The sequence below is a fragment of the Lactuca virosa genome, chromosome 5 (assembly GCF_052849685.1).
Source record: "Lactuca virosa cultivar CGN04683 chromosome 5, Lactuca_virosa_CGN04683_v6, whole genome shotgun sequence".
In the NCBI taxonomy this organism is placed as follows: Eukaryota; Viridiplantae; Streptophyta; class Magnoliopsida; order Asterales; family Asteraceae; genus Lactuca; species Lactuca virosa.
The window spans coordinates 37415007-37559185 of NC_136430.1; positions in this window are offsets into that span (position 1 = coordinate 37415007).

The following is a 144179-nucleotide window of genomic DNA, read 5'->3' on the forward strand; positions in this document are numbered from 1 at the left end:
CTGTTTTGTTGTGAAGGCCAACATACCCAGGGCGGTCCGGATAGACTACAGGCCCAGGAGGGCATGTCAGTCAGACCAAAGGCCCGGCGAGCGGTTGGGATAGGCTGTACGCCCTGTGAGGCGGTGTAGACGTGTCGAAGGCTCGGAGAGCGGTCCATACAGGCTGAAGGCCTACGAGGCGGTCTAGTCAGGCTGAAGGCTCATTATGCATGTTGTTTGTTTATATGTTATTGATATGTTTATGGCGTTGGTATTTTGGGGGTAACTCACTAAGCCTTTGAGCTTACATTTATCGATTATTGTTTCAGGTACTTCTGATGATCGCAGGAAGGCGAAGGCATGATCGTACTGCTCCTCTCACTTTATGATTTTATGTTTTGATTTTGGGATATACTTTGACAATACACTATATTGAACACAAGTTTTGTAATCATCATGGGTTTTGAAATGTTTTAAAAAGTTTAAATTTGGCATGATTTTTGTGGATGTTACAAGTTGGTATCAGAGCCTTGGTTTGAGTGAATTGGAGGAAACACTCGCGTGTCTCCAGTCTCAAACTGAGGACAAGACTTTAAAACATTTTTCTTAAAACGTTTTCAAAATAATAAAGGATGATGCAAGTGTACGATCAGCCGGAGCTCGCGGATAGACCCCAAAATACCTTACGGATTATTTGATTATGTGATATGTTAGAACAACATGCTAGTACTAGGCTAAGGATCTTCAGGAATTTTATGATAGAATTGCCTGATTATATGACGCCTAGTATCCTAGGGTATCCTTATATGAAATTGACATCATTACTGTAGTTGCTTAGTGTATGCATCACGGCCGTACATAATTAAGATATGGCAAATGTCATATTAGCCCATCGAACTTTTCGCGTTTTTTTTAAAAGGTCACTAAACTATTTTTTTTTTGCAGATTAAATGAATATACTTTCATTTGACCGTTTTAAAATACCCTTATGTAACCTTTTACCGGGTTGAAAGGTAATGTACATGCCACGAGGGAAAATGTCGGTGACACGTCATTTAATATAATGGCCACGTGTGGTACACTTATATTAATTTGTTATAAAATACCCTCCCCTTCATTGAAGAAGCCCCTCCTCATTGAGAAACCCTCGTCCCACCATAGTAACTGAATATCGATGGCTATATTCCTCTCAATCAAAGTTCATTTCCAAGGTGTGTTCATCAAAAAACCTTTTTGCTATTCTGATGGTGTTCATCATGTGTTCGACAACGTCGATTTTGCTGGTATGTCATATAATGAGTTTTGTGGGTTTTCTTGAACGATTCACACAAGAGAAGTGTGAGAAACTTTATTATTGTCTACCCGATTTACAAATTCCAGAAGGTTTAACCTTGATTTTGAATGAAATTCAATATCAAGAATTTATAGACATTGCTTATCAATGTGGAGTACAAGTTCATGTTTACATGGACCATTTTGGTACTACTGTGCATGTAAGTAAGGCAAATGAAAATGATAATGAGGATAATTGTTCTGTGAAGTCAAACATGTCAATCAAAGGGGAAGAAGGTATTGACCTAATTGACTTCATGAGTCCACAAGAAAGCAACATGGAAGGAGTAATCTATGAAGGAGTAAGTCAGGAAAATGGAAATGAGGAGGTCACAGAAGGTGATCCAAAAGATGATGAAGATGATAATGTCCCAGATGTGAAAGGAAAACCGATGTTTAATGAAGACATACCTTGGAAGAAGCAGTTGCAAATTCTAGGTATGAGGTTCACCAACCCACAAAAATTAAAATTTATGATTTGTAATTATGCTGTAGCAAATGGGTATCAATTGTACTTTGAAAAAAACGACAATAAAAGGTTATTGGTTAAGTGTAGTACTGGTCAATGCACATTTAGGCTGTGGGCATCATGGATGAGTGAGGAGCAGTCATTCCAAATCAAGTCCCTTATCATTGACCACAATTGTGCAAGAAATTTTAAGTTAGGGTTAATTGTCAATTACAGATGGATTGGTAGTCATTTCACCAGAGAAGTTCTTGAAAATCAGAAATTCAATGTTAGGATGTTAAAGGAGGAAGTAAATACTAAATTTGGTATAGAGGTTAGTGTGGGACAATGTAGGAGAGCTAAGTTGTGGTCCTATGGTGAAGAGATAAAAAGGTGTAATCCAGGGTCAACAGTCAAGTTGTCTATGAACTTTATGCCAGATGGGAAAACCTACTTTAGCAAGATATATATATATATATATATATATATATATATATATATATATATATATATATATATATGTTTTCTAGCACTAAAGGAGAGTTGGAGAAGTGGCTGTAGAAGGATAATAAACTTAGGTGGGTGTTTTCTAAAAGGAATGTGTACTGTTCAGTTATTATGTGCTGTTGGTAGGGATGGTAACAATCATATATAACCAATAGCTTGGGCTGTAGTTTGTGTTGAAAATAAAGACAACTGGAAATGGTTCTTAGAAAACTTGCAAGAAGATCTGCATCTTGAAGGTGGGTTTGGTAATACATTGATGTCAGATCAACATAAGGTATGTTTCTACTTTATAATGCCATAACTAATTTCTTTCAAATATGATATACTTCTTTATATTATGATGATATAAATGCAGGGGATAATTGAAGCAGTTAAAGATTTATTTCTAGAGATAGAACATAGGAAATGTGCCAGACATGTTCTTTCCAATTTCAAGAAGAAATTCCCTGGGGCTCAATATGAAAAATTATTTTGGAAGGCTTGTAAGGCCTCAACTGAACCTCTTTTCAATTCTGCAATGAAAGAGATTCAAATGATTAGCCATGCTGCTTATGTGCATATTATGGGAAGGAATCCAAACTCATGGTCAAGAGCATTTTTTCAAATAGGAAAGGGGTGTGATGCAGTTGAGAATGGGTTGTCTGAAAGCTTTAACAATGTTATATTGGATGCTAGGAAGAAGCCAATTATTTCAATGTTGGAGGATATTAGACTATATGTGATGCAAAGGATGTGTAGTTTAAGGCAGAAAGGAAGTGGATGGGGACACTTTGATGTATGTCCAAACAAAAGGCTTGCCATAAATGAATTGAAGATCCAACAAAGGTACTTTAGTATTCACCATAAATCAATTGAATATCCAACCAATGTACTTTATTAGCCATGCTAACTGTGCTTATTTGTAGGTACTGGCAAGTGCTTCCTAGTGGTCTGAATACATTTGAAACAAGAAACTTAGGAGAGTCTTATGGAGTTGATTTGGAAAAGAAAACATGTACTTGTAGGATTTGGCAAATGAATGGGTATGGGTGTGTACACTCAGTGGCAGCCATTAGTTATGTAAATAGAGATGTAGAGGCATTTGTTGATCCTTTATATCGTGCTTGCATTTATATGAACACCTACAAGTACTCAATAGGAAGCATGAATGAGACTGTAATGTGGCCCCCAACAGACTACATACCACCTTTGCCACCTTCGAAAAGGAAGATGCCAGGGAGACCCATTACTAAGAGAAAGAGGGACAGTACTGAGGTTAGTGGATCACACAGAGTATCCAAGGCAGGGAAAAAGATGGTCTGTGGTGTTTGTAAGAAATCTATTCACAATAAGTCAACCTGTGATGCAGTGTCAAAGGCCCAAAAAAGTCAGGTAAAAAAAAGGAAGGCAGAAGATGAAGGTGAAACTAGTGCATTAAAGAAATGGAAGGGTCAAGGGCAAAGGGCAAGGGGGGAAAAAGGAAAGGGTGAAGGTGATACTGGAAGTGGAATTGATTTCAAAACGGGAGAAGGTGAATGTGGGTCAACAAGTGGTGTGACTAAGAAGAATGGTAAAGAAGTAGGTACATTGAAATTAAGGAAAAAGTCAGAGATGATACTAAAGAAAAAGTTGGCAAAAAAGGTTGCAGGCAAAAACGGTGAAGGTGATACATCAAGCAAACCAATGGACTTGGATTAAAGCTTTTTTGATTTTGGAGTATGTTAGTTACAATGTAAGGTCTTTATTAAATGTGTATTGATGTCATGGCCTTGTTTAGTTTGTTAACATGTCTTTAAAACACCAAGTTATGACATTAATGAATGCATGGATGTATGATGAATGTTATTCGTTTGAAACATGAATGTTAGTTTCTTTAGTTTAAAACATAACATGAATGTTTGTTTATAATTGTACTTCCAAGGTAAGTCGACATAACAAATAACAATCATATAACAATGTACTTCCATATAACAATGTGGTAGCACATGGGCACATTTCATTACAAAGCATAGCATCATATGCAAAGCAAAATAATGGTTATAATAGGAACTACATTTCATTTCATTCATCCATTACAACTGAGGTTATTGTCTTACCAAAAACCCCCAAAAATTTGGTTCTAAAAACCAATACATCGTCAATGGGCACCACTATTCAAAATAACAAACAACACATAACCTAATACATACATATAATACTAGCAGATGACGAAATTAGACAAAAACAAACAACCTTCGACAAGCCTGATAACCCAAAAGAGACTAATTGACATCATGCTAGCTACGAACTAAACTACACCCACAAAAATCCCCATCCACTACAGTCGATGCAAACACGAACCCCTATCAACGACATCACTATAACTCCAACAACACCCATCATGCTCACTATCCTTTTCAAGTAGCATATCTCCTCTCTAAAATCGCGAAGCTGTTGTCGCACCTCATCTCTCAATTCCTCCATCTGCACTTGGATTTCCATGGCGTGAAGTTCGGAATCAGTTGGTAAGTCTAGTTTCGAAGCTCTGAATAAGAGAAGCTTTGTTCTGAGGCCATCTCCTTGACTTATTGGTGGGAAAAAAACGAAGTCGGTGGTATTATGTGAAGGTTACGGATTAGAGTAACAAAGTGGTGGGGAAGACTGATTTAGGGGAAGACGTATTTATAAGGGGGACCATTAACGATGACTTGGCAATTCTTGGGGACCAAGACTACAACAGTATTATTCCACGGTAGTGCCACATGTCACGAAAATATGGGATAAACCTTTTACAATCGGTAAAAGGATTTAATTAAACGGTCAAATGAAAGTATATCCCTTTAATGTGAAAAAAAAATAGTTTAGTGACCTTTTAAAAAAACGCGAAAACTTTGATGGGCTAATATGACATTTTCCCATTAAGATATTATAGCTTGATAATGTTTGGTTTGGCCTCATTTCCTGTTCTTGTCTGATGAGGGGCTTAGGGTAGGATCAAGTATTCGAAAGTCTATAGGGTCCAGCGTTATGTATGGTTAGCATACAAGAGTGCTGCAGGGTTGGTGGAAGTTCCATAGATGGGTAGGTTGTTTGGGATGAGTTCGCCGATTATGAGATATATAACATTCCTCTAGGAGTGAGGACTGAGAGCATGCCATGCTTATGTATAGTTTTAGGGCATTGTGATGATACTTGAGACAAATATAGGTAGGTGTGGAAGGTAGTATGGGCCTGTACTACTGAGACAAATATAGGTAGGTGTGGAAGGTAGTTTTAGGGCGTTGTGATGATACTTATGTACTGTTGGATTAGTGTCTAAGTCCGTAACTATATTTGGTATGTACTTGATCCGAGTGTGCATGGTCCTTTTGGGTTGCCTTCACCAAAGCAACTTGACAAGGTAATTTGATATGAGAGAGAAGATATTATGGTTTATTAATATATTATAAGAATGATATATTAAAGGAGAAATCATATTTATTTAATTAGTATTAGTCATAAATTAATTAGGAATTAATTTGGTGACTAAAAGAGATTAATTAAATAAAGGGGTATAAACTGTCAAATGTGTGATAGTTGAGTTTTGGGCTGGGAAACCCAATGGAATAAGGAGGAACGAAATTATGATGAGGGATCATCATATTTTCGTCCAAGGGCCTCATTCCAGAAGGTTCCTTGGGCTGCTTGGTGGCTAAGCTATCCATTAGGGTTTAGACTGAAACCCTAGCACCCTACAGTATAAATAGATGCCCTATGCTTCAATTTTCGGCCACTTGATTCCAAGAGAAACCCTAGGGCCGAAAATTAGTATCCTCCCTCTCTCTCTTAATTGCCTTCTTGCTTCAAGGTGTTTGTAAGCCATTAGAGGCACTACAATTGTGGTGCTTGCTTTCAAGAGTTCAAGAGTTCAAGGAAACTAGTTGTTATTGCAATATAACAACAAAGGTATGTCTTCTATACTTCCATATGATATTTTCGAAAATTGTAGATGCATGCTAGGGTTTATTTTGTGTTCATATAGTTGTATGTCTTATAGTGAAAACATAGATCCAATTAGGGTTGCATGCACACATAGGATTGTTTGTATAAAACCTATCAGTGGTATCAGAGCCTTCGGTTTTTTGTTTTCAATTGGATTTGATACATATTATGAACTTGACAAATTAGGGTTTATGGCAAGTAAACCCTAAGGCTTGGTGATTTTCGCAATTAGGGTTGCAAAACCCTAGTTGGCGATTTTGATAGGGTTCTTAAACCCTTTTGACTAGCCTCCATATTTTCGAAATTAGGGTTATGAAACCCTAGGGATTTCGAAAATCCCTTGCCCCCCAAGACAAGATCGCAAAATTTTAGGGATTTGGATATTGCTATCTTTGTGATTATCAATTTAATTGTTTAAACTAGATAATTGAAGATCTTGAATTATCCTTTCCATAAATTTCAAAATCTAGGGGATAAAAAGGATTAGGTAAATTAATAGTTTAATTTTATGATAATCCTTCATGATTTAATAGTTTAAATTAATTGTTTAATTTTGATAAATATTAAATCAAAGTTTTGTTGATGTTTAAAATTTTAAATTAAAAAGTTTAATTTTCGAAAATTTTAAATACAATTAAGACACTAGTATTTTGAAATGTTTTAAAATACACCCTTATACAATTATGATAATATAAGATTAATTATTATATATATGTATAAGAATAAGCTAGTCTTATCGCTAGTAGGCCTCATTCACGAAGCCAGTCTATAAGGTGGGTATAAGGTTGCTGCCTATAAAATGGCGCTTAATGGATGTACACTCACATCTACCGCTTGCTTGACTGGTGGAGGGTCGTTAGCCGAACGGATAGGATAGGGCACTTAATTTCTCATTATAAGTATAAGGGAAATATTAAAGTAACTACATTGTTTTACAAATTCCCACTCTTAGTTACTTTAGGGTAAAATGTGAAAATGATGCTATTCCATGGAATTACACTTTGTACCCCTGTCAAACGTTAGTGGAGCGTGCGTGGTTAACCAGCACACTAATTTGGGATTGACATTGGTGACAAAGGGTGGCTCGATGTCTTATCATAGATCAATGGAGCGTGTGTGGCTAACCAGCACATCGATTAGGTGATGAAAACATTGAGTACACCACGTTGATTCGCATGGTTATTCACAAACTTGTTTGCGATGCTCGGCATCCCAGTCGCAAATTTGAAGTGCATATCGAGATTTAAACATGCCATTGAAATGTTCAATGAATCTCAAAAGAAATCTAGGAATTTTCAAATACATTTAAAACTTAACCTATTTCGTTTTTCATGGTGAAAATTAGTGAATCGTCATTCACTTACCTTCAAATTATTTACTTTTAGATTACGACATCCCTTTTCTAAGTTGTAAATAATGTTGTTGGATCCTAGCCCTAATTTCTCATTTGGGTGTTTAATTGGGGATTCATTCTAATCAAACTTTGTTTCTTTCTATTTCAGATGTCAAACGCAAACGCGAACAACAACACTTCTGGGTCATTCTCGTTGATGAACCTATGTCAGAAAGTGACATTTGATGGCTCGAACTTCAACGAGTGGATGAGATACATTCGCATGATAACTCGTTACGAGGACAAAGAATATGTCCTAGACGAGAAGCTAGAAAAGATCAACCCATAAGAAGCTACTCCTGAAGAGATGGCCGCCTTTGAGGCCCACGAGCGTGATGCAACGAAAGTTCATTGCATCATGTTGGCCACCATGAACCTCGAACTCCAAAAGTCCTATGAGGACATGTATCCATATGAGATGCACCAAGATTTGCTGGACAGGTACCACCAGAGTGCGAGGCAAGAGCGCTATGAGATCATGACCAACATGATCACCGCTAAGATGGGGAGTGGAGAATCCCTAACTGCTCATTTGCAAAGAATGCAAAGATATGTTGATCGTCTTCTCAAACTTAATGTCAAGTTTGATGAGGATTTGGCTATCGACATCATCCTCCACTCCTTGCCTTCCTGCTACAACCAGTTCAGAATGACCTACCACATGAATAAGGAAGAGGTCACCCTAAGTAAGCTTCAAGGGCTCCTGAGGACAGCTGAGAGCAACCTCAAGGACAAATCTATTGCATCATCCTCTAATGTAGCTGCTCCTGTGTTGGCAATTGGCCAAGGAAAGGGAAAGAAGAGGAAGGCTCCTTCCAAGAGCCACCATAAGGGTAAGACCCAAGATGGTTCCTCTTCTAGTGGGACCAAAGCAGGTTCTATTAAGCCCTCTTCTGACCCCAAGGAAGCAGAGTGCTTCTATTGCCACCAGAAGGGCCACTGGAAACGAAGCTGCCCTAAATATCTGCAAGATATTAAGGATGGGAAGATAAAGCCCACCTTTGCAGGTATGTATTTAATTAAATCTAATAACTCATCATTTGCTACTTCATGGGTTCTTGATACAGGGTGTGGTTACCACATTTGTTCTGATATGCAGGGCCTAAGAAGAAGTAGGGAAGTGGAGCATGGAAGGATAAGCTTGATCATGGGAAACAAGAAGTCTTCACCAGTAACCAAGATCGGAGTTTATTCCTTAGTGTTGAGTAATGGGTTAGGACTAGATTTAAATAATTGTTGCTATTCGCCAGATATGGCAAGGAACATCATTTCTTTTCATGGTTTGTTTAGACAAGGTTTCAGATATTCATTTGATAATAGTAATGGTTCTATTAATGCTTATTTGAATGGTGTATTTTATTTCAATGCATTACCTTGTAATGGGATTTATGAATCTGTGTTAGTTATTGACAATTTAGGAAATGATGTTTTGAATATTGATTCGTCCACAAGTTTGGACAAAGCATGCTTGTGGCATTGTCGCCTTGGCCATGTTAACAAGAAACGCATAGCACAACTCCAAAAGGATGGAGTATTGGAGTCATTCGACCTTAGGGACGATGACGTGTGTGAGTCTTGTTTGCTTGGGAAGATGACCAAGTCACCCTTTACTGGCACATGTGAAAGGGGTGAGGGTGTATTGGATCTCATACATACAGATGTATGTGGACCCTTTAGATCCACCACAAGGGACGCTTGTCGCTTCTACGTGACTTTTACAGATGATTATAGCAGATATGGATATATCTACTTAATCAAGCAGAAGTCAGAAACCTTTGAAAAGTTCAAAGAGTTCAAGAATGAAGTGGAGAATCAGTTGGGCAGGAAAATCAAGATGCTTCGATCTGATCGAGGGGGAGAGTACCTAAGTCTTGAGTTTCACGACTATCTGAAAGAGTGTGGAATAGTTTCACTATTGACGCCTCCTAGAACGCCACAATTGAATGGTGTGGCAGAGAGACGTAATCGAACCTTGTTGGACATGGTTCGCTCTATGATGAGTCGTGCTTCGTTACCAATCTCATTCTGGGGGTATGCCTTGGAGACTGCCGCCCATATCCTTAACTTAGTTCCCACCAAGAAGCTTACCAAAACACCTCACGAGATGTGGACAGGAAAAGCTCCCTCGTTAGCACATATCAAGGTTTGGGGTTGTGAAACTTTCGTAAGACGAGAGACTCACGACAAGCTAGAACCTCGTAGTGAGAAGTGTTACTTCATTGGCTATCCACAGAAGTCTTTTGGTTATCTCTTCTATAGACCAAATGACAATGTTGTCTTTGTTGCTAGGAAAGGGGTTTTCAGAGAAAGAGAACTCATAAGCCAAGGAGACAGTGGGAGTCAGATTGACCTTGAAGAGCTTCAAGAGTCAGGAAAAGAAGGAACCTCTGACACTGGCGTTCAAGATGAGGAGGAAACTCCTGTTGAACCAATTGACAAGTCCTTACCTCTTAGACGTTCAAGTAGAGTTATTGTTCCACCCCAGTTTTATGGTTTCCATATTACTACTGACGGGGATAGGTTTATTAGTGATAGTACACTAGTGAATCTGGACGAACCTAACAGCTACAAGGAAGCCATGGCAGGCCCAGAGTCTGCTAAATGGAAAGAGGCAATGGACAGCGAGATTGAGTCCATGTATGACAACCAAGTTTGGAATTTGGTTGATAATGTACCAGGTCGTAAGACAGTCGGTTGCAAGTGGATCTTCAAGAAGAAGACAGACATGGATGGGAAAGTGCACACTTATAAAGCGCGATTGGTCGCGAAGGGCTTTACTCAAACTCCTGGAGTTGACTATGATGAGACCTTCTCACCAGTTGCGAAAATAAACTCTATTAGGGTAATGCTTGCAATAGCTGCGTTTCATGATTATGAAATCTGGCAGATGGACGTAAAAACCGCTTTCCTAAATGGGAAGCTGGCTGAGGATGTTTACATGAATCAGCCAGAGGGTTTTGTCAATGCGAAGCATCCAAATAGAGTGTGCAAGCTTGAGAAATCCATTTATGGATTAAAGCAAGCATCTCGCAGATGGAATCTTTGTTTTGACGAGAAGGTCAAAGAGTTTGGTTTTCTGCGAAATGAAGATGAGTCATGTGTATATGTCAAGGCCAGTGGGAGTATAGTGAGCTTCCTCGTATTGTATGTCGATGACATACTACTCATAGGAAACGACATCCCAACATTGCAGGAGGTCAAGTCCTGGCTTGGGAAGTGTTTCGCTATGAAGGACCTCAGAGAGGCTGCATATATTCTGGGAATAAGGATAGTGAGAGACAGAAGCAAGAGACTGATAGGACTCAGTCAGGATACATACTTGGAAAAGGTACTAAAACGTTTTAGTATGGAAAATTCCAAGAAAGGGGAATTACCAATCCAATGCAATACCAAACTGAGTAAGACTCAGAGCCCGAGTACAGAGGCAGAGATAGCTGATATGAGCTGAGTACCTTACGCTTCGACAGTTGGCTCGATTATGTACGCTATGACTTGTACTCGCCCTGATGTGGCTTTCGCTTTGAGCATGGTCAGCAGATATCAAGGGAACCCTGGTAGGGCACATTGGATTGCTGTCAAGAATATTCTTAAGTACCTACGAAGGACCAAGGAATGGTTTCTAGTCCTCGGTGGGAGTGATGACTTAAGGGTGCGAGGGTACAGTGATGCTAGTTTCCAGACAGATCGGGATAATTACCGATCACAGTCGGGCTGGGTCTTTACCCTGAATGGAGGAGCAGTGACTTGGAAAAGTTCCAAGCAAGAAACTGTAGCTGATTCAACGTGCGAATCAGAGTACATTGCGGCGAGCAAGGCGTCAAAGGAGGCTATATGGTTGAAGAACTTCATTGGAGACCTTGGAGTTGTGCCATCCATAAAGGAGCCCATGGAAATTTTCTGTGATAATGAAGGAGAGGTTGCCTTAACCAAGGAACCAAGGGATCATGGCAGATCTCGACATATCGACAGGAAATACCATTTTATTAGACATCGGGTAGAAGAGGGACTCCTCGTTGTGAAGAGGGTATCGTCGGAAGATAACCCAGAAGATCCCCTTACGAAGGGACTGAGTAGGGTTAAGCATTTTCAGCACGCTAGGAGCATAGGGCTAAAGGACGATATTAGTTTAGATTAGATAGGTAGGAAACTTGTAATGGATGATCTTATATTCAACATTTGATGATTAAATAAAGATGTGTTATTTATAAGAAAGTTTCTATCTTGTGTTGATTATTTATCTTTTGTTTCAATTTTGCATGTTTTGACTTCCTGAATAATAAGATTATTCGAACAGTCCACAATCGCTCATATGTTGGAAGTAGATATGAAGGAAGATTGTCATAAATTTGTTTGTAGATTGTCTGAAAAGTTTTAGACATAGCAAAGGTTTGCTGCAAAGTTTATGAGTGCTTATGAAATTTGTATTGAGCATTGGAATAGACCCGCACTTGCTGGCATCGCTTCATGAATGTTATCACAAGTGATCGCAAGATGATAATATCATATAATCTTTAAACCTAGAGATATGGTTATTGTTTGCTAGTTGATTATACATTGATAATGCAAAAACGCATCAGTAACTTGATGTTATAAAATGCATTATTGTGTGTGGCTTAGCTAGTAAATGATAAAAGCATATAAGTCGACGTTTTATGTTCCTTTTATTCTATGAGAATAAAAGCGATATCTTGGCCACTTGATGATTTGGTTTGACTTATGTGCCGGGCCCGGTCAGCATGAAGTTGATGTGTTCAACTGAGTTCTATGTCGAACAAATCAGAGATCGAGAAACAAAATGTTGTACAATAAGTATTGTCAGCATGATATCTAGAACAGAGGATTATACGATCCCTTATCTGAAGGACAGATTATTGGTCAGAGTTGACAGCGGCTATTGAAAGCTACGATTGCTAATCGGATACGAAAGTCATATGTGAGATATAGTTACTAGACTTATCCAAGTGGGAGACTGTTGGATTAGTGTCTAAGTCCGTAACTATATTTGGTATGTACTTGATCCGAGTGTGCATGGTCCTTTTGGGTTGCCTTCACCAAAGCAACTTGACAAGGTAATTTGATATGAGAGAGAAGATATTATGGTTTATTAATATATATTATAAGAATGATATATTAAAGGAGAAATCATATTTATTTAATTAGTATTAGTCATAAATTAATTAGGAATTAATTTGGTGACTAAAAGAGATTAATTAAATAAAGGGGTATAAACTGTCAAATGTGTAATAGTTGAGTTTTGGGCTGCGAAACCCAATGGAATAAGGAGGAACGAAATTATGATGAGGGATCATCATATTTTCGTCCAAGGGCCTCATTCCAGAAGGTTCCTTGGGCTGCTTGGTGGCTAAGCTATCCATTAGGGTTTAGACTGAAACCCTAGCACCCTACAGTATAAATAGATGCCCTATGCTTCAATTTTCGGCCACTTGATTCCAAGAGAAACCCTAGGGCCGAAAATTAGTATCCTCCCTCTCTCTCTTAATTGCCTTCTTGCTTCAAGGTGTTTGTAAGCCATTAGAGGCACTACAATTGTGGTGCTTGCTTTCAAGAGTTCAAGAGTTCAAGGAAACTAGTTGTTATTGCAATATAACAACAAAGGTATGTCTTCTACACTTCCATATGATATTTTCGAAAATTGTAGATGCATGCTAGGGTTTATTTTGTGTTCATATAGTTGTATGTCTTATAGTGAAAACATAGATCCAATTAGGGTTGCATGCACACATGGGATTGTTTGTATAAAACCTATCAACAACCCCTAGGGTTTTGATTGGTAGTGGTTCCCAGATTGTTATGTGGAATATCTGATATCTTTTTGGTATGTTTACAGCATGGTGGTTACACGACGATTCGTGACTGGATCCGGGTCAGGATCAGGAGAGGGCGTACAGGAGGCGTCGACAGCGCCCGAGACTATCAGCCAGATGAGGCCAGATGAGATGGATGACAGGATCCGAGAGATCCTGCATGATGAGGTTGCTGCTATGTTTCGGGCTCAGTTGCAGGAGACGTTTGGGTCTATCAAGACCGCTATGGTGGAGTATTTCGATGATCGTTATGCAACCCTCACTGAGGTGGCTACCGTAGTAGCTACGACGGTTGTATCGGCGACAGGGTTCGGAGTCGGTCGGGCTTTTCAGTATCGGGACTTCGAAAACACGAAGCCCCCTACTTTTGATGGGACTCAGGACCCCATCAAAGCCATAAGGTGGCTGTCTGACGTGGAAGGGTGTTTCTTCACGTGCTTATGTCCTACTGACCAGAAGGTCAGATGTGCCCTGAACTTACTGAGGTCCGAGGCAAAGGACTGGTGGAGACTGATGATTGGGTCTTACATTGATGATCATAGAGTTGCAGTTACTTAGGAGCAGTTCAGGGATATGTTCCGTGCTCGCTACCTCCCACGGGTCGAGCGGGAACGGTTAGATCAGGAGTTCTTGGAGCTGAGACAAGATGGTGAGACGGTGACGGAGATCGCCCTTATGTTCACAGAGAGGGCGATGTTCTGCCTGGAGTTTGCTTATGAGCAGGCTCAGATGACCCGTTATCTGAGCATGCTCAAGACTGACATCCGTCAGTTTGTGGCGACCCAACATTGTGATACACTTCTGGATCTACAGGAGGCCACTAGGCGGCGTGAGTTGGAGATTGAGCTGCAGATGAGGGAGCAGCGGCAGGCCCCGACACAGTTACAGCCGGCGCCGAAGCGGTCTAAGACCGCTGATTCCAGACCAGGGGGACAATAGCCCCGCACTTGTGGCAAGTGCGGGAAGGGTCACTCGGGGGTCTGCAGGTTTAGTAGTGTGTGCCGCAAATGCAGCAGGGAGGGGCACTATGCGAAGGATTGTCATCAGACGACCCCAGTTCAGGATATGAGAATCTGCTACCACTGTCATCAGGTTGGTCACGTGAAGACCAACTGTCCTCAGCTCGTAGCCAAGCCGGTGCAGGCTCCAGTGTCGACTACTTTGAGGATTACTGACGGGAGTCAGGGTCGAGTCGTGCCCCGAGGGCCCAGGGACGTACCTTCCAGCTTACAGCAGAGGAGGCTAGAGCAGCACCGGATGTGGTTGTTGGTATGTTTCTATCCCTTATCTTATTGATTATATCTGTTTTATGCTTATATGTTTGTACCTGTGATTAGGTACGTTTTTAGTGAACTTCTTACCTACTTTGGTATTATTTGACTCGGGGGCGAGTCGGTCGTTTGTTTCTCAGACTTTCAGTAGGGAGTTCGGATTGCCAGTAGGAGAGTTAGAGTGTCTGTTGCGAGTCTCCATCGCCAACAAACACGGGATTTTTGCTTCTTCGGTCTATCGAGGTTGCGTATTGGAGATTTTCGGAGTATCTTTTCCGATATACCTGATTCTGATTCCCATGGGGGATGTATGTGTGATCGTGGGTATGGACTGGCTTAGTCGGTTCAGTGCCATGATCGACTACGAGGGTCAGCGAGTTGTAGTTCGAACCCCAAGTGGGGGAGAACTGATTATTTATGGCGAGGGCACCAGGTTGGGATCATGGTTTTGTTCAGCTGCCAGGGCTCGGCAGTACATTCAGTATGTATGTGTGATCGTGATAGATACACGGGCCAGAGATCAGGTTTCAGTTTCAGAGGTTCCCGGAGGAGTTACCGGATTGCCTCCGGAGAGGCAGGTCGAGTTTAGGATTGACCTAGTTCCAGGTGCAACCCCTATCGCCAAGGCGTCGTATCGGTTGGCACCCCTGGAGATGCAGGAGCTGTCATCACAGCTGTAGGAACTACTGGGAAAGCAGTTCATTCGTCCGAGCAGTTCCCCATGGGGAGCATCGATACTCTTCGTCAGGAAGAAGGATGGTTTGCATCGGATGTGCATTGATTACCGAGAGTTGAACAAGTTAAAGGTGAAAAACTGTTATCCACTCCCGAGGATAGACAATCTTTTCGATCAGTTGCAGGGTGCGTCTTGGTTTTCCAAGATACACTTGAGATCTGGGTATCATCATGTCAGGTTTAGAGAGGAGGACATGGATAAGACCGCATTCCGAACTTGTTATGGGCATTACGAGTTCGTGGTGATGCCGTTTGGGCTCACCAACGCGCCAGCAGTGTTTATGGACCTGATGAATCGGGTCTGCAGACTGATGCTCGATCACTCGGTCATAGTATTCATCGACGATATCTTGGTGTATTCCAAGACCCGGGAGCAGCATGAGGAGCATCTGCGAGAGTTATTGGGAGTTCTGATGTGGGAATGGCTTTATGCAAGTTATCGAAGTGTGAGTTTTGGTTACGAGAGGTCTAGTTTCTGGGATACCTCGTTAACCAGGAAGGGATTTTGGTCGATCCGGCCAAAATCGAGGCGGTTATGCAGTGGGAGGTTTCGAAATCTCCTACGGACATCAGGAGCTTCTTGGGATTAGCAGGGTACTACCGGACATTCATATAGGATTTCTCCACGAGAAAGGGGGTGGATTTTCGGTGGGGCCCCAAGCAGCAGAGGGCGTTTGAGACCCTCAGACAGCGACTATGCGAGGCTCCAATATTGAATCTTCCGGAGGGAGTTGAGGATTTTGTGGTGTTCTGTGATGCATCCATCATAAGACTAGTAGCGGTCCTCATGCAGAGGGGATGGGTGATAGCCTATGCATCGCGGCAGTTGATGCCGCATGAGACGAGACACCCTACTCATGATCTAGAGTTGGGAGCGGTGGTATTCGCTCTCAAGATTTGGAGACATTACCTCTTTGGGGTCTGCTGTACCATATACACAGATCACAAGAGCCTGATACACATCATGGATCAGCCGAACCTGAACATGAGGCAGCGCAGGTGGCTGGATGTAGTCAATGACTACGATGGTGAGATCCTTTACCACCCCGGTAAAGCGAATGTGGTGGCGGACGCTCTGAGCCGCAAGTCAGCTGGGTCTTCCACCCCAGCTATGTGTATGAGGATAACGGTGGATTCTCTGCTTGTGGGCTTGATCAGGGAAGCCCATGCTGAGGGAATGCGCAAGGAGAACTAGAAACTCGAGAGGATCGGGGGTGAGAACACCCGATTTGTGCAGGATAGTCGGGGATTATTGACCCATTGCGGTCAGGTCTGGGTTTCGACATATGTTGGGGTCAGACAGACTATATTGGAGGAGGCTCATAAGTCTCACTTCTCTATTCACCTGGGGGCCACCAAGATGTACCAGGACTTGCGATTGAGTTACTGGTGGCCGTGTATGAAGCGAGAAATCGCTTGGTACGTCGAGAGGTGCTTGACCTGCAGGATGGTCAAGACCGAGCACCAGAGGCCGCATGGCAAGCTGCAGCCTCTGGAGATTCCCATGTGGAAATGGGAGCTGATCACGATGGACTTCATCACCAAGCTGCCGAGGACGACAAAGGGGTTCGACGCTATCGGGGTCATCGTGGATCGATTGACCAAGAGTGCTCATTTTCTGCCCATTCGAGAGAGCTCATTGGCCGAGAATCTGGCCGATGTGAATATACGCGAGATTGTCACTCACCATGGGGTTTTGTTCTTTATCATCTCAGACCGTGATGTCCGGTTTACCTCCCGATTTTGGCATAAGTTCCACGAGGAACTGGGCACACGGTTGCATTTCAGTACAGCCTATCATCCAGAAATGGACGGCCAGAGCGAGCGGACGATACATACTCTTGAGGATATGTTGAGAGCCTGATTTATTGACTTCGGTGGGAGCTGAGACTCCTACCTACCACTTGCAGAGTTCTCCTACACCAACAGCTTTCACTCCAGCATTGGTGCTCCACCGTATGAGCTGTTGTATGGGCGGAGGTGCCGCACCCCAGTCTGTTAGGGTGAGGTGGGTCACAAGGTGATGGGTCGGACTGAGGTAGTCCTGCAGACTACCGATATGATTCAGCAGATTAGACAGTGGTTGCAGACCATGCAGAGTCAGCAGAAGAGCTACGCCGACCGACGCCGATCTGAGTTGAAGTTTCAGGTCGGTGACATGGTACTTCTGAAGGTCTCACCCTGGAAGGGTGTGATCCGCTTCAGGAAGAGGGGGAAATTGGGTCCCTGATACATTGGGCCGTACATGATCATTGCCAGGGTTAGCAAGGTGGCATATAGACTCGAGTTACCAGAGGAGCTTAGTCAGATCCACAGTACCTTCCACGTTTCGCAATTGCGGAAGTGTGTTCTGGATGAGGAGGCGGTGGTGTCATTAGGCGATATTCAGGTCGATGAGCATATGAATTATGTCGAGAGGCCGGTAGCAATTCTGGAAAGGAAAGTGAAGGTTCTACGGAACAAGGAAGTACCTTTGGTAAAGGTACGATGGGAGCACTGGAGGGGATCCGAGTGGACTTGGGAGCCGGAGGCTGAGATGCGGGAGCATTATCCAGAGTTGTTCATCGTAGCAGACTTCGAGGACGAAGTCTAGTTCAAGTGGGGGAGAATTGTAACGCTCCGAATCTCAGGTATTAATTGTATTGCTTTAATTTTCATAAATTTCAAGGTCTACTCGACGAGTTGGATGCCTCGACTCGTTGAGTAGGAGCGGGTTTGGCCACGTGTTAAGTGACCGACTCACCGAGTCCAAGATAGGACTCGACGAGTAGGAGCTGGGGGATGAAACCCTAATTTCCAGGGTTTTGCACCCTATTTAAAGGATCATTTGCCTCCTTTAGCCCCTTACAGCCTCTTGAGAGTCCAGCAAACCCTAATATGTTTGTGTGCTCCATTCTTGTGTATTTTAAGCTTTGGAAGGTGGATCTTATTGAGAAAAAGCTTAGAGAAACAAGTGGCTAGAAGCGAGGAGCGTGTGGGGAATCTGAAATCTACCTCAGTTAGCATCTTCTGAAGGTATCAAGTCGTTACCTTGACCCCATTTCCTTCTAGATCTCATTTGGCTAAAGATTAGGGCTATTCTAGCATATTAGGAAGCTATTCTTGGGTATGAGCTAAGATCTGAAGTTGCAACTTCAGATCTGAAATCTCTTTGGCTCTAAGTCCATAAAGCTTCCAACTTTAGCAAGTATGAACCTCTCCTTAGGTGTAAAACTCCATTACAAGCTTGTTTTTGAAATTATAAGTCTTTAGAGCCTTGTATGCACGTAACGTTTGCAACTTTACGTGATAAACATGCCTTGGGAAGCTGGATCAGCAATATGGAACCTTAAAATGGCTTAAAATCATCTGAATGGATAATGGACTGAAGGGACTCGGCGAGTTTCATGTCCAACTCGACGAGTCCGATGAAGATTGTCGTGCAAGGACTTCTGCATGGACTCGGCGAGTCAGTAGGGCGACTCAGCGAGTCAGTTAGGGTTTCCCCGACATTTGGACACGCATGAACTCAGCGAGTTACAGGGAAACTCGACGAGTCAACCAAGGATTTCAAAACTTCTCGAGTTCAGGAAGGACTCAACGAGTCGGTGAACAGCACTCGACGAGTCGGGTCAACATGGACTGTTGACCTTGACTGTTGACTTTGACTTTGACCAAGGATTGACCAGTTTGACCTCTAGGGTATTTTGGTAATTTGGAAATTTATGGAAACGGTTTTATGGTAACTATAGATGGTGGAGTTCGTGTTGGTGATTCGAGAGTTTGAGCTTATCACTTCAGTGCGAAATTGGTGAGGTGAGTTATCCTCACTATATCAACAGGGTCTAAGGCACCAATGCCGGCCCTTATCGAATTTGTATTCGGGTTTATTGCATGATATTCTTATTGATTTACATCCTGGTAGTTAGGATGATGTTATGGTTAGTGACCTGGTTAGGTCAGTATCCTGGTATATAGAATGGTGCTATGTTAGTGACCGGTTAGGTCTGTATCCTGGTTATAGGATGTTGCTATGATTGATGATCTGTTAGATTGTTTGATTGTTGTATATGCTAGCGTATGATATTATGTGCACATGTTCTTTGATTGGGGGTAGGGTTGAGGCGGACCTGCTTTGTGTTGAAGGCCAACATACCCAGGGCGGTCCGGATAGACTATAGGCCCAAGAGGGCATGTCAGTCAGACCGAAGGCCCGATGACTGCGAGGAGGTCCAGGCGTGCCAAAGGCTCGGAGAGCAGACTAGATAGGCTGAAGGCCTATGAGGCGGTCCAGTCAGACTGAAGGCTGATTATGTATGTTGTTTGTTTATATGTTATTGATATGTTTATGGCGTTGGTATTTTGGTGGTAACTCACTAAGCCTTCGAGCTTACATTTATCGATTATTGTTTCAAGTACTTCTGATGATCGTGAGAAGGCGAAGGCATGATCGTACTGCTCCTCTCACATTATGATTTTATGTTTTGATTCTGGGATACTTTGACAATATACTATTTTGAAAACAAGTTTTGTAATAATCATCGGTTTTGAAATGTTTTAAAAATGTTTAAATTTTTCATGATTTTTATGGATGTTACATTTTGAGAACCACATAGCCACCTTGTTTAAACTCCAACAAACCACCACGGTCACTGATTATGTCGCGTATTTTGAACGGTTAAACAGTATGGTTGTTGGGTTGAAACCGGACTCATTGCTTAATTACTTTCTTTTTGGTTTCTGACCCACCATCCAAAATGAGTTAGCCATCCTTAAACCTACTTCATTCACCCAAGAAGTAGGCTTAGAAATTCTCTTGGAGGAAAAATTCACTGCTGCTTATTCTCATGTTGCTATCAACCATATCATGCCCCTCCAATCAGCAACTCTTTTACCGACCCCCACCATTGGCTCCTCTGGCTTAGTACTTGCTTCCACCACTATCACTTCTGTCGGACCAGATACCTCTGTGCCACTGCCCATAGTTCGCCAGTCATTGGATCAATTGCAACAAAGGCGTGCTGTCGGTCTCTGTTTTCGCTGTCCCGAACGCTACACACCAGGGAACCATTATACCCCCTCCCCTAATTTTTACTGACTGTGGATAACACACCTGACCTTACCACAAATTCCACATTACCATTGCTCACGAAGAATCCCGATGTTCCACATTTTCTTTTTATTTCACCGATAATTTTTTTCGGGATGACTACCGCCACCTTTATGAAACTTACTTATCTTATAAATGACCGCAGGGTTAGCATTCTGGTCAACTCTGGCAGTACACATAACGTAATTCAACCACACATTTCCTCCTTTCTCAACTTAACAATCCAACAAATTCCCCCGTTCCTTGTTCTCGTCTGTGACATCCCTAATTTCACGGCGATAAAAGACCGATTCGTTTATGCTTATTTAAAAATTAGAGTATCCATTTTAAAAAGAAGTATTGCGAAATTTGTTCCTAGAAAAACATGATAAATATATTATCAAATCATTTCCGAAGAAATGTATTTTGTTTATATTAAAACTTTGGGATGTCATTTTCAACACAGAAACATAAGCATAAACAGGCTTTACATTCATTTACACTAGTGATTTACATCTCCTTTATTCTCTCAGTGTAATGTGTCTTCGTATCGATACCTGTAATACAAATAAACTGAGCGGGTCAGGTTGAGAAACCTGGTGAGTACAAAGGGATTTTAATCTAACAATGTTATATCATATATATATATATATACATATATATATATATATATATATATATATATATATATATATATATATATATATGTGTGTGTTTTAGAACTCACAATATATATAATTTCACCTCATATTAGTCATTTTACCCCTATATATACATATATATATGTATATATATATATATATATATATATATATATATATATATATATATATATATATGTTTTAGAACTCACAATATATACAATTTCACCTCGTATAAGTCATTTTACCCCACCCCTTCAATCCTCACAACGACACGATCTATACTCTCGGATATAAAATTAACCTCTTTACCTAATCCATACTCGCGGATCAGGTATGTCTAATCCATGATCTCGGATCAATAACTATGCCCATTCTATACTCTCGGACTAGGGACAATTGACTATGTCTAATCCATGCTCCTGGATTAATGACAAAAAAACTATGCCCTCTCCATACTCTCGGACTAAGGATAAATGACTATGGCTAATCCATGCTCTCAGATCAATGCCAAATGTTAAAGTTCGACGCTCAGTATATATCTCACCCACACTCATAAGGAGATACTACCCGATATCCATCTCAATTAATTTAAGTTTGTACTATATCCTAAATCATCATATATTTTCATATATGCTCTTAACATGTATTTTAGGAAATGAAATATATTTCACACACAAGCATATATTTAATACTTTAATCAATACTTGTATTAAAATCATGTTCATGAAAGGCACTATGCACTCACTTGTTAAAGTGATGACTCCAAACTCGGGCAGCGCTACGCTTCTAACAATTTTATTTTCCTTCGACGAAACCTAGTATCATTACCACTAGATTTTAGTCTAATATTTATTGCGACTAATTATTAGTCTATACATATGAGCAATACTGTTTTATAAGTGTTAAACAATACTTTTCAACTACTATGTACATACAGGGGCCTGACATGAAACACCAGAGGGCAGGACCATTTTGGCATTTAAGCTGTTCTGAAATCCAACAACCCTATGAGGCCCTTTGTTAGGGTACAAAGTCACGCTTGGATGTAATTTGTGCTTACCCTCTTGTATTGTGTAATGAGCTGTCTTTCCTATAAATAGGAAGTGAGTGGCACTCATTTATGTAATATTCATTTGGAGAGTTAGACTAGAGAGAGAATTGTACAAGAGCCACTTTGTATTTTCTTTCTAGATCTAATGAGAGCTTAAACCAGATTTATTTACACCCTGTGTTCATGATTCTTATAATGATTCACTAGATCTAATCAATTCCGCATATGTCATCATAATCAACACCACTATAATTGGTATCAGAGCGGGTGTTCTTGATTTGATCAAGAATTGATCCATTATGACATTCTAGATTTGGTGATTCTTCCTTGTTATTTGATCTTCGTGTTTTAGAGAGTTTTTGGATTCTAGAAATCGAATTGTTCCTTGATTCAATTCATAATTTGATTTTCTTCACTAGAATTCACGTAATTTTTGCTTTCTCTCTCTAGAAAACCCATTCAAAATCACTTTCTCTCTCTATAAAAACTCAAGATCATATCGATTAATCAAAGATTGTGTACTTGTCTTATGATTCTTGGGTTGTGATCATTGAAGATGTCAAATACAAAGTCAACGAAAATCAATTCTATGGATTATTGTTGAAAGGTGGCTTAATTTCATGGGGTACTATGGTTTCTTATGAAGGTTTGAAGGATTATCATGGAAGATTGATTTTTCAACCACTTTCAAACATTGAATGCTTGGTTAAAATTTCCATGAACGTGTTATCTTGGAGAGCAAATCAAAAGGAAGGAGAAGAAAGAGATTAGTTTAATAAGAAATACATTTCTCTAATTGAAAACCCAAGTGATCTTCATGCTCTTAAGTATGTTGAAGTTCAAGACTATGGAGTTCAATGTGATGCTCTTGATGTTCTTGAAGTTCATCATAAGAAGATTCAAGTTGATTCTCATGAAGATGAAAAAGTTTGTTGCTCAATTGGAGTTCAAACCGATGATATTTTGTGTTATTGTGATTCGTTTGAAGGAATGATTCCTTATCGAAAGCCGTTAATCCAAGAAATTCACAAATATCAAACTCCAAAAGATTATGATCAAAACTTGTGAAGTTGAAGTTGTGGAAAATGGGTTTGTTCATGAATTCAAATCTTCAAGTTCCAAGAAGATGAAAAGGAAAAAGAAAAAGAAGATTAAATGTAAAAACAAGCAGGTTTATTCACAAAAATCATCAAATGTTGTTGTCAAGCCGAAATTCATGAAGCAAATTTGGGTTCCAAAGCAACAATCTCCAAGTGTTGCATTGAATTTGAAGTTAAAACCCAAAAGTGTTGATGGTTCTTGTGAAGATGTTCTTAGATTGTTGAAGAACACGGAGAACGAGTTGTACAACACGCATTGAGGGTGGTACAATGTTCAAATTGGAGATTTTCTCGTTCCAACAAAAGAACCAAAATCTTCTAAATTTGATTCGTTCGTTGCAAATGGAACTCGGATCGTCAAAAAGGTATCTCAAATTCTCAAATGGATTCCAAAATGTCCATGATTTCGATTCGTGTGTTGCGTTTTGCATTTTTGATCACTTTGTCTCATTGGATCAAATCCGTTTCTACCCCATTTTTGATCCAATTAATTTTGTTTAGATCAAAATCCCAAAAATCAAAATCATATTCTCTCATTATTTTTTTTGACATTCACTGTTCATTGAGCCCTAAATTCAATACTTTAATATTTTTTCTACAAGATCTCAATTGTTATGGATAATTCGATTGAAAGCCCAATCAAAATCATGATCATGCTACTGTTTAGTGACCCATACGTTGGAGCCCAAAATTCGATCAACACCCAAATTGGTTTGCTGATCGATTCACTTTGTTTTTTCATCATACGCTGCTTGTTCGTGAGAGTTCGTATCTAGTAATTTCTTTCAAGTTCTTGAGTGTCATGTTCTTCTCATCGATTTTACAAATCAATTAGAATTTGTTCTAGAATCTAATCTTGTGAGTCAGTTGAATATGCTAAATCGATGATGAACAAGGAATTTTCAAGTAATTCTTTGATTTTGAAGAAATTGATCAAGAACATAATGAATGGCAATGAAGAACAGTTGGAATAGATTGTTTGATCTGAAATTGTTCTGAAAAATTGTCAATTAGTTATTTGTCAATAATTAATTTTAAGAGTCTAACGAAAAAGTCAAAGCAAAAAGAAATTTTGATTCGACATTGGTTTGTTGTTGATTGAGAAATTTGGAATGAAAATCGAAGCAGATAGTATCGAATGGTTGAAGGATGTTCGATATTGTCGACTAGTTTGTTTGATTGATTGGATTGGAATCGATGTCGAATTTGCTATCCAATGGTTATGTCGACAACGAAGGCTTCGTTATTGACTGATTGTAGAATCGAAATCGAAGGGTCTGTATATGGATCGGTGTCGAGGAAGTTTAAGTCGATTTTGAAGACTGAATATGGAGTTCGTTCGACACTTGAATGGTGTTATATAAGTCGAATGGTTACTGGTCGATGTCAAATGGGAAGGCTGAGAACGAAGGGTGGATTGTGATAGTGAAATTCAATTTTACGTTTTTGGATAATGAATGGTTGAAGGATTAGGACCCGAAGCATTTGGAATTGAAATGTCGATGGTCGATGGTCATAATCGGCTTTCGAAGGCTCATTGTGTGATGTTTGAAGGATCGAATTTGGTTTGGAGTCAAATGATTGATATTTGGATATTGATGTCGATAGTCAACTGGGAGTGGTTGATAACAAACGGTATCAAAATCCACATGAGGGTCGAGGTTGATTCGATGAATATCGATATCGATGGTTTGTAAATATGAAGACAGAAAGAATCAATTGATTTTTCTTTTCAAAGGGTTGATGGATTTTAGATTCGTTATCGATGACCATTTGTGCTTCGTTAACGAAGGGTTGATGTTCGTTAGTGAAGGGTTGTAGTTCGTTGACGAAGGCATATAGATGAAAAGCGAACAATCAATTGGTAACGAGAATTGCGGAAGAAAACAAACATTTTCGATTTAAGTCCATGGCCTTTTAACAATTTGGCAGAAATCGTCCACATTCGAATTGATGAAAACAATTTGTGAAGAAGGAAGAAGTTCTCATTTAGTCTGCAGTTTCGAAATCTGTTTATGTGAATTAATGCTTTATACCCTGTTTCGCAATTGGGGGAGTGTTTCGCATCTTAAGTTGTTTTTGGCGCAACGGGTCCCTGCAGAATTCTGAAAGTGGTAGTTTTTACCCAGATTTTGGAAATTCTTGCAACTCTCACCCAAAAGTTGAAAATTTTCACAAAATTGAATTTTTTCATAACTTTTCGTGATTGTTTTTCCATGCAAGTTTTTCGTGCTTTCATTTTTGGCACACATCAAGGGGGAGTTATGTGAAGATTATTCCTCGGGTGCTTCTCACCCTTAATGGGTTTTATAATCATTTTTTGATTATAAAAAGGGGGAGAATGAAGAGTGGTATTCGAAGCTTCTCAGGTATTCATTTGCGGATTTAAAAACCAGTATTACTTCGAGGGGGAGTTGGTCATCATCGCGTGAGCTCGTTGGATATTGAAATCGGGACATCGAATACTAAGTTTGAGGGGGTGAATGTTAGGGTTCGAAGTCACGCTTGGATGTAATTTGTGCTTACCCTCTTGTATTGTGTAATGAGTTGTCTTTCCTATAAATAGGAAGTTAGTGGCAGTCATTTATGTAATGTTCATTTGGAGAGTTAAACTAGAGAGAGAATTGTACAAGACCCACTTTGTATTTTTTTTTCTAGATCTAATGAGAGCTTAAACCAGATTTATTTACTCCTTGTGATCATGATTCTTACAATGGTTCACTAGATCTAATCAATTCCGCATTTGTCATCATAATCAACACCACTACAATTGGTACCTCGCGTAGTTAAAAGATATTATAATAACACTTTGTATACTATATTTTATAATACATATATTGTTTATAAGTTCATCATAACGATATTGAACTTAAACATAAGCTATACTTAAAGTAGGGTAAGCATAACTCACTTACTAGGAGGTTTAGCTAGGAACCGGGCTCTGTGGGGGCAGAACTTCCGAGCCGAAAACTCTTCTTCTCAAAGCCTTATGGCGCTCCGGGACTTGCTCTAGCACTCAGGAAGTGTTTGGGAATGGGAGGGGCTAAGAGGGGTGTTTGAGAGAGAAAGAATGGGAAAGATGTGAGTTTTTGGGGTGATTTGTGCCTCTATTTATAGGCTGAGTCCGGTTCGAATGCGGGACGTTCCCTTGCTGAACGTTGGGCGTTTGTGGCCAGGTGTCATCATCTGGTGCCAAGTCGTGGTGAGGAAGCAGTGGCTCAGATCGCGCTACGTGTTGCTCGTTGGTTACTCTAAAAACTAATTATCTTCTAAAATCCGTAACTTTGCATATGAGCTTTGTTTTTAACGTTCTTTATATCCACGCGTAGGTATTCACGAGATCTACAACTTTTGTTTAGACTCCGTTGGCTAATTTTGACTTTATTTTTAAAGTTATATTTTAACAGACTTATACAGTTAAAATCCGTTTAAAATTCATAACTTTTTCATCCGACGTCCGTTTTCGACTGTCTTTATATCGTTGAGCTCCTATTAATGAGATCTTCAATTCTCATTTAGGTTGTGTCGGTTAAAAATCATTCGATCTAAAATTTGAATTTCGGGTTGTGCATTGTTATGCTAAATCTTAGAAAAATCATAACTTCCTCATACGAAGTCAGATTTGGACGTTCTTTTTATGCACACTCTCGGTTTAACGTATACTACGACTTTTGTTTAGATTGCTAAGGCTAAAAAGTATTTTATCGCAAAGTCACTTTTTACGTCATATAGCGTCGTACCGGTCTTGTCGCGAAACTTCGACAAGTCATAACTTTTTCGTTATAACTCAGATATTAGCGTTCTTTATATGTACAGAAGCCTTGTGACATATACTATAACTTGGTTAAGATTATTTTATTCTAAATAATCTTCTATCAAAATGTCATTTTTTAACGCTCATTGTCTCTAAATTGACTAGCCTGAATCTGCGGACGTTACATCGTAGGAAACGATGAACTACTATATTGCCATGGGTATTGCCCTCACGATCCTTTCAGCTTGTAACAGACCTCATTTCTGGTACCACTTTTTCTTTTCACCTTCACTGAATGTGAACTGATTTTGGGATATGCGTGGCTCCGCTCTTTGGGCCCCATTACGACGTATTTCTCGGTTTCCTTTTTATCCTTCCGCTTTAACAACCAACAAGTTACCTTATGCGGGCATCGTCTACCGGCTATCGTGCCCTCTACTATGGCATTACCATCTCCGACCTTGAGGACAAGGTCCCATATCAAGGGGAGAGCCTTGACATGATCCTAAACCACAAGCCCATGGAAGACCCATTGACCACAACTAGGCCAACTTTCCTGTCCAGCGAAGGATCAACCTGAGTAACCCAAAAGGTAAGAAGGAACTCGAATCGTTTTCCAAAATATACAACAAAAAGAGTCTTTCAAATCTGCATTATTTTAAGGGGGAGACATGGTCTTTCCTCATGTGTCAAATAATGGATTTAGTGCTCCTAATAAAAGCCACGTTTACTTTAATTGCATGCATGGTCCTTAAGTTATTGTTTGGAGTTGGTTGTTAGTCATATCTATAAATTATAATATTTTTGTTAGAAAAACTTAAGTACATAAAATTATTTCAAATCTTGTGTATTCTTCTTTACTTTATCGTCTTGGAAGTTAAACCACTTTAGGTCCTCTCTCTCTCTCTCTCTCTCTCTCTCTCTCTCTCTATATATATATATATATATATATATATATATATAATACTACTGTTCTTCTGCAGCATCTATAATGGATGTAACTCTTAACTCGAAGTCAAAAAAGCCAAAGAGGAATAGGACCCTTCAAAAACGCAATTTTCTTTTTTACTTCCTGTTGCTTTTTCATTTTCATGAACTTTTCATCTTTTTTCATATACAAGTTATTATTAGTTTTATCTATATATTTATTATTTATTAAAGTTTATATATATATATATATATATATATATATATATATATATTAGTTGTCAAAATAAATAAACTTTAATAAATATATAGATAAAACTAATAATAACTTGTATATGAAAAAACATGAAAAGTTCTTAAAACTAATATATATATATATATATATATATATATATATATATATATATATATATATATATATATATATATATATATTCAAAGACGTAATTTTCTTTTTTACTTCCTGTTGCTTTTTCATGAACTTTTCATCTTTTTTCATATACAAGTTATTATTAGTTTTATTACTGAACCTTTACAGTTTAATGAATATCCTTACTTTTTGTTTTAATTATTATTTAACATTTATTATTTATTTTAAAACAAATCAAATTTAATAATTTTTTTATGACTTTAAATTAAAAGCAATATTAAGACAAAAAAGTATGTTACAACATTTAAAATTTAACGAAATTCACAACTGAATTTTATAACGTATTTTTTTTTCTTAAAGATATATCCGTATTGATCTTTAATTGTTATAGTGAAAAGTATTGATATTTACATGTTCACTTACGTTTTTGGATAATTTTTTTTTTGTTAAAAGTTAAAAAACAAAATTATTAATGGTTGAATAGTTGGTTTTTATAGTTGTAATATATATATAAGGAAAAAAAAAATATCATTATAGCACAAGGAGTAAGAGACACCATTAAAGTGGTTTGTTAATGATTAATTTGGATTTAAACACTAGTGAATTTAGGTTAGAATCTCATAAATACCCTATGCTAGAAAATGTATGTAAATAAAAAGAATGTAAATTGTTTTTAGGGCAAAACCAAAAAAATCATTTTAGAACAAGGAGGAGAAACGAAATTCACTTACCTGTATATTTAGGATAGAATAACTTTTTTTCGTCTGCTTTTTTAAACAACCATTGATCTTCATGTAAAATCAAGTATATTCATGTCGACTTTCAAATCGGAAAAAAATTCTTTTCTCACCTGAAATCAAACTATAACTGGTTATGCTTTGGACACACTAAATAAGCCAGCAAATCACTTACGGACGTCAAAAAGCATCCAAAATATTGTGGGTCATGTTCTTTTATTTGAGAACAAGGCCATGTTAGTTCTTGGCCATCTACCATGTGTTAAGCTCAATATAAGTTTCAATAACATCCGTATAGAGTCAGACACAAATGACCCTCATGTACTGTTGTTAAATAAATCAAAGTGATTGACATATTTCAATATTAACACTAATATATTCATGAAAAAAATTCATTTTTTTCTAGTTATTTTTCAACCGAATCTTCAAATCAGTGTGTATGTACACTTTTGTGGATTTTTTTCGTTGAAAAATATGATCAATCGTAATATTCTTCTAACATAGATGCAAACTATGATAAATCAATTGAGATTCATCTTATACGCAGAAACTATTTAACATAGATTGGAGAAAAGAGTGTCTTGAATTCCATCATTTGATTCTACTCAAGTAAAGATTACATCCTTAGATTTAACACAATTAGCGATTACAGAAATTGTAGTATCAATCGATTGTACTCAAATTTCTAGTAAAGATGATTGAAGTTGAAAATCTCCAACTTAACCTTATTTCGATTAACTATTTTCATATTTTTATAGATATCAATTTTACTCGATTACTGATGACAGAGATTGAAAACATAATCCATTCTACTGAATTGTCAAATACAAAGATCGGAACATCGATCCATTAAACTGAAACTGCTAGTATACGTCATTGTAGTTAATTACAAAATATTTTGAAGAATTCTTCATTTAAATATATTAAATTTGTGACTACATGTAATTGTTGAATTGTTATTAAGTTGTTTTGAGCCTTTAAAGTTATCATATTTGCATTCAAAATATGTAACAGTATATGTTCAATGCACAATGCAACATTGTTTCAATGCACATGTGCATTGTTTTATGTAAATTAGTACTAGCCTTTGTTAATTTACATAAATATATAACATATAGGATTATTGTCACTGTAGCCGAACAAATTTATGGGTTATGGTTTAAATGGTCATTTGTGATATATATATATATATATATATATATATATATATATATATATATATATATATATATATATATATATATATATATATATATATATATTTGCATTATAGAGACATGGAGTTCCTTTTAACCTGTTTATTTGGGACCTAGACTTGTTTTAACCACTTTCCGTTGCCAAGTCATGTGTATGTGGGATTATGGAGACCACTGTGTTGTCTGGCGTGCCTTTCTATTCAACACGTATGTCAATGATTTAGAAAAAGCCATTACTTCGTGGGTTAATTTGGAGCTTTCACGAACAATAAAAAAACTTTTACACCCTCAATAACACACACTCAATAACAGTCAAAATCGAGTTTTGGGGTTTGTTGGGTCTAAGTGTTGCGTCGTGGGCTCGGTTCATTAGTCCATTTAGTTTAACCGGTTTGGGCCTGTCCAACCGTGGATAATCATTAGGGTTAGCATATATATATTGCATGCATGTATTGCTTTAAGGTTATCGATCTCATTAATTACTTTGGATTGTAACCCTAGCACACCTCTACAGTCGAAGCTCTTCATCGAGCTCTTCTGAGGTGTGAGTTATTAATCATTCGACAAAGTTTGATCCATTCTCGTGTTCTTTACTTGATTATTATTGTTCTTCTGCTTGGAATCTATCAATCTATAGCGTAATATTCTCAACAGTTAGTATCAGAGCAGGAGACTGTGTAATACATACGTATCTCTTCTGTTTGAAGAATCCATTAGGGTTTCCGCTTTTATCAATACATAGAAGTTGTCCTCTTCTTGTCGACGACATCTTTTGTGTTTGATAAAACCCTAAGTTCAACTTTACAAGTCTGATTCTAACATAAATAGTTCATCATGTCTCACGATGACTCGCAAATCAATCCAATCAACATCTCCAACAGCATAGGATCAACTACAAGGATTCCCATTCTCTATACTCAAGATCATGAAGTGTTGGCGCATCACTTCGAATACTATGTAGTTGGATCTGAAGACAATGGCTACTTGATCTGGGAAGCAATAACATTGGGTCCGTTTGTTCATTCTGGAACAAACCGAACAGTCAAGACTCAAAAAGAGTATAACCAACTCCTGGCGGACGTAGATAAGATGCGTCAAGATGAAAAAGACAAGGTGTGTTATGCAACGTTAAAGCCATGAGGATGATCCGATTCGCATTGCAATCCGATACTTTTCGTCTGGTGAGCTCATGCACAACAGCTAAAGAAATATGGGATAGGTTGAAAGAATTATACTCAACGGATGAAGATCTAGAGCACTCGATCCAAATCCTTTTGCTCTCTGCATTTGGTGCTTTCGAATAAAAACCTGAAGAGAAGCTTGTTTAGACATTCGAGCGCTTCAACCATCTGCTCAGTAAGATGATGAAGCATGGCATTGAAAGGAAGGTGATTGAACAAAAGGTTACCTTCATGAATGGATTAAGGCCCGAATCGATGGTGTTGGTTTCGATTGTGAAGGCTCATGAGCAATTTAAATCATATTCACTGGCGAAACTGATGGGTATTCTCAAATCTCATGAAAGCGTGGTGACAAAGGAAGCGAAGGTAGTTTCGGGTGTGGGTTCACTGGCCCTCATTTCTAAAATCAAGAATGTAGCAAACGAAGAGGAGGAATCTGATTTGTCAGAGTGTGATCTATCCAACGAAGAATATGCTATGATGGTCACAAACCCAAAGAAGTTTGCTCGCAGAAAGTTCCCGATCAACAAGAACCGAATTTGGCAGGGAAGCTATAGTTCTGAAAAGGTGAAAGAAAAACCGAAGATCACCACTCAAAAGGACGATGAAAAGAAGGAGAGTAAGCTTGTGGGAGACTCAGGGTATGATTGCAACTACTGTCATGGCAAGAACCACTTTGCCAAGGATTGCATGCTAATGAAGATAACTGAGAAGAAGGATGGTGAAGATGACGAGACTTACTACATGAGAAAGCTGGAGGAGATAAGGAAGAAGAAAACTACTAACGTTTCTATGAATGCTTTGATTGTGCAGGAAAACGTTATTGATGATGAGTTCGGTGGAGTGGAAGTATGATCCACAGATTCTGAGGATGAAGAGGTACGAAGACCCTCGCATGGAAGAGCATATGTGGCGAGAGAAGGAGTTGTTGAGTCGGCTGGGAGATGCTTCATGGTTACAACCGAAAATAAGCATGAGGTAGCGAAGGTCATGGAAGACAAATGTTTCGCTGCCAAGCCCATGAGTGAAAAGATCAACGATTGCGATCAATTGATCAAGAAGGTACAAACTATCCTAGAATCTCATAAAGTGCCAATAACAAACTATGAAAAAGATTTAAATGAATTAAAATTCAAGTTTTCTAATTTAAGTGGAAGTCTTATGCAAACTCGCCTAGCTAATTCTAACCTAACTGACCAACTCAGCAGGGAGTCTTCCAAGAGTGAAGAGAGAAGGATGTGGATTCAGCAGAAGGAGTTAGAATTAAGTAGAGCTAGGGATGAACTTATTTATTTGCAAAGAGACAATTTGAAATTTTTGAAACAAAGAAATGTTTTCTGTTTGATTGCTAAACACTTATATACTAACATCACTCAGTTACATTTAGATTGTGAGATAGGAAAACAGATTCATAAAATGATTTTGCCTTTCCTTGAATTTAAGGAGGACGAAGTCATTGCTGAATGTGAATCTATAATGTCCTCGGATGAAATTTCTGTCACTTACAAATATGGACTGGACAAAATTGAATCTTTCATTGAGTCTAGAGAACATAAATGCATGCTTAAGAATTTACTGGACGAAAACGATAAATTAAAAATAAAGACCGAAACTATACAGAAGTTTGACTCATCCAATGCCAAATTGAGTTCAGAAAATAAAATAAATTTGGAAATCACTTCTGAATTTGATGAGGAAAGTGAGATGAGTGAAATCTCTGTAGAATATGAGGTCGACTATTCAGAATTTCTTAAGAGCGAAACCGAAGCAGGAAAACCACTAATATCTGAAAATTCGGTTGAATACGCTCGGATGTCAAAAGACAAATCCAAGAAACTCAAAGAAAAATCCATTGTTTGTCAGAAGGTGCAAACGACTCCAAACCAAGTATATGCAGTGACTGGTGTAACTAAGAAGCAAACGGCGGAGTTGACATCAATGGTTGACAAAGATAATGCTGAAGGGTGTGATAACTTCTTTTGGTCAGCTCCCATCGATAATGCAGACGAAACAGTTGGTCTGTCAAAGCAAACCTCATGGAGATTTAAGGGACGATACATACCCAAACCCCTCAACAAGCCCTCAAGCTTTGATAAACCCAAAACAAGTGGTACAAAAGAAATACCAGAGAAACCACTGAAAGCTACCAGCGATTCATCAACAACAACAGGTGCTCATGAGAAGAAAGCGAAACCTAAGGCTAATATTCACTTGACTCAAGAGCAACTTGCTGAACAGAAACGATAGAGTAACAAAAGATACATGAAAAATCTCAATGAGAGAAGCAGTTTTGGCACTCCCAAAACCCCTCTTATGTTCGCTCTGAAAAAGCTTCTACTCTAAAAAAGGAAGCACATGCCAAGTCTCATTCTAGCAATCAACATCAATCGTACCGACAGGCGAACCAAATGACCCGTTTCGGCCCTAATACTTGTGGTCACGAGAACCAAAAGACAAGATTTGGTCCCAACTCCTACTACGCCAAAAACCGAAGGTCCAGTTTCGGTCCCAACACAAGAGCTCAGAACCGAAAGTCAAGTTTCGGTCCCAAATCCCATCCTCCTCACTGTCATCCTAAACCCAACTCTGTGAAGGATGTCAAAGGAAAGGGAAAACTGTACTCAGATACTGAAGTCCAAAACACCAAAAAGTCAGCTAACCCTAGAACTTCCAAGAAAACATATACTGAGAAACCTTCTAACAATAACACACACCAGTTAAAACAATATAAAAATAAAATCAAAGTTTACACCATCAAACGAAAAGATGAAACCACATTAATAAAAAGAACATATATGGTTGATCTTTCGGTTGCAATTCCCTTTTCTGTAAAAGACTCATAAGGGCCCAAGAGACTTTGGGTTTCTAAATCTGCTTAATTTTGCAGGTTATCAGTGACGACCAGTTTGACAAAGAATGGTATATTGACATTGGCTGCTCTCGTCACATGACTGGAAGGAGGGAAGAGCTTAGGGAGTTTCGGTCCCTTAACGATGGTGGATGTGTGAAATACGAAAACAACTCTTTCGGCACGATCAAAGGGTATGGGATGATCACCAACGGAGAGTTCTCAATACGAAAAGTGGCCTACGTGGAAGGACTGCAGCATAACCTCATCAGTGTTTCTCAACTAGTTGTAGGAACCGGTTTAAAAGTATCGTTTGATGATGAGGGCTCAGAGATAATTGAAAAGCAAACGAAGAAAGTGTTGTTGAAATCTGAGCGAAAAGGGGAAATGTATCCTCTAAATCTCAACCCAATAAAAGGAAAGCCTGCAATATGTTTTCTGTCGAAGGCGAACTCAGATGAAAGCTGGTTGTGGCACCGAAGACTATCACACCTGAACTTCAAAGATATTAATAAACTGGTGCTTGGTGATCATGTGCGTGGACTTCTTGTTCTTAAATTTGACAAAGAACATCTGTATGCAGCATGCGAGATGGGCAAGCAAAGTCATAAAAGTCACCCCTCTCGAATCAATACAAAGATCATCGATCCTCTAGAACTACTGCACATCGATCTATGTGGCCCTTCGGCTATCGAAAGCTTCAGTGGTAGTAAGTTTATACTTGTAATTGTAGATGATTTTTATCGCTTCACCTGGGTTTTCTTTCTTAAACATAAATCAGAAGCGACTCCCAAGCTGAAGGTTTTCATCAAACAAGTGGAAGTGCAGCTGCGAAAGGTGGTTCGAAACATTAGAAGCGATAATCGTCTTGAGTTCAAGAATAAAGACTTTGAAGATTTTCTGGCTGAAAAGGGAGTAACTCACAACTTCTCTGCTCCCTATACTCCACAGCAGAATGGGATCGTTGAAAGGCGAAACCGTTCTTTATGTGTTGCGGCGCGAACCATGCTGGGCTTCGCCTCTCTTCCTCTATATTTCTGGGCGGATGCAATTGCTGCTGCATGTTACACTCAGAACCGATCCTTCCTAAACAAGCGATTCTCCATAACTCCATACGAGATTTTAAATAATCGTAAGCCCAATGTGAAGTTTTTCCACGTGTTCGATTCTCGATGCTTTATTTTCAATTCCAAAGCGAACCGAAACAAATTTGATGTCAAGGCAGACGAAGGAATCTTTCTTGGTTATTCGCTTACTTCAAAAGCATATAGGGTTCTAAATAAACGCTCAAAGAAGATTGAAGAAACCTATTATGTCACTTTTGACGACAATTATATGAAGAAAATGCGAACAACCGAAAGTCCAACGGAGGAAATCTTTATAGAATCTGGTCAAGTCTCGGTTCCTATTGCTAATCTATTTGATGAGTACATGCTACTTTTTGATGAACCAGAAAAGGCGATCAACTATGAAGCGAAAGCAACAGATAACAAAATCGATAACTTGAAGATAATCATCGATAAAGCTCCTAAAATCATGGAAAACGAGCCTCATCAACCAACCGAGAAGCAGAATCAAAGCGAATCTACTGCATTCGGTGAACATCCATCTACTGATGACCCTCCAAGGGAAAGCTCAATACTCCAGGGGGAGGGTTCGTCTACACCACAACCAAATGACATGCCTTTTCAGGGGGAGAATCCTTCAAATACCCCAACCCATGAAGATCCATCTGAGGGGGAGAGCACTGAACCTGACATAGGATTCGGTTCGCCATTTGAGGGGGAGAATGAAGATGTAAATGATGAAGGCAATATGTCAGAACTGGAAGAAGAAGTCAATGCTGAGCTGGATCCTGCCTATGATCCCAATTACCCTCCTCTCATAAAATGGACAAAGGATCATCCTAAAACACAAATTATTGGTGAATCATCTGAGGGTGTTCTCACACGCTCCCAAATGAAAGCGAAGCAAACTGCTTTATTCTCTCAAGTAAAATTCTGCATGTTTAATTCGTTTGTCTCTAAAGTAGAACCGAAGACGGTAAATGCTGCTCTTGATCACTCTGATTGGGTGCAAGCTATGCAAGACGAACTCCATGAGTTTGAACGAAATCGTGTTTGGAGACTGATTCCCAAACCAAAGGATGCATCTGTAGTCGGCTTAAAGTGGGTATTTAGAAATAAGTTAGATAAAGAGGGTAATGTCATTCGCAACAAAGCGAGGCTGGTGGTGAAAGGGTATTGCCAAGAAGAAGGAATAGACTATGAAGAGACCTTCGCTCCAATAGCAAGGTTGGAATCTGTAAGAATCTTCTTGGCATATGCTGCACATAAAAACTTTGAAGTTTTCCAAATGGATGTAAAATGTGCTTTCTTGAATGGAGAACTAGAAGAAATGGTATACGTTGAGCAACCACCTGGATTTGTGAACGAGAAGTATCCTGATTATTGCTACATTTTGGATAAAGCGGTCTATGGATTAAAGCAAGCACCGAGAGCCTGGTATGAAACTCTAACTCGGTTTCTCAAAATGTCAAAATTCAAGCAAGGTTCGATTGACCCAACCTTCTTTCGCAAGAAAGAGGGCGAACACTTAATGATCGTTCAAATTTACTTCGATGACATCATCTTCGGCTCCATGAATCCTAGCTTAACAGCTGAATTCAGGAAGTTGATGGAGACTAAATTTGAAATGAGCGCAATGGGTCCGATTAACTTTTTCCTTGGATTGAATATAAGACAGGGACCAGAAGGCATCTTCATCAATCAGGAAGCATACACAAAGACGTTGTTAACGAAGTTTGGCATGACGGGATATTCGAAAGTAAAGGTCCCAATGCCATTCGGCACGAAGTTGACTCCATCTCTTGAGAAACCGGCTGTTGATATGACTCTTTATCGTCAAATGATAGGGTCACTAATGTATCTAACGGCTAGTTGGCCAGACATAATGTTTTCTGTCTGTTATTGTGCCTTGTTTCAAGCTAATCCAAGAGAACCTCACATGATTGCAGTGAAAAATATCTTCCGGTATTTAAAGCGAACCTCGTCTCTCGGTCTTTGGTATCCTGCAAAATCTGGATTCTTTGTTCAAGCTTTCTCTGACGCTGATCTTGGTGGATGTGGATTGGATCGAAAAAGCACAACCGGCAGGTGCCAGTTTCTTGATGGCAAACTTGTCAGCTGGCAGTCAAAGAAACAAACTTGTGTGTCCCTCTCCACAGCCGAAGCTGAGTACATTGATGCAGCGTCCTGCACATCACAAGTCATATGGATACAAAGCCAACTTAGAGATTATGGCTTGAGCATGAAGAAAATCCCTCTCTACTGTGACTCTGAAAGTGCAATTCGAATAGGTCACAATCTAGTGCAACACTCCAAGACAAAGCATATCGCACTGAGATATCACTTCATCAAGGACCACGTTGAAGATGGAAATGTTGAGTCAGCACCGAAACCTCCTTCTACTCACTAAAATTGAATAAGCGAAATAGAGCGTATGCTCGGTCTATTTCGACTCTTAAATTTTTGGGAACCGAAATGAACCGAACGCTCGGTCTATTTCGGCTCTTAAATTTTTGGGAACCAAAATGAACCGAACGCTCGGTCTATTTCGGCTCTTAAGTTTTTGGGAACCGAAATGAACCGAACGCTCTGTCTATTTCGGCTCTTAAATTTTTGCGAACCGAAATGAACCGAACGCTCGGTCTATTTCGGCTCTTGAATTTTTGGGAACCGAAATAAACCGAATGCTCGGTCTATTTCGCTTCATCTTTTCTAAGGAATGGTTTCGGTTGTATAATTTTGTAAAGCTTTCTTATTCTTTCGTGTGTTTATATTTAGTTTCTTTTCTGTTTTTATTATTTTTCAGAAAATCCAAAAATATTTTCTTTTCTGTTTTTATTTTTTTTTCAGAAAATCCAAAAATATTTTCTTTTCTGTTTTTATAATTGTTCAGAAAATCCAAAAGCTTCAAAAATATTTCTAAGTTTTTTCTGTTTTTGTTTAATATCTCTATTCTAAACATCAATTCAAGTTCACAGATGCGAAACACGATGATGATGGGGTAGGTATAATCTTCTTCTCTTTGTACTAGTTAAGAGTCCCTAGAAGCATGCTGCTGCATGTGGACCGAAGCCTCCATGATGCCGAGTGAACCTTAATGATTCGATAACAAACAATCGTTTCTTCCCAATCAGGCTGTTAAAATCCCTCAAGTCACGAGCTACCTAACTCTTCTCATAGTGAGTTAAGAGTTTTCTGCTTTGTCCTTCTAATATAGTAGAGGTACTTTCGGTTCCTTAACCACCTCACTTTTCTCCATCCTGTTTCGCTTCACATTTGTAACCCTTGAGACTCTCATACATTACCACTAAGGTTTATGGTTACACAATTTCTGTGTTGATGATCTTAGTTACGTCTACCACGAGCTAAGTGAAACCCAAAATCCAACACCTTGAATGCATTGACGGTGAACACTCTAATGTTCAAGCTATTACTTGTTACCTCACGAAATCTCTTTTTCTTTTTGCGTGATCTTTATGAAATTGTCTAACACCAGGACGTTTCTTCGCATAAGATCCAATTTATTTTTTTTGAGATTTCTTACTAATTTCTAGTCACTTAATATATATTTTCAAACCTACTTGTTCAACAAACCACATCGGTTTCACAAGTACTTCACCCTACTTTCGGTCTTATTTCAAGTATCAAGGTTTGGTTGAAGGTAAGCTACCCTATAAAGCCTATAATTGAAAATATGCCTTTCAATGTTTCTTTACAAACATTTGATCGTATTTCACGGGAAACCACACAGACACTTCTCAGTCTCTCTTGACTTTGAAGGAAGAGATTCGTGCCCAGGATCATCAGTTTCATGTCTCAATAGACATCACTTAAATCCCACAAATATTTTGCTTTATTCTTTATCATTGGCACACTCTTGCACGAAGGTCTTTATGATTTTCCAAACTCTTGTTCATGGTATAATGGCAATTATCAGATTTATGCTTTCGATTCTAACAGAAATCGTGGTTTCCTTTATTATGAAGAAGCGACAGTTGATTACCATAACACGAAAGGATGTATCTAATTTATGGTGGTGTTGATTTATTTTAATAATAAAATCAATTAAGGGTGAGTCAGCATGAAGTTGAAACGATTCAAAATTTGAACAGGAGATAAGGTGGAAAAGGCGCGTGAATTTGAAACGGCACCTGATATCACGCCTGCTGACGATACCAGGCTGTCAAATCCCGCTTTTTCTGGCGACGCTTCAGAGATAGAATCATCATCACAGCGAATTTTTCTCTCTCCTAGAGATGGTATAAAAGATTTTCTCGCACCTCTTGGACTCCTTTACCATTTCTCCTTTCTCTCTCACAAACACATCGACGATATTCCACTGTTCATCTTCTTCTTCCCACCTGCAACAGTGGCTGAATCTTCATCGGTTTTTGATCAATCCGCTCAGTCCACTCTTCTAACCATCAAACCTAATCAGAATCTGGTCATCGAACTCAACCCCTTTGTCTATGATTCTTATATGCTACATGTGGTCGAATGTCTCAAGTATTCACCACTGGTGGTCGCTCTCACACAGGTGGAGAGTGTTCCAATTTCGATGCTCTCTACTGTCTACTCCTCTGCCATTTATGATAAAGCCAAGGAGCGTATATTCTTCGAAATCGTCAATCAAAAGTCCTCAATTTCAAAAGCTAGGTTTTCTTCATTGCTACGCCTTCTTGCTGCTGAATCAGTGGTTAACCCAGATTCCATCACTACCACTCAACTGTACTCGATGCTCTATGATATGGGGTACACAGAGCTTCTCACAACAATCACCAAGTTCAAGAATTCTTCTCTTCCTCCTCAATGGAACAGACTCTTAACGCTCCTCTCCAAGGGCTTATCGGAGAGGGTTGTTGGTTCAGACGGAACGAGAAGGGCTTTCATGACCATTCTATATGCTCTGTATCATGGGATTAATTTCTTGTGGATCGATCGTATGGGCTCAACTCGTTCAGAGTATAAGCTCTTCTTCGAGGTACACTGAAATTTCTTGTGCACCATTTTGGACTATCGTAACTCGTTGGGCGATGGGAAAGTTTACTGTTCCTACTATGGCGGATTCCCTCATGTATTCGATTGCTACATTTCATACGACGAGGATCCTTGTCTCAGATCCCTCCAAGTTTATCTTTATCGGGTTAATTCTAGAATCCATGTACCGCTGTGTATCCAGTGCGAGTCATGTCATGGCAGATTACAGAAAGCTTTCTCCTTCAGGTCCACGACCGCTTACTCCCAAGATGCAAAGCTCGTTGGACACTGCAGACAAGCCTGCAAAGCGAGGGAAGAAGTCTGATACCAAAGGGGAAAAGGCTGGTCAATCCTCCAAAGCTTCTACTCCTAAGAAACGCAAGTCAGAGCAAGCCGAGCCTAATGCTCCAAAGAAACGCAAGACCAAAAAGAAAGCTCGTAGACCGAAGTCTCCTTCCCTATCCACTAGTGACTCTGAGTATGTTCCTTCTGATGGCCAGCCTGACCCTGAGTCAAATGACGACGAAGCTACTGAAACTGACAATCCACCTAGAGGAAATTCGCCTCCACCTTCACCTACCAATGATATTAAACGAAACTCGCCTCTTCCTGTCTCCTCTACAACTGCAACCTCTATCCCAATTCCAACCCCACTATTCACTACCGTCACTACCACCACCACTCATACAACCAAACCTACTGTTCGTGTCAACGTATCTGATACGGGGACAAGACCATTCGGTTCTGATCCTCTTATTACCTCAGCACCTTTATCCCCACTTAGATCGCATGACTCTGAACCTATTCTTGGCGGTGAAGACATGGAGTTTGATTCCACTTATTTCAGTCCTTATCACGTACAGAGTGATGAAGATGATGACGCCCCTATTACCAAAAAGGATCTCAAGGTTATGACAGACAAACTTGATTGCTTGCTCTCTTCATCTTCTGCCAGTGCATATTCAGAGGCAGCACTCAAAGCCCTGTTTGCATCGGTTGTGAAAGAACATGAGACCTCCATCTCCAGTACTGCTAAAGCAATTGAAGGCTCAACCTCAACCTGCCAAAAAGCTTCACTTGTAGTTGAAGCTTCCACCAAAGATTGCAAGCAAGCGACCGCAAATGTCAAAAAACTAATTTCTGAGGCACAGATATTTCTCGATTCACTCCAAGCAGCTGCCACGAAGAATGCTGAAACAGTGAACGCTTCGGTTGATCATCTTAACCGTTCACTGGCTGCCGAAAAGACACATCTCGAGGAAGCTCACAAATCCATTCAGGCTGCTAACCAAGAGCTTCATACTTCGATTGATGATCGACTGACTCAACTTGAAGCTGAGCTTGCTGTTGAAAATAAAATTATGGAGGACCTGGATAAGCGAACTTCCCAGCTTAAAATTCAGAATCTCAAGCTCAAGTCTGCAACCAAAGAGATTGAAGAATTGAAAACCGAGCGAGAAATAATTAAGAGTTCGGTCGGTGATATGCATTCCATCATCCTGCATCTCCTGGAAGCCCATGACTCCATTCTTACTATCTCCATCCGACGTCACTTGGCTGAAAAGCTGAGACGTGCTTTGGACGTGCTGAGCAGGATTGAAGGTGTTCCGGAGTCTGGTGCCCCTCCGAAACAAGGGGGAGATAAGGTAACTCAGAGCAAATGCCAACCTCATCCACCTCCCAAACTGAAAGTCACTACTGAGCCGAAGGGTAATGAAGCTTCAGGCAGTATGAAGGACAAGAAAAAGAAGAAAATTGGAGACGATGATGTAGATGAAAATGACGATGACGATGATACAAGAGGGAATGCTTCGAAAAATGAAAGTCTGAAAGTCAAGCCCACTGATCAAGAGATTCAGGAAAGGCTTCAGAAAGAGAAGGAACTTCTTGACAAGGAGTTGAAAGCGAACGAATTGCTGGAACAGAAGAAGTCCATGTTTCCCGTATGGACTATGGAGTCGCTTCTAAGAGAGGTTATTGATGCACCGAGCAATCATTGGCTTGAACCGGTTTCCTCGTTCAGGCTTGAGAACTCTAAGGACTCACAGTTTGACATGCCCATCACCCGAAAGGCATTCATCTTCCACTGTTTTGAGTCGATGGCTGGCATACCTTCTCCAGACCCGAAGGTCGATCAGGATTTGCTCGAGTATTATCTGGAGTTTTCTCAGCCACAATACCTGACCTGGAGCAATCAGAAAATTACAACGGTCAAGGTGTTGAAGCCCACTTCGGCAGGGAAATTCATCAACATCAAATTCAAGGTGATCCGAGGCTCTGATAGCTCAGTTCATATGATTTTCCTGGCGGACCTACCGAACTTGAACCCTCACGACTGGATACTTCTTAATAATATTTTGCTAACCAATCCACAGGAGTATCAACCTATTATCGATGACATCAAGCGAATGCTCGTATGCTATATTCATGAAGTCGCGAAGATGGATCAGGAGATCGTTGCTGGTATTCATAAGCGAACCACTGTGAAGGTGATTGGAAGGGCAGACGATGTGAATGCAATGGTTAAGGGGAAGATCGATCCCAAGTTTCACACTGTTATCTTCACGAGGGGCGAAGGTCAAAAATGCCTGTTCGTTCTGATTGACAAACACCTATTCTCCACCGCTTGTTTGGAACACATTTTGGAGATTATTCATAGGTGTAATCAGAACAGTGAAGCCGATAAGAAGCTGTTTACTGATATGCTTCGATGGTATATTTTATTTCGGAAAACTCTTCTTGCCATCATTCCTAGGCTGTTCAAGGTTGTAAAGAAGATCAAAGTAACTCAGCCGAAGTAGTCAAACTCAGCCGGAGTAGTCTCTCGCCTCAATTGACGCAAAGGGGGAGAATGTTGGGTCTAAGTGTTGCGTCGTGGGCTCGGTTCATTAGTCCATTTAGTTTACCCGGTTTGGGCCTGTCCAACCGTGGATAATCATTAGGGTTAGCATATATATATATATATATATATATATATATATATATATATATATATATATATATATATATATATATATATTGCATGCATGTATTGCTTTAAGGTTATCGATCTCACTATTTACTTTGCATTGTGACCCTAGCACACCTCTACAATCGAAGTTCTTCATCGAGCTCTTCTGAGGTGTGAGTTATTAATCATTCGACAAAGTTTGATCCATTCCTGTGTTCTTTACTTGATTATTATTGTTTTTCTGCTTGGAATCTATCGATCTTTAGCGTAATATTCTCAACAGGGTTAACATTTTCAAGGTTCGATTTCTTGAAGGTTCAATTTCTTGAAGGTCTGACATGTGTTCCTCCCCAGACCTCAGAAACATGTTGTAGGGTTCCGATCAGAACCTGGAGAAGTCAAACAACCATTGAACCATGAACACGACCACACCACCATCGCTTGTTCTCTCTGTGTATTATTCAACATCAGATCGTCTTGATCGGTAATAAAATGGAGGTTTGTGGTGGTTGTAGTTACTAGAATCAGTCAGAGTTGCATTCCTCCAACGAAAATTACGATTCAATAGAGAAAGACGAAGATTTTGAGATTTGACCGGACTTGAAAAGCGAAATTCAGTTTCTAAAACAGAAATATTCTGTTGCACTGCCCAATTTCAAACCATTGTTCTTGTTGACAATTGATTTAAAAGAAAAAAAACAAACTTCTATTTCAATTTTCAATCTTGTTTTTGTTTATAGTGAGAGTCATGAACGTGACTGGCCTGGAAGAAGCTCCTTTTACAATGGGAAAGATTCTGGTGGTGAATGTCGTGTTGTGGCGGAGACTTCATTCTTTGTCCCTGCAGAAAACTGACCTAAATTCTAGTAAAAATCGGTGCTTTATAGAAACCCTAAAAAGTTAAGGATTGTTTTCTATTAATATGACGACTGTTTGTAGGTATTCAAGGGATTATGAAATGTTTTGTTTCTGTATAGCGGATTCGGAGCATGATTGGAAGGAAGAAAAATAACAATACAAGTTTATTGAGAGATGCTGAGAATTAGTCGACCGAGAAAACAACCGTGGCTCATATTTGTTGCACACTGTGTTCTTGGTTACTCGTCGGACAAATATTATGCGGTGGATGGGTCATTTGAAGAGCCCATGGAAAGAGAGAGCCTCCAGAAGCTATGACAAAAATACAAAAACAAAATCCCCTTTTTTGGATTTAGGGTTTCAGTTTGCTTTCTAATATTGCGAACCAGTAAAGGGAACGACAGAGGCAGTCACCGGTTTTTGGAGATGAAGTTTGATTCACAGACGCAACGCGAAAGCTATAGTGCATATGTTCTTCAGGTTTAGAAACATTGTTTAGGTCTTTAAGTCAAACAAGTCGTTGGTGACATGTCAAATATTTAGACAGATGGCAAGTGAGGTGGCCTTATTTTAATAACTTGTCAAATGGTACATGTTGAGTAGGAAGGGGTTCACCGGGTGACCCCTTCATATATTACAGAATGACATTTTAAAACCTTAAAACATGAATTCATTCCCTTATAATGCAAAAAAATATCACGAAGGACCATTTAAACAAAAACCTATAAGTCCGTTGGGCTACAGTGAACATAACCATAGTATGTAATGTGATAATTAGTATTTAGTATAACATAATAACTAGTTTCTTTTGGTATTTTGTATATATGTTGGAACCTGAAAGTGAACCTCTAGCAATCTCTAACCTTTGGAGTTCCGAAGTCAGTCTTTTGTCCGAAGTGGGATGAGGTACGAGATCAGTCTATGGTTAGAAATGAAGTTGGAGTCCGGAGTAGATATCACAGTTCAAAGTGAAGAAGTCTTCCGAGATAGTGCATCCATGTGAGCATTAAATATTCTTGTCATTTACTTGATGTAACAGTACATATGACTTAGTCTTTTTGTCAAATGGGATAATCAGAGTGTCAGAAGTGACTCTTTTATCTGGTCCTGTCTATGTATTTTGGTTTGAATGATGTACCTATTTCTCCTATATAAGGAGTGATTAATGACAAGAATAGTAGACGGGTTGTTGCTCCAATGATAGATATATTCACAATTACGTCACTTTCATTTTTCTCTCAAATCACTCTTTCAAATATTCTTCGTGTTTATTTATTGTCTTTACATTGATTATACTCATAGTTTCATATTTAATACTTGAAGTACTTTGTTGATCTTCCTCTTTAGTCTCTACTGGTCTTACCAGACTTGACTGGAACACTTAATCAGAAGCATATATTGATCTTAATCACTAACTCAAGGTTTGAGTTTTCAAGCTTTGTCCCTACACAATCAGATCCTTGTTCTCACAATATATACTTCATTTTTTATTTAAAGTATAAAATAGAAAGTATCATGTTTTTCGGAGTTTTACACCTTTCTACTTATGGTTTCCAGCCATAGAGCATATTTGATATCATGTTTTGGGAGTATGCCATACGTACTCCTCCATTAACCGGCACATCGATTGAGGGGTAATACATTAAGGGTACCAAGTAATTTGCATGGTTACTTCACACCTTGTTTTGTGATCCTCGGCATCCCAGTCACAAAACTTGAAGGGCACAGTCGAGATTGAAACATGCCATTGAAGAAAGTTCAATGAATCTCAAAGAATCTAGGAGTTTCTAAACCAATTAAAACCTAATTAAATATTTCGTTTTTCATGGTGGAAATTGGTGAATCGTCATTCACCTACCTTCAAATATCTTATAGCTTAGATTACGGCATCCCTCTTCTAAGTTATAAAATATTGTGTTGGGTCCTAGCCTTAATATTACATTTGGGTGTTTTGTTAAGGGCTATCTCTCTATCTAATCTAATCTATTCCCTCTTCTTTTCAGATGTCTTCCAATAACAATGCTTCTGGCTCAAACCCTACTAGCTTCTTCTCTCTCATGAATCTTTGTGGGAGAGTCATCTTTGATGGGTCCAACTTTACAGATTGGATCAGAAACATCAGGATGGTCACTCGGTATGAGAACAAAGAATATGTTCTCGACAAGGAGCTGAAGGTACCCGAGCCAACTGCTACTCCTGAAGAGCTTGCTGAATATGAGGTACATGAAAGAGATGCTACAAAAGTGGCATGCATCATGATGGACACCATGACAGCCGAGCTCCAAAAGTCCTATGAGGACTATTATCCTTTTGAGATTCACCAAGACTTGATGGACCGCTACCATCAAAGTGCTCGTCAAGAGCGATATGAAATAATCTCCTCCATGATAACAACCCGAATGAAGGATGGTGAACCCATCACGGGCCACATGCAGAAAATGCAAAGGTATGTGGACCGTTTACTGAAGCTGAATGTGAACTTCCCTGAGGAGTTAGCAATAGACATCATTTTGTACTCCTTGCCATCGTGTTATGATCAATTCCGCATGACATATCACATGAACAAGGAAGAAGTCACCCTCAGCAAACTTCAAGGACTCTTGAAGACCGCCGAAAGTGGTCTAAAGGGTAAGTCGGTTGTTGCTACTCCTACTCTTACTCCAACTGCGGCCAATGTCTTGGCAATAGGGTATGGCAAAGGGAAGAAGAGAAAGAACCCTTCTAAGGGTACCAAGGGTAAGATCCTTGAAGGCTCATCTTCAAGCAAAACCAAGAAAGGTTTTGTCACTCCTTCTGCTAACCCTAATGAGGCTGAATGCTTCTATTGCCATGAAAAGTCGCACTGGAAGTGAAACTGCCCAAAGTACCAGCAAGATTTGAAGGATGGGAAAGTAAAACCCAACCATGCAGTTATATACACTATATTGTCTAATAACTCACCTCATTCTAAGTCTTGGGTCCTTGATACAGGTTGTGGTATTCACATATGTTGTGATTTGCAGGGACTAAAAAGAAGTGAGAATGTGGAGCAGGGAAAGATAAACTTGATCATGGGAAACAGGAAAGCTTCACCTGTCACCAAGATAGGAGTTTATTCCTTAGTGCTAAATAGTGGGTTTACATTAGATTTGAATAAATGTTATTATTCGCCAGAAATGGCAAGAAATGTTATTTCCTTTCATGCATTGTATAAACAAGGTTTTACCTTTTATTTTGATAATAATAATGGTAGTATTAATGCTTTCTTTAATAATGTTCTTTATTTTAAAGCATTACCTTGTGATGGCGTGTATGAAACTGTATCTGTTGTAGATAATCTAGGAAATAATGTATTGTGTATTAACTCTTCCACTAGCTTAGATAAAGCATCCTTATGGCATTGTCGTCTTGGACATGTAAGCAAGAAACGCATAGGCCAACTCCAAAAGGATGGAGTCTTGGAGTCATTTGACCTAAAGTCAGATGATAGTTGTGAATCTTGTTTTCTTGGTAAAATGACAAAGTCAACTTTTACTGGCACTTGTACTAGGGGTGAAGGTTTGTTGGACCTCATACACACGGATGTGTGTGGACCCTTCAGAACCGCCACAATAGATGCTAATCGGTTCTATGTGACTTTTACTGATGATTTTAGTAGATATGGATATGTCTACCTAATCAAGCATAAGTCAGAAACCTTTGAGAAATTCAAAGAGTTTAAGCAAGAAGTGGAGAATCACTTGGCCATGAACATTAAGATGCTTCGATCCGATCGTGGTGGTGAGTATCTTAGTACTGAGTTCCTTGACTATCTTAAGGAATGTGGGATTGTCTCACAATTGACACCTCCTAGGACACCACAGTTGAATGGTGTAGCTGAGAGGCGCAATCGGACCTTTTTGGACATGGTTCATTCCATGATGAGTCGAGCTTCGCTACCAATCTCATTTTGGGGGTATGCCTTAGAGACTGCCGCCCATATCCTTAATCTAGTCCCTACAAAGAAGGTTGCCAAAACAGCTCACCAGTTGTGGACTGGAAAAGTTCCCAATCTAGACCACATCAAGATTTGGGGTTGCAAGGCTTTCGTGAGACGCGAGACTCACGATAAGCTCGAACCCCGAAGCGAAAGGTGTATTTTCATTGGCTACCCACAAAAATCCTTTGGTTACATCTTCTATAGACCCAGTGATAATGTGGTCTTTGTAGCATGAAGAGGATTCTTTCGAGAGAGAGAATTCATGAGCCAAGGAGACAGTGGGAGGCAAATTGACCTTGAGGAAATTCAAGAGTCAAGTGGTGAAGGAACCTCAAACCCTAGCCCTCAACCTGAGGAGGAAACTCCTGTTGAGCCGACTATAGAATCTATACCTCTGAGGTGTTCCACCAGAGTTAGGAATGCACCTGAGCATTATTATGGTTTTCATATTACTGCAGAAGGTGAGACACTTATCAGTGATAACACACTGGTAAATCTGGATGAGCCAAACAGCTACACGGAAGCCATGGCAGGCCATGAGGCTGCTAAATGGAAAAAGGCTATGGATAGTGAGATACAGTCCATGTATGACAATCAAGTTTGGAACTTAGTTGACAACGTACCAGATCGTAAGATAGTTGGGTGCAAATGGATATTCAAGAAGAAGACCGACATGGATGGTAATGTACACACTTATAAGGCACGACTGGTTGCAAAGGGTTATTCTCAAACTCCGGGAGTTGATTATGATGAGACGTTTTCACCAGTGGCCAAGATTAAGTCTATTAGGGTTCTGTTAGCCATTGATGCACTTCATGATTATGAAATATGGAAAATGGATGTCAAAACCGCTTTCCTTAATGGAAAGTTGGCTGAAGATGTTTACATGGTTCAGCCAGAGGTTTTTGTCAGTACAGAGTAACCCAGTAGAGTGTGTAAGCTCGAGAAATCCATTTATTCATTAAAACAGGCACCTCGCAGATGGAATCTTTGCTTTGATGAGAAAGTCAAAGAATTTGGCTTTTTAAGGAGTGATGATGAATCTTGTGTCTATATCAAGGCTAGTGGGAGTATAGTCAGCTTTTTGGTACTGTATGTGGATGACATACTACTCATAGGAAATGACATCCCAACCCTGCAGGAAGTAAAGTCGTGGCTTGGGAAGTGTTTCGCTATGAAGGACCTTGGAAAAGCTGCCTATATCCTAGGGATAAGAATTTTGAGAAACAGGAGTAAAAGACTAATTGGACTTAGTCAAAGCACCTATGTGGACAAAGTGTTGAAAAGGTTCAACATGCATAACTCCAAGAAAGGAGAGTTACCCATCCAGAGTAACCCCAGATTGAGTAAGACACAAAGCCCTAGTACTGAGGCTGAGATAGCAGAAATGAGTCGAATGCCTTATGCTTCAGCTGTAGGATCGATCAGGTATGCTATGACGTGTACTCGACCTGATGTAGCCTTTGCTTTGAGCATGGTTAGCAGGTATCAGGGGAACCCTGGCAAGGCACACTGGACTGCGGTAAAGAATATCCTCAAGTACCTATGGAGGACTAAGGACTGGGTCCTTACCCTCGGTGGCAGTGAGGACTTAAGATTTGTAGGGTACAGTGATGCTAGCTTTCAGACTGACAGGGATAATTTCCGCTCTCAGTCGGGCTGGGTCTTTACTCTAAACGGAGGGGCAATTAGTTGGAAAAGTTCCAAAAAGGAGACAGTGGCTGATTCCACTTGTGAATCAGAGTATATAGCAGCAAGCGAGGCAGCAAAGGAGGCTATATGGCTAAAGAACTTCATCGGAGACCTTGGAGTTGTACCAGCTATAAAGGAGCCAATGGAGATTTTCTGTGACATCAATAGTGCGGTTGCCTTAGCCAAGGAACCAAGAGATCATGGGAGATCCAGACACATTGACAGAAAATATAACTTCATCAGACATCGAATAGAAGAAGGAATCCTCATGGCAAAGAGGGTATCATCGGATGAGAACCCATCAGATCCCCTCACGAAGGGACTAACTCGGGCTAAGCATCTCCAGCATGCTCGGAGCATAGCGCTGAAGGATGATATTAGTTTTAGTAGTTAGATAATCTTGAAATTTGTTAAATGTAATTGACATTTGATGATAAATAAAAGCTGTTATTTATGAGTAAAGTGTTGCTATCTCTTGTGAATCGTTTACTATTATTTCTTTTTGCATGTTTTGACTTCCAGAATAATTATGTTATGGTTTATATCGTATTATTCAAACTCTCCACAGTCGGTCATATGTTGGACGTAGATATGAATCAAGACTGTCATGGGTTGGCTTGTAGTGGTCTAAGATGTTAGACAAAGCGGGGCTACAACACTCATGAGTGCTCATAAGTTCTGAGTATTGGATTCAACCCACGCTCACTTGTACCACTTCATGGAATTTATCTCGAGTGATCGTGAGACGGTAATATCATATAAGTCTTCAAACCTAGAGATATGATTTGTTGCCTATGCGTTGGTTATGCATTGATTGCACGAAAACACATTGGTAACTCGATGTTATAAACCGTGCTTTTGTGTGTAATTCAACAAGTAGTAGAGCAAACATATGAGTCGAATTTTATCTGTTCCTTCTAGAATTAGAAGCGATATCTAGGCCCCTCGAATATTTTGTTTTGACCTATGTACCGGGCCCGGTCAGAACTAAATTGATGTGTTCAGTTAAGTTCTATGTCAAACAAATCGGAAATCAGGAAACAAATGCTGGACAATAAGCAAGACCATGTTCCATGTATTTGTCCGGCTGATATCTAGAACAGAGGATTATATGATCACTTATCTAAAATGGCGCTTCATAGTTCAACAGAGTTTAAAGAGCTACGATTGCTGATCGGTTCCTGAAGTCATACTTGCAACTATAGTTATTAGACTTATCCAAGTGGGAGACTGTTGGATATAGTGTCTAAATCCATAACTATATTTGGTATGTACTTGACCCGACCCGACATGGTCCATTTGGGTTGCACTTCACCCGAACAATTTATGGATAATCGTTTGAGAATAGTATAAGTTATGATTTATTAATATATTATAAGTCCTAATATATTAATATAAAATCATATTATTTAATTAGTATTGATCTATAATTAATTTAGAATTAATTTAGAGATCAAAAGTATGACTAATTAAATATGGGCTCTTGTATTTATATAGTGTGGGCTAATGCTTATTTGGAATGGGCTAGGCTTGCATGGAAAGTCCATGGATACTCCATGGAGCTTTAACCCATGGATCTCATGGAAACGAAAAGACATGGGTATTAGGGTTTACATGGATGTAACCCTAATCCACCACACTATATAAAGGAGGCTTTGGTTCTTGAAATTGCACTAGTTGATGTGTGTAAACTAAGAGGGCCGATTTCAAGAAGTTTGTGACTATTCTCTCAAGTTTCCAAGTTTGTGGTGATTTGTGACTTCCATTTGAGGCATCCACATTCTTGGTTCTAGGCTCTCAAACTCCAAGCAATCAACTACTACTACAAGGTAAGTAATTCTACTAGTTTTATTTGATTCAAGTACCCCATGCCATGCTAGTTAGGATAAGAACCTTGGAAAAATAATTATTTGCATGTATCCTAGTCAAACATAGATCCAAGGTTTCTAGGGTTGCATGTACACCATAGGAGTGTTAGAATGCTCAAAACCCATCACAATAAACATCCTCAGACATATAACTCCGATAGGTGCACCCACTGCCTTGAAGCTCAAGGAATCGGCCACAACATTGGCCTTCCCGGGATGGTACAGGATCTCACAATCATAATCCATCACCACGTCTAACCATCTCTGCTACCTCATGTTCAAATTCAGCTGATTCAGTGTATATAGTATATCTAAACACATAAATATAGTGCCTAAAAGTATTGAGAGAAAAAACTATAACCCCCAAATCGAAATCATGTGTAGGATAATTCACCTCATGCGGCTTCAGCTTCCTCGAGGCGTAGGCAATCACATGTCCACTCTGCATATGGATAACTCCCAAACCTGAGATAGACACATCATAATAAACTACAAAATCATCCAAGCCCTTGGGAAGAGTGAGAATCGGGGCCTCGCATAACCTCTACTTCAATGCCTCAAAAGCTGACTACTGATCAGGCCCCCACCGAAAGGTAACATTCTTCTTCGTCAAACGGGTCAATGTCACAACAATCTTGGAGAAATCTAGGATAAATCTCCGATAATAACACGCGAGACCTAGATAAATCCGAATCTATGATAAATTTCTTGGATCCTCCCATCTCATCATGACCTCAATCTTATCCAGATCGACCAATGTCCCCTTCTGGTTGATGATGTGCCCTAAGAACTGCACCTCATGCATCCAAAACTCAATTTTGGAGAACTTGACATACAACCTCTCTCTCCTCAGAGTCTCTAATACCTCCTGCAAATGATCCATATGCTGCTACTTGGTCTTGGAGTAGACCAGAATATCATCAATAAAGACGATCACCGACCGATCCAGCATCGGTCTACATACTCGGTTCATGGGATCCATGAACACTTCTGGTGCGTTGGTGAGTCCGAAAGGCATCACCACGAACTCATATTCACCGTAAGGAATCCCGAAGGTCGTATTCTACACATCCATATCTCTAACCCTCATCTGATGGTAACCGGATCGCAAATCAATCTTGGAAAACTAAGATGCACCCTGAAGTTGGTCAAATAGATCGTCGATCCTCGGAAGTGGATAACGGTTCTTCACCATTAACTTGTGTGATACCCTGTAAGGGTACATGATGACCAAGTGCTAATGATCCTTTGTGGGAAGCTTTTTTTGACAGGACACATACGAGGCATTCGGAACTCACCAGGCCTCAAGTCGAAGCAACTCTCATCTCAACGAGGAACAGGGCTATCCAAAGCAACTTGCCCTTCATTTTCCCCATTAATGAAATCACAGATTTGGAGTTTATCTGAGGAGAAACTCTAAAGACACATCATCATGATGGTCTACATTTCGATCCAAATGAAGAACATTCAGATGAAGTCATGTTCGATGATGAAGGTGCTTCCATTGCTACTCCTCCGATGTTCTCCTCATTTCGTTTTCCTTTAAATCCATCCTCATCAAGGTCGGACTTTGATTTCGGACTTTCATCCTCTCTTCCGAGCCGGTTAATGAGGAAATCAACATTGACGATCAAGTTCAATCGCATCTCTGATCCGAAACAAAATCTATTCCTCTCCAGGAAGATAAGACATCCAATGCAACTCAAGCTGGTCTCTTCATACCAACAGAGACCCAAGATGATGACAAACAAGTTCCAGACTTCCACTTCGGACACAGGATCATCCACTGGAAACTATGTTGATCCTTTTTACCTCCTGGAACTCCGAGACAATGTCTCTGACACCATGAAGAAGGTTGATGCCATAGAAAGCTTTGTGGCCGGACTAAATGCCAAGATTGACGATAAGGTTTCCGGACTGGATTCCAAGCTTGATGTTATCCTCAAATCCATGTCCGAAACAAACAAGTCCGAACCCACTGTTGTTGAAAGAGAAGCCCAACTTGATCAGCTCATCTCTCTCTAACTCAAGCACACTATCGAGGAAGTGGAACAAAAGTATGATGCCTCTTTCGATCACTATCTCGACACAATCACCAAGATGCTCAACGTTCATGATGATTTGGTCAGTGCCACCAGCGATCTCATCAAACAAAGTCATGTTTGTCATGAGAAACAGATTTAGAGGTTAGAGAAGGAGATCCGAAAGAAAGATGAGATGAATATTATCATCCAACAAGTTCCTCTAAAGCTGCTCAGGGCATGCTGAAACATCGTGGATGTTCCGAACCACAAATTTGATGAGATGCTTTCCATTCTATCAGCCCTCTTCGATCATCTCAAAGCTCAGGCTCCCACAGCTGAAGCTTATGACTCTCTGACTCTTCAGATGAATCAGAGTTTTCAAAATGTGTTCGAACGATTCTCGAAACTTAAGGCTTCTATGTTGCTTGCACCGGTTGTAGGATCTTCCGTTGTAAGAGAGGGTGAAGACCTAGCTGGAGAAATCAACCTTGGAAACCTGTCTCGGAGTTCAGACTCTGAGATGAAAACTCTAATGATTCCTTACAAATTCTTTCAAGTTCTTCAGGTGATGATGATGATGATGACATATATGTTACGAATGCCATCATAGGGCTTCTAGCCCCAAAAAAGTTTCCAACTAAGGTGCTCTCCGAGGAAGAGGAAAGGATTTGGTCAGAAGTATCATGGACATCAACTCTGGCCGATGTACTTCATAGAAGTCAAGAAATGGAAAAGGCTAAAACTCAACTAGCGGTTGACGCCTTCCGAGCCACAACATCAATTCTGCCTCCGATTCCTTTGCCCAAGATCGCTCCTATCGATGAAGGCTCTCCACTTTTGAAGCCGGATGATATTCCGAAAGAGCCCCTTCCTTCCTCTCCTCCAAAATTTGTCGTTGACGAGAACATACACCATATCCTCTCCGCCCTCCAAAAACAGAAAGACAAGGGAAAGAAGGCCATTTCAGACTTCTCACTCCGCTCTTCCCTTGAAAGAAAGAAGTGGTTGGTCCCAGGAAGAGATTAATCGAGCACTTGTGGAAAGCATCCAGATTCAATCCTGCAAAGATGATAACCCTCATCTGATGCTAGGGATCTCTCCCCTTTGCACATGGAATATTGCAAGATTTAGACATACTGCCTTTTATGTACAATGATCTTCCCAAACAAGACTCAGACCAAATCGATTTGCCTCTCTCTCCTTACAGCAAGTTCTACACAAAGTTCGCTCCTATCCACCCGGAAGATGATCCAAAAATGATCATCTGAACTGAACGTGAAAGATTGAAGACCTTTTACTTCAAGAACGCACTTCCTATAAAAGAAGTATGGTCTCAGAAAAGGATCAACAAGATTTCCGGGTTCGGAAGGAAAAACTTAACAAAATTTGAGTTGAACTGTGTGTTGTTCCGATACAACATCTTCCATAACAAACCAACACAAAAGACCATCACTGGGGCCGAATTTCCTGCAATCAATCCAAATGACATTCTGACCATTGCTGCATACTTCAGAACGCACCAAGATGATGATCTTAGCATGGGAGTTTACCACGCCGCCCTGAGCTTTCTCAAAGATTACGTTGTTGAATTTAGTCGTTGTGATTATGAATTGGCCCATCTGTTCGGAACCGAAAAATACTTGGCTAAAATTGACTTCAAGCTGCCAGAAGCTGAGATATTGGAAGAGGGGCCCATTGATGAACCAGTGCTAGAATTTGTCTATCTTCAAAGAAAAACAAACAAGAAGGACTTCTTCCGAGTCCTTGACAACATCTGATTCCCACCAAGGCCCTTCGTAAGTTTATCAATCGAGCATCAAAGTCTGACGCAACAGAGGATGTAAAGGCAAAGTTCATAAATCAACTGCAGTGGTACATCAGAGAGTGGGTGTACAGGGCGTATGTGTTAATCAAGGAAGATTTGAACTAAGCTAACTGGATTGCTATATCCAAACAACATTCTGACCATTGTTGGATACCTCAGAACACACCAAGACGATGATCTTAGCATGGGAGCTTACGTTGCTGAATTTTGTCGTTGTGATATGAATTGTACCATATGTTTGGAACAGAAAAATAATTGGCCAAAATTGACTTCAAGCTGCCAGAAGCTGAGATATTGGCAGAGAGAGCGATTGATAAACCAGTGCTAGGATTTGTCTATCTTTAAAGAAAAACAAACAAGAAGGACTTCTTCCGAGTCCTTGACACACATCTGTATCCCACCAAGGCCCTTCGGAAGTTTATCAATCGAGCATCAAAGTCCGACGCATCAGAGCATGTGAAGGCAAAGTTCATAAATCACCTGCTGTGGTACATCGAAGTTAGAGAGTGGTTGTACAGGGCGTATGTGTTCATTAGGGAAGATTCGAACTAAGCTGATTGGATTGCTAAGTTCACTTAGGGGAGATTGTTGGAACCTGAAAGTGAACCTCTATCAATCTCTAACCTTTGGAGTTCCGAGATAGTGCATCCGTCGGAGCATTAATTATTATTGTCTTTTACTTTATGTAACAGTACATAGGACTTAGTCTTTTTGTCAAATGGGATAATCAGAGTGTCAGAAGTGACTCTTTTATCTGGTCCTGTCTATGTATTTTGGTTTGTACGATGTACCTCTTTCTCCTATATAAGGAGTGATTAATGACAAGAATAGTAGATGGGTTGTTGCTCCAATGATAGATAAATTCACAATTACCTCACTTTCATTTTTCTCTCAAATCACTCTTTTAAATATTCTTCGTGTTCATTTATTGACTTTACATTAATTATACTCATAGTTTCATATTTAATACTTGAAGTACTTTGTTGATCTTCCTCTTTAGTCTCTACTGGTCTTACCAGACTTGACTGGAACACTTAATCAGAAGCAGATATTGATCTTAATCACTAACTCAAGGTTTGAGTTTTCAAGCCTTGTCCCTGCACAATTAGATCCTTGTTCTCACAATATATACTTCATTTTTTTATTTAAAGTATAAAATAGAAAGTATCATGTTTTTCGGAGTTTTACACCATTCTACTTATGGTTTCCAGCCATAGAGCATATTTAATATAAATAAATAACATCTTTCTTTTGGCCGTGTGTCTCTATCTTTTATACATTAAGATACAGTTAAATTCTTAAAAAAATATTAATCGTATCTCCAAATAATATTTCATGATTTTTTGATGTAAAATATCTTCAACAACAATTAAAAGAAATGTATTGTGCAATGAATAGATGCACAATTATGCCTCTTTCATATTCAACTAGGTGAATACCCGTGCGTTGCGCAGAATATAACAATATATTTGAAATCTTTACAAATATATGTTTTTTAAATATATCAATGATGTTTTTGTTAGCTCTTATATAATAAATCTTATAATAAGTTGGTATAAACATCGTTTGTTTTGAATTATATGATAGTGTAGACATCTTTGAAAATTCTATAATATCGTTATCTCAATGGCCTCTACCTGCATGTTACTCATGAATAAAAATTAAATATAATATACGTTTTAATGATATTTATAGTTGTTGTTATGATTAGTTAATTTTAAAAAGTTTATTTGTTTAAAATTTAATTTCTATCATTGTAATTATTTAAAATATCAAACATTGTTTTTGTTTTTAAAGATAACAATATAATTTTTTTATATAATGTTACTTTTAACTTTTGTTGTTGTAAGTTATTTAAATAATATATTTGAAAACTCATAATTATTTTAATTTGGTTTCAGAAATTTAACGTTTTTAAAATTTATTTGTTGAATATTGTTAGATCTTTGATTTTAATTATTTATAACAACAAAAATTGTTTTTGTTTATAAAGATAGCATTATAACTTTTTATATAATATTACTTTTAGATATTCTTATTGTAAGTTATATTTAAGCTATTTATTTGAAATTTCTTAATGATTATAAAAAAATAGTTTCATGATTTTTTTGGTTAGTTTAGGATTACAATTTAGGTTTAACACTATAATTTAAACTTTTAACTATTTATAAAATAATCTTTCGATTTTTTTCAAGTTTAACTGAAGTTTTGATTTAAGTTAACTATTTAACATTATGTTGAAATTAATAATTTAACCATTTTGCATAAAATCATAAATTATATAAAACTTGTGACTTTGAAATGACAATTGCTCACATACGACAACATATCAAAAATAAAATGTTAACTATAATATGTTGAAAAGTTCATGTCTTAGTTTTATAAATAAAAGTAAAGTATGATATTTTAATATTGTAGTTTAGTTAATTTATGATTAGAATTTAGTTTTTGCATTAATTTAACATTATTAACCAATTTAGAATAATTATTAGAAAGAAAGTAAAAAGCCATGGAGGTTTCAAATGCATATAGTGCAAGTAAAAATGCATCATTTCAAAGTATACTAGGCGAATCCCCGCGCGTTGCGCGAGAATAGAATTATATAGTTAAAATAATAACTTTTACCAAATTATTATTTAATATTTCTACTTTGAAACAAAATGTTAGTAGTAAAACAAACATATAGTTAACATATTGGTTTTATTAAACATTAAGTTTAATTTTTAAGTCATTGTGATATATACAATTATTTGATAATTTTATAAACCGTTTAAAATTGTATAAATTATATATCAAATGAATGATAATATAACGGGTCACAAAACGTATGAACAAAAATATGAACTGCAACTTTTAGTAACATAAAAATAGAAAAACATCTATTATAACATTTGTATTAAAAAAGATATATATACAACGAATAATAAAAAATATGAAAAATAAACACTAAAACTTTTAGTAACATAAAAACACTAAAACATCTATTATAACATTTATATTAACTCTTCATATTTAAATAACAAATCTCTTCAAATACATTAATGTTTTTAATGAGCAAAACTTTACAACATTATAAAAGAAAGGAAAATAAAAGGTTATTAGAGATTACTAATTAATAATCATAAGTTAAAAACTCTTGAGTTGTAACTATTAAATATACATAAATTAGAAAACTCTTGAGTTGTAGTGTGAGTTTCAAATGAATGTGGTATGTGGAAATGTATTATTATTATTATTATTATTATTATTATTATTATTATTATTATTATTATATTCGTCTAAATAATTGGTTTTGATGCATCATTTTAATCCCTTCAATTATTAAACATAAAGATATTTAATTATAAATTTATAACATACATAGGTGCATATACATGTTAAACAAATCACAAATAATATATATATTTTTGTAAATGTCATATGTAATTCTTGTCGTAGTAATATGGATAAATTACTTTCATATGAAGAACATATCATGATAAGTCTATCATAATTACATATCAAATGTTCAAAATTATGTTATTTTTTAAATATGTTGTGTAGGATAACCCAACAAAAAAATAATAGAAAATAAACATAATCAAATAAATAAGAGTATTGGGTGGTTGAATATATAAATGAAGATGTTACATAAACATACATTTAAATCAAAAGAAAAAACTAACATTCATCATCATTGCTCAAACAAAAAAACCTATATCCATTTTATGAATCTTTTTTCTTCATTTAACACCATTCAACCATAGAAACTTGATGACAATTCTTCACTAACCTGCAATCAAAATATTTTTCTTGAAAAAGAAGAATCAGAAATATATTCCAAGCAAAACATTGATTTTTGAAGAGTCACATTCAAGATTGAGTAATACACACAAATGACATATAAAGACTAAATGAGAAACTGAATATAAAGAAAGATTAGAAAAAGCTTCATTTGTTTTGGTTGAAATAAAAAGTCATATTACAATTACCATCGATGCGACATAACTCATTTCTTCAAATCATCATATTTGGATCGTGAATGCTTGAACTATATGAAAACTTTTGAATCACAATATCTTCAAATCCTTCTTACATGTAAGATTTTATGTAACACAAAATACACAAAAGATTGACCTTTTTATAGTATTTTCACTAAATGTTGAGTGTTAAATCATAATTAAGAAAACTTTTGAGTTGCATTAGTTAAAAAAGGGGGTTCAAATGAATGCGGTTTGAGGAAGTTAAAAAAGTGGGTTTCAAATGCATGAGATTCAAGAAAAAATGCTAGCTTTATAAGTATGTATGATATAGAAGTTTGGGCTGAATAATCTGAAATACCAAATTACATTTTGTTTTTAATTTGTATTTCACAAATTGAATTTCAAAGTTGTATTGAAGTATACTACTATTTTCATATACTTTTTATTAAATGTATTAGTCATATAAACTATGCATTGAACACATATAGTCATACACATTTAACTGAACTAGACTACGTTTCCTTTAAAATTATAAAAGGTTCAAAAGATTATAACATCAATAATTTTTTTGGGAAAGTTCAAAATCATCCCTTATTTATGATATATATTATGCGCCAGTCAAAAAAGTAAAATACATACTTCGAGTCCATGTAATATAGTGACAACCAAAGACCATTCATTTTTTAGTAGCTTAAATGGAGGATATGAGGATATTTTTCCAACGATTACAGACTTTAAGAATTTTCAAAAAGATTTTAATATAGTCATTAGGGAATGAAAATATGCTAGCAAATATACATGTGTATATGAACATTTGCATATGAAACAATAATAATATACACTTGTAGATATGTATTTTCACATACGAACATGCACATATGCTTATGCATAAGGTCATATGTGAGTATGTATATCTTTATTTTCGTGTTTATGTTGCATGGGAATTAGGAAAGTATTTGGGTGTTGCTTGGGATTTGCATGACTTTTGTAATGGTAGTCTAAAGTTTTGACTTGGTGACAATGTGGCTTGATAAATGCACCATTTTTTGGATTTTGGTAGCCTCTGACCTCCAAATTCAACACTGACTTTGAAAGTGATAATGACAAAATATGAGAAAGTGTAAAATGTGAATATTGTATGATAAGTGCATTTTATGTACATATTTAACACGTTTATTTCATGTTTAATCATTGCATTTATGCTTAGAATCATGCATTTTACATGTTTTGGTACATTTCATGATATTGTTTCAATCGCACATTTCTATGATATTCCAGAGACTTTTGGAGCTTGGATCTTAGTAGGGAGATGATTAGAAGCTATGGGTAAGATTTCTCGATTTTTGGAGCAAGGATGTGCGAGATGCAAAAATTTAAGAAGCCCATTACAGAGCCTTCCACGACCGTGCTTTTTAAAGCATGGAATTTCCACGGCCATGTTTTTGAATCATATTTCAGCAACACAGTATGAAGTCTTGTCTTATCCTAGCAATGTAATTTGAACATTTCCACCACGTTGTTTTCTCATGGTGTTAATTTACATGACTGTATAAAGAGAAAGTGGTAAAATGTGGTAGGTTCTATGTAACATCCTAAAAACAGTGATCAAATTTTCATTTTAAAAACCATTAATTTCATATATCAGGTGTCTCAAAGTTAACCACAAAAAATGCCAAAAAAATCAGAGTACAAATGTTAATAAGTGTTGAATCATGAGGGGAATGTTGTGCAATCACGCCAGGCCCTTCCCTTTCGTACTGAGAGTTCCTGGAACCATAAACAAAAGCTGTAAGCACAAAGCTTAGTGACTTCCCCAAAGTACCACATACCAAACGTAAAGTTAGGCCCAACCCTGTGGTATATTCCATCCCAATATACAACCATGGACATAGCCCTGGGGTTTCTCTCAACCCATCACATAGTCATAGGCCCCACCCTAGGGTTTATTTAACCCCGATCATACAATAATGGGCCCAAACTTGGGGTTTATTTCCACCGAATCATACAAACATACAAGGGTCACAAAGACTGCTAGCATCCTACATAGATAATCAAGTCGTCCAGCCATGGTGCCTTCGACCACAAGCATGGTGAGAAGATTCACCTCTAACTGAGGATAACCAAATCACACACTCAAGCTGCTGCTACCACGGCTCCACACACTGAACATATCCCAAAATCAATGCTAATTAATAATCGGGGTATTAACCCATAATCAATGTTCCAAATATTCTTCTACCTTACTAAGGATAAAAGACCATTTCACCCTTCCCATACATGACCAAACTTTACATGGACCAAAACCCGTAATGACCAAGGCCTAAAAATGGCCCAATGGACTTTTGGGAGTATGCCATATGTACTCCTCCATTACGCCTTGCGTACTGCGCGATCATAGAAAAGGTAACGGGGCAAAACCCGCTACGCCATACATACTCAGCGGTTATGCCCTGCGTAATCCCCTGTTGTCCAAAACCACTTTTTAGCTCTTAATGCTTATAGACTAAACGTTCAACTCAGAGATCTTAATCTCAGGAAGGACTTAAACGATAAGTATCCCAAATCCATCCAAAATCTAGTACACACGCCGTGATCATGTCTTCGAGCGTATGAATTTTCCGCTCACTCCGCCATTGGTCTGGGGATGGTATGTCGTACTGAAATGTAGATGATTACCCAACTCCTCATGAAACGTCCCTCCAAAACATGGAGGTGAAACGATCATCTCGGTATAAAACTACCGGAAGTGCCACTCCGTGCCAAACCACCAGCTTTTGGATATAAATGTCAACCAGCTTCTCCGCGGATATACTCTTAGTGATCGGTATGAAATGAGCACTCTTGGTTAATCTATCAACAATGACCCAGATAGAATCAACCTCACATGTTATCCTCGACAGCTTTGTGATAAAATCCATGGAGATCTCTTCCCATTTTCACATGGGAATGCATAACGACAGCGTCTTACCGCGGGGTCTCTGATATTCTTCCTTGACTTTTCGACCAGTCAGGCACCACTCTACAAACCATGCTATCTCCCTTTTCATACTGGGCACCCAAGAGCTAAACTTCAAATCCCTATGTATCTTCGTGGCCCTTGGATGGATCTAAAAGTTCGACTTATGAGCCTCTTCTAGCACTGTCTGCCTAACCCCACCAGTAGTCGGAACCCAAACTCTACCACACTGGGTCAACAAGCCCCGACGATCTCTGACGAATCATGGAATTTTCCCCATGATTCGCTCTCCCTTCCAATTTTCATTTTTTTAACCTTCTACCTAAGCTTTGTTGACAAAATCCAACAAAGGGCAAACAATAAACATCCTCAGACATATAACTCCGATAGGTGCACCCACTGCCTTGAAGCTTAAGGAATCGGCCACAACATTGGCCTTCCTGGGATGGTACAGGATCTCACAATCATAATCCATCACCACGTCTAACCATCTCTACTACCTCATGTTCAAATTCAGCTGATTCAGGGTATATAGTATATCTAAACACATAAATATAGTGCCTAAATTTATTGAGAGAAAAAACTATAAGCCCCAACTCAAAATCATGTGTAGGATAATTCACCTCATGAGGCTTTAGCTGCCTCGAGGCGTAGGCAATCACATGTCCACTCTGCATATGGATAGCTCCCAAACGTGAGATAGACACATCATAATAAACTACAAAATCATCCAAGCCCTTGGGAAGAGTGAGAATCGGGGCCTCGCATAACCTCTGCTTTAATGCCTCAAAAGCTGACAACTGATCAGGCCCCCACCGAAAGGTAACATTCTTCTGCGTCAAACGGGTGAATGTCACAACAATCTTGGAGAAATCTAGAATAAATCTCCGATAATAACATGCGAGACCTATAAAACTACGAATCTATGATAAAGTTCTTGGATCCTCCCATCTCATCATGACCTCAATCTTATCCAGATCGACCAATGTCCCCTTCTGGTTGATGATGTGCCCTAAGAACTGCACCTCACGCAACCAAAAATCAATTTTGGAGAACTTGACATACAACCTCTCTTTCCTCAGAGTCTCCAATACCTCCTGCAAATGATCCACATGCTGCTACTTGGTCTTGGAGTAGACCAAAATATCATCAATAAAGACGATCACCGACCGATCCAGCATCGGTCTACATACTCGGTTCATGGGATCCATGAACACTTCTGGTGCGTTGTGTCACACCCTAAAACTGGAACGGCGGAAACGTTCGGGGGTGGAGGACGTCATGTACAATATCACAACAATGCAAAGTAGTAAACAAGCAACAACATCATCCATTGCATTAATAATATAATTTAATACAAGTGTGTTCTGTCAAGTTATATAGACACCAAAAATATACATCAAAATAAAAGATGAGTCTTGAACGAGCTCCATCTTCTCAAAAAAACTTGGCACCGGTACCTATCTACTGGTGACCTGAGAATAGAAGTTATTTTGAAAGAGTTTATCAGCTTTAAAGCTGGTGAGATCATAAGTATATTAATGTATGTATTTGCATGAAAGTGTTTGTAAGTCTGTAATTGTATAAGTTTGTAAAAGTTTGTAATTGTTTGAACTCCCCTAGAAAACCGTATGTTTCCTACTAAAAGTAGCCTTCTACCAAGGCATCTAGTATCTGTGTGTGTGTCTCTTGTAAGAGGGTGTATTTTCCCAAATCCGACTATCATTAACCAAATATATAGTTTTTACATTATTGTTTATTGTGTGAAGATCACAAAGTAAATGTAAAGGGAAAATGATATAGTACTATAGTGTTGTATTAAGTAACTACTGCTGTACTAACTACCTTAAATCAATTGTTATTTAAAGTACCATGTGATCGGTCTGTATCCTGCTACCGACTCTAGTAAAACGACGATGTAGGACGTCGTAAGAAATGACGTTTGGCACCCGTAGACTTGCAAGTCCCACTGTAGCGAGCAGCAAGGTGTAGGATAGTCAATCCAGTATAGATCTATACACAAACTTATACGCTCCCTATTTAAGGAGATTCTGGATACAAAACTGTCATGGCAGGTAGTGCCATGCCCCGTTACGTGGCTCACATAACTGTAGGTAATGTATATGTATATGTATGTACTAGTTGTATTGTGTGTTCTCTCCCTGTCTAGCATGTATCTTTGTTTCTCATCATAGTATTCTATTGTTTGTTTCTCATCATAGTATTCTATTGTTTGTTTCTAATCATAGTATTCTATTGTTTGTTTCTCATCATAGTATTCTATTGTTTGTTTGTTATTGACTCATGTATGAACTGACTCATTGTATGTTTCATTGTTCTAGTAATAGTATTAGTATCTCCCTAAACTATACCTATTATAGTTTACTAGTAATGTTGTTTGAATGAATGAGCATGTGTGTATACCTTTGCTACCCAAAGGTATTGAACTGAATGAAAGAAGGAACCTTTGTATCTACATACATATACATAATATATAACTAGGATTCAAACGACCTTCAGACAAATAACCGGAACACCCTAAGTCCACAACCAAACAAGGAACATGAAATAAGGTAAGCTATCAGTCCTAAGTCCTTTCAATCCTACTTATATAACTATATCTATATAGATACACTTTTAACATAATATAAGTTTAAAAGAGTTTAAGTAAAAGTATTTGACATGTAAAAGAGTTTGATAAAAGCATTTGGTATGTAAAATAGTTTGTAATACAGTTTGAAGTAAAACAGTTTGGTAACACAGTTTGAAAAGTAAGAAATTCACTTGTTTAGTAGTTATTAATCACATGTGATTGATATAATAACTATAATATTTCAACTTGTATTCCCCCCCATAAAAGTATTTAAAAACATTTAAAAGGTTAATTAAGGGGTATGAACTCACCTGTAGTGAGTGGTTTGGATGAACGGACTGTATAGGATGCTAAGTGTCAAGTGAAGACTTGAACACACGCAAGGATCCTAGTTAACATATAATAACACATATATGTATCCAATTAGTCATAAAACAACTAATTAACCAAGTTTAAGACATCCTAAGACATGTAAAACACTTGATTTAAGTGCTATAAGTCCTAAGGATTGCATCTAAGGGTGGTAGGACCTTGTATTTGAGTTTAGGGTTCAAGGATAAACTCCTTTGGAGTTTACGGTTTTGTGACCATAACCCTTTGAGTTTACGGTCGTAAACCCATGATTTTACAGCCGTAAACTCATGGTACTTTGACCATTTTGTGTTTTGAAGCCTTAAAGGTCATAAGAAGCATTCCTACTCAATGTTCAAGCCTTAGGAAGAGATTAGGGCACCATTTCACTCCTTTGTGGAGTTTACGGTCCTTGGACCACTTTTCCTTGGGTTTACGGCCGTAAACCCTAAAGGTTTATGGTCTTTTTGATGTTTTAAGTCCTAATCACTTTAAGGTTATGTTCCACACTAGTTTCCAAGGTTTGGTAAGGGACTAGGGCAGACTTTGGCACCCTTTTTAGGGTTTACGGTCCAAGAACATCTTGGACCGTAAACACCTTTGATCTTGTGTTTCTTGGGAGTTTTCTTGATGATTAGAAGTGTAACAAGTCTTATAATACACTAGGGTAAGAGTACTTACTAGGTAGAAGCTTGAAAAGGTGCTAAAATTGCATGAACACTAGTGTGTGTTCTTGGTGTTCTTGGTGAAACTTGAAGATCTACACTTTTGGAATGATTTCACGGATGGAATCATGTAAGATCACTAGATTAAGTAAGATATCAACTTTTTAGGGATTGAAACACTTACAAAGTTGAAGATCTTGAAGAAAAGTCAGATGATACTTGAGAGAGAAATGGGTTTTGGATCTTGAAAATGTGAAAAAGTGGTAAATAATGACTAAGTGTCATATTTATACCCCCTTTTAGGGTTTACGGCCGTAAACACCTTTGTTTAGGCCGTAAACTCCAAACTCTTGGAGTTTTGGGACATTATTGTTGCACAATAAACCCTAGGGTATCCTCTCTCCTGTTATCTCCTAAAGTACTAACTTTAAAACACTCAAACTTATTCCAAAAAGCTTGAAAGTTAGCAGAAACAGTTCTGACTTCTATTGAAGTGAATGGTTGTACAGAATAGAAATTTCGGGTTGTCACATCATCCCCCCATTAGAAGGAATTTCGTCCAGAAATTAGAATTTAAGCAAATAAGTAGTTACAAATAACTAAGTAAAAAGACGAGGATATTTCAGTTTCATCTGATCCTCTCGCTCCCAAGTGAATTCTGGTCCTTGCTTGGCGTTCCAGCGAACCTTCACTATCGGGATACGACTTTCTTTCGTTTGCTTGACCTCCCGGTCTGTCACACCCTAAAACCAAGAACGGCGGAAACGTTCTGGGGCGGAGGACGTCATGTAAAGTATCACAACAATGCAAAGTAGTAAACAAGCAACAACATCATCCATTGCATTAATATTAGAATTTTAATACATGTGTGTTCTTTCATAATCTATGGCATGATAATAAGAAATTGAAATAAAAGACAAGTCTTGACCGCTCCGTCTTCTCAAAACCTGATCATCGTACCTGTCTACTGGTGACCTGAGAATACAAGTTATTTTGAAAGCGAGTATCAGCTTTAAAGCTAGTGATAACATAAGTATTTTAGTGTCATTGCTTTGTAAAACTGTAGAGAGAAGGTTTATAATTGTTTATGAAAACTTGGTATAAGTATGATAAACCCTAGAAAATCCCATATTTCCTACTAGTATAAAAAGCAGTCTTCTACCAAGACCCGACTATTTGAATATTTGCACTTCTATAAAAAGTAGGTTTTTCCCCCTAATATAACTATTACTATTCAAAAGTAGCTATATTAAAACGTGTATGTGAATAAAATCACAAAGTAGCTATAAATAGGGAAAATACTATTTTGCCTCAGCAGTGACACTGCTGGCTATAAAGTGAATAAAAAAAACATAGACTCCAGGTGGTATCAAATGGACAATACGCCTCGAAAAGTCTGAATGAAAGTAGGGTAGACTCCAGGTGGTATCGATTGAACAATACGCCTCGAAAAGTCTATTTTGACCTTTAATTCTTAATTGGATAAATAAACGGTTGAATGTGAACTCGTAGGTAACCATGCTGATTGACGATCGAATATCCGGTGACCCTCCAGGTCACACGCAGTATGGTGACATTTTGTCACCCCTGGGCCTAGTTGGCTCGAACTGTAGCTAGCAGTCGGGATGTGGGAGTGTCTGTCCCGTATAGATCTATACCCATAATGCCCGCTCTCCCTCCAGGAGACTCTGGTTACAAAGTGATACCACTAAGAAGTGTCGTATCGAGAAGTAGTATGTCACATTCTACTTAAAGTATTTAAAATAATTATATAGACTCATGAATGAACTGACTCTGGTGCGATTCCTTGTACTAGAAATAGTATCTCCTAATTATACCCATAATAGTTACTAGTAATATATGTATATGAATAATGTAAGTATACTTTTGCTACCCAAAGGTACTGAACTGACTGATAGAACTTTTATGTCTATATATGTATACATAATATATAACTAATATTTAGACGACCTTCGTACAAATAGCCGATGCCCTAAGGCCACATCCAAACAAGGAAAAGGAATTAAAGCGAGCTAGTAGTCCTAAGTCCTTTAAACATTACTTATATAACTATACATATAGAGGCATGCATTTGATAATATAAAAGTTTAAAAGAAGTTTTGTAAAACATTAGAAAAGTTTAATAACAAGAATTTATGACTTGATGTCAATTTATAAAACGATTTAAAAGCAGTTGTTTGATATAAACAGTTTAAAGTATAAGAAATCCCTTATTGGGAACATAGTTTGAAGTTCATGAAAACCTTTGTTTGAAACATCGATATAACAGGAATTGAAAGGAAAGGTGTAGTTTAGAAAACAAGTTTGATAAAGAGTTTAACGTGTAAATACATTCGAGGAAATCATTTTGAAGTAGTTTACTTGATAAAACAGCTAAAAGTGTAGTAAATTCATAGCTTGATAGTTATTAATCACATGCGATTGATATGATAACTATCATGATTCAACTTGTATCCCCCCCATAAAAGCATTTAAAAACATTTAAAAGGTTAATTAAGGGGTATGAACTCACCTGAAGTGGGTGATTCGGATGAACGGATGGTATAGGATGCTAAGTGTCACGTGAGGACTTGAACACACACGCGGATCCTATTTAACATGTAATGATACATTAAAGTATCTAATTAGTCATTTAATAACTAATTATGCAAGTAAAGACATCCTAATACATGAAAACACTTTGCTACAAGTGCTAGGAGTACTAAGGGTTGCATCTAAAGAGAGTATGACCTCACATTGGAGTTTACTCCCCATATAGTAGCACCATATGGGTTTACGGTTCTGGGACCATTCCCCCCATAAGTTTACGGCCGTAAACTCATGGTAATGGTACCATGAGGTGTTTTAAGGTCTTATACCACACAAGGAAGTAAGTTAGACTTGAATCAAAGGCTTAGGAAGTGGCTAGGGCTCGAAATGGTTCACCAATGGAGTTTACGGTCCTTGGACCACTCTTGGGAGTTTACGGTCGTAAACACTAGGGTTTACGGTCGTAAACCCATGAGTTTACGGCCGTAAACTCATGTATTCCTAAACATTTCGTGTTTTGGTGTTTCTAGCTCATGTATGTGAGGTTTAAGTCCTTTTTACAAGCATTAGAAGGTGTTAGGGGCACTAAAACACCATTTGAAGGTGTTTACGGTTCTGGGAGATCTCCTTGAACCGTAAACACATATGTTCTTGGGGATTTTGATGATCTTTCCATGGATTAGCAAGCACACTAAGTAAGTAACTAGTTAGGAAGAGTGTACTTACTTATAGGAGGCTTGTAAGACTGTTTAGGACCCCAGAACACTAGTGTGTGTTCTTGGTGTTCTTGGTGTTTTGAAGAACACTTGAAGATCTAAGTAAAAATCAAGAATCCATGGATGAAATGATGTATAAACACTAGATTAAGTGTTGTATGAACGAATCTAGGAAGGAAACCACTCACATTTTGGCGGATTTGAAGAAGTGTGTGATGATACTTGAGAGAAAAGTGGTGGGTGTTCTTGAACTTGAAGGTGTAAAATGAGGAAGTGAGGGAATAAGGGTAAACTCATGCCTTAAGCATGAGTTCATGGTCAAGAGGGAGTTTACGGCCCAAACTCCCCATGTTTGGCCGTAAACACCTAGCTAAGGTGTTAAAATGTTAAATTGCTACACTTTACTTATAACGATACTTCCTTTTATTTATTCGTTTGACGAAAATAAAATAAAACACCCAAAGGGACTTTATACCGGCTAAAATTTAGCAGAAAAGTATTTGACTGTAGAGTTTACGCGGATGAAAATTTCGGGTTGTCACATCATCCCCCCGTTAGAGGGAATTTCGTCCCGAAATTAGAGTTCAAGCGACTAAGTTATTACAAAATAACTAAGTAAGAAGATGGGGATATTCCAAGTTAAACTGATCCTCACGCTCCCAAGTGAATTTCGGTCCTCGCTTGGCGTCCCAGCGAACCTTCGCTATCGGAACACGGCTTTGTTTCGTTCGTTTGACTTCTCGGTCCATGACCTCTACAGGTTCTTCCACGAAGTTGAGGCTCTCGTTGATCTCGATTTCGTCGAGTGGGATTTACAAGAGTCTCGTCGGATAGGCACATTTCAAGTTCGAGACGTGGGAGGCAAGATGTACGTTACTGAGTTTTCGGGTAAGCTAAGTTTGTAAGCTATAGGGCCGATTCTTGCGAGAATCTCGAAAAGTCTTGCGTAACTTTTCTGTCGGTCGCTAGAGGCTTTCAATCGTCCATTAATCTAAACGATCCTCTCTAATGATGCCCTCTAACTCTAGATCGTGAATTTCATAGGTAGCTTTGAGGGTTTCTAATTGATGGGAGGCTTAGGTAATGACCTTACCTCGTTACATCAAAATGCAACTGAGCCCTTGGTTTGGGAGTGTCTACTTGAATTCCCTCTTCACTATCAATGTGACACAAGAATTTGACCCTTCGAATCCAAACTCGCATTTAGAGAAATTAGCGTAGAGCCCCTCTGATAGAAATGTTTCCAGGGTCTGTTAATGTTGTCGACTATGCTCCTCCTTACTACGAGAGTAGATAAGTAGGTCATCGATGGAGACGGTGACGAACTGATCCTAGTAAGGACGACACACCTTATCCATTTGTTCCATGAATTTTGCGGGTGCGTTTTGTTAATCCGAACGGCATTACTACGAATTCGTAGCGCCCACAACGAGTTCGGAAGGCTGTCTTCTGAACATCCTCCCCTAGTACTCGTAATCGGTGGTAACCGGATCTTGGATCGACTTTTGAAAGGAAGATCGCCCTTTTTCAGTTGATCAAATAGTTCGTTTATGATAGGCAAAAGGGTAATGATTCTTGATGGTTAGGTTGTTAAGCTTCCTGTAATTGATGCATAAACGAAGTGATCAGTCTTTCCTTTTTGACGAACCAGACCGGAGTTTCCCCAGGGTGAGAAGCTTGGTCTTATAAAGCCCTTGCTGAGCGGTTCGTTAAGTTGATCAGACGGTTCTTGCCTCGATGCAGGTGCTAGGCGATAGGGCGGTTTGGCTACTGGGGTAGTCCATGGAACTAAGTCGATCCTAAGTTTGATTTGACTTTGTGAAGGTAAATCCCGGGAGTTTTCTGTTCTATCTGAATCTATTGTCTCGATCAGTGAGGAGGCATTTGATTGGATTCTAAGTTTATCCGCTTGGCAGTACGGTCACTCGTAAGCTTGGGCAGTCTCCGTCCTAAAGTTCCTATCGGAAGTCATATTTGGTTCATCAATCACAGCTTCGTGTATATGAGTCGTATATAATTAAGACTGAAAAGGCAGTCGAATAAATGATTCTTCCTTAAGCTCACATCCAAACAAGGAAAAGAAGTTAAAGCGGAATCATCAATTCTAAACCTTTAGAACCTTGATTATATACCACCCCTGTGTATACATTCTTCAGCGATAGATCAACCGTAGGGGTCTTTGGATTGAACTTGACGTACTGTACGAGTGGTATTCCGGGGAGGTTTGCTGAGGTTTCTTCGGGAAGGATACGAAGCATAAGGTACCCTATGCATGAGTACCTCGGAGTTCCGGAATGACGGCCTTGCTAGAAAGGCGATTACGGAGAAAGAGATGCACGTACGAACTGGTATTGTGAGGGTCGAATTGACTCAAGTGATCTGATAGCATCAGACTCACTTGGTAAATAAAGGCATTAGATTAGATCATAAAGGTGTTACAGACAAACGACAACAGTGCAACTTTTAACAGAGTTACAGTACTTCGGATTAACTACGAGACTACTGCTGCGAACAAGGTATACTACAAAAGACAAGTATACGTAGCACGTGGGTCCCTTTGACTGACGGGGTCTCGCAAAAGATAAGACTCGAGTTGCACTAGTTTTAAACAGTTTAAGAGTCTGTTACAACGAAACGCCTTAACTACTTTAACGTGGGTCCGGAGTAGCCTCTCCCGCGACGGTGATCCTTAGTATCTTCCCGTCTTCGCTGGAGTTCTTTGTTATTAGACAATCCTTCTTGAGGTGCCCTATCTCACCGCATTGGTGGCATATCTGGCTAGTACTAGCATCGGTGGTGGAAGTGATGTGTCGAGTCAGAGTTATGTGGACGCGGGTGTGTTCTTTGTTCATCCACTTTGAACATTTCCTTTTACAATGTCTGGTTTCACCACCACCATAGTAAGCCTGGTTGACTCCGATGTCAGGGGCTTGAGTGATGGGTCGTGCCGGTGCTCCACAGCTACGAGCATGGTGCCCTATTTTGTGGCAATTGCAGCATTGCATTTCATGGCAAGCCCCATTATGATGAAAGCTACACTTGTCACACTTCGGGAGTTTGCCCTCGTACGGTATGATCGGCGCTGAAATGGCAGGGGTTGCCACTTGTTGATGTGGGATGGCAAGTCTTTGGGATCACTTGCGCTCCTTTTGGGCTTGGCGCTTTCGTTTCTTCTTCTCAGTTTTACGACTTTGCAAGTCCGTGACTGTTGTCATTGGTTGGTTTCCCGGGTTGATACAACGATCAGAATGGTCAACCCCCTTGCTAGCCTTACTTGCGTTGTTAGTGGTGAGGTTTGCAAGGACAGCTGTCACTGCAGTTGTTACCGCGGCTTGGAATGTAGCGGCGTCGATATGAAGGATAGGGGTTTCGTTGCTCGGCTGGTTATCTCTGGGTGACGACATGATTCTGTTATTACAAAAGAAAACGAGTTCGTGAGTGATGATGTTTGAACCTAGATGTATTTCGACCAATCATGAAATAATAGGAGTAAGTTCTCGAGGCTTTGACCTACATCCCTATGATGCAATCCTATTAAAGAGTAGAAGTAAGTTCTTAGAATGGTTATAAGACAATTGCTATACAAGCCTTTGACAAGGATTGGAAGGAATCCTTGAGGTAATTCACCGTAGCTCATTAATCCGACGAAGTAAGGGTTTAGATAGGATTCTAATGATAGCAAAACGAAAGTATTTGAACAAGGATCGGCACAGAATTTAGCCGACTGTCAATATCATTGACATTTAAGATGTAATACATTTGGGAAAAATGACCTTGGAGTAGGTCTTACATCATATCCGAAGTAGAAAAGTTTCGACATCATAAAAGCCTAACTAAAAGTACTCACGGTACTGGGGTAGTTACATAGAAAAGTGCTACTCGTAGCATAGGTAGGAAGACTATTCTTTCAACTAACGAAAGAAAGGTAGAATATCTCCTACTGGGGACGGTTATCCCTTGGGTGGACCCTTAGTTCAGCCAGCTGACGCTCCATATCCAGCAGGTACCTTTCGTACACCCTTTGGCGTACTCGGAGCTCTATGACTTCAGCTCGAGTTTCAGCTAGCTCTTGAAGTAGGGTCTCATGGTCTACTCTGGATCTGTCACGAGCATCTTCCAGACGAATGATGTGGAGGGTATGTATTCTCGCATTGGTGACAACTTCCGTGATTTGATGGAGAGCTGTCCTGCCTTGAATCTCATTTCAGGCCACTCTGTGGACCAGGATTGGCAAGGATCTGTCTGCTGAGCCTCCTTCGCTCAGGTCATAAAAACTTCGGTCTCCATTGAATGGCATGGGGTGATCTTGCCCTTGGCTCCATGTTTCCAAACTTTCCACCCACGGAGGCGTCGGGCCTTGAAAAGCCGGACGAGAGTTAGGATTTGGTTTGGGAGCCACCGGGGGTAGGTTCTCAACTTCAGGCTCGGAGTCAGAACCATCTGGAAAGCCTTCAGCCCGGTGATCACCCACAGGGATTGGGTGATCATTTTCTGGCTCTGCTTCAAACCCTCCTTCATTACCTTGGTTAGGGAAGTACAAATTGCCGTGGGGATGGAATCCAACCATATTATCTACGCGAGAAAAGGGATATAAGAAATAAGCACATAAGTAATTTATAGTAACACAAAATACTCCTATAGTATTTTAGGTTTATGTTTTATTGTTCTCATTGTGGTATTGTGGGTAAGTTTTTAGACTTGTTGCAACCTCACAACCATACTTAGGCACATGCTAGTCAACCCTCGGATAATATAGTTGATCAGGCCATATCTTCCCAGTTTTGACTATATGTCTCTAAGTCTACTTGTGCTGCCCAACAATCGTAATACTTTTGTTCTGTTCTACTGACATGGATTTTAGTATGAATGCAGGCATGTATACTTAATTAAATATTTTATTATTTAAAAGTATTAACTCTTGGTCAGAGTATTTTAATCCCAATGTATTTATGGACTATATATCTTTTATGGGTTGATATACTCAATTCACTATAAACAATGCTCTGATACCAATCTGTCACACCATAAAACCAAGAACGGCGGAAACGTTCTGGGGCGGAGGACATCATGTAAAGTATCACAACAATGCAAAGTAGTAAACAAGCAACAACATCATCCATTGCATTAATATTAGAATTTTAATACATGTATGTTCTTTCATAATCTATGGCATGATAATAAGAAATTGAAATAAAAGACAAGTCTTGACCGCTCCGTCTTCTCAAAACCTGGTGACCTGAGAATACAAGTTATTTTGAAAGCGAGTATCAACTTTAAAGCTGGTGAGAACATAAGTATTTTAGTGTCATTGCTTTGTAAAACTGTAAAGAGAAGGTTTATAATTGTTTATGAAAACTTGGTATAAGTATGATAAACCCTAGAAAATCCCATATTTCCTACTAGTAAAAAAAGCAGTCTTCTACCAAGACCCGACTGTTTTGAACATTTGCAATTCTATAAAAAGTAGGTTTTTCCCCCTAATATAACTATTACTATTCAAAAGTAGCTATATTAAAACGTGTATGTGAATAAAATCACAAAGTAGCTGTAAATAGGGAAAATACTATTTTGCCTCAGCAGTGACACTGTTGGCTATAAAGTGAATAAAAAAAACATAGACTCCAGGTGGTATCGAATGGACAATACGCATCGAAAAGTCTGAATGAAAGTAGGGTAGACTCCAGGTGGTATTGATTGAACAATACGCCTCGAAAAGTCTATTTTGACCTTTAATTCTTAATTGGATAAATAAAGGGTTGAATGTGAACTCGTAGGTAACCATGCTGATTGACGATTGAATATCTGGTGACCCTCCAGGTCACACGTAGTATGGTGACATTTTGTCACCCCTGGGCCTAGCCGGCTCGGACTGTAACTAGCAGTCGGGATGTGGGAGTGTCTGTCCCGTATAGATCTATACACATAATGTCCGCTCTCCCTCCAGGAGACTCTGGTTACAAAGTGATACCACTAAGAAGTGTCGTATCGAGAAGTAGTATGTCACATTCTACTTAAAGTATTTAAAATAGTTGTATAGACTCATGAATGAACTGACTCTGGTGCGATTCCTTGCTCTAGAAAAAGTAAATAGTATCTTCTAACTATACCCATAATAGTTACTAGTAATATATGTATATGAATAATGGAAGTATACTTTTGTTACCCAAAGGTACTGAACTGACTGATAGAACTTTTATGTCTATATGTGTATACATAATATATAACTAATATTTAGACGACCTTCGGACAAATAGCCGATTCCCTAAGGCCACATCCAAACAAGGAAAAGGAATTAAAGCGAGCTAGTAGTCCTAAGTCATTTAAACATTACTTATATAACTATACATATAGAGGCATGCATTTGATAATATAAAAGTTTAAAAGAAGTTTTGCAAAACATTAGAAAAGTTTAATAACAAGAATTTATGACTTGATGTCAATTTATAAAACGATTTAAAAGTAGTTGTTTGATATAAACAGTTTAATGTATAAGAAATCCCTTATTGGGAACATAGTTTGAAGTTCATGAAAAACTTTGTTTGAAACATCGGTATAACAGGAATTGAAAGAAAAGGTGTAGTTTAGAAAACAAGTTTGATAAAGAGTTTAACGTGTAAATACATTCGAGGAAATCATTTTGAAGTAGTTTACTTGATAAAACAGCTAAAAGTGTAGTAAATTCATAGCTTGATAGTTATTAATCACATGCGATTGATATGATAACTATCATGATTCAACTTGTATCCCCCCATAAAAGCATTTAAAAACATTTAAAAGGTTAATTAAGGGGTATGAACTCACCTGAAGTGGGTGATTCGGATGAACGGATGGTATAGGATGCTAAGTGTCACGTGAGGACTTGAACACAGACGCAGATCCTATTTAATATGTAATGATACATTTAAGTATCTAATTAGTCATTTAATAACTAATTATGCAAGTAAAGACATCCTAATACATGAAAACACTTTGCTACAAGTGCTAGGAGTACAAAGGGTTGCATCTAAAGAGAGTATGACCTCACATTGGAGTTTACTCCCCATATGGTAGCACCATATGGGTTTACGGTTCTGGGACCATTCCCCCCATGAGTTTATGGCCGTAAACTCATGGTAATGGTACCATGAGGTGTTTTAAGGTCGTATACCACACAAGGAAGTAAGTTAGACTTGAATCAAAGGCTTAGGAAGTGGCTAGGGCTCGAAATGGTTCACCAATGGAGTTTACAGTCCTTGGACCACTCTTGGGAGTTTACGGACGTAAACACTAGGGTTTACGGTCGTAAACCCATGAGTTTACGGCCATAAACTCATGTATTCCTCAACATTTCGTGTTTTGGTGTTTCTAGCTCATGCATGCGAGGTTCAAGTCCTTTTTACAAGCATTAGAAGGTGTTAGGGGCACCAAAACACCATTTGAAGGTGTTTACGGTTCTGGGAGATCTCCTTGAACCATAAACACATATGTTCTTGGGGATTTTGATGATCTTTCCATGGATTAACAAGCACACTAAGAAAGTAACTAGTTAGGAAGAGTGTACTTACTTATAGAAGGCTTGTAAGCGTGTTTAGGACCCAAGAACACTAGTGTGTGTTCTTAGTGTTCTTGGTGTTTTGAAGAACACTTGAAGATCTAAGTAAAAATCAAGAATCCATGGATGAAATGATGTATAAACACTAGATTAAGTGTTGTATGAACGAATCTAGGAAGGAAAACACTTACATTTTGGCGGATTTGAAGAAGTGTGTGATTATACTTGAGAGAAAAGTGGTGGGTGTTCTTGAACTTGAAGGTGTAAGGTGAGGAAGTGAGGGAATAAGGGTAAACTCATGCCTTAAGCATGAGTTCATGGTCAAGAGGGAGTTTACGGCCCAAACTCCCCAAGTTTGGCCGTAAACACTTAGCTTACGTGTTAAAATGTTAAATTGCTACACTTCACTTATAACGATACTTCCTTTTATTTATTCGTTTGACGAAAATAAAGTAAAACACCCAAACGGACTTTATACCGGCTAAAATTTAGCAGAAAAGTATTTGACTTTTATTTGAAGTGTTTGACTGTAGAGTTTACGCGGATGAAAATTTCGGGTTGTCACACGGTCCATGATCTCTACAGGTTCTTCCACGAAGTTGAGGCTCTCGTTGATCTCGATCTCGTCGAGTGGGATTACAAGAGTCTCGTCGGACAGACACTTTTTCAAGTTCGATACGTGGAAAGTAGAATGTATGTTACTGAGTTCGCGCGGTAAGTTAAGTTTGTAAGCTACAGGGCCGATTCTAGCAAGAATCTCGAAAGGCCCTATGTACCTTGGGTTTAGCTTTCCACGCTTTCCGAAGCGTATCAAGCCCTTCCAGGGTGAGACCTTCAATAGAACACGGTCGCCCACCTGGAATTCCAACGGTTTCCTTCGTTTATCAGCGTAGCTTTTCTGTCGGTCTCTAGAGGCTTTCAATCGTTCACGAATTTGAACGATCTTCTCTGTCGTTTCCCGTATAATCTCCGGACCTGTGAGAGTGCTTTCAGGAACTCGTCCTTTAGGTAACTGGGTATCACCCACCTCAGCCCATCACATAGGGGATCTGCACTTTCGGCCATAGAGGGCCTCGAATGGAGCAGCCTTTATGCTCGTGTGATAACTGTTGTTGTAGGAAAATTCGACAAGGGGTAAATGAGTATCCCATGCTTTACCAAAGTCGATCACACAGGCTCGCAACATATCTTCCAAGGTTTGAATAGTCCTCTCACTTTGCCCGTCTGTCTGTGGATGGTAGGCTGTACTCATGTCCAGCCTAGTTCCTAGGGAACTTTGTAGCGACTGCCAGAACCTCGAAGTGAATCTACTATCTCTGTCTGAGATAATGGATATGGGAACACCGTGCAGTCGTACAATCTCCCTAATGTATGTTCTTGTAAGCTTCTCAATCTTGTCTGTTTCCTTGATAGGCAGGAAGTGTGCGGAGTTGGTCAATCTGTCGACGATGACCCATATGGTATCAAGTCCACCCGTTGTCTTGGGCAACTTGGTTATGAAGTCTATAGTGATCTGCTCCCAGTTCCATTCAGGTATCTCCGGTTGCTGGAGTAATCCTGACGGTTTCTGGTATTCGACCTTGACCTTGGCGCAAGTAAGGCATTTACTCACGAAGGTAGCAATCTCTGCTTTCATGTTAGGCCACCAGTATAACGTTTTAAGATCCATATACATCTTATCTGAACCTGGGTGGACGGAATAACGAGTGTTGTGCGCCTCGTTCATGACCAAGTTTCTGAAACCACCCAGTTTCGGGGTCCAGATCTGATCCATGAGATAATATGCTTCGCCACCCTTAACCTCCAAGTTCTTATCCATTCCTCTCAGGGATTCACCCGCCGCATTTTCAGGTTTCAAAGCGTCCAGTTGGGCCTCCTTAATTTGTGTGGACAAGTGTGAATGGATAGTCATAGTCAATGATTTGACTCTACGACCAGAATATTCTTTCCGACGTAGGGCGTCAGCTAGTACGTTGGCTTTACCCGGATGATAACGAATTTCGCATTCGTAATCACTGAGTAGCTCGACCCACCGTCGTTATCTCATGTTGAGCTCCTTCTGGTCGAATATATGTTGTAGGCTTTTGTGGTCTGTAAAGATAGTGCTTTTTGTACCGTACAGGTAGTGTCTCCAGATCTTTAGAGCTAACACAACTGGTCCTAGTTCAAGATTGTGGGTAGTGTAGTTGACCTCATGTGTCTTCAGCTGTCTCGAGGCATAGGCGATGACCTTACCTCGCTGCATCAGAACACATCCGAGTCCTTGATTTGACGCATCCCAATAGAAAACGAAGTCTTCTATCCCTTCAGGGAGGGATAGTATTGGTGTGGTGCACAAGGCTCTTTTGAGCGTTTGGAACGCTCTCTCCTGCTTCTCTTCCCAATCAAAGGCCATGCCCTTCTGGGTCAGTGTTGTAAGAGGTTTCGCAATGCGGGAGAAGTTCTGAATGAACCTGCGATAGTAGCCAGCGAGGCCTAGAAATTGACGAATTTCTATAGGCGTCTTCGGTGCTGACCAGCTCTCAATGGCTTTAATTTTGGAAGGGTCCACGTGTATTCCCTCTTCGCTAACCACGTGCCCTAAGAATTCAACTCGCCGGATCCAAAATTCGCATTTCGAGAACTTCGCATAGAGCTTCTACGAACGAAGTGTTTCTAAGACCTGTCGAAGATGTTGACTATGTTCCTCCTTACTTCGAGAGTAGATAAGTATGTCATTGATGAAGACGATGACGAACTGATCCAAGTAAGGACGACACACCCTATTCATTAAATCCATGAACACTGCGGGTGCGTTTGTTAATCCGAACGGCATCACTACGAATTCGTAGTGCCCATAACAAGTTCGGAAGGCTGTCTTCGGAACATCCTCCCCTAGCACTCGTAGTTGGTGATATCCGGATCTTAAGTCGATTTTTGAAAAGAAGCTCGCCCCTTGAAGTTGGTCAAATAAATTGTCGATACGAGGCAACAGATAACGATTTTTGACGGTCAGTTTGTTGAGCTCCCTGTATTCGATGCACATACGAAACGATCCGTCTTTCTTCTTGACGAACAAGACTGGAGCTCCCCAGGGTGAGAAGCTTGGTCTTATAAAGCCCTTGCTGAGTAGTTCGTTAAGTTGTCAAGACAGTTCTTGCATCTCTGCAGGTGCTAGACGATTGGGCGATTTGGCTACAGGGGTAGCCCCTGGAACTAAGTCGATTCTGAGCTCGACTTGACGTTGCGGAGGTAGTCCTGGGAGTTCTTTTGGAAAGATGTCGGGATAATCGCGTACTACTGGAATGTTCTGAATGTCTTTCGTTTCTTGGCTCACATCGACCACATGAGCAAGGAATGCGCGACATTCCTTTCGCAAGAATTTCTGAGCTTGAATGCTCGAGATGATACGAAGGTTCGTGCCGGGTTTGTCGCCATATACTACTAGAGTTTCTCCAGACGACAGATTAAGGCGTATAGCCTTTTCGTAACACATGATGTCGGCAAGATGAAGACTCAACCAATCCATGCCGATAAGGATGTCGAAACTTTTAATGGAGACCGGCATGAGGTCGATCAAAAATGAATGGCTATCTAGTGTTAGGGTACACCCTATGGATATACTGCTAGTGCTCTCCGTCTTTCCATTAGCCATTTCTACAGTGAACGGTTCTTTAAGTGTTCGTAATTTTTTCTTAAGTAAATGAGCAAATTTTTGGTTCACGAAAGTCCTCTCCGCTCCACTATCAAATAGTATGCATGCATAAGAGTTATAGAGGAGAAACGTACCCGTGACCACTGTGGGGTCAGAAATCGCTTCCTCGTGGCCTATGGCCAGAACTCTTCCCACTCCACCGGCATTCCCAGCCTTTGCCAGTACCTTATGTAGTGGCCCACCTTGCCACAACCGTAGCAAGCTTGGCCCACTCTTGCGCCAGGGACTTGGTTAATTGGCCTAGCTGGAGCTTTGCGGAAATGGGAGTGTGCCCCTTCCTATTGCACAAGTTGTCAAGTTTGGCCCCTTAAAGGAAATATTAAAGCAAATGAGTACGCTGGGCGTATTGAAGAGTATGTTGCGCGTACTCATGCGCTTAATTTGGACGCGGACTCGTCTAGGTACGCTCGGCGTACCCAAGGCTACGACGGGCGTAACCGGCCCAGATGCAAACCCTAAATTATGGCTTGTGCACTATAAAAGGAATGTTAAGGCCTTATCCTCAGCCACCATTTCAGAGAGTGAAACCCTAATAGAGAGCTACCCTTCGTTCCTAGCTTCTGTGTGTGTGTTCTAAGCTTCAAAGTGCCATTTCAAGGTGGTGAAAGAGAAGAGGAGGCCATTTTAGGAGCTAGAAGTTGGTGGACAAGAGTAGATCTGAGTTCTACAGAGGTTGGAGCTTCTTCCTGAGGTAAAAAGCTCAAAGCTTTCCTTGTCATTTGTGATTTGTGTGTCTTGGACCAATTTTTAGGGTTTTTGGTCCCAAGGTGGAGACATTATGAGCAAATGGTCTCCATAAGCCTAGATCTGCTATATTTCAGAGTAAAATGAGTTGTAGGTTTATAAAAGTCCAATCTTGGACGTGAATATTGAGCCATGCATGAGATCTAGACCTTATGAGGAAGAGGGAAAGGTGTTAAAGTGATTAGGGACCTTTACAGCCATACAAAGGCTTAAAGGTCTCGACTTTATGGATTAAGTGGTCTTAGAGAAGTCAGATATGGAGTTTGAGTTTATGTCTTAACCATTTAAGACCAAAATCCATGAATGCATGAAACTGAGACTTACGTTGGGCGTAAATCTCAGTACGCGCAGCGTAAGGGTCTGAGACCCCGATTCTGGATCGCTGGAGTACGCCCAGCGTACAAGATCTGGTACGCGCCGCGTACTGCCCCTGTTGACTTTCGTTGACTTTTAGGGTTTTCGTCAACATTTGGACTTTTGGGTCAGGGAGGGGTAAAATGGTCTTTTACCCTTCTGTGGGATTGTAGGAAGGGATGCGATCTAGTCTTTGAGAGCCATTATTTATTCGAGAGTACTGTGTTATGTGTTTCAGGTACTAGCGAGGATCGCGGGAAGGCGCCGGCATGATCCGTACACACTGAGAGGATTTATGTATTTGAGGGTCTTGGGAATTGTTATTGTGATAACACGTGATACATTGGATTACTATGATATTTTATGAATGAAAGCATCCTTTTAAAATGAAAAATTGTTTTGGAAATTTACGTCATTACACACCGACGTGGTGGAAGTTGCACTTATTGCACTTGGGCAAACTTCCGGCGTACTGCTTTACTGGAGCAGCAGCAGTGGCAGGTGCTATCCCACTATGAACTACCACGATCTGCTGCTTTTTGGCAGCCTTCTTCTTCTTTTTGTCATCCCAGAACTTCCGCTTGGAGTCAGCGGTTCTGGCGGGTTCTAAGATGGCACTATCAAATGCAGTGGGGTTTGAAGCCAAAACATTGCCATAGAATGGAGGCACCAGGCCCCATATGTACCTTTCGATCTTCTTTCCCTCTGTGTGAACCATGTTGGGACAGAGGCCCACCAGTTCGCAGAACCTGGCGGTGTAGGAGACTATGTCGGAGCCCTTCATGGTTAGGCTCCACAGTTCCTCTTCTAGCTTTTGGATTTCGCCCCTCGGGCAGTACTCCTCAATCATTTGGTCTTTCACAGTTTCCCGGCCCATAGCATTAGCCACTACAAGAGATAGTGACTTGACATGGCTATTCAACCATGTCAGGGCTTTGTCCTCAAAGGTGCAAGCGGCGAACTTGACCTTGCTCCCCTCTGGACAAGAGCAGATTTCGAAAACCGATTCAGTCTTCTCGAACCATTGCGAGAGGAAAATGACCCCGCCAGTCCCTCTGAAGGGCTTGGGCTTGCAGTTAGTGAAGTCCTTATAGGAGCACTCTCTCAAGCGCACATGAGCTTCACCCAGAGTAGATTGAACAGGGGTTCCTCCTCCAGTGGAACCAGATGAATGATATTGAGCTATGGGTGTAGCCACAGCCGCTGCCACAACAACATTAAGAGTTGCCGTATTGATTTGAGGAGCAGGTGGTGTTGGTGCGGGAGGATCGCCTCTTGTCGATCGACGTGGAGGCATCTTTCAGCTATAAGTTTAAAAAGATGAAGATATTGATAAGAATTTAATAGAAAAATTGATGAGAATGACTCATGGACTAAATCTCCATAGTCCAACAGCACAATTGAAGGATGATTTAGTACTAGCAGATGATAGCAATTGGATCATAATTTCCATGAGATTAGATATCTGTCAATAATACTGGAATTACAGATGTAATGAGTTTGGGAAAAATGACCTAGAGGTAGGTCTTACATCAACCAAGATGGGAAAAATTTTGACAGACTACCACCTAATCAAGACCTAACGGGTCTAAGATTTACCAAGATAGGAAATTAGACTAGAGTTTTTACACTAACTAGGTTATATCCAAAAGAGAAGTCGATGAGACTCTAACGGCGACGAGAACTACTAGAGTGAGTTCTTGACTCCTACAGAAGACGTTCTATGCCCCTCACGCGCCTATCAGATCTTGCTTGCTGAGCTCGAAGTTCCCTGACTTCAGCTTGGGTTTCAGCAAGTTCCCTCTGTAGCACTGCATTGCGGACCTGAGTCCTTTCATGAGCAGACTATAGTTGGCGAATGCAGACTGTGTTAACGCCAGAGTTGGCGTCAATCTCCACGATTCGGTCGATAGTCGCTCGACCTTGCTCGGTGTTCCGAGCAATACTACGAACCATGATGGGTAAAACCCTGTCAGGTGAACTTCCCTCGGTGAGGTTGTAGAAGCTTCTGTCTCCATTGTAGGGCATGGGTTGGCCCTGTTCCTGACTCCATCTGTTCAAGTTTGTGGCCCACAGAGGCGTGGGTCCTTGAAATGTTGGACGAGGGTTCAGGTTTGGGTCTTGAGTAGCTGGGGGTAGGTGTCACACCCCAAAACCGGAACGGCGGAAATGTTCGGGGGTGGAGGACGTCATGTTCAGTATCATAACAATGCAAAGTAGTAAACAAGAAACAACATCATCCATTGCATTAATAATATAATTTCATACAAGTGTGTTCTGTCAAGTTATATAGACACCAAAAATATACATCAAAAATAAAAGATGAGTCTTGAACGAGCTCCATCTTCTCAGAACCTGGCACCGGTACCTGTCCACTGGTGACCTGAGAATACAAGTTATTTTGAAAGAGTTTATCAGCTTTAAAGCTGGTGAGATCATAAGTATATTAATGTATGTGTTTGTATGAAAGCATTTGTAAGATGTTTGTAATGTATACGTTTTGTAAAAGTTTGTATTTGTTTGAACTCTCCTAGAAAACCCTATGTTTCCTACTAAAAGTAGCCTTCTACCAAGGCATCTAGTGTCTGTGTGTGTGTCTCTTGTAAGAGTGTGTATTTTCCCAAATCTGACTATCATTAACTAAAAATATAGTTCTTACATTATTGCTTATTGTGTGAATATCACAAAGTAAATGTAAAGGGAAAATAAAATACTACTGTAGTGTTGTATTAAGTAACTACTGCTGTACTAACTACTTTAAACTAATTGTTATTTAAAGTACCATGTGATCGGCCTGTATCCTGCTACCGACTCTAGTAAAACGACGATGTAAGACGCCGTAAAAAATGACGTTTGGCACCCGTAGACTTGCAAGTCCCACTGTAGCGAGCAGCAAGGTGTAGGATAGTCAATCCAATATAGATCTATACACAAACTCATACGCTCCCCAATTAAGGAGATTCTGGATACAAAACGGGTCATGACAGGTAGGGCCATGTCCCCCGTTAAGTGGCTCACATAACTTTATTTAATGTATATGTATATGTGTATGTATATGTATATGTATGTGCTAGCTGTATTGTGTGCTCTTTCTCTGTCTAGCTTGTATGTTTTGTTTCTCATCATTGTGTATTATGTTTGTTTCTCATCACTATGTATTATGTTTGTTTCTCATCACTATGTATTATGTTTTTTCTCATCACTATGTCTTATGTTTGTTTATGATCACTATGTATCACGTTGGTTTCTCATCACTATGTATTATGTTTGTTTCTCATTACTATGTATTATGTTTGTTTCTCATCACTATGTATTACTCATGAATGAGCTGACTCATTGAATGTTTCATTGTTCTAGTAATAGTATCTTCCTAAACCATACCTATTATAGTTTACTAGTAATGTTGTTTGTGTATATGAACATGTTTGTATACCTTTGCTACCCAAAGGCATTGAACTGAATGAAAGAAGTAACCTTTTATATCTACACACATATACATGATATATAACTAGGATTCAAACGACCTTCGGACAAATAACCTGAATGCCCTAAGTCCACAACCAAACAAGGAACAGGAAGTAAGGTGAGCTATCAGTCTTAAGTCCTTTCAATCCTACTTATATAACTATATCTATATAGATACACAGAATATAAGTTAAAAGAATTTAAGTAAAAGTATTTAACATGTAAAAGAGTTTGATAAAAGCATTTGGTATGTAAAAGAGTTTGTAAGACAGTTTGAAGTAAAACAGTTTGGTAACACAGTTTGAAAAGTAAGAAATCCACTTGTTTGGTAGTTATTAATCACATGTGATTGATATAATAACTATAATTGTTCAACTTGTATTCCCCCCATAAAAGCATTTAAAAACATTTAAAAGGTTAATTAATGGGTATGAACTCACCTGTAGTGAGTGGTTTGGAAGAACTGATGATATCAGATTGCTAGGTGTCAAGTGAAGACTTGTACACACACGATGATCCTAGTTAACATACAATATCACATATATGTATCCAATTAGTCTTTAAACAACTAATTAACAAAGTTATGACATCCTAGGACATGTAAAACACCTTATATAAGTGCTATAAGTCATAAGGATTGCATCTAAGTGTTGTAGGACATTGCTATTGAGTTTAGGGTTCAAGGGGAACCCTTTATTTGAGTTTACGGTTTTGTGACCATAACTCATTGAGTTTACGGTCGTAAACCCATGAGTTTACGGCCGTAAACTAATGTTTCTTTGACCATCTTGTGTTTTGAAGCTTTACAAGTCCTTAGAAGCATTTCTACTTGAAGTATAAGCCTTAGGAAGAGATTAGGGCACCATTTCACTCCTAAGAGGAGTTTACGGTCCCTGGACCACTTCTCCTTGGGTTTACGGTCGTAAACCCATATGGTTATGGTCTTTTGATGTTTTCAAGTACTAAACTCATTAAGGAAGGGATCTATGCAAGTTTCCGAGGCTTAGAAGGGACTAGGGCACACTTTGGCACCCTTTTTAGGGTTTACGGTCCAAGGTGTTCTTGGACCGTAAACACCTTTGATCTTGTGTTTCTTAGGTGTTTTCTTGATGTTTAGAAGTGTAACTAGGCTTACAATACACTAGGGTAGGAGTGCTTACTAGATAGAAGCTTGAAAAGGTGCTAAAAGTCCAAGAACACTAGTGTGTGTTCTTGGTGTTCTTGGTGAAACTTGAAGATCTACACTTTTGGAATGATTTCACGGATGGAATCATGTTAGATCACTAGATTAAGTAATATATCAACTTATTAGGGCTAGAAACACTTACAAGTTGAAGATCAAGAAGGAAAATTCGGATGCTACTTGAGAGGATTTGAGTTTTGCTCTTGAAAAGTGATAAAGTGATTAAAATGGCTAAGTGCCATATATATACTCTTGGGGTTTACGGCCGTAAACACCAAGTTTAGGCCGTAAACTCCAAAATATTGGAGTTTGTGGGACTTTATTGTTGTACAATAAACCCTAGGGCATCCTCTCTCCTAATATCTCCCAAAGTACTAATCTTAAAACACTCAAACTTATTTCAAAAAGTTTGAAAGTTTGCAGAAACTGTTCTGACTTCTATTGAAGTGAATGGTTGTACAGAATAGAAATTTCGGGTTGTCACAGTAGGTTGTTGACTTCTGGCTCTGAGTCAGAATCCTTAGAAAAGCCTTCAGCTTCGTGATCATCCAATGGGATTGGGTGATCATCTTGTGGCTCTTCTCCCAGCCATCCTGCATTGCCGTGGTTGGGGTAGTACGGGTCTCCGGGGATATGGAATCCAGCCATGATATCTATGCGAGAAAAGAGATAAAGAAATAACTAAATAGACGCACTAATTAGATAATTATAAGATGATCTTTATCAGTTACTTCAACATTTGCGTAGTGCATACAAGTCATATGTAACCAAGACAGGATAGACCTTCGAATAAGTGACCCTAACTCTAAGCCCACAACCAAACAAGGAAAAGGAAGTAAAGCAAAGATCACAGATTCTAAGTCTATGATATCCTAGATACATATAACCTTAGCGTATCTACTCAGAAACTATTGATATACTAATAAAGACCTTTAGTTCTCAGGTGAGTAATTAAAGTAACACAAAATACTCCTATAGTATTTTAAGTTTATGTTCTCTTCTACTGTTCTCATTGTAGTAGTGTTGGTAAGTTTTTAGACTTGTTGCAACCTCACAACCACACTTAGGCACATGCTAATCACTCCTCGGATAATGTAGTTGATCAGGCTAGATCTTCCCACGGTTGACCATATGTCTCTAAGTCTACTTGTGCTGCCCAACAATCGTAATACTTTTGTTTTGTCGTAGTGACACTGATTTTAGTATGAATGCATGTATGTATACTTGGTTAAATATTTTATTATTTAAAAGTATAAACTCTTTATCAGAGTATTTTAATCCCGCTGTGTTTATAGTTCGTATATCTTTTATGGGTTGATACACTCGATTGACTATAAACAATGCTCTGATACCAATCTGTCACACCCCAAAACCGGAACGGCAGAAACGTTCCGGGGTGGAGGACGTCATGTACAGTATCACAACAATCCAAAGTAGTAAACAAGCAACAACATCATCCATTGCATTAATAATATAATTTAATACAAGTGTGTTCTGTCAAACGACCTTCAGACAAATAACCGGAACACCCTAAGTCCACAACCAAACAAGGAACATGAAATAAGGTAAGCTATCAGTCCTAAGTCCTTTCAATCCTACTTATATAACTATATCTATATAGATACACTTTTAACAGAATATAAGTTTAAAAGAGTTTAAGTAAAAGTATTTGACATGTAAAAGAGTTTGATAAAAGCATTTGGTATGTAAAAGAGTTTGTAAGACAGTTTGAAGTAAAACAGTTTGGTAACACAGTTTGAAAAGTAAGAAATTCACTTGTTTGGTAGTTATTAATCACATGTGATTGATATAATAACTATAATAGTTCAACTTGTATTCCCACCCCCCCCCATAAAAGTATTTAAAAACATTTAAAAGGTCAATTAAGGGGTATGAACTCACCTGTAGTGAGTGGTTTGGATGAACGGACTGTATAGGATGCAAAGTGTCAAGTGAAGACTTGAACACACACAAGGATCCTAGTTAACATATAATAACACATATATGTATCCAATTAGTCATAAAACAACTAATTAACCAAGTTTAAGACATCCTAAGACATGTAAAGCACTTGATTTAAGTGCTATAAGTCCTAAGGATTGCATCTAAGGGTGGTAGGACCTTGTATTTGAGTTTAGGGTTCAAGGGTAAACTCCTTTGGAGTTTACGGTTTTGTGACCATAACCCTTTGAGTTTACGGTCGTAAACCCATGAGTTTACGGCCGTAAACTCATGGTACTTTGACCATTTTGTGTTTTGAAGCCTTAAAGGTCATAAGAAGCATCCCTACTTCATGTTCAAGCCTTAGGAAGAGATTAGGGCACCATTTCACTCCTTTGTGGAGTTTACGGTCCTTGGACCACTTTTCCTTGGGTTTACGGCCGTAAACCCTAGAGTTTTATGGTCTTTTTGATGTTTTAAGTCCTAAGCACTTTAAGGTTATGTTACACACTAGTTTCCAAGGCTTGGTAAGGGACTAGGGCAGACTTTGGCACCCTTTTCAGGGTTTACGGTCCAAGAACATCTTGGACCGTAAACCCCTTTGATCTTGTGTTTCTTGGGTGTTTTCTTGATGATCAGAAGTGTAACAAGTCTTATAATACACTAGGGTAAGAGTACTTACTAGGTAGAAGCTTGAAAAGGTGCTAAAAGTCCAGGAACACTAGTGTGTGTTCTTGGTGTTCTTGGTGAAACTTGAAGATCTACACTTTTGGAAGGATTTCACGGATGGAATCATGTAAGATCACTAGATTAAGTAAGATATCAACTTTTTAGGGATAGAAACACTTACAAAGTTGAAGATCTTGAAGAAAAGTCGGATGATACTTGAGAGAGAAATGGGTTTTGGATCTTGAAAATGTGAAAAAGTGGTAAATAATGACTAAGTGTCATATTTATGATGGGTTTTGAGCATTCTAACACTCCTATGGTGTACATGCAACCCTATAAACCTTGAATCTATGTTTTCTCTAATATACATGCAAATTTGATTTTTCAAGGTTTACTTCCTAACTAGCATGGCATGGGGAATATGTAATATAAAACTAGGAGAAGTACATACATTTCTTGTTGCTTGGAATCCTTGAAGACTTGGTGAGCCTAGCACCCTAAATGTTGTGCCTCAAATGCTTCACACCACACCACAAGACTTGGAATAACTTGAGAGAATGTGACTAACACTCAAAATCGGTTATGCCCTCTTAGAAACAACTCGTGTCCGATTTTGCTAGCTATAGGATTCCTTTTATAGTGTTGTCACAATTAGGGTTTACACATGAATGCCCTTAATTGTCATGACTCTTGATTTCTAATGATCCATGGGTTTGTAACTCCCATATCCATGGAGCTCCAAATCACAATAAACCATGGATCATGAATCCACCATAAAAGATTAGATGATTGTCATAATCAACCCTATGTATTTAATTAGTCTCATTTTGATCACCAAATTAATTCTAAATTAATACTTGATCAATACTAATTAAATAATACTATTATTAATATATTAGAACTTATAATATATTAATACTCACAAGTGTCCTTTCTCTCATTTAGTCTATCCAAGTATTGCAATGCCATGCAACCCAAATGGACCATGCCGGGTCGGGTCAAGTACATACCAAATAAAGTTATGGACTTAGACACTATATCCAACAGTCTCCCACTTGGATAAGTCTAATAACTATATTTGCAGATATGACTTCAGGATCCGACTAGGAATCGTAGCTCTTTCAAAGTCTCTCGGAACTGAGATAATAATGATACGCCATTTAAGATAAGTGATCATATAATCCTCTGCTCTCAAGATATCAGCCGGACAAACACATGGAACATGGTCTTACTTATTGTCCAGCATTTGTTTCTCGATCTCTGATTTGTTTCGACATAGAACTAAATTGAACACATCAATTAGGTTCTAACCGGGCCCGATACATAAGTCAAAACCAAATGATCGAGGGGCCCAGATATCGCTTCTATTTCTAGAAGGAACAGATAAACTTCGACTCATATGCTTGTACTGACTACTTGTTGAATTGTGCACGAAAGCACATTTTATAACATCGAGTTACCAATGCGTTTTCGTACAATCAATGGATAACCAACTCATAGTCAACAACTCATATCTCTAGGTGTAAAGATTTACATGATATTACCGTCTCACAACCACTCGAGATAAATTCCATGAAGTGATGCAAGTGAGCGTGGCTTGAATCCAATACTCAGAACTTATGAGCACTCATGAATGTTGCAGCAACTATTGCTATGTCTAATACCCTTTAGATATATCATACAAAGCAAATTCACGACAGTCTTGATTCATATCTACTTCCGATATATGACCGACTGTGGAGAGTTCGAATAAAATAATTATTATGGAAGTCAAAACATGCAAAATTGAAACCATAGTAAACGATTAACATAAGATAGTAACACTTTACTCATAAATAAATAACAACTTTTATTTAATCATCAAAATGTCAATTACATTTTACAAGTTTCAGAAATCTAATTATTGAAACTAATATCATCCTTCAGCCCGATGCGCCTCGCATGCTGTAAATGCTTAACCCTACTCAGTCCCTTCGTGAGGGGATCTGCTGGGTTCTCATCTGATGATACCCTCTTAGCCACGAGGAGTCCTTCTTCTATTCGATGTCTGATGAAATGGTATTTTCTGTCAATATGCCTAGATCTCCCGTGATCTCTTGGTTCCTTAGCCAAAGCAACCGCACTTTCGCTGTCACAGAAAATTTCCATTGGCTCCTTTATAGCTGGTACAACTCCAAGGTCTCCGATGAAGTTCTTTAGCCATATCGCCTCCTTTGCTGCTTCACTCGCTGCTATGTACTCTGATTCACAAGTAGAATCAGCTACTGTCTCCTGCTTGGAACTTTTCCAAGTAATTGCCCCTCCATTTAGGATAAAGACCCAGCCTGACTGAGAGCGGAAATTATCCCTATCAGTCTGAAAGCTAGCATTGCTATATCCTTCCACTCTCAAGTCATCACTGCCACCGAGGGTAAGGACCCAATCCTTAGTCCTCCGCAGATACTTGAGAATATTCTTTACCGCAGTCCAGTGAGCCTTGCCAGGGTTCCCTTGATATCTACTGACCATGCTCAAAGCAAAGGCCACATCAGGGCGAGTACAAGTCATAGCATATATGATAGAGCCCACAGCGGAAGCATATGGTATATGACTCATCTCTGCTATCTCAGCCTCTGTACTCGGACTCTGAGTCTTACTCATCTTGGCATTACTCTGGATAGGTAATTCCCCTTTCTTGGATTCTTGCATGCTGAACCTCTTGAGCACCTTATCCAAGTAGGTACTTTGACTAAGTCCAATTAGTCTCTTACTCATGTCTCTCATTATCCTTATCCCTAGGATATAGGCACCTTCTCCAAGATCCTTCATAGCGAAACACTTCCCAAGCCAGGACCTAACTTCCTGCAAAGTTGGGATGTCATTTCCTATGAGTAGTATGTCATCCACATACAACACCAGAAAGCTGACTATACTCTCACTAGCCCTAACATACACACATGACTCATCTTCGCTCCACGAAAAACCAAACTCTTTGACTTTCTCATCGAAGCAAAGATTCCATCTACGAGATGCTTGTTTTAATCCATAAATGGATTTCTCAAGCTTACACACCCTATTAGGGTACTTTGCATCGACAAAACCCTCTGGCTGAGCCATGTAAACATCCTCAGCCAACTTTCCATTAAGGAAAGCGGTTTTGACATCCATTTGCCATATTTCATAATCATGAAATGCAGCTATGGCCAGCAAAACTCTAATAGACTTAATTTTTGCTACTGGTGAAAAGGTCTCATCATAGTCAACTCCCGGAGTTTGAGTAAAGCCCTTTGCCACCAGTCTTGCTTTGTGGGTGTGTACCTTCCCATCCATGTCGGTCTTCTTTTTGAAGATCCATTTGCACCCAACTGTCTTACGACCTGGTACATTGTCAACCTGGTTCCACACTTGATGGTCATACATGGACTGAATCTCGCTGTCCATAGCCTCCTTCCATTTAGCAGACTCAGGGCCTGCCATGGCTTCCTTGTAATTATTAGGTTCATCCAAATCTATCAGTGTACTATCACTGATAAATGTATCACCTTCAGTAGTGATGTGATAACCATAATAAAAATCAGGTGTGTTCCTCACCCTAGTGGAACGCCTCGGAGGTACAGACTCATCTATCGGCTCAACATGAGTTTCCCCCTCAGGTTGATCGGTAGTATTTGAGGTTCCTTCACCACTTGACTCTTGAAGCTCTTCAAGGTTAATTTGCCTCCCACTGTCCCCTTGGCTTATAAATTCTCTCTCACGAAAGACTCCTCTTCTCGCTACAAAGACCACATTATCACTGGGTCTGTAGAAAGAGGTAACCAAAGGATCTCTGTGGGTAGCTGATGAAAATACACCTCTCACTTCGAGGTTCAAGCTTATCATGAGTCTCACGCCTCACGAAAGCTTCACAACCCCAAATCTTGATGTGGTCTAAATTAGGAACTTTCCCAGTCCACATATCGTGAGGTGTTTTGGCAACCTTTTAGTAGGGACTAGATTAAGGATATAGGCGACAGTCTCTGAGGCATACCCCCAGAAAGAGATTGGTAACGAAGCTCGACTCATCATGGAATGAACCATATCCAACAAGGTTCGATTGCGCCTCTCAGCTACACCATTCAGCTGTGGTGTTCTGGGAGGTGTCAATTGTGAGACAATCCCACATTCCTTAAGATAGTCAAGGAACTCAATGCTAAGATACTCTCCTCCCCGATCGGATCGGAGCATCTTGATGTTCCTGCCCAATTGATTCTCTACTTCCTGCTTAAACTCTTTGAACTTTTCAAAGGTTTCTGACTTATGCTTGATTAAGTAGATATATCCATATCTGCTGTAATCATCAGTGAAAGTTACATAATAGCGATTAGCATCCCTTGTAGCAACTCTGAAGGGCCCACACACATCTGTGTGTACCAGGTCCAACAAACCTTCACCCCTATCACAAGTACCTGTGAAGGGTGACTTCATCATTTTTCCAAGTAAACAAGACTCGCAACTATCATCCGACTTTAGGTCAAATGATTCCAAGACTCCAGCCTTTTGGAGTTGGCCTATGCGCTTCTTGTTGACATGTCCAAGACGACAATGCCACAAGGATGCTTTATCCAAGCTATTCGAAGAATCAATATACAACACATTATTTCGTAGATTGTCTACAACATTCACAACTTCATATACACCTTCACAAGGTAATGCTTTAAAGTAAAATACATCATTGTAATAAACATTAATAACACCATTATTGTTATCAAATAAAAATGTAAACCCTTGTTTGTACAAGCCATGAAAGGAAATAATATTTCTCGCCATTTCTGGCGAGTAACAACATTTATTCAAATCTAACATTAACCCATTATTTAGCAATAAAGAATAAACTCCTATCTTGGTGACAGATGATGCTTTTCTGTTGCCCATGACTAAGTTTATCTTTCCATGCTCCATTTTCTCACTTCTTTTTAGGCCCTGCAAATCAGTACAAATGTGAATACCACAACCTGTATCAAGCACCCAAGAATTAGCATTAGATGAGTTATTAGACAATATTGTATAAATACCTGCATGGGTGGGTTTAACTTTCCCATCCTTTACATCTTGCAAGTATTTGGGGCAGCTTCGCTTCCAGTGCCCCTTTTCTTGACAATAGAAGCATTGTGCTTCCTTTGGGTTTGAGGAAGGAGTAATGGGACCTTTTTTTGTCCCACTAGAAGAGGAACCATCAAGGGGCTTACCCTTGGTACCCTTCGAAGGGGTTTTCCTCTTCTTACCCTTTTCTTGCCCAATCGCAAGAACAGGGGCTGCTGAAGGAGTAGAAGGAGAAGTAACAACCGCTTTACTCTTAAGGCCATTTTCAGCTGTCCTTAAAAGTCCTTGAAGTTTACTCAGTGTGACTTCCTCCTTGTTCATATGATAAGTCATACGAAACTGATCATAACTTGGAGGTAAAGAATGGAGAATGATGTCAATCGCCATTTCTTCAGGAAAGTCCACATTAAGCTTCAATAACCAGTCAACGAACCTTTGCATTTTCTACATGTGACCGGTGATGGGTTCACCATCTTTCATCCTGGTTGTTATCATGGAGGAGATGATTTCATACCTCTCCTGACGCGTGCTCTAATGGTACCTTTCCATCAGATCTAGGTGCATCTCATAGGGGTAGAAATCTTCATAGGATTTTTGAAGTTCAGGAGTCATGGTGGCCATCATGATGCATGCTACTTTAGTAGCATCCTTTTCATGTGCAACAAACTCCGTAAACTCTTCAGGAGTAGCAGTGGCTTCATACATAACCTTAAGCTCCCTATCGAGGACATACTCCTTGTCCTCATAGCGGGTAATCATCCTGATGTTTCTGATCCATTCATTGAAGTTGGATCCATCAAAAGTGACTTTCCCACACAAGTTCATAAGGGAAAAAGAGCCTTTTGGGTTTGAGCCAGAAGCATTGTTGGAAGACATCTGAAGGAAAAGAAAGACAAGTTTCATTAGATTAAGAGACCTTAATAAGTCACCCAAATGAACTATTAAGGCTAGGATCCAACAAACTATTTATAGTTGGAAGAGGGATGCCGTAATCCAAGCTATAAAATATTTGAAGGTAGGTAAATGATGATTTACCAATTTCCACCATACGAATGAAATATTTTATTATTAGGTTTTATTGGATTTGAAACTCCTAGATCTTTTGAAATACATTGAACTTTTCAATGGCATGTTTAAATCTCGATTGTGCCCTCTCAAGTTTGTGACTGGGATGCCGAGGATCACAAACAAGGTGTGAATAACCATACAAATTGACTTGGTACCCTTAACTATATTACCTAATCGATGTGCCGGTTAACCACACACGCTCCACCGATCTATAATAAAGTCAAGTTACCCTTTGCCACACTTACTAGTCCTTGTTAGTGTGCCGGTTAACCACACACGCTCCACTATCGACTTGGTAAGGTACAAAGTGTAATTTTATGGGCTAGCACCTATTTCACATTTTCCTAAAGTAACTAAGATTGGGAATTAATAATGTATAGTTACTTTATAATTCATTATACTTTTAATGAGAGTTAAAGTGTTATCCTACCCGTTCGGCTAACGACCCTCCACCAGTCAAGGAAGCGGTGGGTGAGAGTAGACACCCATTAAGCTGCCATTTTATAGGCAACAACCTTATACCCCCCTTATAGACCGGCTTCGGGAATGAGGCCTACTTGCGGTAAGAATGACTTATTCTTATACATATCTATATAAATACGATTATAATAATAGTATAAGTGTTGATTTTTAAACTTTTTAAAAATCTAAGGTTTAATTTGGAATTAAAGTATTAAAGTGTAAGACTTTACAAATTCCAAAACTTGAGGGCAAGTTTTGAAACTATTTCAAGACTCTTCAAATTTGTAACTTATGAGTTTTAATGGTTCATAAAGTTGAAGACTCTTCATTTTATGAAACCTACTATTCTTTAATGACAACTTTTAAAGAAGTGACTTTTGGTTATCCATAACTTGAGGACAAGTTATGAACATCATCATAAGCATTAAGATCATGAATTAAACTAGCATGTAGGTTACAGACAATTCCTATGATCTTTTAAAACTCATAAGAACAAATATTCATATCAAACAATTTCAAGAAATAATATTAACACATATATAAAACTTGAAAATTGATAATAGTCATTTGAAATGGGTTAACATAATCATTACCACTTTTAAAAACAGATTTTACAGGTCCAAAACAGTTTGGGATAATGATTCTAGCCCATTTCCAGCAACAAAACTCGAAAACTGCCCAGCACGCACCTACTCATCGAGTGCATTATCCTACTCGACGAGTAGGATGAATTTTGTCTTGGACTCGTCGAGTTCTCCCCTTGCACTTGGCGAGTCCAGTCGAACAGTGAACAGTTTTTTCGATTTTTCAAGCAGTTTGCATCAAAAATACAGAAAACAATCCTAGGCTCTGATACCACTGATGGGTTTTGAGCATTCTAACACTCATATGGTGTACATGCAACCCTATAAACCTTGAATATGTGTTTTCTCTAATATACATGCAAATTTGATTTTTCAAGGTTTACTTCCTAACTAGCATGGCATGGGGAATGTGTAATATAAAACTAGGAGAAGTACATACCTTTCTTGTTGCTTGGATTCCTTGAAAACTTTGTGAGCCTAGCACCCCAAATGTTGTGCCTCAAATGCTTCACACAACACCACAAGACTTGGAATAAATTGAGAGAATGTCACTAACACTCAAAATCGGTTATGCTCTCTTAGAACCAACTCATGTCCGATTTTGCTAGTTATAGGGTTCCTTTTATAGTGTTGTCACAATTAGGGTTTACACATGAATGCCCTTATTTGTCATGACTCTTGATTTCTAATGATCCATGGGTTTGTAACTCCCATATCCATGGAGCTCCAAATCATAATAAACCATGGATCATGAATCCACCATAAAAGATTAGATGATTGTCATAATCAACCCTATATATTTAATTAGTCTCATTTTGATCACCAAATTAATTCTAAATTAATACTTGATCAATACTAATTAAATAATACTATTATTAATATATTAGAACTTATAATATATTAATAATCACAAGTGTCCTTTCTCTCATTTAGTCTATCCAAGTATTGCAATGCCATGCAACCCAAATGGACCATGCCGGGTCGGGTCAAGTACATACCAAATAAAGTTATAGACTTAGACACTATATCCAACAATTTATACCCCCTTTTAGGGTTTATGGCCGTAAACACCTTTGTTTAGGCCGTAAACTCCAAACTCTTGGAGTTTTGGGACATTATTGTTGCACAATAAACCCTAGGGTATCCTCTCTCCTGTTATCTCCTGAAGTACTAACTTTAAAACACTCAAACTTATTCCAAAAAGCTTGAAAGTTAGTAGAAACAGTTCTGACTTCTGTTGAAGTGAATGGTTGTACATAATAGAAATTACGGGTTGTCACACGTTGGTGAGTCCGAAAGGCATCACCACAAACTCATATTCACCGTAAGGAATCCCGAAGGTCGTATTCTACACATCTATATCTCTAACTCTCATCTGATGGTAACTGGATCGCAAATCAATCTTGGAAAACTAAGATGCACCTTGAAGTTGGTCAAATAGATCGTCGATCCTCAGAAGTGGATAACGGTTCTTCACCATTAACTTGTTCAACTCCCAGTAGTCAATGCACATCCTGTGTGAACTATCCTTCTTTTCATGAATAGGATCGGTGATCCCCATGGTGAACTACTCGGTCTAATAAACCCCTTGTCAAGAAGCTCTTGAAGTTACATAGACAACTCCTGCATTTTGGTGGTGCCATACAATATGGTGCTTTGGCTATTAGGGTTACACCAATAACTAAATCGCATCGAAACTCAATCTGGCTCTCGGGAGGAACTCCAATAATATCCTCAAGAAATACATCAGGGAAATCCCGAACGATGGGCACCTCACTCAATGTCGCCATGCCTCCAACCCGACTATCCTCCACATAAGCCAAAAATCTAGAACAAATATGCTGAAGATATCTATTTTCCCTCGCAGCTAAACAGAGGGCAGGTCCACGTGGAGTTCCCTCTCCATGAATAATCAGTTCTCCTCTACTTGGGGTTCGAACTCTCACTAGTTGTTGCTCACAGTTAATCATGGCCCCATTGGGACCCAACCGATACATTCCTATGATAACCTTTGACCCTTTAAGAGGAATCAGAACCAAGTCAATAGATTATCTCTCGTTGAATAGATTTAGAATAAACCCACGATGAATCCTCGAAGAACTCACATAACGATCATAAACAATCTCTACCTCCAACGAGTAATCCAAAATCCCAGGAGCATTGCAAAACTTTTTGCTAAATGTAAGAGATACAAAAGATCAGGTAGCACCCAAATTGAACATAACATAAGCGGTCACACCATTGGCTAAGAAAGTCCAAGGAACCAGATTAGGTGCAGAACACGCCTCCTCCACTGTCCGTTGCAATGCCCATATATTCATCGCGCGTGCCTCCGCCTTGCCTTGGTGGCCATCGATGATCCTCAAAGTGGCTGGCGTAGGCGTTGCCATTTCCCCTCCTGTCAGTCTCGGACACTCGACCTTCTTATGTCTGGTCTAATTGCAATGAAAGAAAATCAGTGCACCCCGGGGGTAGTCTGACCATATCTGAAACAACCTGAACCTATTATTCCACATGCCTCACCGTGCGACTTTCCACACTTTCCATAACAGATCCGACTCTACTGGCCTCTAGTGAGTGAATAAGAAGTCTTGGGCATCTTAGCCTGAACCACTATTGTTTGCACTTGCTCCAACCTGCGCTTCTTCCCAAGCTCCAACTCAGTTTCCCTCTCTTGGGCTCTCGCAATCATATCATTCAGGGTCTTGCACCCTGTGTAGCTCACAAACTCCATAATTTCATCCTTAAACATGTCATGAGTGTTGGGTTTTCTATGCATCAAATACACTCTAAACTAGAGAGCGGAAAAATTGAAACAACGATATACCTAAGTGTACATGCATCCTATGGATCTATGGCGTCATGCTAATTATATCAACCCTAGAAAACAAAAACATAAGGAAGAAAACATACCTCTTATGTTGCCCTTGATCTCCATTCTTGAGATCTTGAACCTCCATGAAGTTGCTTGGATGAGAGGACCCAAACTAGAATCCCTCTAGGAGAAGGGTCAATTTCACAAACCCAAAGGGTTTAGAAATCGTCCCTAAGAGGGGGAGGAAGAAGGGTTGGCGAAACTTCAAGCCAAGGTGCAAGGAGGAATGAAATCCTTAAGACCCTATTTATAGCCTTGGATGCCTCCTTAGGTTTAGTACTCCTTCCCATGTGGGATGGAGGTATAACGAGGAAATTTCACTCCTTTCCCATGTGGGATGGAGTGATTTTCATCCAACCCCAATCCCATAAGGGTTCTGGAACATTCCTGATTAACCAACTATCGATTAATGAACATTCAACCCTTTAATTAATTAAACTGTTAATTAATTCCCAAAATATATTTCCAAAATATATTTCCAATTAGTTTCTAATTAATTATTAACCATAATAATTAATAAACTAATTTCTCCTTTATTTATTCTACTCAATTTGGGTCTTAAGGGCAACCAAAAGGACCCTGCTTTATTAGAAATATGATCGACAGTTAATGACCTTGGACACTATTCCAACAGTCTCCCACTTGGACAAGTCATCAACTATACGAGGATCAATATTTCTCCAATAATCAACAGAGAGTTAGCCATACAATGCAACTACCAAACTCCTGATCTAATCGAGATTCAGCCCTTAGATAAGTGATCAACTATCCCTTCGTTCTATGATATCTGTATGAATTCGAGACATGGATTATGTTCAATCTCAAGAATTCAATATTATGTTTCTGGATATAGATTTGTGATGACTGCATCTGACTACTAAATTGAACACATCAATTCCAGTCAGGGCTCAGCCAAGCACTTTAAATGTCAGCACCAAATCATCGAGGGGCCCTTAGATATCGCTTCTCCTATTAAGGCAGAAGGAACGAATAAACTTCTACTACATAGTTTCTGTCTATTTCATCACGTCACACATGGACATATTCTTTATAACTACCAGTTATGGTTAGCGTTGGAGTAGTCCAATGCATAACAGAATCATAGAGCAAAACCCCACATGTATCTAGGTTTGAAGATTAGAAGATATTATCGTCTTAGAATTACTCGTGACTGAATCCATGAAGTAATCTCTAAGCGTGGGTTGGTCCAATACTTAAATCTCTATTAAGCACTCATGAGTGTTAGCGCAATCACTATGATATGTCCGATCATTATGGACAATCCACTAATACTCATGACAGTCTTGAATCACTACATACTTCCAAGAGTATGACCGATTGTGGACGTTTGAGTAAATTAATACTCGGGAAGTGGGTTCCAAACATGCAAAAGTGAGAACGCAGTGATAGGCTAATTAAAATGACTGAAATGCATCATATATTAAGATCACCACTTAATAATCGCCAAATAAAATTAAAACTTATACCGCTTAAAGTTCTCGGGTTTTAAAACAAACCAAACTAAGAGTTTTTAAGCCAATTCACTTGCAAATCTAATGCCTCTCGACTTTGTCTGACTGTCAGACTTGGTTAATGACATCGGTTTAGGAATGGATTGACAAGATTATCTTTCGATATGCCATATTGACTATGATGTCTTTACATTTGACTCACTATCAAATGTGTTGGTACTCACTGAGTATGTTTCATGTGAGCTTATGTGACTTGGGATTCATACTCGAGGTAAGTTCACCCAAAGTCACAAGAAACTTCATAAGGACCATAAATGATTGAATTTCAAAAAAGATGTCACTAATGAATCTCTTTTAGTCACATTGTCCACTTTGCAATTTAACCAACTGCAATATACTCTAAGTATGTTAAATCCACTATGGTGTATTACCTGATACTCTTCCAAGCTAATATATCACCATTCAGTAAAAGCACGAATTCCGACTGCGAAAGAAATTGCCTTTATCAATATGGAACTTAGCATCAATGTAACTCTTACAATGATCTCTTCTATACTATCAAGATCATCTCTTCTGTCCTCCAAGGACACTTAAAAATGATCTTGTTCTTGATTCATTGATTCTCACCCAATTGATCTAATCCAACTTGTCATGCACAAGGCATACGAGTCATCAGATTTGGTACATGTTATGGTATGTATGATCGATCCCATAACAGAAGCATGTGGGACACGACTCATAACCTCTAGTAGAACTAGGACATTAGCATCGCTGAATGTCATGACATATTAAGCACAAAACTTTCCAAGTTCTGCATGTCAACTTTCGTCATTATATCGTGTACTTTAGCTCAATCCAACGAATCACTTAGAACTATCTCCATAGATCCTTATTATGTACATCTATTGTATCTACCATGTATATCATAGCGAAACAATTCCCATACAAAGCCAAGCTTTTACACTTGCTAAGTTAGAATATAGTTCTCTATGAATCGTACATAATCTATGTACAATATAAGGATGACTACAGTGCTCCCACTAGCACTAACATATATATGGCTTATCTATGTTTCTTGAAATTCAAACTCCTTGAACATTCTAATTGAAACAAAGAATTGAATTACTCCCACTAGCTTTGAAATATATATATGGCTTATCTTTATTTCTCGAAATTCAAACACTTTGAACTTTCTCATTGAAATAATGATCCATCTTGCGAGATGCTTATTTCGGTCCATAAATGAACTTGTTAAGCTTACACGTCTTTCAAAACTTATCTTGGTTCAATTATGTGTTTGTTCCAATCCATTATTGTCTCTACTTGAAGATCCACTTGCACTTAACGGCTAAGGTCAAGTGCTTGATCTACCAAATTACAACATACATGGATTGAATCTCGCTTTCCAATTCCTCCTTCTATGTTGTAGCCTTTAGGGCCTACCATAGCTTCCGATAGTTGGTACACTCTACCAGTGACTCACATACCTTAGTAATATAAACTATTATATAACTAGCATATGATGTCATCTATCAGATCTATAAGGAAGACGTGGTGGTATGTCAGTTTCCTTAATAGCTTTTTCAATTCCAAATTGAATGCTATCTCCAACTTTCGGCTCTTCGTTGGTGGACTCTCGAATCTTATCAAGAGCAATGTGGCTCCCACTAGCCCTTTTGGAAATCAGCTCCCTCTCTTGGAAGACTGCCCTTCGAGCAACATACACGTTGTTCTCATAAGGATTATTAAACAATTATCAAAAATGCTTGATGGGTTCTCCAGTGAGATAACACATCTCTATTCAATGTCCCAGATTGTCGAGCGCTTCAACGACGAGCGTAAGCCTCATAATCGTAGACTTACATATATGGTAGTGATGATAGAATCCCACTTCACATATCATAGAGTGTTTCAAGAACCTATTTATTTGGCACAAGACCAAAGGACTTCTTCTAACACTATTCATGGCACAATCCACGAATTGTCAGCAAACATAGCGCGACTCATCTAAAATCAATGAACGATTTGTTTCTCTATCCAACTAACATTTCCTACTGGTAGTTTTTTGGATGCAGATAGATCATGAAACTCTTTCATGATCACTTAGATGATCGATAAAGTTTGGACTGAGATTCTCACTATGAGTGTCTCATCCTATTGCCTAATTGATTCTTAACTTCGCTTTATGAGATCTTTGAACACTAGAAAGGTTCAAGACTCGCATTCATACGAAGTTGGTCTCACCATGTATCGGGGTTAATCTGAACGGTCTATTAGTGTGAACTAATTCCAACAGATACTCACATCACCCAGTGATGTATTCATCATCTATCTTGATAAACAAGATTTGCATTTATCATAAGACTCGAGGCTAAATGATATCCAAAATCCGATCCAACTAGATATTTGGTAATGCATTTCTCATTTATGTATCCAAGACTATGATTCCGCAAATACATTTCACCCAAACCTTCGAATGTATTTAAATAAGTACATATTGTGATTAATCTGAACGATCCACTCACAATAATACACCTTATTCAAATATTTGAATCAACTTTGAACTATTGTTACTATACTAGTTTCATAAACAATTTCAAATTTTAACACCATAGAATACACATTTTGAAAAGAGTTGTCTTTTGATCCTATGAATGTAGCAAGGGCTTGGCATTCATGATCAAATTATCTTCTCCATGTTTTAGTCTTCTTACTTCATTTTAGTAACTACACATTCTTGCAAATTGCAGTACTAATCCTTAGTAAAATACTCAAGGTTTAGAAGTAATGTTTTGATGGTATTATAAATCCATATATTTGATTGAATACCAAACATGGAAGAACTAGTTATCTTTTGATCCTATGGAAAGTAGCACGGGCTGGTGATCCATGATCAAATTTAAATTCTTCATATTTCAGTCCTTTCACCTCAAATATACTTTTGGGCAATTTTGCTTTCTTAGTCCTTTTCTTGTTATGAAAACGAGCAGCTATCAGAACATGTCTTAGAATAGGCCTTCCTTTGTCCTAGGTATTAGGTCCTAGATTATATATACTAATCGCCTTTTAAACCATGGGCAATTGACTTTCTTCTTCTTGACACTTCTATTCATGATATTAAATTATGGGAGTGTTTTGAAGTATGAGTTTCTATGATTGGCCATGTTAGTTCCAAAAGGAAATCTCAACATGTTACACAACTCCTTAATGGACATTCCAAGTTGTTCATATCAAAATCAAAATGAATTGATTATATGTATATGTCAGCTAGTTGACTAACCCTAGTCAACTTCTAACTCAAGGAAATTCCATTTTATTTCAATATGTCAATTTACAACGTACATTTGATAATTGCTCTTTCTAAAAATTTAGAATGCAATGTTTGAAGTAACCTAGGAAGAGATTTAACAAAGCCATGATCTTTCCTTTCGTTTATGAGAACTATTCCCAGACTACGAATTTGGAGAAGATTGATCATCCTAAAAGCCAATCCTTTGAAAGGTTTTATAGTAGTAGATTTTAGTGGATAAGGTTATAGACATCATTCAATAACAAATTCCATTATAGTTTGTTTTACTTATCCTTAGAAAATAATCACCCTAAATAAAATTATTTTAAAAGGCTAGGATCCATATTTGGCTTCATGATGTGTAAAGGGATGCCGTAAACACACCATAAAGTTATTTAGGTAAGCAAAGCCCTTTGCCAATTTCGATCACCACGAAATTCCTAGATCTTTGAGATTCATTGACTATCAATGGCATGTTAATCTCTGATTATGTTCATCTCAAATTCAATGACGGGGTCGCCGCGGATCACTAAACAGATGGTGAATCGACCATACAAAATCGCGTAGTCCCCCGCTCAAGTTTCGTTTGAGATTCGCGAGTTCCACATCATTCTCTACCTATACTCTTAAATTGACGTGCCAGTTAACCACGCAAGCTCCATCAACAAGTTATAAAGAGAATGTGCAACTTTTATGGATAACATTAGATTCACATTAAATAGATTAAGAATTAACCATACAAAATCGCATGGCCTCGACTCAAGTTACGCTTGAGATTCGAGAGTTCCATATCATTCTCAACTTTATTCTAGATTGATGTGTCGGTTAACCACACGAGCTCCATTAACAGAATATAAAGAGAATGTGCAATTTTCAAGGATAATCTAAACTCACATTTTATAAATAAAACGGGATTTTGTTTTATATTTGTATTTAGAATACTTTTAGATTGACCATTATCACTATCAAACCCTTTCGGTGACTCCATTCACAAAATGCAATAGGGCAGTCAGGGTGGTAAGCGTGAAGCATATTAAAAAGCGACCTCATTAGGAATCAAAGTGATCTCCTAGAACCCCTACATTAGAACGGGGGAGCCTAGTCGAGGTAAGACTGACAATGTCAATATTTAAACATGCGAGGGTGCATGTTGTAACTTTCTTATACATACAATAGACACAATTCTAATATATATAAATATAAGGGGTAAATTTAAAACTCTTTAAATTTAGTTGTCTATTATTAATTCTAATTAATTGCGAGGACGCAATGTAACAATTAATAAATCATGAGGGGTTAATATTCAAATTTATAAATCCATATTATAAATAATATTAAATATTTAAATTCACTATTTAAATAACAAATAAATATTCAAATTCAAATACACACATTTAAATAATATATATCAATTATCAAATAAATATTCAAATTCAAATAAACATATTTAAATAATATTTATCCATTATCAAATAAATATTCAAATTCAAATAAACACATTTAAATAATATTTATCAATTTTCCAGATTCAAGAACAGTTTAAATTAGGTATTTATCCATGTTTATCAAGGCTACATATTCGAAAAATGGCAAAAAATCCGAAACCCTAACTTCTGTCGAGTTCACGTCGTGAACACCTAGTTCACGTCGTGAGCTGCGACTAGGGTTTTATCATATGACAAATTTTTCATCTAACATTCAATTTCAAACAAGTATTTTCAGAAAACATGGATCTAGGGTGAAAGTAACCATGAACCAATGGCTCTGATACCACTATTGGGTTTTCTATGCATCAAATACACTCTAAACTAGGCAACGGAAAAATCGAAACAACGCTATACCTAAGTGTACATGCATCCTATGGATCTATGGCTTCATTCTAATTATATCAACCCTATAAAACAAAAACATAAGGAAGAAAACATACCTATTATGTTGCCCTTGATCTCCATTCTTGAGATCTTGAACCTCCATGAAGTTGCTTGGATGAGAGGACCCAAACCAGAATCCCTCTAATGGTATCACACCCAATGACACCAAAGGGTAGAATAAAAAATAGCTAGGAGAAGGGTCAATTTCACAAACCCAAAGGGGTTAGAAATCGTCCCTAAGAGGGGGAGGAAGAAGGGTTGGCGAAAGTTGAAGCCAAGGTTCAAGGAGGAATGAAATCCCTAAGACCCTATTTATAGCCTTGGATGCCTCCTTAGGTTTGGTACTCCTTCCCATGTGGGATGGAGGTATAACCACGAAATTTCACTCCTTTCCCATGTGGGATGGAGTGATTTTCATCCAAACGTAATCCCATAAGGGTTCTGGAACATTCCTGATTAACCAACTATCGATTAATGAACAATCAACCCTTTAATTAATTAAACTGTTAATTCATTCCCAAAATATATTTCGAATTAGTTTCTAATTAATTATTAACCATAATAATTAATAAACCAATTTATCCTTTATTTATTCTACTCAATTTGGGTCTTGAGGGCAACGCAAAAAGACCCTGCTATTATTAGAAATATGATCGACAATTAATGACCTTGGACACTATTCCAAAAATGAGATCTCGTCTTCTTCATCTCCTCATCTGCAACATATTTAGGAACCAACATGGTAATTTCATGAAACTTGGCGGTGATCTCCACCACAGTCTCAGTAGTCTGGTGAAGGTCCTGAAACACCCTTACGAGCTGTTGCTGTAAGTCCCCAAATCTGGAACCAACTAGTGATTAAACACAAGAAAAAGCAATAATCAATGAGAACAAGAAGGAGTAGAAGCAAGAATGATACAAATTGCACACGTTTATATTGAACCGCAAACGTCTGGTACAATGGACACACACACATACTAGTGTCGTACATTCTGACAAGACTGACACATATATATATATAGGGAACATGAACCGTAAACAGTTCACGGCCGCAAAAAACCTTGCAGCCGCAAACACCAATTGAACCGAAAACCCCTATTTTCGGTTCACCCAACCGTAAACCCTAGAAACACCAAGACAAATACTAACAAGACTCATACAGATGAATGCCTAGTCCAAACCAACAAAATATGTCCTTACAATCTCCCCCTTGGTTCGAGGCTAACATTAATTCAGTCTTTCTCAATGACCAGCACGTCAGACCTTCCCATCGCTCCTAGCCACATCTTCTTTTCAATAATCTCCGCGATCATGCTTGTAAACTTTTTAGCAACAACCTCTAGAATCTCATGCTTGTATATGATTTGATGAAGAGCCAAAGTGTGAATATCCCGTTCACCAAACTGTAGCAAATCCTTCTTGTCAACGATACGAAAGACTAAGCACTCTGTTTGTGACAGTTCCTTTCTGGGTGATCTTCCCGCCTTCTCCTCCCGCGAAGGAAACATAGCCCCCATTAAAATTTTGAATCTCATGCAGTTGGGAGATGTCTCCTGTCATGTGCCTGGAACAACCACTGTCGACATACCAGGGTCTGACGACATTCCTTCATAGCTGTTCCTGCACGATGCGCGAGATTAATTAGATTTTGGAACCCAGGTCATTGAAACACTAGGTTTTCTCTTGTTAGCAATAGAAATTTCTTTTTCAATTTTTGAATTTGATTGATTACCAGATGCACATACAATAGACTGAGGTGATTGGACATTTAAATGTTTGGGCACCCATTTATAGTTAGGTTTAGAAACATTTACAAGTGATTTTGAAACATTTTTCTTTCGTTTTGATCGTTTGGGTTTCCGTCTAAGATTAGCCGAAGACCCAGACGAAGACTTTGACGAACCTGATCTTGGCTTAGCCACGTTCAGTTTCGATAAAGTACCTGTTGTATTTTCATGTAAAACGTGTTTATTCTTTTCAAGCTCAGACCGTTTTTTGTCTTTATTGACATTCCAATCACCATCACGAAAACGAGATCTCAAGAATTTTATAATGAGAGATCTTCCTCGTGACTCGTTCTCTCCTCTTTGTGCATAAAAAGGAACAAATGCCCGATTTGGACAATTAGGAGCAATATGACAAGCAGTTCCACTGTTAAAGTATGACTGTTTCTTAGCATAGAAACTGGTACCGCTCTTTTCTGGTCTAGTGTTCTTATTGACTTCCTTACTCTTCCCACAAGTGCATGTGCAAGATTCAGGTTGTGTGACAGGTGTAGGTGGAGTGTATGTGCTAGTAACAAGAACATCAGATTTATCAAACACATCACCACACTTATCAAAAACATCTGAATCATCAGACTTTGACACAGAATCATCACAAACCAAAACATCAGTTTTAGAGTTAGAAACAAAAGCATCATTGTTTAAAACAGAAACATCAGATTTTGAAACAAGATGATTATTAGAAACACTCTCTTCAGAAGCCTGCTTGCCTTGACTTAATGATGAATCTGCATAGGAAGTAGAAATGTTAGTATCCTTTTCCCTAGCACTACTATCCGGCACAGGTACAACATGTTTGCCATACACAAGATGTTCCTCTCTATCCATCTCTTCCTGGGTCATAGGGATAGCAGTGTAATTGTGATTAAACGGAGGAGGGACACTCTCATACCCTAGACCTACCTGCTTCTTATCTTTCCATCTCATTTGTTTCTCTATTATGGTTATAACTCTCTCACTTGACACATCAAACTTTTTGAAATTGAATTCAACATTTTCAAATCGAATTTTTAATGTGTCAACCTCGTCAGTCACAGTGGCAAGTTGTTTATTGATAAAATTGTAATTCTCACACTTGTTGTTATACTCTTCCTGTAGTTTCCTAAAATCCTTCGTTTTGGCCTCTAATTGTTCTTTTAGTGGTCTTTGTCCCTTCTTAAGGTTATAACCTTCGTACTTAAGGTCCTCATTTTCTCTACGCAATAATTCGATTTGTTCACGTAAAAATTTAACCGTGTCAATGCATGTTTGAGAACAAGAAATTTGACTGAACTCTTTCTTCTCAGGCTCAGGGTAGTGGATACCATGAAGGCAAACTGCAACTCCATCATCTCTGCTTCATGATCCTCTCCAACATTCTCCTCGGTGACTTCACTTATCTGGGCCAAATGTGCATTTTCAGGTCCTGAAATGTTCAAGGCCTGATTTTGGTCTTCCCAATCAAATGACTAAGCTACCACCGCCAGATTTGCAGTCTCGTTGTTATCCGCAGCTCCCTTATTATTTCCAACCGGCACCATTGTCCTTTCATGATTTACTCTTCTACCAGGCTTTGGATAATCACGAGCAAAGTGACCAGGCTCGTGACAGTTGAAGAACCTCAACTATCCTTTATTGAATCCAACCATCTTCTCTGCATTCGTGCCCCAATTATTCTTTCCAGTTTTTCTAGGTAAATTTCTTAGCCCTGAATACCGCCATTGCAATCTGCCAGGTAATGTCCATTTCTTCTACATCCTCTGGGTGAATCTGATCAAGATCAACGAAAGAAATCTGAGGAGACAATTCTCCAGCCACAAAGGCATTGTAGCAATTCACCAGGACAGAGGCTATGGCCATGTTCTCTTCGGCTTCTTTGGGAGCAGAGGTGGTAACAAGAGCTTTTGAGGAGGAGGTTGCATGTGTATAAGGCATGGATAGTGGAACCACATGGGATGGTGGTTGTGAAAAAACAAAAGCTTGATTTTGTGGGGTAGTAAAGGATGAAAAGCCATTGTTTGAAGAAATCCCCAGATTTGCAGTCGAATAGGAGTTCACATAGTTAATTTCCCTTTGCTTGTCATCAAGATCACAGGCTTTAATGATTGCCATTGTTTCTGCAAGACTGAGTCGGTTGAGATCATTTGTCTTCTTGATAACAGAGACATCTGTCACACCCCCGAACCAGACGGCGGAAACGTCTGGGGGCTTGCGCGTGACTTCATCATTGGAGTATCATCACAAAGTATATAATTGAAACATAACATTATCATTACCACACATGTAATATAACAATATACATTGGTTACATCGAGTATTGTATTTGAATATTACATGCAAAAATAATTAAAGTCTGATGAAAATAGAAATATAACACAACATCCAGTAGTTTGTTCATCCCAACTTGCTTCAACGGTTTCCTAAGAATACAAGTTAATTTAAAAAGGTCAACATAAAAATGTTGGTGAGTTCATAAGTATATTGGAGAAAATGATTTGTATAACTTTGTAATCACAAGAAAATCCTGTATTTTCTTAAAATAGTTTGGTATGTTTGTGTCAGATCTTGTATTAATGCATGTGTGTTATTGTTTAATAGAATGCGAAAAGAGATTGAAGAGAATGTAAATAGAATGCCCCCAGACAACCCTATGTTGCCTGTAAAAGAAGAAAAGAATAGTCTCCCGTAAATTTCATAATGTTAATTCCTCTAAGTAAGCCGTCATAACCATACTAATTAATGACAATTTCGCCTGTCTTGGCATTGGTGAACGCCGACAGAATATAGAATAAGGTTATCGTCACCCTAGACTGATGTAGTCTAACTGTAGCGAATAGCTCGGGTGTGGGGTTTTATCCCCGTATAGATCTATACACAAAACCCCGATCTCCATCCAAGAGACTCTGGTTATAACTACAGGCTACGTTCGTACACTCAATAGGTGTCAACCGACACGTCTCACTAGACCCTTAATCGAATTTTATGCGAAGAGAAACATATAAACTCATTTCGGGCTCAATGAACCGTGTAATCGAACCACCGAGGCTCACTAAACACGTAAGTCATTTTTAGGCCCGAAAGGAATGAGGTTACATAACATGGGCCCAAAATATATGTAAAAGGGCAACTAAGGCCCATTTCACATGTAAGGTATTTAGAGGCCCAAATAGCACGCAAATAGTATCCAAGGTCCGTCGCGCATGTTAGTGGGTCAATAAGGCCCAATAAACATATAAATAGTATTCAGGACCTATCAAACATATTAATGGGTTACTAAGGCCCAATAAACACGAAAGTGACTTAATTAGCCCGTTTGTTATTATATTGCTAGTGTTAGCTCAATTATTTACTAAAATGATATAAAATGCCCACTTTTTGCAAAAATGACACTTTTGGCCCATTAAGCCAAAAATTTACACTTAAGGTCCAATTTTCGTAAAAATAAAATTTTAGGGCCTTTTAAAGGCCAAGTCTTACATCCAACACAAGTTTAAATACTTTTAGCAGGTTAAAACAATTTTTCTGGTTTTTGACTTTTCTGACCCGGTTGTTGGAAAATTTGTAGAAAAATCATCGTAAGTCAAAATTTGGATCCGTAAACTCTGGAAGTTTGGAAATTTTGTCTACTTTGTTCACAATTTTTCTCAAAAATTTTTATCGGCCTCAAAAAAGTGTGGAATTGCTCACCTTCACTGACTGGTCCGAGATTATTTCAAATATGATAGGCAGTTTTGTAAAATTCGCCAAAAATTGTAGAAAAATCGTATGAAAACGTGAGAGTAGTCATTTTAATGGTATAAATCTGAACTTTTTGCATGTAAAACAGTTTTGAAAAATATTACCATTAAGTTGGTCAAAACAGTCCGAGAGTAGACCAAAACCTTTCTGTCGAAGGCTGATTTTTGAGTTTAAGTTATCCATGTTTGCACACAACAATTATTTTTGCTATTTTAAGTGAATAACTCCCAGATCTACAAGTTTACATGTAATATATGTGATAACACATACTTTTCTCAAGGTTTTTATGAAGATCCAAATGCTAAACTTCAAGCTCAAGTAAAACTCCAAAAGTAAAACACATATCACAACATATATCATGAAAACACACAAAATCATGCATACACACATAGATCTACACAACACAACTTGTATTCTCCCCCAAAACAAAGTAAAAATCGAAAATAGGGGGTATGAACTCACATTGCTTTGATGTTTTCGGTTCTTGGTGGTAAAATGAGTAGATCTCGGCCCTAGGAAGCTTCTTGAGAAGGATTTTCGGACGTAGATGGTCCTCGGAAGCTAGAACACAAAATGAACCATGTAAGGGGGTGTTCTTGGCTTAAAAATGGAAATCAATGACTTATGTATGATGACAACTTACCAAGTAGATGATACTTGTTGAAAAACTCTTGGAATCACACCCAAGATCACGAAAATGGCAAGGAAATGAGAGAGTTTCTCCTTGAGCTTAAGAGGATTTGAGAGAGTTTTGAAAGTGGAACTGTGTATGTTTGGGGTTGCTCTTTGGTCGAGAGAAATAAGAGAAGTGAGATAGAGGTGAATTGGTTAATACATGGAGGATTAGGATATAGGGTTTAGATACATGAGATATAATTAGCATGGAAATCTTATAGGTAAAGATGAAGTGTCACCTCTTTTTTTGTTTTTATAGTTGGGCCGAAAATAAGGGAGAAGAGAAGAAAGGAGAAATAGTTTAGGCTTGATTTCGATATTATGATGCCCAAATGGATGGTTCTCGGCCCATTAGCCCTTATGAGGGTTCACGACCCAATAGAATAAAAGGAATTGAGTTTATGGGCCATTTGGGCTAATGAAATCATTTATGGCCCATCATGGACCATTAGGGATAAAATGAACAATTCTAGGCCCACATGACCCAAAATGTTTTAGTTTCAAGAATGTGGGTTCAATTAGAGCCCAATTAGGGTTCCTTGGTCCAAAATAGTCAAATTGAAAATGTATTGGTCCATTAGGCCCAATAAGAGGATCCTAGTCCTTATTAACTTGAACTGGGATATCTAGGGTTTTCAATCCATATGAGATGTATTGTATTACGTTTTGAACTTAAATCAAGAGTTTGGATTCAATGGATGGTTTTGATTAAACATAGAGTATGATTTTCACTTAGAGTACATGCCTTACAATAGATGATGTTTACATGAGAATAGAATTTCCTAGCTAAAAATTCCTAGTTGTGACAACATTCATGTCCCATTACTTGGGGAGAGAGTTCAACATTTTCTTGTTAATCTCTGATCGTGGCACTGAAATTCCATCAGAACTCATCTCAGTGGTAAGAGTAATAAATCGCTGTAGTTGAGCCTCCAATGATTCTCCAAGAATATGATTAAACATGTTGAACTTTTGTCTGCGCATGTATTGTCGTCTCTGCTTCATGTCTTCATTTACCTCATAAACTTCAATCAATGCTTCCCACAGAGCTTTGGCTGAGTCATACTCCCTAAATCCTTGTGCAATTTCCGGAGATAAAGCCATTGTCAGTGTTGCGAGAGCCTTTTCTTGCTCTTCAATTTTCTCGAAATCATCATCTGTGTAATTTGCAAAATCTTTGTCGATAATGGTTCCATTTTCAAGAGTGGTAGTGATTCTAACTGGACCCTTCAGAATGTTGCGCCAAATTTTGAAATCTTTCATTTTGATGTATTTCTCCATTGTGTACTTCCATTTAGGAAATCCTTCAGCTGACAGAAGACGCGAGATTCTTGTGGTAGTTCCCATGAATTAATCCAGCTCCTGATGAACTCTCACGTTTTGTGATTCCATATTTTTTTAATTTTCTTAATTGATTGAAAGTAAAAATTGTAAAGAAAGCACTACCGAAAAGAGGTTCACAACCGAGAACAAGGTTTACAGTCGAAAAGAGGTTCACAGCCCAAGGAGAGTTTACGGCCGTACACGAGTTTGCAGCCGAAAACAGTTCACAGTCAAAGCAGTTTACAGTCAAAGAGCGGTTTACAGTCGAAAACGAGGGTTTACAGTCGCATACAGCATGTTTGCAGTCGAAAACAGTTTACAGCTGAAAACAGATGAACAGTTTACGGCCGAAAACACCCAAAATTTGATGAAAACAACTGATTTCGAGCAGATCTTCAATCCCTTTGGCTTTGAAATTACAATCAACAGCACAAATCCAGTAACCAAGCTTGAACAATCCCGAAAATGAAGAACAAATCCAACCAAAAACTAAGCTTAAACCATATTTACAGTAGATTGGCTTTGATACCAATTGTAAGTCCCCAAATCTGAAACCAATTAGTGATCAAACACAAGAACAAGCAATAATTAATGAGAACAAGAAGGAGTAGAAGCAAGAATGATCCAAATTGCAAACGTTTCTATTAAACCGCAAACGTCTGGTACAATAGGCACACCCACATACTATTGTCGTACATTCTGACAAGACTGACACATATATATAGGGAACGACCACAAATGTCACACCCCCAAACCTGAACGGCAGAAACATTCGGGGGCGGAGGACGTCATGTACAGTATCATAACACATGTAAAATAGTAAATAAAGCAACAACAACCATTGTATTGATAATAGAGTGTTTACATTTTTTACATAACGTAGATTGTTTGATTTCAAAAGTAGAAAACCAAAACTAAGACTTGAAGCTACTATTGTCCATCTTCTTGAACTTGTACGAGTACCTGTTTATTAGTTTCCTGAGAATACAAGTGATTTGGAAAGTGTATCAACATTTAAGTTGGTGAGTTCATAAGTATTTTGTTTTAGAAGTGATTTGAAAATGTTCGTGTATTATTACAGAAAATTCTATATTTTCTTAATAACATGAAGTGTAGTCTTAGGCCTTAAGACCAAAAATGTATGTGTTTCTTAAGTTTAAAGAGTGGTATATGACGCTTTAAATTCGAATATATGAAGTGACCAATACTAGTTCCCACTGTGATTACTTGGTGCATACAAGTTATATAAAATCAAAGATCGAACTGACAATCGAATGAGTGGATCTACCCTAAGCCCACAACCAAACAAGGAACAGGAAATGAGGCGGAAATCGCACATTCCACTGCCTATCGAATCTTTATTGTATATAACCCAAACATATCGACAAAGTAATCAGACCAATATGTAAATCTTTGTATGTGTTTCCAGAAAATCCGATATTTTCTAATGAAATGAGTTATGATTCGTTTTGTTTGAAATGAATGTATTAGATCCGGAAAATCCTATATTTTCCCTAATAATGAGTTTGTAAAACTGTTACTTGTAAAGTGATAGTGTTTAACCCGAAAAATCCTATAGTTGAAAAATGCAGTCTTAAATGTCCAAGACTGTAACTTGTAAGTAAATATGTCATACTTAGTTCGGTATCTTGTAGTTTTATTAATAAGTAAAAACTAATTGAAGATGTGTTTACCCTGAGTTTTGAATGTGTTGATAATACCCTATCATGATTACCTAGTTCCTACGAATTATATATAACTAAGATTTGAACCGGCAGTCGATTGGGTGAATCTGCCCTAAGTCCACAAGCAAACAAGGAATAGGAAATGAGGCGGAAATCATACATTCCACTGTCTATCAAGTAAAAGCCATATATAACCCTAATGTAAATACGAAGTAATCATATAGTTATTATCCCTTTGAGCTTGATTGAGTTGCGTATTACTAAGAGTCATTGTTTCCGCGTTGTGAGTTCCTATAACCATGCTAATATGACGGATATCCTTACTGTAAATGACATTTGTCACCCCGGGTCGACTGTAGCTAACAGTCAAGGTGCGGGATTGTCAGTCCCGTATAGATCTATACACAAACTCACGCTCTCCCTACATGAGACTCTGGCTATAAGTGATGGACTTTCGTTTATTACTAAACAAAGCCACTGTCTCACAGATGATTCGCTAACAATAAGTTCACTAGTAATATATGAAAAACCTTTTAGTAAATAAAAATAACAATTTTTATTTATAACCTTGTACGATAGAAAAAGTGGATTGATTTGTAAAGTATAATCAATATAATTTATTTGATTTTGTATGAAAAGATTATCCTTTCGACGGTGTTAATAACTGATGGGTTTTGAGCATTCTAACACTCCTAAGTGTACATGCAACCCTAAATACCTTGGATCTATGTTTTCTCTATTATACATGCAAATATGATTATCCAAGGTATTATCCTAACTAGCATACCAAAACATTGATACTAGGATACTAAAATAGATAGAATACATACCTTGTTGTTGTTGCTTGACTCCATGAAGCTTGAGAGCCTAGTGCCCCAAGTGTGACACCTCAAATGGTTCACACAACATCATGAACTCTTGGAATAACCATGAGAAGAAGACATACATGTTCAAATCGGCTAGCCCTCAAAATATGTATCACTAGTGCCAATTTCTTGAACTAAAGGGGTTCTTATATAGTGTGGCTATTAGGGTTACACCATGTAACTCATGACTTTACTCATTCCTTATGCTCCATGGGTTTTAACCTCCATGGAGTATCCATGGATCACCACATGGGTTAAACCCAACATAAAGGAATCTTGGATCATAAGCCCACATATATAAGAATGAATGATTTACACAATCAATCCCCATATATTTAATTAGTCTCTTTTTTATCACTAAATTAAGTCCAAATTAATTCTTGATCAATACTAATTAAATAACATGATTTCATATTAATATATTAGAACTTATAATATATTAATATGTCACAAAATGTCTTTTCCTCATAAACGGTCTATCCAAATGTTCCGATGCCATGCAACCCAAATGGACCATGCCGAGTCGGGTCAAGTACATACCAATTATAGTTATGGACTTAGACACTAATCCAACAGTCTCCCACTTGGATAAGTCTAAAACTATTATTGCGTATGACTTCAGGAACCAACTGGAAATCATAGCTCTCAAAAGCCGCTGTCGAACTCTGACCTTGTAGATGAACTCTGACCTTTGTCAATGACTTGTCCATTAGATAAGGGATCATATATTCCTCCATTCTAGATATCATATGGACTGAGACATAGATTATAATCATTCTCTCTGTCCATTTGTTGTTTCCCGATTTCCGATTTATGACGATTGACTAATTGAACAAATCAAATCAGTCCAGGTCCGGCCGAGCACTTACATTTGTCATCACCAAATCATCGAGGGGCCCACAGATATCGCTTTTATCCCGAAGGTAAAAGGAATGGATAAACTTCGACTCATATGGCTTGTTCTACTACTTGTTGAATCATACACAAAGGCACGTTTTATAACACAGAGTTACCGAATGCGTTTTCGTGCAATCAATGTACAACCAACTCATAGTAACAACTCATATCTCTAGGTTTGAAGAATATAAGATATTATCATCTCATGATAACTCGTGATAAAATCCATGAAGTGATTCCAATGAGCGCGGGTTGAATCCAATACTCAGAACTTATGAGCACTCATGAGTGTTGTAGCCCCTTGTCCAACATCTTAGACCTCTACAAGCCAACCCATGACAGTCTTGATTCATATCTACTTCCAACATGTGACCGACTGTGGATAGTTTGAATAACTTAGTCAATCAGGAAGAACGACCTAGTTATTCTGGAAGTCAAAACATGCAAAATGAAACACAATAATAATAGAATCTAATATGGTATCAAAACCTATGAAGATAAATAAAACACCTTTTATTTATCACCATATGATTACACATTATTCATTGTATACTGTTTCAGCTATCAACTTTATTCTTGAATTTAAAACAATAGTTGTCCCATGCTCCAAGCATGTACACTATGTTTTCTAAACACTAGTCATGCCATACACCAAGTATGCATACTATGTTTGTCTATGATCTTCACTTTGTGAATTAGATCAATTGAACATAACTCCAATGATCCTCTTTCACAGTCCCAAATCCTTACTGCAAATGCAAGAATTCCAAATTCATGCCATTTACAGAAATCTGTTAGATTCTAAACTTATATGCATTGATCCTCCTGTAATGATTATGCACAGAGTCACAGGGACTTGACAACAAACATTACAGAGCATTCCAAGGAGATCAACTCCTTGGAAACATCCTTCTTGCATTAAGTTTCCTAATCTTACACAGATTGAATAATTTCCAACTTTGAAACATTTCCATATTCCATTTTGACTATCACTTCTGAACAAGAGTTGTCTCCTTACAGATTATGTCAATATGGTCCTTCCAGAATTAACACTATACTTCCAACTGTCCTTGAGCAACCAATCTTTGGTAAACCTTAGATTGTCCTCGATAATTGCTTAATCCTTTTAGTCATATCCAGTTCTAGACCTTTTCCCTTCTTAATGCCCCAGGCATTTGGAAAATTTTAGAAAGGATGAATGTAGCACATGAAATCGATCCTATATCCGAAGCATATGGGACACGAGTCATGATGTCTCACATAAAGACTAAACCAGTCTTTTGCTATAACATTTCCATTTCTATTTGCCAAGTTCTCATAATTCAAATTATGAAAAGGGATGCCGTAATCATAATCGAATTTTAGAACGCAAATAATGGACCCATATATAGAATTTCCTTATGTTGAGCCATTCCAACATGAAATTCATATATAAATATATATATCCTTGACAAAATACAATTAAAATATCAATCTAAGCTTTTAGAATTGAAATGAAGTATAATTTTCTCTCCCTTAATTATAACAAAACAACTTTTTCAACCCCTGCAGCCTCACGAATTGAAACTTTTGTTTTCTATAATTAACATTGCTAACTTGCAACCTTTATCATAATTATCATGCTCCCACTAACATGATGATTATTAGCATAACACTTATGCTCCCACTAGCTTTGACATGTAATCAGAAATCAGCTGGACTTCTAGAAATCAATACTTTATTGACTTTCTTACCAAAGTTCAGATTTCTGATACTAGATTGCTTTGATAAAACTTTATCAATATCATACACCTTATCTTAGATAGCTCACAGGTGTGTCTAAACAATTTTAAGAACTATGAAAAGGGATGCCGTAATCATAGTCTCGATTGTTTAGACCTTTACCACTTCTCACAAGTCCATGTTAGTGTGCTGGTTAACCACACACGCTCCACTAACGACTTTGAGAATGCAAATATCACAATTGCTATCTAGCTAAAATCTACTTAGTGAAAGTGTTTCCTCACCATCATTTTCATGAATCAGAGAGAAACCTTATGACACTTAGATTTATGGTGTATGAGTTCCTATCCATATGAATTTTGTCAAAACCATAATCAAAAGACAAGGTTACTCACAAATCCACACTTATATGGATTAAACTTGTGCAATCTTAAATTCTTGCCATTTGGCAGCTCAAGGGCCTGCCATTGCTTCCAAGTAGCTGTGCAACCAATTGATAACTCTCAGAACTCCTATGAAAAGCCAACTTGAATAGGCACAGACATGTCGACACGATAGGTTATAAACCTCAAGTCGTGTGCTAGTGAAGAACTTCAGGTTTTATTCTTGATTAGTTCTTGAGAGTTTCAAGACCTTTAAGACTCCCACTGTCCTCTTGACATATAAGACTTTCTTGTCAGATATTCAAGAGATAGTGTGGATTCTAATCAAGACAAACACTTCACACAATTGGCCTTAGTTGGTCTTTGTTTTATCCAAAACATCACAACTTACCAATTTCAAATGTACAAGAGTAGAAAACTTTTACTCTTACATTTGACAAGTGTTTTAAACCTTCTTTAAGACATGTCACTCAAGTTACAATCTTAGAGTATAACTCTAAGAATTGTTTTTGGAACGAAGTATAAATCATCTTCTTGATTTAACCACTTCAACAATTCATAGCTCCTCTTCTTAGCTACCAGAATGCACTTAGAGGATGAATTGTGATAAGGTCTCTTAATCATTAAGATGATTATATAACATGATATTAAAGTACTCTCCCATCTTTTCAGATTTGAGAAACTTTTATCTTTCTGCCTAAGTTGATTCTTCTTATTCGCTCTGCCATACATTGAAACCTTTTCCAATGTCTCAGAATTACACTTAAGCTTGTAAGTATAACCATATTAACTGAATTTTAGTAAATAATGACGAATAGTCTTAACGATTATTTGTGGTGGGCTTGATCAGTGCACAAGAATGTGTACTCGATCCTTTACTTGACTCACACATCCATGTGAACAAGTAGTTAGTCTTAATTTTTCCAATGCTTGAAAGTTCTTATTCATCATGCTATACAACTTGCATGATTCCAAGTTTCTATCCAACTGAAACTTAGGTGATGAGAATCTTTCCTTATTTGGTAAATTTAGACACTACCACAAATGAAAGAATCAATTTCATATTTCCACTCTTGCTCTTAATGGAATCTTATAAGCAACAAAAGTCTTCACAAATGCCATAGTAAGGATATTTTAAAATAAATAAAATCAAAAAAAAAAAATTCTTTTATTTTAAAACTTTGCGGAAAAACTATCCTTACAATGCAAAAGCACATGAAAACTTTGTTGTTATTTTTTCCTAAGCAATATATCATAACTCTTAAGAAGTAGCTCAAGAATCCGATCTTCAAACTATACGATAGAAATCCATCTATGCCATCAGATTCAGCATATTCTTTCTTTAAGTTTCTTCACTTTTTCTTTGATTCTTAAAACATCAACATGTGACCCAGTCACATAATGTATCAAGAATCTCAGAATAGAAACTTAGCAGAGTTAGATAGTGGACTTTACCCGAAGTAGAGTCAAACTTATTGACTTTAATATCCTTAGGTAAATTTGGCAGCTTCGCAACCAATGCCCCTTTCTTTGGCAATAGACCCTTGATAATGGGACTATCTCATACTTAGCCGTTCTCTTTACCATTTGGTCAACCGAGTTGACTATGGCCGATCCCTTTCCATTGGGAAGAGAGAGCTTTACTGGATATCCAATGTCATCATTGTCAATGTCCATAAAGTTTTAGGAAGTTGATCTTAGCAAATAGATAAGATCATTAAGGGTCTTGTCATAGTCTGTTTCATAGGAGTCCCAAAGGAACTCACTATGTGACTTAGAAAATAGTTGAGTCACCAACTTTCTCAAGACTTTGACACTCAACTCTCCCGGCTTGTCAATATCTGACTACATCTCCAAGATGTGATCACATATAGACCTTTGCTTGAGTGACCTTAAACTTTTCAGGAACTTGTGGGTTAGGGAGAATAATTGGAGGAGGTGAAAGAAGTATGATTTCCATGGGGCATCATCTTCATTTAGGAAAGCTTGTTTCAAGAGATTTGGGAAGATCATCTTTTGGGAGATATTCAAGAGAGTTGATTTAAAGTCCTTAATATAACACCCAACAACCTATTTATAACTGGAAGAGGGATGCCGTAATCCAAGTTATAAAATAGTTGAAGGTAGGTAAATGACGATTTACCAATTTCCACCATGAAAAACGAAATATAATTAAGTTTTAATTGGATTTGAAACTCCTAGATCTTTTGAGATACATTGAACTTTCAATGGCATGTTTGAATCTCGATTGTGCCCTCTCAAGTTTGTGACTGGGATGCCGAGGATCACAAACAAGGTGTGAATAACCATGCAAATTGACTTGGTACCCTTAACTTTATCACCTAATCGATGTGCCGGTTAACCACACACGCTCCACCGATCTGTAATAGAGTCAAGTTACCCTTTTCCACTCTTACTAGTCCTTATTAGTGTGCCAGTTAACCACACATGCTCCACTAATGACTTGGTAAGGTACAAAGTGTAATTTCATGGGTTAGCACCTTTTCACATTTTCCTAAGTAACTAAGATTGGGAATGTACAAGTGTTTAGTTACTTAGTATTTATCATTAATACTTTTAATGAAGGGAGAATTATAGTCCTTTCCTACCCGTTCGGCTAACGACCCTCCACCAGTCAAGGAAGCGGTGGGTGAGAGTGGACACCCATTAAACTGCCATTTTATAGGCAATAACCTTGTACCCCCCTTATAGACCGGCTTCGTGAATGAGGCCTACTAACGGTAAGATTGACTTTATCTTATACATATCTATATAATTAAAATTATAATAATAGTATAAGGGTTTGAATTTTAACTTTTAAAATTCTAAGGGCTAACTTGGAATTAAAGTATTCATAAGAGAAAACTTTTCAAATTCCAAAACTTGAGGGCAAGTTTTGAAACTATTCAAAACTAATTAATTCCATAACTTATGTGTTTAAAGTAGTTTTAATTAAAAAAAAACTCTTCAAGTTCCATAACTTGAGGACAAGTTATGGAAGACTTTAAACTAATAAAAGAATGTAACTTTTCTTTATTTTGTAATTTATGGAATTAATTAAGGTTACACATTTTCTTACTTAATGAAGTGACTCTTGAACCTCCATAACTTGAGGACAAGACTCTTCATTTTTGTAACCATTACCAACTTTTATGAGTTTTATGAAACTTAAATGTGACTTTTCATATAACTTGAGGACAAGTTACAAAAACACATTTTAGAATCAACTCTTAGATTAAAATGGATTGAAAACACATAATCAATTAACTTTTCTATTAATCTAAGCAACTCATAAGAACAAGATAATTTAATCAAACTTTTTCATGTAATTAGCCTAATCACTAAACTAATATAAAACATGAATCTATTGACAATTATCTTTGAAATTGGATTAGTATGAACATTACCACATCAAAAACAGGATTATAGGTTCAAAAACAACTTATGGTAATGTTCCTAGTCCATTTCTAGCCAAAAAACTCGAAGATATGCTGTCAGGGGCTCCTACTCGTCGAGTGTATCAACCTACTCGCCGAGTAGGATGATTTTCTTCATGGACTCGGCGAGTTCATCAGTCGACTTGGCGAGTTCATCAGTGGACTCGGCGAGTCCAGTGCCTAGAATGCCCGAAATTCGACTTTTTCAGCATTTTTCAGCAATTTGCATCAAGTATAATTGAAAACAAACATGGCTTTCATACCACTGATGGGTTTTGAGCATTCTAACACTCCTAAGTGTACATGCAACCCTAAATACCTTGGATCTATGTTTTCTCTATTATACATGCAAATATGATTATCCAAGGTATTATCCTAACTAGCATACCAAAACATTGATACTAGTATACTAAAATAGATAGAATACATACCTTGTTGTTGTTGCTTGACTCCATGAAGCTTGAGAGCCTAGTGCCCCAAGTGTGACACCTCAAATGGTTCACACAACATCATGAACTCTTGGAATAACCATGAGAAGAAGACATACATGTTCAAATCGGCTAGCCCTCAAAATATGTATCGCTAGTGCCAATTTCTTGAACTAAAGGGGTTCTTATATAGTGTGGCTATTAGGGTTACACCATGTAAGTCATGAATTTGCCCATTCCTTATGCTCCATGGGTTTTAACCTCCATGGAGTATCCATGGATCACCACATGGGTTAAACCCAACATAAAGGAATCTTGGATCATAAGCCCACATATATAAGAATGAATGATTTACACAATCAATCCCCATATATTTAATTAGTCTCTATTTGATCACTAAATTAAGTCCAAATTAATTCTTGATCAATACTAATTAAATAACATGATTTCATATTAATATATTAGAACTTATAATATATTAATATGTCACAAAATGTCTTTTCCTCATAAACGGTCTATCCAAATGTTCCGATGCCATGCAACCCAAATGGACCATGCCGAGTCGGGTCAAGTACATACCAATTATAGTTATGGACTTAGAGACTAATCCAACAATAACAACATAATGATGAGTTATATTTACTTGTAACTACATGGTGTTATAGTTGAAATGGTTAGCCTTGATATAATGTAGTATGCAAACGTATAAACAAAATGTATTTCATTTATAAAACATATTGTATCCCATAAGGGTAAAGTTGTGTTGTGAGGTGTTTTGCATGTTAACAATTTCCATATGATAGTTATAAACGCAACATGAAAGGTATATCAAAAGATTGATGTTTTCACTCGGGATTAACCGGGTGTTTACTTGTATCCCCCCCCTATAAAACATATAAAAAGCTTAGAAAAGTGTAGGGGTATGAACTCACTTGATAGAAGTGGTGAGTTGAAGACGGCGAGACTAAGCTCGGGCAGTACTTCGACTGGAAAGAAGCAAGTTCCTCGGGAACTTCGGGACATCGAGCCTTGCGTCGTGTGCTAGGGTTGTCATCGGGGCTTCTGGGTGGTCTCGGGATGCTTAACACAGAGTATAAGTGGGAGAGAGAATAGGAATGAGCAGCCAAACTCGAAAGGCTTCAATTTCTATATATAGGCTAAAAATTGAAGTTCACGTCGTGAGTTTTGCCAATTCACGTCGTGAGTTTGACCCGATTCGCTCATGGCATGCATCATCGTCAAGTGGCTCTGAAATGGTCAGTCAGATTGTTCACGTCGTGAATTTTAGTGTTCACGTCGTGAACTCTGAAAAATCTGACACAACGTCGAAACTCGTGCCTCGAACTTCAGAAATTCATATCTTTCGCATAAAAACTCCGTTTTCGACGTTTAGACTTCGTTGGCTAATTTTGAGTTTATTTTTAATGTTACATTTTTAACAGGCCGGGACAGGAAAAGTCCGTTAAAAATCCATAACTTCTTCATCTGATCTCCGTTTTCGTCAGACTTTTTACCGTTGAAATACCATTGATGAGATCTTCGATTCTCGTTTAGGTCATGTTGGCAAAAAGTCGCTCGATCTCGATTTTGAGTTTTTAGCTGTCTACTACTATGTCCGAAACTTCGAAAAATCATAACTTCCTCATATAAAGTCAGATTTGGGCGTTCTTTTTATGTATGCTTACGGTTTTGGGATATCTACAACTTTCATTTAGATACCTAAGGTTGAAAAGTATTTTATTGAAATTTCGTATTTTACCCTTAACGGTATTTTACCGGTTTTGTTGCGGATCTTCGATTGGTCATAACTTCTTCGTTATAACTCGGATTTCAGTGTTCTTTATATTTTTGGAAACCTAGTTATGATCTCTACTATTTTATTTATCCCAATTAAGGTTATTGAACAATTTATTTTTGACCTAATTTTTGCTGGTGTTACATTATCCCCCCGTTAGAGAGAATTTCGTCACGAAATTTACATTTTGAAATGAGAGTGGATTTGGGAGTTGGAGTTGGGTTTGTCATTACAGATAGAAAGGGTTTCGATAGTTGTCGGTTACTACGAAGGGTCTTCCTTTAGCACATGGAGCTGGTATGGTGAGGACCAAGCCAATCCATGTCGAATGGCGATGTCGGAACTTCTCCTTGTAACAGGTGTTAAGATGATTAGGAAAACGTGTTCGTTAACGCGATAGTGTATTCTACGTATGTGTTTTCAGTGCATTTTAGTTTATCCTTGTTATTACTACTACGAAAATTGTACTTCGTTTAGCGATTGTTTGGACGTAAAAGTAATTTATAACTACTTTTTATTCGGTACTAGATTTTAGTAAAAAGTTAAGATTTATATATATTTTACTGGGAAAAGCATACCGTTGTTCATAGGGGTTCCGGCGTAGTCTCTCCTGCGGTGATCATTAGTATTCTTCCATCTCCGCAAGAGTTCCTTGTTATTGGACAATCCCTCTGGACAATCCCCTTGGGCAGTACTCTTCTATCATCATTGCTATCAGGCCTTCCCAGCCTATTGTATTTGCCATTGTGAGTGTTAGTGACTTGACATGGCTATTCCACCATGTAAGGGCCCTGTCTGAGAAGGTGCAGGCAGCAATCTTAACTTTGCTTCCTTCCGGGCACGTGCATATCTCGAATACCAATTCTGCTTTTTCGAACCATTGCATCAGAGTAATGACTCCCCCGCTTCAACTAAAGGATTTGGGTTTGCAGTTCATGAAGTCTTTGTATGTACACTCCCTAGAGTGTTTGTGGCTATTTCCGAAGTTAAAGTTGTTTGTACCACTTCCCGCCCCACTGGCACCATTGGCATGAATTTGAGTCATGACAGTTGCTACAGCGGCAGTTGTGAGAGCCTGGAACGCAACAGGATCAAACTGTGGTGGAGGCGGTGGTGGATTTGTTGACATGTTGCTATTACGCCTGTTATATCTACGAGGAGGCATCCTTCTGTTAGAAGCTGAAAGGTTGGTAAGATATTGGCAGTGGCTATAAGTCGAATGTCATAAGAACTTGGCTATCTTAGCTTTGAATGCATCATGATTCGAAAGTGTTTCGCAAACAATTCATAACAGAGGTTTATATATAAAATAAACTTATGAATTTTTGATATTGAATATCCTCAATTGAAATTCCGTGATTCGATTTACTGTTATTTGTCATGTCGGAAAAAGGCATTAAGCCTAACACGTAGTGTGAGTAGTGTAATCACTAACTCACTAGGTTATATTAGTTATTAGTATGACGCATTAGGTCCTTGATGATTTCTCTATTTCTTTGATCCTCGTATGTTCCCTTCTCGGGATTCTCTTTATGAGTCACTTTTTGATCTTCCTTGACTCCTCTGTTGACTGATGTAGTGGAGTGGTTATATCTAACTATGTTGTCGTGCGAGAATGGGGATGTCTAAAGAATATTAATAGTTTTTATGGTGATCCTCATTGGGTCCTCCTATTTTTATGTATATAATTGAGATTAAATAGACTTTCGACTAAGTGATCCTACTCTAAAACCACAACCAAACAAGGAACAGGTAGTAGAGCGAAGATCACTACTTCTAAGTCTATGAAATCTTAATTATATATAACCTTGGAGCATACACTCCGCCATTATAGACCTGCTAGCAAGGGTCTTTTAGTTTTCACATAAGTTATCTTATTGTACTTAAAATACTCCTATAGTATTTTTAACTTTATGTTTGGTTCCCTAGTTTCTTTGTATGAAAAGTTTGGTAAGTATAGTTGATCAGGCTATATTCATCCTAGACCTGATTATATATTCCAAGGCCTACTCGTGCTATTCAACAATCTTAATACTTTTGTTTTGTTTTAATTATGATACTTTCCTTGTATATATGTTCGCGTGTATACTTTTACAAAAATATTTTTATATTTAAAAGTATAACTCTTGGTAAGAGTGTTTTAGTCCCATTGTATTTATAGTTGTATATCTTTTATAAGTTGATATACTTAGTTCACTATAAACAATGCTCTGATACCAATCTGTCACACCCCCAAACCTGAACGGCGGAAACATTCGGGGGCGGAGGACGTCATGTACAGTATCATAACACATGTAAAATAGTAAATAAAGCAACAAAAACCATTGTATTGATAATAGAGTGTTTACATCGTCTACATAACGTAGATTGTTTGATTTCAAAAGTAGAAAACCAAAACTAAGACTTGAAGCTACTATGCTCCATCTTCTTGAACTTGTACGAGTACCTGTTTATTAGTTTGCTGAGAATACAAGTGATTTGGAAAGTGTATCAACATTTAAGTTGGTGAGTTCATAAGTATTTTGTTTTAGAAGTAAGTTCTTTGTTTCGTGAAAATGTTCGTGTATTATTACAGAAAATTCTATATTTTCTTAATAACATGAAGTGTAGTCTTAAGCCTTAAGACCAAAAATGTATCTGTTTCTTAAGTTTAAAGAGTGGAATATGACGCTTTAAATTCGAATACATGAAGTGACCAATACTAGTTCCTACTGTGATTACTTGGTGCATACAAGTTATATAAAATCAAAGATCGAACTGACAATCGAATGAGTGGATCTACCCTAAGCCCACAACCAAACAAGGAACAGGAAATGAGGCGGAAATCGCACATTCCACTGCCTATCGAATCTTCATTGTATATAACCCAAACATATAGACAAAGTAATCAGACCAATATGTAAATCTTTGTATGTGTTTCCAGAAAATCCGATATTTTCTAATGAAATGAGTTATGATTCGTTTTGTTTGAAATGAATGTATTAGATGCAGAAAATCCTATATTTTCCCTAATAATGAGTTTGTAAAACTGTTACTTGTAAAGTGATAGTGTTTGACCCGGAAAATCCTATATTTTCCTATAGTTGAAAAACGCAGTCTTAAGTGTCCAAGACTGTAACTTGTAAGTAAATATGTCATACTTAGTTTGGTATGTTGTAGTTTTATTAATAAGTAAAAACTAATTGAAGATGTGTTTACCCTGTGTTTTGAATGTGTTGATAATACCCTATCATGATTACCTAGTTCCTACGAATTATATATAACTAAGATTTGAACCGGCAGTCGATTGGGTGAATCTGCCCGAAGTCCACAACCAAACAAGGAACGGGAAATGAGGCGAAAATCATACATTCCACTGTCTATCAAGTAATAGCCATATATAACCCTAATGTAAATACAAAGTAATCATATAGTTATTATCCCTTTGAGCTTGATTGAGTTGCGTATTACTAAGAGTCATTGTTTCCGCGTTGCGAGTTCCTATAACCATGCTAATATGACGGATATCCTTACTGTAAATGACATTTGTCACCCCGGGTCGACTGTAGCTAACAGTCAAGGTGCGGGATTGTCAGTCCCGTATATATCTATATACAAACTCACGCTCTCCCTACAGGAGACTCTGGCTATAAGTGATGGACTTTCGTTTATTACTAAACAAAGCCGTTGTCTCACAGATGATTCCCTAACAATAAGTTCACTAGTAATATATGAAAAACCTTTTAGTAAATCAAAATAACAATTTTTATTTATAACCTTGTACGATAGAAAAAGTGGATTGATTTGTAAAGTATAATCAATATAATTTATATGATTTTGTATGAAAAGATTATGATTCCGACGGTGTTAATAACAACATAATGATGAGTTATATTTACTTTTAACTACATGGTGTTATAGTTGAAATGGTTAGCCTTGATATAATGTAGTATGCAAACGTATAAATAAAATCTATTTCATTTATAAAACATATTGTATCCCATAAGGGTAAAGTTGTGTTGTGAGGTGTTTTGCATGTTAACAATTTCCATATGATAGTTACTTTCATTTTGTTTGAAATGAATGTATTAGATCCGGAAAATCCTATATTTTCCCTAATAATGAGTTTGTAAAACTGTTACTTGTAAAGTGATAGTGTTTAACCCGGAAAATCCTATATTTTCCCATAGTTGAAAAACGCAGTCTTAAGTGTCCAAGACTGTAACTTGTAAGTAAATATGTCATACTTAGTTTGGTATCATGTAGTTTTATTAATAAGTAAAAACTAATTGAAGATGTGTTTACCCTGAGTTTTGAATGTGTTGATAATACCCTATCATGATTACCTAGTTCCTACGAATTATATATAACTAAGATTTGAACCGGCACTCGATTGGGTGAATCTGCCCGAAGTCCACAACCAAACAAGGAACGGGAAATGAGGCGAAAATTATACATTCCACTGTCTATCAAGTAATAGCCATATATAACCCTAATGTAAATACGAAGTAATCATATAGTTATTATCCCTTTGACCTTGATTGAGTTGCGTATTACTAAGAGTCATTGTTTCCGCGTTGCGAGTTCCTATAACCATGCTAATATGACGGATATCCTTACTGTAAATGACATTTGTCACCCCGAGTCGACTGTAGCTAACAGTCAAGGTGCGGGATTGTCAGTCCCGTATAGATCTATACACAAACTCACGCTCTCCCTACAGGAGACTCTGGCTATAAGTGATGGACTTTCGTTTATTACTAAACAAAGCCGTTGTCTCACAGATGATTCCCTAACAATAAGTTCACTAGTAATATATGAAAAATCTTTTAGTAAATCAAAATAACAATTTTTATTTATAACCTTGTACGATAGAAAAAGTGGATTGATTTGTAAAGTATAATCAATATAATTTATATGATTTTGTATGAAAAGATTATGCTTTCGACGGTGTTAATAACAACATAATGATGAGTTATATTTACTTTTAACTACATGGTGTTATAGTTGGAATGGTTAGCCTTGATATAATGTAGTATGCAAACGTATAAATAAAATGTATTTCATTTATAAAACATATTGTATCCCATAAGGGTAAAGTTGTGTTGTGAGGTGTTTTGCATGTTAACAATTTCCATATGATAGTTACTTTCGTTTTGTTTGAAATGAATGTATTAGATCCGGAAAATCCTATATTTTCCCTAATAATGAGTTTGTAAAACTGTTACTTGTAAAGTGATAGTGTTTAACCTGGAAAATCCTATATTTTCCTATAGTTGAAAAACGCAGTCCTAAGTGTCCAAGACTGTAACTTGTGAGTAAATATGTCATACTTAGTTTGGTATCATGTAGTTTTATTAATAAGTAAAAGTAATTGAAGATGTGTTTACCCTGAGTTTTGAATGTGTTGATAATACCCTATCATGATTACCTAGTTCCTACGAATTATATATAACTAAGATTTGAACCGGCAGTCGATTGGGTGAATCTGCCCTAAGTCCACAACCAAACAAGGAACAGGAAATGAGGCGGAAATCATACATTCCACTGTCTATCAAGTAAAATCCATATATAACCCTAATGTAAATACGAAGTAATCATATAGTTATTATCCCTTTGAGCTTGATTGAGTTGCGTATTACTAAGAGTCATTGTTTCCGCGTTGCGAGTTCCTATAACCATGCTAATATGACGGATATCCTTACTGTAAATGACATTTGTCACCCCGTGTCGACTGTAGCTAACAGTCAAGGTGCGGGATTGTCAGTCCCGTATAGATCTATACACAAACTCACGCTCTCCCTACAGGAGACTCTGGCTATAAGTGATGGACTTTCGTTTATTACTAAACAAAGCCGCTGTCTCACAGATGATTCGCTAACAATAAGTTCACTAGTAACATATGAAAAAACTTTTAGTAAATAAAAATAAAGATTTTTATTTATAACCTTGTACGATAGAAAAAGTGGATTGATTTGTAAAGTATAATCAATATAATTTATATGATTTTGTATGAAAAGATTATCCTTTCGACGGTGTTAATAACATAATGATGAGTTATATTTACTTGTAACTACATGGTGTTATAGTTGAAATGGTTAGCCTTGATATAATGTAGTACGCAAACGTATAAATAAAATGTATTTCATTTATAAAACATATTGTATCCCATAAGGGTAAAGTTGTGTTGTGAGGTGTTTTGCATGTTAACAATTTCCATATGATAGTTATAAACGCAACATGAAAGGTATAGCAAAAGATTGATGTTTTCACTCGGGATTAACCGGCTGTTTACTTTTATTCCCCCCCCCCCCCCCCCACCATAAAACATATAAAAAGCTTAGAAAAGTGTAGGGGTATGAACTCACTTGATAGAAGTGGTGAGTTGAAGAAGGCGACACTAAACTCGGGCAGTACTTCGACTGGAAAGAAGCAAGTTCCTCGGGAACTTTGGGACTTCGAGCCTTGCCTCGTGTGCTAGGGTTGTCATCGGGGCTTCGGGGTGGTCTCGGGATGCTTAACACCGAGTAGAAGTGGGAGAGAGAATAGGAATGAGCAGCCAAACTCGAAAGGCTTCAATTTCTATATATAGGCTAAAAATCGAAGTTCACGTCGTGAGTTTTGCCAATTCACGTCGTGAGTTTGACCCGATTCACTCATGGCATGCGTTATCGTCAAGTGGCTCTGAAATGGTCAGTCAGACTGTTCACGTCGTCAATTTTAGTGTTCACGTCGTGAACTCTGAAAAATCGTCGAAACTCGTGCCTCGAACTTCAGAAATTCATATCTTTCGCATACGAGCTCCGTTTTCGACGTTCTTTATATCCACGCGTAGGTGAGATTATGCTCTACAACTCTCATTTAGACTTTGTTAGCTAGTTTTGATTTTATTTTTAATGTTACATTTTTAACAGGCCGGGACAGGAAAAAAGTGCGTTAAAAAACTTCTTCATCCGATGTCCAATTTCGTCAGACTTTTTACCGTTCAAATACCATTGATGAGATCTTCGATTCTCGTTTATTTCATGTTGGCAAAATTTCGCTCGATCTCGATTTCGAGTTTTTAGCTGTCTACTGCTATGTCCGAAACTTCGAAAAATCATAACTTCCTCATATGAAGTCAGATTTGGGCGTTCTTTTTATGTATGCTTACAGTTTTGGGATATCTACAACTTTCATTTAGATACCTAAGGTTGAAAATTATTTGATTGGAATTTCGTATTTTACCCTTAACAGTATTTTACCGGTTTTGTTGCGGATCTTCGATTGGTCATAACTTCTTCGTTATAACTCGGATTTCAGTGTTCTTTATATTTTTGGAAACCTAGTTACGATCTCTACTATTTTACTTATCCCAATTAAGGTTATTGAACAATTTATTTTTGACCTAATTTTTGCTGGTGTTACAGCAAACAACCTTGCAGCCGAAATACCAATTGAACCGAAAACCCCTGTTTTCGGTTCACCCAACCGCAAACCCTATAAACACCAAGACAAAGAGTAACAAGAATCATACAGATGAATGCCTAGCCCAAACCAACAAAATATGACCTTACAGTTGCACCTCAATCGCTAGTGCAAACTCCTCATGAAACCTTGTAACAAACTCCTCCCAAGTCTTGGCCACCACCGCCTCCTATGCCAATGCACGACCGAGCTCCTCCACCTATCATAGGTATGGTCTCTCAAAAGGCAGGAGAAAAATCCCACATTTCCCCCCTAAGGGCAGAAGCTTGTTCGCTAATCATTTTCTACGTTAGCGATCCACCGACGACTGGAAATGGGGTCCTTAGCCTGAATGAACTCCGGACCTCCACATGCCTTGATCCCCCGAAACAAGGGAGTTTGTGAACCTAACTATCCCGAAGCAATCTCCAGTCGAAGGGCCCTGATTCGCTCTTCTAGAATCTCTATAATCTCCTTCTTAATGGTACCGAAAATCACAGGGGTGGCCTCCATGATACCGCGAGTTATCTCTGATGTGATAATCTCGCATAACCGCTCATCAATTGGTTCATTACCAGCGCCAGAACCAGATCCGAAAGCTCCTCCCTGCATAGACACGATACTCCACTCAAACTTAAATAAAAACACGCAAACGATCAACAAAATATCAAGGAGACTTCTACTCTATAGTCCCCTTAGAATTTGCAACATTGTCCTTTACTCGAGTACAGATCATGTGCTTTCAGTAGTACAGGACAAATACTACCTTCCACACCTATTTGTACTTTCCTCAAGAACCATCTCGAATCCTCTAAGTCACCATAATAAATCCCTGCACACCATCCCTATGCTAAGCAACATACATATCCCACTATGGTATTTCCTAGGTTCTCCTAGGAATTCTCAACTTAACCACCCTGCAATACAGAGAACGTCACCGAACATTGTTGGTTGCCTTATGCATGTAAGTTGTACACAAAATCGGATCACATAGACTGTCGAATAATGATTCTACCGTAAGTCCACAAACCAAACAAGGAGCATGAAATGAGGCTAAATCGATCATTAAAGGGATATATGAACCTAATCATATACAACTTTTACATCATATATTTTGCAACTAACTGAGTTGATATCAATTCCAAGTAACACATAACATCCAATCCTCCTAGGGTAAAAGGAATCCCACAAATCAAGCAATTCTATCATATGATTCATGAAGGTATCCTTAGCCCTACTCTAGCAAGCAATTCACATATGTGTTTTAATAATCATAACACATGGGTATGGATATTTTGGGAAGCACTCACTTGAGCTCGGTTGATTGCACGTATCGTACCCCCTTTTCACATGGTAAAAACATCTTTTAAAAATCTCATTCTCCTTTTGAAAAGATTTACAACTCCTCGGATTGAGTTCTGACACACCCATAAGTGTGCCCAAATCCCTCAAACCAAGGCTTTGATACCAACTCAAAGTATCCCATAAACAATGATAAAAGTTTAAGTTTTAAAAACCATTAGTTTCATACATCAGGTGTCTCAAAGTCAACCGTAAAACAAAATGCCAAAAACGTCATAGTACAAATAATAATAAGTGCGGAAGTACCTGAAACCATAAACATAAACTATAAGCACAAAGCTTAGTAAGTTCCCCAGAGTACAACATACCAAACATAAAATTAGGCCCAATCCTGGGGTATATTCCATCCAAATATACAATCATGGGCATAGCCCTGGGGTTTCTCTTAACCCATTATATACTCATGGGCCCAACCACGGGGGTTTATTTAACCCTGATCATTCAATAATGGGCCCATCCATGGGGTTTATTTCAACCCAATCATATAAAAATCCAAGGGTCACAAAGACAGCTAGCATCCTACATATGTAATCCAATGGGCCGCCATGGTGCCTTCGACCCACAAGAACAGTGAGAAGACTCACCTCTAACTGAAGATAACCGAATCACACACTCAAGGTGCTACTACCACGGCTCCACACACTAAACATATCCCAAAATCAATGCTAATTAATAATCGGGGTATTAACCCATAATCAATTATCCAAATGATCTTTTGTTTTACTAAGGGTAAAAGACCATTTTGCCCTTCCCACACATGACCCATATATACATGGACCAAAACCCATAATGACCAAGGCCCAAAAATGGGCCAAATGGACTTCTGGGAATATGCCATGTGTACTCCCCCATTACTTCGTGCGTACTGCAAGATCATAAAAGGTAACGGGGAAAAACCCGCTACGTCGTACGTACTCAGCGGTTACGCCCTGCTTAATCCCATGTTGTCCAAAACCACTTTTTCTCTATTAATGCTTATAGACTAAATGTCTAACTCGTAGATCTTAATCTCGGGAAGATCTTAATTGATAAAGTTGGCAATTTTAAGCTTTTGCATGGCTTAATGGAGCCCAACACCAAACCCTAAGTCTATAACACACTTAAATAATCTCCAACTCTGGCATGAGTGAGAAATAACAACAATGATTTCCTTTTTATGGCTCAAGATCCTTAAAAACATCATCAAGCAGCAAACTTGAGTCCTGGAGTAGCTTTTACATACAAGAACCAAACCATGGGACCAAAAGATATGCAAAACTAAACTTTAACCTAGATCTAAACCAAATAACCATAAAGATGTGAGATTTATTCCTCCAGAAGTTGGCAAAAGGAAAGAAGACTATGGATATACAAGCTCTAAGCTCACCAACCACAAATAATGAACTCATTCTTCTTCCATAATGCACCAAGGTCACTCTTGAGGTCCAAAACAAACTTTCAAGGGTTAGGGTTTCTGAATGATGTGACGAGGGAGTGAAGGCTGAAGGTAAGGAAGGTCTTAAGGGCTTAAGGTCCTATAATACGGTCCAAACCCTAAAATTCGGGTTTGGAACCTACGTGAGTATGCCATGCGTACCACCTGAGTATGCCATGGGTACTTAGAGAAGCCTCGTCACCTTTTAAATGGTTTACACATGGCATACATACGGGGTACACCCCGCGTAAGGACCAGAATGAAAATCTTTTTATTTTTAAAGCCATAATTGAAAATATCTGGAAATGTGGGTGTTACATTCTAATTTTCATAAAAAGTGCTTAATGGTGTACCAGGCCGGTAGTCCGAGAAAATTCATTATCGGCCCGATATTTACCAAGTTGATGATAAAAACACCACATCCTGTCACGAATGAATATAAATTTGAATACATTGTAGACAAGTTTCGGAACCGTATCCCAAGAAACATGCAAAAAATATGGTACGAAACAATAACATGACAAGGAACGGACAAGAGACATGGATACCTCTAGACTGGATAATAGATGAGGGACCGAGAAGAACTATAAACCATTCTAGCAACGAGTGGCCTATAAATACCCCAACGATACGATGTCCAAGGAAGATAAATATAAGGCCTAAAACATCATATATAACATTAAGTCAACACTAAAAATTGCAATCTAAATTAGGCATCGGAGAGCTATGCCGGGATCCAACCCTCGGTATGGCTGTCTGACTTAGCACTTGTTTAGCTTATGCACTGTGGATTCTCGAACAATTATTAGACTAAGACCTTTAGGCGATAGAGTTAAACATGCGCCTAGAGTTTTTCGAAACAACATTGGCACCATCTGTATTATGAGGGTACTGGCATGACAAATAAAGGAAATACCCGACAGACATGTTGAAATTGAAACACCACACGAAGGATAATATGCCAAATAGTAAAGTAAAGGAGAAAAATTTCCCACCGCACGTAGAGGAAAAAGATATTGAATGTCTACATGATATGTTTAATGACGGGAAGCAGCATATCGCTTACCAACAAGAAAATGGGCCAACACTTATATATGGGCAAATATAAAATATAGGTATTCATAGGATATATTGTGATAGTGGGAGTTCGACTGAAATTATATACGGCCACTGCTTTTCACAGATACCAGAGTTGATAAGTAAAAAGATGAAACAATCAGCAAGGCATTTAATGAGCTTTGCGGGACATTCTGTGTGGCCAAAAGGAATACTATACAATCAGCGTCACCATAGAATATCATATATAAGAGAATAGCTGTGAGGAAGTTTGGGGAAATCATGTAAGCGATTCATGGTGCGGTCCTGTTGTAATATCCGAAATATTAGGTATTTTATCGTATGGTTAAATGTTGAAATTTATGGGGCGACTGGACGGGTAATGAGTCCAACTCGCTTAGTAGGGTCGGGTTGGCCACGTGGAATTAATGAGCGGACGCGATGAGTCAGAGAGCTGACTCATCGAGTAGGTGCTGGGCAGAGAAACACTAATTCCTCGGGTTTAGGACCTTTTTAAGGACACTTATAGCCTCATTTGTGGCTCACCAACCATTCTTCCACCCTGAGAGAAACCCTAAACGGCCATAGAGCTTAAAGAGAGAGTTTGAGCTTGCATTTGAGTGTTTTATGCATAATTTTTGAAGTGAAGAGGAGGATTCAGGGTCTGTTATTCGAGGAGCGAATAACATGGTGATAGCTTGAGTGGGTGGCCTGGCAGTGAGACAGACCACTAGAGTTTTCGGATTCTGGAGAGTCAGAAGGGGTACCATAGCGTCAGAAGGGTATGTTCTCTTCCCGGTTTGGGAGTTCCTGCTTGGACTCAAGTGTCCATGGAGAAGGATATCGGTGTGGTATGAGATCCTTTTAGTAGTGCTTTTCGGGTTATTAGGTTCGATCTGGGTATGGTTAAGGAGCGATTTCGAGGGCGAAATCTAATTCAAGTGGGGGAGAATTGTAACATCCGTAAATTTAGGTATATTATCGTATGGTTAAATGTTGAAATTTATGGGGCGACTCGACGATTTGTAAGTCCAACTCGCCGAGTAGGGTCGGGTTGGCCAGGTGGAATTAATGAGCATAGTCGACAAGTCAGAGAGCTGACTCGCCGAGTAGGTGCTGGGTAGAGAAACCCTAAATCCCCGGGTTTGGGACCTATTTAAGGACACTTATAGCCTCATTTGCGGCTCACCAACCATTCTTCCACCCCGAGAGAAACCCTAAACGGCCATAGAGCTTAAATAGAGAGTTTGAGCTTGCATTTGAGTGTTTTATGCATTATTTTTAAAGCGAAGAGGAGGATTCAAGCAAGGGACGAGAAGGATGCCAGTAGATCTGAGGTTATCTTGAATAGAAGCTTCTGAGAAAGGTAAAAAGTTCTCACCTTTCTCCTTGTGGTGATTAGATCTCATGTTTTTGACGAATAGGGTTTTCTACCACTTTTTGTTGAGATATGAGTACATGGAGTCCCTTTCTAGGTTTAGACTTCAGATGTGGACCTTGTGAGGTCCAAAGGGTCCAAGGGCTCAAGTTTTATTCAGTTACTTAGAGAATTATTGTGTTTTGGTGCCCTTGTTGGAGTTGTGATGGCATTTAGAGCAATATATGCCATGCATGGACATAAAGATCAAAACTTTACGGGCCTTTTGGACCTTAGGAGGCTAGATCTGGGGTTTGGAGTAATGGATCTGACCTTGGACATCTGAAAGGGAAATTAGATTGAGTAAACTCGCCGAGTCCATGAGCTGACTCGACGAGTCGGTTCGGGTCCGTCCCGGTGTTCACGGCCAAGCGATAACTCGTCGAGTTGGGGGTCAACTCCACGAGCTGAGTGGAATCTTCACGAGTCTTCTGAGGATACGAGTGGACTCGACGAGTTGCATGAGTGCACTCGACGAGTCGGTTCAAACATGGACTGTGTGACTCGAGTTTGACTTCTGTTGACTTTAGGGTTGGGTCAATCATGAGTAATGGAGACCATGGAGGGGTAAAATGGTATTTTATCCACTTCAAGAGTTAGACAGAGAAAGAGAATAGCCTTTGGTGTATTTGAGCATGAATAGAGTATTAATTAGAGGTGTTACCCTATGTGTTAGGCGGTGGCTAGTTGGAGATTCGAGTGCAAGGATGCTTGCTTGCTGTCGAGGTGATTCTTCTCACTATACTTTAACTTGAGTGGTATTTATGTGCGACCAGAGGGTCTTATGTGCTTACTTGAGTTATGTATTTTGTCTGTGTGATATATATGCTATGTTATGTGTTACCGAGACCGGACCGGAGGGTCCAACGAGATATGAGACCGGAAGGTCCTCACTGAGACCGGACCGGAGGGTCCAACGAGCAGTGAGACCAGAGGGTCCTCACTGAGACCGGACCAGAGGGTCAAACGAGCCGTGGGACTGGAGGGTCCTATTGAGACATACCGACCGGAGGGTCTTGCAGAGCTATAGCATCAAGTGGCTAATTATTTTTGTGCGTGGTATTTTGGGGGACTCACTAAGCTTCGTGCTTACCGTGTTATGTGTTATGTGTTTCAGGTTTTCTCAGGATCGCGGAAAGGCACCGGCTTGATTGTACACACCAGTAAAAGAGTTATGTTTTGAGGATCCTGGATTTGAATTAAATAATTTTGGAGTTGCGATTTGTAAATTAAATAAATGAGATTTTCATGAAATGTTTTATGAGAATTATGCGATTTTAATGAAAAATTTATTTGAAAATTTACGGTGTTACACCAGTTCAGAACGCCGGACGGATACAAAACAATCCACATCAAACAACCGACGAGATTTGTGGCGATGATGGTAGAAAAAGAAGCAAGTACGACGACATCAGAAGAAACGTAAACAAATAACAGGTTAGAAGAAATCATATTCAATAACATATATGCCGATCAAGGAGTACAGATCGGAATTGGGTTACCATGGAGGCTAAAAGAGAGTGTTAACGATAAAAGAAAACACTTACGTATTCGCTTGGGAAGCGGAAGATATGAACGGTGTGCCGAGATAGTTAGTTGAACATGAGCTAAACGAGAGACCAAGAAGCAAGTCGATACGAAAGAAAAATACGGGGAAATCAAAAGATAGGAATAAAGCAATAAATGATGAAGTTGATAAATTAGTAAAAGAAGGCATAGTATGGGAGTCACTTTACCCATCCTCGGTAGTAAACCCGATATTGGTAAAAAAAAGGAGATGGACAATAGAGGATGTGCGTCGACTTTACAGACCTAAACATATAATGCCCAAAAGACTATTATCAGTTACCATCCATCGATGAAAAGATAGAATCATTATACAGGCATAAATGGAACGGTTTCCTGGACGCCTACAAAGGATACCACCAAATACACATGCACAATGGGGATGAAGAAAAAACGTCTCTCCATACAAACAGAGGAACATTTGCTACATAAAAATTCCATTTGGACTAAGGAATGTAGGGTGAACATACCAGAGGCTAGCAAATAAACTTTTTGATCCGTAGGTCGGTAGAAACATTGAATTCTATATGTACGACATGTTCATCAAAAGAAAAAACGACAACCACTTTCTGCAAGACATAACAGAAACCTTCACCAATTTAGGATTCGTGAATATAAAATTGAACCAACAGAAGTGCATATTCGTGACCGAAGAAGGAAGGTTCTTAGGACACGTAATCACGAAGGACAAAATAAAAGCAAATCCCAAAAAGATAGAACTATTGCTAGAGATGCGTTCACCAAATACAATAAAAGATATGCAAGAATGAAATGGAAAATAGGCAGCACTGGGACGTTTCTTGGCTAAATCCGTAGAAAAACATACCCTTTCTACAACATGCTAAGAAGGGTATTGGAAGTAAGAAGCCGAGAACACATTCCGTAAACTTAAGATGGCGTTGGATTAGCTACCCAACCCAACATCGTCAATCCTGGTTGAGGTTTTAACAATGTAATTAGCATCATCGAGAACGACAACAAGCACGATATTGGTAGCGAACATAGAAGATAGACAGATACCCATATACTTTGTAAGCTACATACTACAAGGACCAGAGATGGGATATTAAGATATGGAAAACTACCGTTAGGCTTAGTTAACACGACAAGGCGACTAAGAATGTACTTCTTGGTGTTAATACATAATGTGAACCTCTTAACTTTAATGATCCGCAATCTTCTTTTGTTTATACCCCAGTTGGAGTTGCTACCGCAATTGATGTGTGTCTACCACAACTAATGTTGAAGAAGTTACATTGAAAACCGTATTGATCCGCAATCACTACCGTAGTGAAGATTGACGAAGACTTTTGTTATCTGACTTAGCGTATTAGCATTATTTTATCCAGTGAACCTTGCATGGTCACTTAAGTTAGTAAAATATTATTTTTTTATTTCAGATGTAACTTTATGGAACTCTATAAATAGAGTCTCCATTCTTCATGTTTTAACACACCTCTTTTCAAGATCTGTTGAACTTTCAGTGAAATACAAAGATCATTCTCTTATTTCTCTATCTTATCTAATATCTGAGATCCTCTTCATCTTAAACTAATCACACTTACTAACTCGTGTTTGAATGAAAACCTTGTTAAGAATTAGTTTGATGTTTACTTGATATAACTTGTTTTCATTTACATTTCCTCAACTAACTATCTAACCTTTCTAACTTATTATTGTTGAGCTAACTTTATCCTTTGAGATGAACTTATTCCGCAACTATTATCTTGTATTAACGTTTGCTCAAGTGTTTATCAAAACTTTTTCTCTCAACAATTGGTATCAGAGCCAAAGTGGGTTCTTTTTAAACAAAACTCTGATTTTGAAAAGCCTTCTATACCACTAAACCTCATTCTTAAAAAAAAAACAAAAAACAAAACAAAGGAAATATGGCAAAAGCTTTACATTAAACGTTTCCAACAGTGTTGGAGGCTCGAACAGAGCACCAATACTTGTTGAAAATGAATACCACCATTGGTCCCAAAGGATGGAAAGGTATCTTAAGAGGCTCGGAAGAGATATATGGAGATCTGTGGAAGAAGGACCCCATGTCCCTGTTCTTACTCCTATTCAAGTAGATGGTACTCAAGCCAGACTAGGTGGACGTCCGGCTGCAATGAATCGACCAACCAAAGATGATCTTGACAAAATGTAAAATGATGTCATAGCCTTTTATGAAATCTCTTGTGTTGTGGCTCCAGACAAATTTGACATCATCATCAATTGCAAATCTGCTATGGAGATTTGGGATGTGCTCAAGAATCTCTATCAAGGGTCTGAACAAGATTAGGATAAGAAACTCACCACAGCTCTCAATGAGTTTAAAAACTTTAAAGCTCTTCCTGGTGAAATTCTTGATGACTCATTTAAATGATTCAATCTCATCATCACGAAGTTATCAAATGTCGGTACAGTTGATAACGTCTATTTTATGCATATATTTATGATGTTTTCTTAGTATTTTGTACTATGTTTTATGCTAATTAGAAATAAAAGATACTTAATATTCTTTGAAAATATTCAATTATAGTTAAAATGGGAGCTGGAATTCAAAAGGAGGCGAATGGAGCTGAAAAGATGCAAAAAGGATATTGCTGACAGATTGACTCCTCTTCAGTTTTTCGGGTATATCTGATGACTCGTAAGGCCAATTGATGAGATTCAAAATGTTCTAAATAGTAGATGAAATTTCCTACGACTTATGAGAGAGCGCCTTTTTGCTAATTCGGCATTTATCTTATCCAAAATCGGCCTTGAAGATGAAGCATAAAAGCTGGACAGAAATTCCCTCCAAGTTACTTATTCCCCAAGCACCACTTACCTTATCTTTATTTGCTTATTCCCTAAGCCAACATTAGTTTCCTTATTCCTATCCAACTCTAATATTTCATACTAATTCCATCTCCATTCACCTATAAATACCCCATATCATTCACCCATTTTCATAATCCATGATATTCCACTTCGACTTGTGCAACAAGAAAACTTCATAGCTGCCGTTTTGAGGGTGTAGAAGGCGGCCGACGGGCCGTTAAGATGATATGGAGCAAAGATCTAAGGGATTGGAGAGCGGATTCATGTCGGTAATCATGTGGTTTGTTATCGTGACCATGTTTAACATTCCATTGTGATTCCATTATGTGTTTACTTTCTGATTTAGGTGTAAAAACCTTTTACCTTGTGTTTATGATTGAATGAATCTTTGGAGTTATAGTTTAATTGCTATTTGGATTGATTATTCTTATTTAATTTATTTTGTCAAGTTTGATTGAAGATCCATATGTGTTAAGGATTGTTGCTTTGTTTCCTATTGCTGAATTAATAAAGTTTAGATGACTTTCTAGTTGAGTTAATTTGAATCATAGTTGTCCAGTAACCATTGGTGATTATGACTAGAGTTTTGACCAAAACCTAGTGTTAGGGAATAAAGTAATCAACTTTAATGTGTGTGCATGAGTAGAATGACCATTCTCTACATGATTTAACTCTTATTACCATTAAGGTTAAATAAGATCTAATCTTGCTTAATACGAACTGAATACTGATTTGCATGATTGTTTGTTCACCTGATCAATGAATTAATAGTTGTGTTGAAATCAAAGGGTTAGTTGTTGTGACCATGACACTAGTCATATTAGGAATCGGTGAATAATGAATAAATATCCATAATATTAGTAGTTAACCATTAATTTGAGATGAAATTTATCTAAACCAAAGTACCTAAAGAAATTTGTCTTCCAGTCAGTTTATTGATATTTGATGTTAAGTAGTATTCAAAGTATTTAATAAAATAAATCTTTATTGCTTTCGTGTGCTTAGTGTAACCTATAATCAAAAACTCCAAATTAATTCACCACCGTTCCCCTAGTGGTCGACACCTGTTCTTACCACAACTATACTATTACACGATTAGGTCCACTGCCTAGTGTGTTTGTTAGTCTAGTTGCGATAAATTCAGTTTTATAAATTTAAAACTTGAGCAATAAAAATATATATAAAAATCACACATCAAGTTTTGGCGCCGTTGCCGGGGAACAGTTTTCAATTATTGTTTGATTATTTGTTATTTGTTTTTAATTTTTAATTTTATTCTATGTTTATTTTTATTTTCGTTGATATCATGTCACTTGTCGGGAAGGTTTTTGTTTTTATGTGCAGGAATTCGTGATCATACGCATTGCTTGGTTTTACTTTTTGCATGGGTTTCGAGATTGCAAGCAATTAGGGAATTCTTGACTTGTTTAGTCTACTACTTTGGTGATTTGTCCAACTCAATCTACGAGGCGTAGTATAGCAAGGCGTATCGAGGTGGTTAAGTGGAAGACCGAACTCTTGCTACTCTTGACTAGTTGGGTCAACTCTTGTTCTACTTATTAGTGAATGGTGCAAAGAAAACAAAGGAAACAGTCTAACAGGTCCCGAAAGTTTTTGTTTTCACAAACCGCCTCTTGCATGCAAGGGATTTAATCAACAATTGTAGTTTGATTTCGACGAAGTCGAGTGATCGTGATATCCTTTTTAGTTATTTTGGTTTGCTATTTTTTAGTTATTTTAGTGTGTTTTTATTTATATTTATATTTTTAGTTTGTTTAAAATTTTGTTTTCCATGTTGATGCTCTTATGGTTTCAGATCTTTGCAGAATTTTTACCCTTCGTATGCTTTCATAAATTTCAACAACTGGGGCTAATGCTGATTTGTCATGCAAAAAAAAGTTGTGAGAGAATTTGAAGTTGACAATCGAGAGCCACGAGTTTCAATAAGTGTGGGGTGCGCATCGATTTCGTACGAGATTCTAATTTTCAAAGAGTGGCGTTTCTAACTATATATTGATTCCTATGACATGGATGAGTTGTTCCCATGTCATGGAGTTTTATTTAGACGCGAAGCATAATTATTATCCCGACGGCCACGACATGGTTCACACTTTCCTATGTCGTGGGGGAGTTCTTCATCGCAAAAAGAAATGTCACACCCCAAAACCGGAACGGCGGAAACGTTCTGGGGTGGAGGACGTCATGTCAAGTATCACAACATATGTAGTATAGAAATCAAAGTACAACAACCATTGCATTAATAGTAATAATTTTACATAGGTTACATTTAGCAACAACATCAAAAGTAAATACAGAGAACAACATCTGGGGTGGAGGACGTCTAAAGAGGGGTTGGTTAATAGACGACTGACGGATCGCATTAGGTTTTCTTATTAGGTTCGGAAGAACCTTTATTTGATGCATAGGCTATGGTGAAAGTTCTCTTTACACAGCACTAGGAATTTTCACATGGTCGCACCAAGTCGAACCATGATTGACGGCAGTGTCGAATTTAACAAACATCGACATGATATGGAATGGAGATTGATAGGACCATGTGCTGAACAGGGCACACAAGTTCTTAGCGTCTCGGGTTTCGTCCATGGTACCACTATCGCGGATACTTGGACCGATAGAATTGACGCGGAACTCTAGGGTGTCCTGATGTTTTGGAGTAATGTACTTTTCATGAATAGATTTCTCATGAGGCCTCTCTATAATCGCCTAGTATACACTAGTCATGTATAATTAAGGTTAAAAGGACTGTTGACTGAGCGACTCCGCCCTAAATCCACAACCCAACGAGGAACAGGAGATAAGGCAGCATCACTCACTC